We start from the raw sequence: 144,179 nt of genomic DNA, 5'->3' as shown, positions 1-144,179 counted from the left end.
TCTAAAATAAAACACAAAAGTGAATTAAAAGAGTAATAATGTGAAGAAAGCAGTGAAAAACTCTTGAAAGTCACTGGTGCAGCAGCTAAATCAGACAGTAGGCGTGGCTAGGCCTAAGCCAGGCCCTTTCCTGAGAAGCACAACTCCCCCTGAGCATACAAAGCAGGCACTACCTTGAAGAGAGGCTGGGAGCAGGAACCAGGAGGCAGGAAACCAGACTTCCGACGTAAGAAACTATTGGAAAATCGCAATACAGGTAGGAAATCACTTCAGCAAGCCATCGCCCTCATTTTTATTAAATTTAGGACAAAAAACGTAGTTTTTCGGCTGGAACGGGCCGATAATGAAACGAACTTCACTCGGCGGCGGCCATTTTTGTTCACGCGCTCGCGCGTCTCCCCCTATATCTCTGGGGTTTGACCTGTGTGATTTCCGACAGGTCCATTGAGAGTGTTTTAAGTAGCATCAAAGGTAATTATCCACAACATGATGTTCGGAAAAGCAGTAAACTGAATGTTTTCATATGTGCTTGAAGTGAAATTCCCAAAACGCGCGCACAGAAAATAACAAGAGACAAAAAAGGGGTTACAAATCCCCAAATAGCAAAGAAAGCTTTGGGGATTCGTGGCTAGGTTAACAATAAAACACTTTAAAATATAAGCTCTTCGTAAGGAAGAAATAAAGGAAAGAGGATAAAGGCATTCAAGCAGCATGCACGGCGCTGCTCGATCCAGAGGCAATACTCGATGGGAGTTAACTTGACCCTACCAGGTAGGTCGCTCCCCCTCCGCACAGCACCGCCTGTGTGTCCCTGCCCCAGCCGCCGCTGCTGAGGAAGTTTGAGGCCCTCCTCCACCCGCAAGCTACCACCTGTGCCTCATTCCTGGTGGCCAGTGGTAGGCCATAGGTTGTTCATCTCCTCTATTTTTCCGCTATTTATTGTATTGTATTTACTGTATTGCCTTTATTGTCATTTTTTTGTGTCTGTGACTGCTGTTCTCTGTCTTCCCCTGCTGCCGGTACTTGATCTGTGCCATTTTTCCCCTCTGTTCCCCTCGCTGTCCCTGTGTCTCTCTGCCCGGTTTTTCCTTCTGTACCCCTCGCTGTCTCTGTGTCTCTCTGCCCGTCTTTGCCTTTTGGTCCTTAAGCTGCCCCTGTAACCCTCTGCCCGTTTTTGCCTTCTGTTCCATTTGTTGCCCATGCATTTCCGTGCCCTTTTACCTTCTGTTCCACTTGTTGCCCCTCTATTTTGTGCCCTTTGCCTTCTGTTCCCTTAGTCGCCCCTCACCGCTCCTGCCGCTGCGCCCCCTGTGGCCCGGCCCCCCTGACTGCCCATTCGCTGCATCCACCTCCCGCCTCCCAGCTTCTCCTCCATACCACCTCCCCATATATGCTGGCCGCTGCGCGGTGAGGAGAACGACCCTTGACCCTACCAGATAGGTCACTCCCCCTCCTCACCGCACCGCCTGTGTGTCCCTGCCCCAGCTGTCCCTGTGTCTCTCTGCCCGGTTTTACCTTCTGTACCCCTTGCTGTCTGTGTCTCTCTGCCCGTCTTTGCCTTTTGGTCCTTAAGCTGCCCCTGTTACCCTCTGCCCTTTTTAGGTCTCGCGTTGGACAGCGCATGTGCCGCATGCGCTGTCTCAGCGGGACTAAAGTAATGTACATGTTGAGTGAAACTCCGCCTATTGGCAGCTGATATGTGCTGCTGCTTGCCATTTGTTGAACATTGCATTGCTCTTTCTTATCTTGCTTATGGTTGGTTTGGGATGCAAAACGTCACTTCCTTTGTGCTGCCGTTTTGCAGGAAGCAGCACCGACTAACTACTGTTTAGTTACGCTGCTGGGCTGTAATCAGTCTATTTAGGGACTACTTTTTCTTAGCTCAGATCCCGTTTTACGGCCGCCATCTGCTTCTACTTACTTACGGAGGTTTTGCCCTCCCCTAGCCCCCATCAAGCTCTTCTGTTCCACTGGCACGCTCGTGGCTCCCATTTCACGGCCGCTGTTTATTTATTTTTTTGGGCCCCTCCCCCGATCCCATGTGTGAAGGTGGCAGGGCTCGCTAACCCCGGGATGTACTCCGCTGGCGCTGCTCTGACTAATCTCAGTCAGCGTCCAAGGGTGGAGGGAGCTTTCTGCTTCGTCATTTTACTCGCGGCTCCCATTTCACGGCCCCTCTGCCCGAATAAGAATTGAAAGTATGCCGACCGGACACGTCATGGGGATTGTGGGTAAAAGCAGGCCGGTTAGATCTCTTTTTGTCTGGAAAAGCAGGTTTTGTGTGATCTTCGGCAGCGTGGTGATGTTCCTTTGCCTGTGAAGCTGCAGCAGGTCAGGGGGCAGCTGCATCCGAGGTAGGAGCGAGGCATCGCCGCAGAGGAGGAATCAGGCCGGCTGCTGGGCACTGAGTAGTGAAAAACCCAGGAGCAGCAACCCCACCCCCCCCCGCCTCCAGAGTCCGGTTCGTTTCATTCTTGTCTCATTTCTGTGCCTGTCCCCTTGCTCAGCGCTCGGTCTTTTTCTGCTCATCCTCCCTCTCTCAGTTTATTCAGTAGAGCTTCGCTGGCGTGACTTTACTTGTTGCCGACCTATTGATTTTTGCTTAAAATACAATTCCTGTACATTCCATCTTTAACAGGGAAACAGAAAGAAATGCATGAACTGTCCAGCTGATACCAGGGGGCCATTCACTAAAAATAGACCAAGTACATATTGTGAAAGTGTACTACTCAGTTCTCGTCTGTCAGCGCTCTCGTTGCAGACTGTTCTGGTGCAGACCTCACCGCACACTCCTATCAGTCCTGTCTTATCACTTATGTCAAAGAGCAAAACATGCTCGAGGCAACAACAGATGTCGCTACAAGTAGTCATCGCTGCTCTACAAGGCGGGGCCACGTCCTCCGCGGTTCGGGGTCTCTATATCTGTACACATATACAGGAGGTTGGTGAGTGCCCCACATCCTGTGTAAAATATTGTGCGCTTTGTACACACACATTGTAATGACACTCTTGGAGGCGTCCGTATGGTAGTGTTAATATGGCCATATAGCCCGCCTTAGAGGGCTATACCGGCTATTAAAGGCCCTCTCCAGCATTAAAGGTGGATGAGATGGTGGTGGTTGCGAATGGCGTCCTTGTTTGCTGCGTGGCTGTCCGTGTCTGATCACTGTGCCATTTCTTCTCTAGTTTCCGGAAAGCTCACTTGGAGGCTAGGAGTTCAGGGGTGAACCAGCTGGCCCTCTTGTTGGTGTCGCTCATGGGGGGTTTCTTCAGCGGGGTGAGGGTGTTGGTGCAGTCCTCAATCCAGCGTCTGAGGCTGTGGGCAGCTTCGTCGGTGTTGGAGGGTACAGTGGGTGGGCTGAGAGCGAGGTTTGCATGTAGTTGGTCTTCGGTGATATTGCTCCAGCAGCGGTGGGGGATCTGTTGGATGCGATGGTGAGTGGTGGGTTTCTGGAAGGTGAAGTGCATGCAGCGGTGATCGGTCCAGAGGAGTTCGGTGGTGTGGTTGAAGGAGACGTGCAGGCTAGAGGAGAAGACGGGGTCAAGCGTGTGGCCGGCGGAGTGGGTGGGCGTTGTGACGAGTTGTCTCAGTCCGAGGTTGGTGAGGTTATCGATCAGGGTTGTAGAGTTGCTGTCGTTGTTGTTCTCAAGGTGAAAGTTCAGTTCTCCGAGGAGGATGTAGTCAGACGAGGTCAGGGTGTGCGTGCTGATGAAGTTGGCGATGGAGTCGCTGTACTGGGGGCGGAGTCCTGGGGGTCGGTAGACGAGCGGGCCTCTGAGGGTGGAGTTGGGGTCTCTGTGGTTCTGGAAATGCATATGTTTGGCGGTGCTGAGAGTGTCATCGGTACTGGACGAGACGCTGATGGTGTTCTTGTGGATGATGGCAATTCCTCCTCCGACTCCGTTTATGCGGTCTCTGCGGGTGATCTTGTAGTCGTCTGGGATGGCTATGGTGATGTCGAGTGCGGAGGAGTCATTCATCCACGTCTCTGTCAGGAAGGCGACGTCCGGGGATGTTGTGTCGAGCAGGTCCCAGAACTCGACGGCGTGTTTGCGTGCAGAGCGGGTGTTTAGTAGAATGCATTGGAGGTGGTTGAGGTATTTCTTGGCAGGTGGTTCGTTGGGTCTGAGGCTGGTGTAGCTGCAGTTCTGGCAGGTGAAGGGGCCGTGTGTGCGTTTCGGGGCAGCCTTGAGGCAGGTGTGGGTCCATCCGGGGTTGAGGGCGTGCAAAGTGCTGGCATCATAGTGGCAGCATTCCTTGTGGTGGGTGCGGGGACCAGATGCTCTGGTGCTGGGCGTGGTCCAGGCACGGACGGGCACAGACTGGCTTGCCTTAGGCGAGCCTTTGGTGCTCCAGCGGCACGCCAGCTAGGGTATGAAGGGCTATAAGGCTACTAGAACATTCTGCCACTAGAGGACAGAATGTTCTAACAAAAAAGAACAAAGCCTTATGGGAGCGAGAGGGGATTGGAATCCCCTCAGGCTCCCTGAAGCCTTTGTTCACAGCCAGAGCTGTGAACAAAGAAGCATTGGTATGATGGAGCTCCGGGCTTATACCAGCCATTATAAGCCCGGAGCACGTCATTGTTTTCAATGGAGCTCCCAACATTCCAATGTTCTAATGAGTGTTAACCATTCACCACTCGCTTTCTCTGTATGTAGATGCAAGTGCCACGCGGCGTATTTAGAAGTCCTTGAGTGGCAGAAAGAATAAATCACAACTCCACTTGGGTCGGAGCCACCTACTCGTGCTTCAGCGTTCGCCCAAACATGCCGCCAGCAGTGATCCCTCCGGCAGGCATCTCACTGAGCCTCGTTACAGAATGAATGATGTTGTTTATGTTGACCGGCGACTCCCAAAGGGTTAATATCTGCAGCATACTCAAGGGGCACTTTGACAGCGTCTTTCCAGTGAGCGTTTGCTTCAGGGCACTTTGGAGAGACAAGTGACACGACGAAAAGTTTGGAAAAGACCGGTTTTAATCAGTACCAATAAACACTAAGAACAGAAAATGAATTCCACAGGAAAGATCCTCACCTGCTGCTCTTAAGAGACTTTTCAATTCCAGTGCTTAATTTGTAAAACAAAATAGTGCCAGGGCTCTCAGGAGGCCACTGCAGCTTGCACCACACATTGCCCCGGCTGGCGCTGCCTATGATAGCAACAACACAACTGCTAACTATCACAATCTTACAAGCGTGACAATTCGGACTATTCCAGGCCCCCAAAGCTATAAGAATGGTTTGGGCGGCAAGTAATAGTCATTTTTATTGTATACTGAATTAATAATTGACTGTTGTTGTGGTCATCTCAGACAGCACCCCTTTGTGGCACACTGCTACAAGCGCTGCTGGTGTTGACAATTAAGTTCTGGTGCTGAGCACTGGAAACCTCAGGCTCAAATTAAGCACTGTTCAATTCTAATCAGGGTCAGACTGGCCTCCTGGGAAATCAGGCAGTGCCTGATGGGCTGATCTGAAAGGTCAGTATATGGGCCAGTGTTTTGACTGTTTTGTGGGTTTTTTTGCAGACATTCACCGCAGCCTCTGGCCTGTGCGGGCTGATCCACTCTTCCTGGCTCCCTCGACTCCCGTCCACTTCCTTCCACGCAAGTCACGAGTTTGTTGCAGAGAGAAATACACTTCCCGTCGGAGGAATGTGTTTTTTCAGAGCAGAATTGTTAACGTCATCGCATAACACCTAAATCGTATTTAATATCGGTATAAAGCCGAAAATGTTATTTGCCAATTAAGGACTGGAGTGTCAGAAAATCATATTTTCTTGAAAATAAGGCGCACTTCGAAGTAAGAGAGTATGTGTCTGTGTGCTTGCTTCTTTGCGCATATGGACATTTCTTTCTTGCAGGCAACATGCAGTTCTTTTACAGGATAAGTAAACATACATATATTGTTCGGCTTTAAAATAATTTCTTCCTCTAAGAGTGAGAAGTATCGTACGCTTCGCTGAAAAATAATCCCTTTCAACAAAGTTTAATGAAATAGGTGAAATTATTTACATTTATAAAAAAATCATTGAAATAATTGAGTAAAAGAGATTATGCGATTTTCTAATTCATGCAACTGTTTACTAAAAGAAAACAAAACACTATTCTAATGTACATATTTTGGCAACCATCTAAAAAAAACACTACAGCCATATATGCATGATTACACTTAAGCTCCAGAAAAGGAAAAACAGCACACTCTCCGCAAAATGCTTACATTCTGGTAGGGATGGTGACAGTTCTGTGCTTTGTGACATTGTACATATGTCATTCACATAGTAGCATATGTACAGCAGTTTCTACTTCTTCGTCGCACAAGCAACACAATCTTTTCAACCATAGTAATATGAGCCATCTGCCCTTAACTTCTAAAGCTCACAAATGAAAACTCATCAGTAATAAAAGTTACAAATTTACATATGTAGCAGACCCTAAGCGTCATAAACAAGGGAGCAAAATGGCCTATACATTTTTCAGAGGATAAATAATGCAGATTAATTATGTGAAGCCAGCCTTTATTCTTAATGGATGCCTTTAACAACAAGCATTGAAAATGCAATAGGTCTCGCCTTTGATTAAGTTAAAGCCATTTGCTTTGCTAATGGCATTGTATAGCAAAGCAAATGGCTTTAACAATGCAATAGGTCTCGCATTACTGAATGTTTGAGCTATTGGTGTTGCATTATTATTAGCAATGCCAAAAGCTCAAACTTTATTAATGCGAGACCTATTGCATTGCAAATGCTTGTTTTCCTTCTGGTCCATTCATTGCCCCTGCATTTTCATGCCCTTTTGCCTTCTGTTCCACTCGCTGCCCCACTATTTTATGCCCTTTGCTTTCTGTTCCCTTAGTCGCCCGCTCCCGCTGCTGCATCCCCTGTGGCCCCGCCCCATTCACTGCCCCCACCTCCCAGCTGCCTCCTCCCTCCCACCTCCCCATATATGCCAGCCGTTGCATGGCCACGTGCAGCGGGCGTGCCACTGGAACGCCAAAGGCTCGCCTAAGGCAAGCCCGTCTGTGCCCGTCGGCGCCTGGACCACGCCCAGCGCCAGAACCCCTGGTAGCCGCACCCACCACAAGGAATGCTGCCACTACGATGCCAGTACTTTGCACGCCCTCAACCCCGGATGGACCCACACCTGCCTCAAGGCCACCCCGAAACGCACACACGGCCCCTTCACCTGCCAGAACTGCAGCTACACCAGCCTCAGACCCAACGAACCACCTGCCAAGAAATACCTCAACCACCTCCAATGCATTCTACCAAACACCCGCTCTGCACACAAACACGCCATCGAGCTCTGGGACCTGCTTGACACAACATACCCAGACGTCGCCTAACTGACAGAGACGTGGATGAACGACTCCTCCGCACCCGACATCGCCATAGCCATCCCAGACGACTACAAGATCACCCGCGACCACACAAACGGAGTCGGAGGAGGAATTGCCATCATCCACAAGAGCACCATCAGCGTCTCGTCCAGCACCGATGACACTCTCAGCACCGCCAAACACATGCATTTCCAGAACCACACAGACCCCAACTCCACCCTCAGAGGCCCCCATGTCTACCGACCCCCAGGACTCCGTCCCCAGTACAGCGACTCCATCGCCGACTTCATCAGCACGCATACCATGACCTCCTCTGACTTCATCCTCCTCGGAAACCTGAATTTTCACCTTGAGAACAACAACGACAGCAACTCCACAACGCTAATCGATAACCTCACCAACCTCAGACTGAGACAACTCGTCACAGCGCCCACCCACTTCGCCGGCCACACGGTTGACCCCGTTTTCTACTCTAGCCTGCACGTCTCCTTCAACCACACCACCGAACTCCTCTAGACCGATCACCGCTGCATCCACTTCACCTTCCAGAAACCCACCACTCACCATCACATCCAACAGATCCCCCACCGCTGCTGGAGCAATATCACCGAAGACCAACTACATGCAAACCTCGCTCTCAGCCCACCCACTGTACCCTCCAACACCGACGACGCTGCCCAAAGCCTCAGACGCTGGATCGAAGACTGCGCCAACACCCTCATCCCGCTGAAGAAACCCCCCCACAGAGACACCAACAAGAGAGCCAGCTGGTTCATCCCAGAACTCCTAGCCTCCAAGCGAGCTTGCTGGAAACTAGAGCAGAAATGGCAAAGTGAACAGACCCCGGACAGCCACGCAGCACACAAGGATGCCATCTGCAACGACCACCATCTCATCAGGGCTGCCAAGAGGACATCCTTCAAAGACCGACTCGACAACACTGCACACATTAGCAAAGAGCTCTTCAACATCGTGAAGGAACTCTTTAACCCCAGCTCCAACACCGACATACCACCGTTGCAAGCCCTGTGCGAATCCCTCGCCACTTTCTTCTACCGCTGTGATGTATTCCTATAGGTTCTGTATCGATCCCCCTATTCCTGACCCTGTTCTGGTTAACAAGTTAACTAGCAGCCATCCCATGATGCAGAAACCGTTATCTGATTAAGCCACACCACGGCACTGGAACGTGTTATCTGATTAGGTCATAACGCTTGCCATCTAATTAGACAAGCAATATTCCTCCAGCCCCTGATAAGGCATACGGAGTTCTCAAAACAAATCAAACCTATGACAACCTGGGAAAAACCCTGCGGCCATTGTTTTGATTTCACCGAGAACTTCAGCAAAAGAATGTGCTAACGACCAGTTCGTATGACATCCTTATTGACGTATCTATGTCCATCCTTACGTCAATCTCGGCACCTTACAGGTATAAATATTACCGGTGTTGCCTTAAGCAAACACACGCGGTGGTGACGAGATCGGAGCAGCCAGACTTGCCGAAGCCCAGAGCAGAGCAGACCCCGCTGGCGCAGCCCCGCCTTCCTGACGCGCTGAGAACGAGACGCTGCTTTCTCCTGCCGAGATATCCAGCTCCGGCGCTTCCGGGCAGCCCTTGCAGGCAGCCTGGAATATCGAGACCAAAGACGAGAGATACCATCCCTCAACCATCCTAGATTCCAGGTACAGAACTGAATAACCCCTTGCAGAGAATTCTTGAGTCAGTCACTTGGCAAAACAAACTTAACTTAAACTGCTACTTTCTATTCCCGCCCACGTATTAGGCTTAGGTCAGGTACACTGGGGTAGGCGTAGTTAGAAACACCAGTTGAGTACGATTAGTCAAATGTATATGTGTATGTATCTATTTTATCCATTTTAAACCACCTTATGGCTTAGAAACCATATAAATGTTTTTACAGTATTATTTTATACTTCTGCTTTTATTGTATGCACTTTACTTAACCATAAGTATTGCGATAATATCGATCCATTTCTCTTGTATGAGAAAAGAGACTGATCAATAAATACCATCTTTTATTGAACACGCCCGTCTCTTCCTTTTCTCTACAATCTGGTGAGACTAAGAATGCACGTACTGACTGAGTAAAATAAGTTGTCTTTTGTTTTCACACGACTCTAGAGATACACTCTTGATTAGGGGAGAGCAAAGTTGTCATGTTCTATGGTTGTCAGAAACTAAATCCCTTCTTGTCTATCCAGGGAGGTTCAACTCCTCCTTGCCTATTCGAGAAAGTTTCTAGTGAACTCTGAGCTAGCTGGCAAACCCAAAACTTTAAGTCTAATATCGACAATAGAAGACCTAGTTAACGTCTGGTCTAGGCCTATACTATTGAAGGTATTATTCCAATGCGCAGAGCCTATTGGGATAATAGGAACTACACTACATGGCGCCCAAACGTTTGGATAGGCGATAAAACTAACGCAAGACATTAGAGTAACTCAGTCGTGCTTTTTCACTCAGACCCCTTTTTTCCCATAATACTCCAAAGACGTCTGGAGTGGGTGAAAGGTCATATCCGCCAAACCTCGCAGGAGGAAACTCCTATGTATGGTTCTTGGTTTAGTCAACGTTGAAGGATACAATGTTCCAAAATATTGTGCATCTAATCTTTGCTTCCATAAGAAACCTGATCTGCAAACAAACAGAATAACCTTCCTAACAGTAAAATGTCAGAAAGTGATGATGAAAGAGAGGCAGTTAGAATAGCAGCTGAACTCGTAGCAGCTGATACTACTATGCAAGCAGCAGACCCGGAGATAATACTCATCCCGGTCAACATAAGAAAATCTATAACTTTAAAACTTATAGAAAATGGACTGACACCGAGAGGTGGCACAGTCATATTCGTAATTGAGGCACACGAATATCGGCAGACAGAGGTATTCTATTCATGGATAAACTTTCCAGCAGCAAATGCTGTAACAAAGCACTTCCACTATTACAAAACAGAGGAACCTCCTAATGAGTACACTCCTTTCGAGGAGGTGGAAGTACCACTTAAATTTCAAGAGCACCTGCTCTTGTTTAATGGCGCCCTAAAACATAATAATCACATCACCAGGCTCGGTCCTTTAGGTAGACCAGGAGCAACGTGGCCGGTCCTAGCCGGATACACACCACATCCAGACATCGAAAGAATGTCTGCAGCAGATCTTTTAATACAACTAAAACAATTAATAAAAGTACATAGACAATTAGTCCAATATGTAATGTGGACTTCAACAATCCAACCAGCAATTAAAATTCCACAGCTGACCCCTCATCAGGGGAACACAAATAAAATTACACCACAGAACATACAGTCCTGCCTAGGTAAAGTACCAGCTAAACAGGAACAAATACCATTCTGGTTAGCACAAAAAATCACCCAAATAGAGGCGGTGTTTCCAGACACCACCCCGTTAGAAAAACACAGGATTCTGACTATCTGTCTTCCAATGGGAATCGCACCACACGTGGAGGACTGTGACACTTGGGGTACAGTCTTTGCTTCCATTTACACAAAAACGCATGGTGTTCCATCCATCTTGGTAATACCAGATGTGCTAAAACAAATTCAAGATGAATACGGTCCAGAACCCGCTTTAACTCTTGGTATGAAATTACTAAAAGACTTCAAGCAGGTCTCGGCAATACTACTAGCCAACATAAAGGGAGAAGCAGCAAACGTGGCGATCCGCCAAAGGTTAAAAGAGACAGATTTAGCAGACCAACCAGCTGAAATTGCCAGAATTACAGAAAAATCCTATGAGGAACTAGGTAGAGATAGTTTAGGTGGAATACCAGTAAAACCCCGACTGATTGAAAGTCCTGAAAAAGTATTTTTTAATAATAATTTAACATCACAAAAAAGAGCTGGGATGGAAACAAACAATCCAATCCTAAAGAAAGGAAATTCTAGTCCAGAGGAAGGTCTCCTCGGCGGAGAGAAAGATCTCCGAACCAAGGACGCAGGTCTCCCCAAAGTGAGCCCTCTGGGAAAAAATACAACCTTAGAAATAGGGATAATATAAAGAAGCCTGATAGATATCAAGAAATTGATACACGCCCCTCTCAATCTTTTCAGACTTCCTCGCAGAAATCGGAGAGAAGAGGACGATCAGAACAAAGAGAAGAGCACGTCAAGTCCAAAGACAAGGAACCTGCTCATCTAAAAAAGAAATTACAATTTCCAAAAAAGAAGGTAGCCAGTATTAAAGTAATTAACAATGCCGAGAATACTGAGGACACAACTGAAAAACGGAGAATGGGCTCAGACAATGCTAGACAGCGCAGCAGAAGTGAGCATAGCTCGCAAAGTCCTTATGAATCATCTGGAGACAGTGGACACGAATGAATACCTTCAAGTGGAAACTGCAGACACCAGAGTTAGCAAACCTCACAAAATATATGAAATAACTTTACGTATAGAAGGGGATAAGACTAGAAAAATAAGGGGCCTATTTTGGGATAATCTCTCCAAGGGCTATGACATCCTTCTAGCTGAAAAAGACTGGCCACCAGAGTTTGTCAGGGACTGCCCTCATGGCGAAGAAATAATTATGCCTGCCTTCTCAAATCATATTCCAATTCATAAAAAATACACACTTGCTAGAAAATGGGCAGTAGCTCAAGCTCCTGCTTTATATAAAAATCATGTAGGATGGGATGAGGACTCTCCTCCTCACAAAATCCAGTTAAAATCACAACCTACTGCACAAAGACAGTACCCAATTAAGCAAGAAGCTAAAAAACAGGTAAAAGAAATACTAGATCAACTAGAATACCAGGGGGTGATTGAAACTTGCACCTCACAAATGAACAACCCTTTGTTTCCGGTCTCCAAACCAGACAATTCATATCGTCTAGTTTTGGACTACAGGCACCTTAACTCATGTTGCAAAACTTTTGCAGTGCAAAACTCGCATAGTGCTGCACTAATGAATAACATAGTGCGCAAAAAATACAAAACAACATTAGACATCTCTAATGGATTCTTTTGTCAAAATATAGCACCAGTGAGCAGATATTTGTCCGCGTTCTCAATAAATGGCGCTCCAGAACAATTCTGTCGGTTACCCCGGGGGTACAAGAACAGCCCAGGATTATTCTCAGCGAGAGTAACAGTTACTACAAACATATGATGACGAAGCATTATCTTATGTCGACGACATATACCTAACAGATGATGACTTGGATACTCACTTGAAGAGAGTGAACACCATAATACTTGGGTTCGCAGCAGAGGGTTACAAATTCAACTTTAAAAAATCTAGAATTGCCCATCTAACAGTCCTGTTCTTAGGATATGAATTATCAAGTGAAGGCAAAAGCCTGGCTGACAATTTCCTAGAGAAATGTGCCGTACTCCAAGCACCTAGAACACTAAAAAACCTACAGTCAATTCTAGGCTTCCTAAATTTCGGAAGAACATACATTGCAAATTACGCAGAAAGGGTCAAACCCCTTTATGATCTAATAAAACCAGATTTTAAAAGAACCAATTGGACTCAAATACACACAGAAATTCTGAGATCCTTACAAACAGACATGTTAATTAAAACAAAATTAGAAGCACGTGATAACACACGCAATCTTGTGATTCGAGTCATCCCAGGAAGATGCGGATTCACATACCTGACCTCTAATGAGGGAGAAAAGGTACCAATTGCATTCAAATCACACTTGTACACAGAAGCTGAAAAGAAGTTCAGCATTAAAGAAAACATTGTTCATGCAGTTCAAACCGCAATAGCGAGAGAAAAAGATAAAGCTGACGGTAGACGTATCACAGTCAGAACAGCAGAATCAGCCTTTGAGGCATTAACAACACCATGTAATTTACCAACAACAGCATTGAATCCGGAATGGATACAATGGGTGAATTCAATTACAACGGACAGAGTAAAATACTACTTTGATCCCGAATTAAAAGAATTGAAAAATCTAGAATATGAAAGAACATTCCCTCTGCCAATCGACATTCTGCCATTACGACAGTACACTTGTGTAATCTATACAGACGGACATGCTCAACCCTCCGTTTGGGGAGAACAAGCATACAACCCCACATGTGAGATTACAAAAGAAGTGTGGCGCGGAGGAAAACTGAGACCTCTGCTAATAAAAACACATTCAGTAGAAACTAATTCAGAAGAATAGACTGAAATAATAGCATTGAAAATGGCGCTAGATAATGCAGATCGCGAATTCCCGACACTTATAGTGTCCGATTCATATTACTGCGTCACATCATATAACAACGATTTGCAGAAATGGATTCAAAACGGTTACAAAGATGACACAGGTGCAACAATGAAGCAAAAACTGCTTTGGGAACAAATAGTTCTGTTACAAACAGAACTACCAAAGACTCATGTGATACATACACTGAGTCATCAGCGTGATGGCGTTCACGTTGCAGGGAATTCATTGGCTGAGACAGCCACAGCGGTAGCAACTAAATCGGCTTCCGTAGCTAGAAAAAAGCGTACAGTGAAATACATTGACGGTGAAACAGTGCTGGCGGTGAGAACGTCATCAAAAGGCGACTGCTCAGCGCTACCGATCAACTATCCACTCAATTATACATACATAATCGATGCAAACTCCGTTCCTTTTGCTCGAATCCCTGGAGTGGGGGATAGAGTAATTCCAAACATGGACAGGAGAACTTTGTTAATTGTAGACACACATATAGGTGAGGATCTTAGTCATCTCAAACTAAAAGATTCTCTGGAAGAACTACAATCAGTGTACTGGTGGCCAGGCATGAGCCTGCAGCATCACATTTTTGTAAAAAAATGCCCGGACTGCAACAGAGATCGCAGCGGCGAGAGAAACGGTGTAATACCATGGCGTTTCACTCAAGAAGGGCTAAGCAATAATCAATAAGACCAGTGTGAATAAGGTGTCCTATTAACAAACAAAGACTAGTTTCCACTTATAATGTAGACCCCAGCACTCGGCTGACGTCGGGACTGTTATACAAAGATTTGCGAGTCTAAATGGCATATACGCTAGGAGCATGCTACGTTTGACCAATGTTTTCACTTTAGCCCTCAAGCCTGTGGGGAAACATGGCCAAATGAGCATAGCACAGCGGGATTCTTCTCACTTCCTTCCTGATGGATACGGGATGGTGTAAAGAAAAAACCAAGGCATAAAGCTATCTATAACAGAAAGGATATTAGGTTCGGGAGCTGGGTGGGTCAAACATCTAATAAGTGTCCAACGTAGTCTAAACAACCTGCCAAGAAATTCTCTGAGGGGATTCAGTCCGTACGAATTATTGTTTGGAACGAGGATGTTGGTCTTAGATCTTGACAGTCAGACTTCAGTGGTGAAGGAAAAAAAAGCTTTGATATCAAAGATCGTTTGGCTATTTTGCAGGACTTAAACGAAACAAGAAAAGACCTGAGCAACATAAAGTTGAAACAGCAGCCAACAACCACTGAAAAACCACCACCTGTCCCAGCAAGACCTGTCTGGATTCCAAAAGTCGGGGATCTAGTCAGAGAAAAGATCGCGGTAAAGAAGGAATTTGGGCCTTCTTACAGAAAAGCAGTTCCTGCCTTGTCTATCAACGGGACAAGATCAGTTGTACTACCGCCGCTTGCTGGTAAAAAGGAGAACCGAGTTGTATCCATCGACCTGGTAAAACCACAATCATGTGGCCGATAACAAACAGTAGGCCAAGTGGACTCCCGATAAATAGTAGAACACCAAGGTTTGCTACAAATACAGAGGTCCTAACTAAGAGGCTAATCACATTCGAAACGCCTACAGAACAACAACAAGGACTATGCAACAATGCATTGGAACTCACACCTCTAAAAACCCAAATAAAAACATTTAGTAGAGACACACCAACCTACAATGAAGTAACAAACGAATATGCAAGAAACAGTAATCCTGAAGCAATTGGAACAATTGACAGAACGGCATCCGGCTACTTCATAAACTTCGATGATTCCTCTGAAGACCTCAGTGAATCAAAAACACAGCCATCAACAAAAACCTTTAAAGATAAAGCTAAAGAACTTTTGAAACAACTGAAAGAAACCTATCTGATTTCTCCATGGATTGAATTTTGGGTGGCCTTTGGTGCATTTATCCTCATACTTTGGCTCATCATGGTACTATGCTTGGGACGCTTCATTGAGGGAAAATATGCTATAATGGACACAGCAAGCCAGAAAATCAACTTGATCCTCAAACCACACACATCTTCACACGTCGAGAAAAAAGAACTTTCTTCAGTCAACTTCACAGCCAATCCTATACCGGGTGGGGTAGCATGGGACAACACTGACTATGAAATTTATGGTCCGGTTGAAATCCTGAAATATCCACACCAAATCAAGATCTCGTTGAGTGACTTTGTAAAACCAAGCTCATTTGCTGATGATTGGGACTTTGAAAGCGTTAATGATATGATGTCTGACCTAGTGATGTCTGCTAAATTTACCAAACATGATTATTTGCAGGGTTCGACTAATTATTATAGTATGTACTGTAACAACCAGTATGGTAACCATTTTCTACATAAATCGGCACAACCTAGAAATGTTTTAAATTATAATCAATGGGAACATTGTGCAACCCCTCCAAAAGGAAGCTCAAGAACCTTTTATGACAAATATTCATACTTTTCAGGGTTCAACACAAGTAATGCTTAAACATTTTATTTCAAATTGTCAAATAAGACAGGGACAAAGACCATGCTTACAAACACGAAATTGATATATTCAGACTCATTTTTTGAACAAATGAATACTTTTGGTTTTGATTATTGGGACAAAAATGTTGAAGTAAAAAGTGTTTGGGGTACGAAAGAATGGCAAGTACAAGGTATAGAATCATTGTTTAGAGCCTGCATGATCCCAGAACAAATTATATTTTTAAATGACACTGTTCAACAAACTACCTGTCTTGGCCTAGCCAAAATCAAAGACTTAAATAAACCGTCTATTCCAAAGCCAACAATGAACAGCAATAGCTCTACAGATGAAGAGATAGACGTAAACTATGTATTAAACCATAACAGAACACATCCTGATTGGAAACAATGGTTAATCTGGCCCACAGATACTAATAACTGTCAAGACAGATTCCTGAACAAAACACAGGGGTTCACATTGACCAGGCCAGACCCTAGATATTCCCAAAGACAACACCCAGGGATAATCACCACCTACAGTGTGGGCAAACTCTGCCTTCAATGGCTACAAACTTCCACACTGACAGAAATTAGGCAACACCTAACTTTACTTACTGATGGTGCTAACTTGCGTGATTTCATTATGAGACCGCGCAAACAGCGTCAAAAACGCTTCATAGCAGCCTCTGTATATGCAGCTTACAACGAGGCCTGGAAGGTAACTCAAATTGAGACAGCAGAAAGTATACGGGAAATTGACCGTATTAATTTGGAAAAATCACTTTCTGTAGTGGACAATGGGTTAATGACTCTGTCCTCCAGAATTTTTTCTTTGGACAGCATTGTGTCTTCCGCAATCGACATAATATCGCAAGACTTACTGTTGTTACAACACGGTCAGTCTAAATTGCGTTCTATTGTACAGCTTGGCTGGACGTTACAAAATCTACATTCAGGCTATGTGCCTTGGCGTTTAATCAACACAACGTCACTATTCAATATCTTTAACCTTACTGATAAACAAATCAGTATGGCACAGAAGGGTGCTGATTATACAATCCTGAGCATTGAGAAACTCGAGAGATTACCAGTGACAATGTCAGAACGACCTGTCAGTGAATGGATAATACATGGGATAATTAATATTCCAATATCAACCTTCAGGTTTCAATACTGCCAAAAATATATACAGGCTGGCATGTACGAAAAATTGGGAAAAGGGTACATTAAGTCAACATGGAACTTGCCCTATTCACATGCATGTGTCAGTAATAAAGGACAGAAAGTGTTTCTTAGTGGCAATAATTGTGCGATGTCACTAAGCGGTACACTTCTGTGTAATGGAATTAGTTTGCATGGAGCCTGTGAAGGGAACTCAAATAACCTTTCATGTCACCAGCTAGGCGCACCTGCAACAGAGATAGAACCATTCTTTAAAAGACTCTATAACGGGAGTTACATTCTAATTGTGGATCGCAGATGTTGTAGTTTACTGCCCGGGATTCCTTATCTCATAACTACGACTGCGAAGGTCATGTGCTGTGGACGCTTATTGTTCCCCAGCTCCTTTCCAGACAGGGAGGCAAGGGCATGGCCTAACTTGAAAATTACTTCTATTCGAATAGATACTTTAAGCAGAATGAAAACAGTGCTTCTTCAGACGCCGACCAGACTCACGTCATCAAAAGAAACGTATGATCTCCTAGTCGCAAGGACGACTGCAGAGATTCACTCATTGTTATCAACTAATTCCCCCATACATTTCGCAGAAATCCTGAATGAAATCTTAAATATTTCTGATACCATTGGAGTCTCAAAAGTATTTAAGACAGTATTTTCGATGGCATTAACACCATTCAAAGCCATACTGGGTATTTTTCCAGATTTCGTCCATTCGATTTTTGGCGGACTTCCCCTCATTTTGGGACTAATTGCAGGAATCCTATTCTTGGTCCTTATATTTCGTTATGGCAAACCATCCGAGCCATTGGATACCGGGACCGGATGTCAAAAATCCTGGGACTATCCCGGCTTAGAGACCTGAACATGACTTGGTTTCTTTCATTTCGACCAATGTGGCATCGATGTGTTTTACCTGTATTAAGGTGCTTGCTGTGCGGAGAAGAATGCGTGTTGGACACCTGTCTGACGCTACAATCGGATGCGCCTATGGATGCAGAAACATTGTTGGGTCCGGTAACGGCTCATGCATTGTGCTGCCCTCAACGGCTGCCAATCCTGATGACGGCATTCGTGGAAACTTCACCACTACAATTAAGGGGTAGTGAAGTTCAAGATGAAAGCAGCATCGATCAGGTACGACCTTCTGTCAGCAATACTAATCAAAACGTCAATGGAGACAATCATGCACATGAATGCATGGTTACACCTTTTTCCGAGTTAGTGGAACTTTCACAGGAAGCTGTTGACAGCTTTTTCGACAGTCTCAATGATATGATGTTCTCACCAGAGCAGAAATAACGACTTTTGAGCAAGCTAGCACACGGCGTTCCCAACACCCTGAATTTGGCCTTCAACTTTAATAATAAAGTAGCATGAACAATTTTCCCTCCAGTTCACGGACAGCAGTTTTTTCAGCAGCCCCAAAATATTTTTACGATTTTTCGGGACACTTATCTTCTGCTTAAAGTAAGAACTATTCTTAGAGAACTAAAATTCTATTTTTAGAAACTTTATAGACATTAGCTGCCCGCTGGTATGTTCATAATTATTTTTATTCTGTGATGAAATGGTCTCGAACTTTTTCTTCTGTATTAAGAGCCATTTTCATGTGTAATTCTCATATTCGACTAATAATAATGTATATATATGCGTGATTAATTTAGCATTATTCTACAACTTGAGTGCATATAGTACATGTGACTATTTTTTTCCGTATATTACATAATTCGAAATGCATTATATGTCTTTTGGGGTGGTAAGGTATACACGATACTCTACAGTATGTTTTACTATGCCTAGATTAGTAAATATGGCCATAGTTAGCGTGGAGTGGGTGTGATGTATTCCTATAGGTTCTGTATCGATCCCCCTATTCCTGACCCTGTTCTGGTTAACAAGTTAACTAGCAGCCATCCCATGATGCAGAAACCGTTATCTGATTAAGCCACACCACGGCACTCGAACGTGTTATCTGATTAGGTCATAACGCTTGCCATCTAATTAGACAAGCAATATTCCTCCAGCCCCTGATAAGGCATACGGAGTTCTCAAAACAAATCAAACCTATGACAACCTGGGAAAAACCCTGCGGCCATTGTTTTGATTTCACCGAGAACTTCAGCAAAAGAATGTGCTAACGACCAGTTCGTATGACATCCTTATTGACGTATCTATATCCATCCTTACGTCAATCTCGGCACCTTACAGGTATAAATATTACCGGTGTTGCCTTAAGCAAACACACGCGGTGGTGACGAGATCGGAGCAGCCAGACTTGCCGAAGCCCAGAGCAGAGCAGACCCCGCTGGCGCAGCCCCGCCTTCCTGACGCGCTGAGGACGAGACGCTGCTTTCTCCTGCCGAGAAATCCAGCTCCGGCGCTTCCGGGCAGCCCTTGCAGGCAGCCTGGAATATCGAGACCAAAGACGAGAGATACCATCCCTCAACCATCCTAGATTCCAGGTACAGAACTGAATAACCCCTTGCAGAGAATTCTTGAGTCAGTCACTTGGCAAAACAAACTTAACTTAAACTGCTACTTTCTATTCCCGCCCACGTATTAGGCTTAGGTCAGGTACACTGGGGTAGGCGTAGTTAGAAACACCAGTTGAGTACGATTAGTCAAATGTATATGTGTATGTATCTATTTTATCCATTTTAAACCACCTTATGGCTTAGAAACCATATAAATGTTTTTACAGTATTATTTTATACTTCTGCTTTTATTGTATGCACTTTACTTAACCATAAGTATTGCGATAATATCGATCCATTTCTCTTGTATGAGAAAAGAGACTGATCAATAAATACCATCTTTTATTGAACACGCCCGTCTCTTCCTTTTCTCTACAATCTGGTGAGACTAAGAATGCACGTACTGACTGAGTAAAATAAGTTGTCTTTTGTTTTCACACGACTCTAGAGATACACTCTTGATTAGGGGAGAGCAAAGTTGTCATGTTCTATGGTTGTCAGAAACTAAATCCCTTCTTGTCTATCCAGGGAGGTTCAACTCCTCCTTGCCTATTCGAGAAAGTTTCTAGTGAACTCTGAGCTAGCTGGCAAACCCAAAACTTTAAGTCTAATATCGACAATAGAAGACCTAGTTAACGTCTGGTCTAGGCCTATACTATTGAAGGTATTATTCCAATACGCAGAGCCTATTGGGATAATAGGAACTACACTACACCGCAAGATAGCAGACATCCACGACAGCTTCAACACCCAGACAGCCCCAACTGACAGCAACACAACAGACTCTCAGCACATCTTCAACCACGACCCCATGCTAGCCTCAGCTAGCGTGAGCACCAATGACACCATCAAGACCATGAGCACAATCCACTCAGCTCTCCGTTAGACCCACTCCAGCACCACGTCTTCAATAAAGCAAGCAGCTCAATCACACCCCACCTGCGCAACATCATCAACCTCTCCCTCAAGGCCGTGAACTTCCCAGAGAGCTGGAAACATGCCGAGATCAACGCCCTACTAAAAAAAAAACAAAGCAGACCCAAGAGACCTCAAGAACTTCCGGCCCATCTCTCTGCTCCCATTCCCGGCCAAGGTCATCGAGAAGATGATCAACAGACAGCTAACTCGATACCTCGAAGACAACAGAATCCTGGACCCCGCCCAGTCAGGGTTCCGCAGCAACCACAGCACCGTGACCGCCCTCATCGCCGCCACGACGACATCAGGACCATGCTGGACAACGGTGAGACTGCAGCACTCATCCTCTTCGTTTCTTGCTGGTCTGCACCGAAGCCATTCTCGACATTCTGCGTGGATTGCGCCTGCCAAGGCTTGTTGGGTCCAATTCGGAATCCGACACTGCAGTCAACCAGATAGATCCTTTGTGGAACAGCTCGAAACCAGCTCCTAGTTGTGATCTCGCCTCCTGGACCACGTGGCTGAAGAGACAAACTTCACCTCTTTCACCTGAATTTACCCGACATTGGTTGGCAGCTTCCCATCACCATCCTGGTCACTCGCTAGTGACCCAGACTATGTCCCTTCTGCTTTCAGGTTCTTCAGATCTTCGATCCACCCTTGGAACCACCTGGACACTTTTCCTCTGGTTGCCTGCATCACTTCTTCGCAGCTCTCCATTGGAATCGACAACGAAACCTGACACCAAAAGGCACCTATGCACCCGGCTTCCGTGGGTGAGGTAACACAAGTACTCCGATGCTACCGTGGGTCTTGACTCTCAAAGTGTTCTAGTCTAAAAGTGTTCCTTCATAGTTAACCTAGAAGTGTCCTTAAACTGTAAATTTGTAACTTGTTCGTTCTCCATAAATAGTCAATGGTAACCCACAGCTGTGTTTAGACACTGCACGCATCTCCCGTGGGTCTCCTACTTCCTAACCTTTGATTGTCCTGAATAGCCCCAGCGATTCCACAGGCCCTAGGCCTGCTTTCTATTCCAGACGTGGTTCTTATACCACTATTTTATTTTATGGTTTGTGAGGCCCCTAGGGCATAACATATACTGTGCAACCTATCGTATGCTAATTAAGTTCCTTTTATTGTACTTTTACCTCTGACCTCATGAAGAGTGCAGAGGGGTTGTGTTTAGAATAAATACATATATATTTGATATATACCTTGTGTGGTGTGCTTTCATTTGATCATTCAAGAGATTATAATTGGTAAAAACAACTTGCTTAACTTGTCTCCAAGTCTTAGCCTGAATGAAATGAAATGAAATGAAATGAAAAATTCCACTTATATAGCGCATAACCACCCGGAGGCCTCGCAGCGCTGTCGGCTGATTACTGTGTCTGGCTACCGGGTAAGATTAGTACGCCTTTGAAAACAGGTAGGTTTTTAAATCTCTCCTAAATGACATCAGGTTGTCGTTTTGTCTGAGGGGTAAAGGCAAGGAGTTCCATGCCTTCGCCGCTGAGTGAGTAAAAGAGCGTCCACCCCAACGGGCTTTCTTGATTTTTTCCTTGGTAGCCAAGTGCAATGAGGCCGAACGAAGGGTTCTAGACGGCACATACGGCGCCACTAAAGGGAACAGTACTGCCGGGCCAGTTCGATGAAAGGATTTGTGCAAAATGCACATGGCTTTAAATAGTGTTCTGGACGCCACTGGGAGCCAATGAAGCTCTTTTAGGGCAGTCCTTACTGACTGCCAGCGAGGAATATTAAACAGTAGGCGTGCGGCACAATTTTGAGTGACTTGGAGTTTTTTTGTCACCGTTGCCGGGGCCCCTAGATATAACACATTTCCATAATCCAGGCGAGAGAGTATCAGGGCCTGTACCATGACCCTTCTCGCCTGGAAAGGAAGTAGGGGGAGCACTTTCCGGAGCATTTTCATGAGGCCCACACATACCGAGGCAGTTTTAGTAGCCTGGACCGAAAAATCCAATGCTCTGTCCAGCCAAATACCCAAGCTCTTTATCTGATCTTTAGGGGAGCGGGGGGGCGCCGAGACACAAAGGCCAGTTTGACATCAGGGAAGTAGGAGAGGAATTACCTAGTACCATAATCTCGGTCTTCTCCCCGTTAACTTTGAGGTGGGAGAGTTGCATCCACCCTTCAACAGCCTCTAAACACGGACCCAATGTGTTAGACGAGCCCAGCTCGTGGTCCAAAGAGACCACAAGCTGGGTATCGTCTGCGTAGGTGACAATCCGCACACCAAAAGGGAGAACTATCTTTTCTAGAGGCTGCATATAGACATTGAATAGAGTGGGGCTCAGGGAGGAGCCCTGCGGAACCCCACATCTGAGCGGATGCTTTGATGATGACACCTCGCCTTCAACTACCTGAAAAAAGCGTTCCTGAATGCTGTTCTCCACAGCTACCACTAGGATAGCTTTCTATAAGGTTGACTTTATAACCTACCATCAATAAGGGTCGTTTGGACTGGTGCAAGGTGCCCACTAGAATAGTGGACATCATATACCAGGCCACCTTCTCACATGCACTACATACCCATGAGGGTCTCAAGGCGCTGAATAATGTGTAACCATAGAGACACTGTTGACAGTCGAGAGGTACCAGAGCGTCTCTTCTGCTCACTTTGGAGCCATAACTGACCTTTGAACCCCTGCCATCTGTGTGACCTTCTGTCACTCCCATTTTAGGTCTTGCCAAGGCAGCACGCATGCGCTGCCCTAGGAAAAATTACCTCTTGGAATTGCTCTGGACTCCCGGCCTATTGCCTGCTGTTACGTGCATCGGCTCGCAAGTGCTTGTGCACCACTCGCGGGACTTCCGGCCTACGGCTTGCTGTTGTGAGCAGCGTCTCGCAAGTGTACGCGCACCACTCGCGGGACGCTGTAGCTGTATTCATGGCCGGGCTTGTTTTAAATCAAATACGCGAATTGCTCACACTTTGCTGTGCCCTTCTTGTCTACATGAGTAAGTGCATGCATTCCTCAAGCTAGGGAGGGCGGGCGTGTCCCTTCTCACTCTTGCTTACTTACACCAGCTGTCACAATGGGGATCACTGGGTCAGTATTCAGTGCTGGCTAATCTTCACACTTCGGCAACACTGACCGATATATACCAGTCGGTACCTGTTGAACCACTGTGTCCACAGACGCTGGAAGGCTGCCGTGCTTTGCCGTCCATTGACTCTCTCAAAGATGACCTGTCCTGACCAGGGAGTTACTTTTGTCCAGTGTGAGTGGTGTGTGTGCTGAAGCTCTTGTTATGGGTGTTGGGATACGCGTGTCCTATCCGTGGGAGACAGCAGCGAAGAATACAATCCTATCCCAGGAGCTGGGCGCTCTGTGAGCAGAAAACAAAGTCCCCTGAAAACACGAAACCCCTTTTATCCAGACTCTGTTCTGTTTAAGCACAGTTTGTTTTATTTTCTGACGTGTAAATGGCACATTTGGGATGCTCTAACTTTGCACTCGTGTTCTTCAGTGTAGCACAACTTGGCAGGCGTAAAGTTCAAAAGAAAGAGCCAACTTTTGCCATTGCAAATGGTACACGTAGAGGGTGGCTTGGCAGGTGGTAAATATTGTCTAGGTGCTCCAGTGTGTTTTTTTGTTTTTTTGCATCTGGGAGAAGTGGGGGCTGGGAGATAAGCTCTTTGCTCCGAAGCCCACATTTTGGTCTTGTGGAGATGAGTGGATTGGAGTCTAGATGCCCTTCGGCAGTCTTCAGTGTGGCCGCTCCACTCACTGCCTTTCTGTGTAGACCACTGTTGTATTCTCTTATTTTATTTCTGCTTGCATTTCACTTTAATTGAGAACATTCTATCTTTGCTGATGTCATGATGCTACCTGCTGTCCTTGCATTCTCTGTTTGCCAGTTGCTCCTGAGCCTTTACTGGGTACACCAGCTTCTACTCTGTACTTGCATTAAATCTCTTAATCCTTTATATTGCTTCCATGACTTTGTATCTTCGATTATATCACCCACACATGGGTGCATGGCAATGAACCCTATCTCCATAGGCAGACCATGCAGTACGTGCCCCAGTTTTTGTGTTTCTTTTCATTTCTGAAACTGGGTTCTTTAGATATATATTGGCGACCCAGTTAGCTTGTGTCATAGGTGACTGCCTAGCACTCTCATACGGTTGCACCACTCCCATTTAAACCTTCATATGGGTGATTGCACCATAAAGGCAGAAACAAGCATGGTCCTTTATAACATCGAACATAGAATTCTGTTTTTGATTGCATTTTTTTCTGTCTCTTGTTCCAACTAGCTTCTGTGAAGTGCCATTTCAGCTGGCTGCAGTTTAAGTGCTGGGTTAAGTGTGGTCTCCTTAACACACAGCTTTCAAAACTTTCTATGTTGGTGACACACCTTTTTGTGGAAGAAATTTCAGGGACACGGTAACGCGAGCGAGCACAAACCACAACCCCCGATACACACAACCCCCAACACACACACACAACCCATACCCTTACAACCCCACACACCCCCATCCCACCCCCCTCACCCTCCCCCACACACAACCCCCCCACACACACCCACACACACACCCACACCCCCCCAAACACACATACCCCCCCCACCCCCCCCTCACACCCCTCCCACCTCCCCCACACACACACCCCACACACACACACACACACCCCCACACCCCCCAACACACACACGCCCCCACACTCACACACACACCTCCCACACACACACACACACAGCAGCCAGGCCATTGACACCATTTGAGTAATACCTTCTTATGGCCCCCAAGGACTCACGTGCAATATCCAAAAATATAGGGCCTGTGAGAAAGAACTCCACATTATGTCAGATTCAGACCTCTGGCAAGAGATACTCCAGCGAGTGACTAACTTTATCTCTCATACTGCCAGGAGAGTGGGAACAGTCAACATCTTATGTAGGTGGCAATACACTCCAGTGTGCTTTGCCCGTATGAATGGGGAGGGAAGCCCTTCACACTTGGAGGAGTTCAGTGGGGACACATCTCTGACACACATCCTCTGGACCTGTCCAAAGATTCAGACTTTCTCTGCATGTATTTTGATAGCGATACACCTGATTGAAACAGACCTGCTGCCCGGAATTTATTTTATTGTGCAACCCAGACGACAAGAACGATCTCCTGGGATGTAGAAAAGGACACCTCACCTCCCTCCTACTGCTGGTGGCCAAACAGACTGTGCTGGCCCTACTATGGGGACAGATTGCATCCCCTAAGGAGGCACAATGGATCGAGAGGCTGTGGTGGCTTCTGACGATGGAAAAGCTTTTTAAGTGAGCTAGGGGAAAACGAAAGATTTTAGTACACAATGGGAGCTCCTATTGCACTACTTTCAGGAAGACTATAAGGAGCTTACCTGCTCTCTAGGCCTGCACACCGCCGCTGAGACTCCAACAATGCCCCCACTGTAGGATCCGGAACTCAATGCAACACTACACCCACTGAGTCCAGGATCGAGCGCCTGACCTCAAGGCTCCGCTCTGCAGCTGCTCCACCTTACGCCTTGCACGTCGCAATCCTTAAGTGAGGGGGCTCGAGTCGCATTCCCCGGCCTAAAATTAGCCGGCCGGCAGACGTCATTGCGTCGTATCGCGCGACACACCTACGTGTGGGGCGCGACACAGTAACGTGTCGCGCCACACAGTTTGGAAAGCTGTGCCTTAACAAATGATAAAATGCCTGTGAGCATTGACTAATAAACAGAACAGAAGTGGCTAGTCAGGTTTGTTTTGTAACGAATTACTGCCCCCGCAACCAATTTATCTTGCGTGAACTAGACTTTTTTTGTTACAAAATGATTTATTTTCATTTATAGTTAAGTTTCATTAATCAGACCATATGTTTTCAAAGGAGACTCACGTCAAAACAGTCAAATCAATAACATACAATAATGTGCACAATATATACAAGTGTACAGGGTTCACAATGGATACTCAAAATTCAAAGACACCAAAATGACTTCCTACATAACAGGTACATTCAAAATAAATTGCGACGTAAACAACATTTCAACAAGAAAAACTGATACACAAAGGATCGTGCGTGTCTCTACCTTTGGTCCCCATACCAACCAGCTCCAGACTATTCCATTTGATGTGCAGATAACCCTCATTCCCACAGCCCCTGTGTGCGCTGGGCAGGTAAATCGCAATTATCCTTTGTGTTTATAGTCAGAGAGTGTATATACATACGTAGTTGCAGTATAAGTTTGACACCTCCCTCTAATTTTTTGTAGTGAGGATTTTATCCAGTCCATGTCCTGAGGAGAACCACGATTTAATATGGTTCGAAATGCGTTGACCCCCAGCCTGTGACAAGGAAGAAGGGTGCAGCTAGGATTGACTAATACCACTCTGGTGGAACCCGCTGTTAATCCTTTAAATTAATAAACACGTCACAGGTTTTGTGAGACAGGCAGGCAGTCCAATTTCATCCCTACTTCCACCTGTTCACTGGTTTTTGAATGAAAGGACTGGTTTCTTTTGTGTATCTGTTTTTCTTGTTGAAATGTTGTTTACGTCGCAATTTATTTTGAATGTACCACCGATTATGAAAGGCTTCTGCTGTGTATTAAGAGGTTGGCGAGATGCTGCTTGCTTGCGCTGCCGCAGTCCACAGGTGTATGAGTAATAAAGGGGTTGGCCCTTGAGTACTCGGGGACCTGGGTCCACGAAGCAGTACAAAGAAAAACGGATCCGAGTAGTGATTTACTTAATGTCTCATGATATGTGAAACTTAATTTTAAACACACAATCACCATTGGATTTGATCAATTAACAATGATTTTTGCAAAAACTCTTCAGAAAACTCTCATGGTATTTATTCATGCAGAGTTATTAATTGATCATTTAACGATAAATTTATCTACACGTATAACCAAGTTACTTCAATGTAATTGTTAAAGTCATTACATTTTAGAGTGCTCTCGTGAGGAAAGGAAAGGATGTGTATAGGGAGTGAGGGACAGGGTAAAGGTGCTGTGACATATTGAAACAATCACATTAAAATCCAAAAACGCCTTTACAAACACAATTATGAAAATACAGACTAGATGTCACTCGGAGAACTTGATTGATTCACGGAGTACCGACAAACTTGAAGAGTCGGATTGATTCCTCCACTCGACGGGTCGCGTGTAAACCGACTCCGCCTGCCGGCTTGAATTTGGTTCAGTGACCAGGCGCTCTACTCTTCGTCTTTTGCACTCAGGGAATTCTTTTCTTGTTGTCATCTACACAGCCCTCTACAACTGCGCCATAAATATGTGAGTTGTCTCCAATCTCGAGTGTTCACCGCGAGGCAGACATCACGTTTCCAGTCTATCTCTGCGCAATTTGCAGGTTTGACTGTGAACAACGATATACCCACACTACGGCAACTTCTGTGCCCCGTGCAGAATCCTTGCCCCCAGTCCCTGTCCTGAAGAGAACCTACAAACAGCCAGGTTCGAAACGCGTCAACACTACCACCCTGTGGCAATATTAAAGGGTGTCGCTAGGATGTAAATTAGCTCTCTACTCTGGACCCTAGCATTGCAACCCTACTGAAATATTACACCACAGGCCTTTGTAGACAGGCAGGCCCACTTCTTGATCTCACTCCCGCCTGTCTCATGGTTTTTTTAGTTCCAAGGACTGGATTTTTTCCTTTGTTCATGCACTAATTTTGCACTGTATATAATTGCAATTCAATTGGATCATTATATATTCTATTGTTTTTTGGTGTGTTAATATTTGCTCTGCTTGATTCGTTGTTGCAAATGTGATACAGTTGTAAATTTGTAAATGTGTATGTTTGTAGATACTGTATATATGAACCTTTTGATCTGACAGTATTTCTGTTTGCGCCTGTTCCTTAAAAAAAGTTTTGGAAATTTTGTGAAAAAGAAAATAAATTTGTTTGGGATACAAACCCAGTGGTCACACGGTACATATTGACTGTGTGATTTGAGAATTGTTTTGTGAATTATCCTGTCCAGCCACCCTGTTCTGTTTTTCCCTATTGTTGAGATCCGGGCTGGTCAGATGTAGGATCCAATACCTTCACTGTTTCACAGTGTAGTTAGTGTATGACATGGGTTAGTGGAGTTGTTTTTTTTCTTTACTCTTGGATGGAGTAAACCGGAGCAATGAAATTCTGACATTTCCATTTCACTTATAATTGGTGATCATAACTAACTCACTCTCAATAACTCACTCACTAACTCTCTCACTCTCACTAACTAAACCTCACTCACTCTCACTCTCACTAACTCAATAACTCTCTCTCACTAACTAACTCACTCGCTAACTCGCTCACTCTCACTAACTAACTCTCTCACTAATGTTATCACTCTTACTAACTCTCTTACTCTCACTAACTATCTCTCACTAATTAACTCACTAAATCTATCACTCTCACTAACTAACTGAGTAACCTTCACTCTCCTGTTATTTATACCCACCCCTTTAACAATAAACACCATAAAAAGCAACGTTTAGAACAGGCAGATACAAGTTGCCAGCATTCAAACATAAAAAAACTCAAATCATTACTTCTAATTAATAGTTTTTTATCATCAGCATTTTGTTGTACATTATACATCATAACTAAACTAACAAAAATGCTTCTCACACTTCTTTATTATAACATTTCAGCATACTGCAGACTTCTGCACAACACAGCTTAAAAACAAACACAAACTCAATATCTCTGCCTTAACACTTATAAGGTTCCAAAGGCAAGACCTATTGGCTATGCCAATGCTTGTTTTGTGTATTTCAGCAGGATTACTTCTGGTGGGACTTCTAGTGTCACTTTTTGTCACTATTAAATTAGCTTCACACATTCCCTTTATTGCTGGATTTTGAGACTCTTCACCAGGGGCGTAGGAGACACTAAAATTCTGGGGGGGAAGGGACAACCTTGTGGACATTCCAGTGACCCCATACAAATCGCCGCCCGCTAAACAAATACAATCGCATACTTTTGAAGTGATATATTGAGAAAAGCAGTTATGTAATCAGTTTGCATTATGCTTTATTGTTATTTACACTCATATAGTAATCAGACCAAATGTTAAAAAAACATGTATATGAATCTTGCATCTTCATTCACCAAGCAAACAAAAGTCGCTGACTTAGGGTGGGGGCATCGTGTTTGCAAGTGCATTGTGGTTTGAAAAATACCTGCCGCTGTATTCCTTGTCTCTAGCAATTTTCAGTTAACAATAAAAATGTGAAGATAACTTTGGTGATTAATGTTCTTTATTGAGAGAGATCGGAGGTTTGTCTGGTGGAAGTTTTGACTCATGGTAAGGTAGGCACAGTGGGTTAATATGCCTGCTGCAAAGAACGTGTACCACGCAGATCACAAATTGCATATCATGTAAATAGGTCAGTGAGTTACTGCTTTTGTCTGAGAGAATCTTTTGGTATGTGCAGTTTATAAGTTAAAATCCTAACATTGAACAGAGAGCTATTAACCGTCATCAAAGAGCTGCATGAAAACTTCAAGGTATAGATTAGAATCTTATGATTTTTTCCCAGGCTTTCCTTATCCTAATGTTGGAAAATGGGTTCATTAGGATAAAAATCAATTCTGATTATTAAAGAGAACCCCCTAACCATGGTGTTATGTTTTAATTTCTGAGTTTGTGCTTCTCTAGTGTTGCAAAGCCGCCCTGTGCCCTGGCACTCCCCAACTTTTTGCTGACTGGTACTGGTGGTACCTGACTCTGACTGACCCTGGCCTCTGCCTGAACAGGCCCAGGGCCAGTGCTAGGTTGAAAGAGACACTTAAAGATACAGTGAAAACACCTACATACACTAGGGTGCACTATGGCTTAGGGTACCCCTATCATTGGCATGACCTATCCTATTAGGCCCTAGTACATAATAGGGCAGGGGTATTAGAACTACCGTGTATGTCCCTAGAATATAATAGGGCATGGCATTGTAGAGGCCAGCAGCCCTTTCTTCGCTTGCATGTGTGCACTGGTGAAGCCTGAGGTCAGTTTAGAAGTAGCCCTGTGTTGTAGGACTGCTTTTAAAATGCAAATTGTGCCCAAACTCGAATTTTGGGTTTGGGGAACTTACAAATTGATCAACTACAATGTTGGGGCAAAATTAGGTTACGTGTAAAAATGTTTTCCCCTTAACTATGGATGTATCGTATTTGCTAAATCCTTGAGTCCGTCGGTGCACTCTAATTTTTCTTATTTAAACTCTTTTTTCCGGGTAATTGTTTGTGCAACTTCTACCTAGTGTTTTGTCTAAAAACACTTTACTTCAAACGTATTAGGGAGGATAGGAAAATTCCGTCCTTGTTGGTGAGTGCACACTTCACTTGACATTCAAGTCTTTTCAACTTTTTCTATTTACAAATCAGTCTGAGTCGCTTTTCCTGAGAAATATTATTTATTTCATATTTCCTTTGATCATTCAGTAGTTTTGCTGATTATATTTCATAAGTTTCATTTTGCCATCATATTTCCACATATACCCAATGCATTTCGGGTCGTAAGGGAGACCCTTCCTCAGGGGTCTGTGAATACATGGCCGATACACACTAGTTCTTCGTCATTATTTATTTTACCAAAATTTACTTTCCCACCCAATCCCACAAAAAATATCGACATTATAATCAACATTGCAAATTACACTCGTGTCTAGCACTAATCGCGGAATTACGTCACTATTCATATTGACTCTTTCGGAACATCCTCTAATAATTTTAATTAAATACAGTGTACACCTTAATTTCTTTAACCTTTGATATTACTATACAATACGATATTTGATGCTAGAACATCCCAATCACATGACCGACTGACTACCAATGAAATCAGCCCGTTCATCCAACGCGGCTGATCTAAATCTAACTACCTAGGTGATTGGTTACTCATTCTTGCAATTTACACTCGTGTTTAGCACTAATCGCGGGATTACGTTAATATTCTAATTGACTTATTCGGAACACCCATTAGGAATTTTAATTCTATATAGTGCACAACTCAATCCCTTTAATATTACTATAAAATACGATTTTTGATGATCGAACATCCCGATCACATGACCGATTGACTACCAATGAAATCAGCCAGTTCATTCAACATGGCTGATTTGAATCTACCTGCCTTGGTGATTGGTTATTCAACCGGCAACCTACGGACGACGGGAAAACACCAACATCGCAACCACAGAAGTAAGTTATGTTAGAAAATTAAACATAGTTTACATACGGGCAGAGATAGTAATCTGTAATAACCGGCGCCCTACATAATAACACGATGCTCTAACAAGTTAACGATTAATTTCCGCCACTGTATTTAAACGTTGATACAACTGTAATATATATCTTTAACATGCCAGGGCCGATATTGAATGAAGTGAACAACACACCATGGAAACCCCGTGATTGAAACCTTCGAATTTATTTAAAATATACACCTATGTATCCGCATCCTAGAGTCAGGATTCTATGTATCACACACTGTCTAACGATGATACTGCAGTTACCAGAAATTTAAAGTGAATCATTTTTTGTAAACAGATGAAACTATGTTATGAATGATGTATAAGGCTAGCTAAAGTTCCCTGTTCTTTCCTATTCACAGACCCCTGAGGAAGGGTCTCCCTTACAACCCGAAATGCATTGGGTATATGTGGAAACATGATGACAAAATTAAACTGATTAAATATAATCAGCAAAACTACTGAATGACCTAAGGAAATATGAAATAAATACTATTTCTCAGGAAAAGCGACTCAGACTGATTTGTAAATGAAAAAGTTGAAAAGACTTGAATGTCAAGTGAAGTGTGCACTCACCAACAAGGTCGGAATGTTCCTATCCTCCCTAATACGTATATCATATTTGCCACATAATACATCATCTGCTGCATAATCTAACAATTTCACCCAAAACAATTTTGTAGCTCAAACGTATCAAAAATTATTAAAAGAAATGTGACTTATGTTACTGTGAAGTGTAGGGCCCTTTGGAAAGGCTGACCTTTTAGCTTTCCCACTGCGGCATTTGTATGTTACACAGGTACTAAGGAGGCAAAAGCTTTGCAGAGGCTGTTAGTATGTGTAAATATGTCACAATAATAAAGTATCATAAAATGTACCGCATTACACTGCAGCCTTTTTTATTGATGCATCATTTAGTCGACACTGCAACATAATTTTGGTCTCTATTGCTGCATAACTCCAGTGGCCCGAAAGCATGCTGCACATGTTAAACGTGTCTGTGCATGAAGCAGACACCAAGAAGTTTGCAAACTTAGGGACTGATTACGATGGCAGACGGACTTCAGTCTGTTCGCCATCGAATTGGGGAATGGGACCACTGGCCTTCAAGGTGGCGGCCCCATGATAGGCCTTACAGTGCGACCGCCACTACGGCGTTCACAGTGCATATCTTTTACATTGCAGCAGGTGCTGCTAGCTGCATCATCCGCGGCAATGTAAAAAAAGGGATATGTTACATATTTCACTGCACTACGTGGCAGGCAAAATGCGGTGCCTGCTCCATGGTGCAGTGATACGTAAGGGGGCATCATAGATGCCCCCCACGTCCCATGTCTGGGGGAAAGGGGCCTGCTACGGCCCCCAATGTCCCTTTCCGCCAGCTTTTCCATGGCGGGTGAACCGCCATGGCTAGGCTGGCTGGTAAGGGACATCATAATCCCTAGTGCGGTGCCTTGATAGGCACCACCAGCATTGTAGGAACCACAAGCCACTCCGCTGCACTGGCGGGCTCAAGGAGCCAGTCGGGTGTGTGGTGGTTGGTCTTTCCGACTGCCAGGGAACCACCCGCCAATGTAATATGGCGGGCGGTGATGCAGTCACTGGGACAGCTACTGACGTGGCGACGTGGCATTCTCACCATCATTATAATCACCCCCTAAGTTTGGTGTGCATGCAAATCCTACATTGCCAACACCTGGTAAGTTGCACTACTACTGCTGAAAAAGGCCAATGGAGGTACCAATGGGTGAGGTGGACTGGCCTCAAGGGTCTTGTGACCTCAGTGACAGAGTCACGGTCGATCTAGGGTGTGCTTCTTCGTATGCCTGCTCGCAAGACTGGAGGTGAACTGCACTTTGGATTGTGGTAGAGAGGCCTTCAAGGTTAACTCACACTTGCCACCGTTAGGGTCCACCTGCGGGTGCTAACACACCAGGGCTTCTAAGGTCTATCGGGCCTTCTAAGGTGTAGCATCGAAATGAGCTCTGTCAGAAGTGTGGTCTGGTGGACTGGTCATGAAGGCTGAACTTGGTTCTCCGGTTCCAAATTCAGCAGCTCTGGCCAGAGTTCCACATCTTTTCCCACACTGAACACCATACTGCCCCACTGGGAGAAACTCGCACTGCCTTCAGCTACAAATCAAGTGTGCTGCGACTGAATTCAAATTATGCACTAGACAACAGCAACATGCTGCCTGAAAAAAATGAATAACACCCTGGAAAAAGCAAACATTGTTACCGTAACTGTTTAAAACTCATTATTCAGAAATCAGTGAGTGATTTTGCCTGAAAAGTTCAGGACATGGCTACAGGACCAGGAAGGAACCCGTTTCAATCTCCATTGCTTATATCCTTTCAAAATGTAAGCAGTTTGGTTTAAAAAATACCACATCCCGAACACAGAGCCACATTTTATAAGCTAAAATAATTAAAACAGTTGAAAACAATCACATTAAACGTTTCCACTCCACCCATCAACCAGGTATTGCACTGCCTTTAGGAATGGTGCACTTCCCCACCCTGGGAAAAGAATATTGTTTAAAGAAAGAAGATAAAAAGAAAGTAGCGCTTTCACTGGCAAACTCTGTAAAGTGGCGCTAATGTGTGTGGCTGTAATAACAATCTGGCCTGTCTGCTGCCCACTCTGTATTGCTTTATTTAGGTATTTAATTATTTTTCTCTCCGTCCTGGGGTTTTTCTTTTGAATAGAAAACGGTCAGAAAATGAGGACATTTCCAGCCAAAGTGTTCCACCTTTTTTGGATCCATTTCACAGGGGAACAAATAAAGAAAAGGAGAGGCAAGAGAGAGTACATAAAAGCTGTGTCTTGAAATCAGCACGTATGGAGGAGAGAGACAGAAAGAGATGGAGGAATAACGAGAGAGGGGAGGAGGGCAGCTGCCAGAGGCAGATCAGGAGAAGTTGACACTGTCCTTGCCTTCTCTGGGAACGAAAGGAAAGGGACAAAGTTTTTTAGTTCTCGCGAAAGCACTGTCGCCAGCGAGATCTATTGTTGTCCACTTGCCTCTCGCGGGAGACAAGAGATGGGCATGTGCAGGTGGGACTGGAAATGTGAACGCGGCGCACATCTCCTGTCCCCCTTGGGAGGCAAGTCAGCATGCAGTTTCACTTTCACTTTTGTGAAAACTCGCACCATCGTAGGAGCAGCCCTTGCGGGCTCACTCAGTAAATAAACATTGCCACAGTGCCTTCATCGGCACAAATGAAGATTCCTCCAAACTCACCCGGTGTGGCGGCTGGCTGTGGCGCGGTACTGGAGCACTCTAGCTTCTCCAAATTTCTGTCAGCACGATGCGGGGCTGCCTCCTTAGGCATGGGAGCCCCGCACTGCTATCTGCCGCTCTCCCGGCACTTCAGCTCTCGCACTTCACTTCCTCTTTGGCGCCGGGGCTCCCTCTTCATCACGGGAACCCCGGAAGGGGACAGGCGCTGCCTACACCGGCCGCACGCGCGAGCTGCAGGGCACGCGAAAGTAACATGTACCACGCATGCGCGGGCAGCCCTCGCCCTCCCAGGTCTCCTCCCCGCCTGGATGTGTTTGCCGTTCCCTGCCTCCCGAGCCTGAGGCAGGGCTGCAGAGTGTCCTGCTTCGCATCGCTGGGACTGCGGCTGGATTCTTTGGTTAATGCTCGTTTTACCTTTCAGTCAGAACTGTAACAGCGTGTGAATAGCCTTATGAGGCCGCATCTGTCCTAACTGACTGACCCAGTCCTACTCCGTGTAATGATTCTTGTTTTAACAGTGGGCATCTCAGGAAGCCACGAGAAAGGTGTTTTATCAAAGGCTGTGTTGGTTCAGGCTTGAGAAGATGGTGGGAATTGCAGCATGTAGCCTGATGCTTAGCGCTACAGTACCTCTCCAGTCTGATGACATGTCAGCCATTTTGAGGTAATATGGGTGAGCTTTTTTCCTACCCGAGATAGGCTGGGAGAGGAGATGGGTATTCAGTGACAGATGCTTTGCACCCCTCCTCTCTGCTGGGAATTCACAGGTCTGACTAGTGTGGTGAACACAACCTTTGTTTTTACCTGTAGTATCAGAAAGCTCTGAGTAAAGCAAAGTATCTTCCTTAGGGCGTTGCATGAGCTCTGAATTTAGGAAGGGCAATGCACATTGTGCCTTTTCTCGGCCAACAGCAGATGAATGACCAAGTTTGGAAGTGTGTAACACAAACCTAAGCACCATTCTGAAATCCCTTCACTAGTCTGTATGTAGCTATTCACCAAGTCCTGCTCTTTCTGCCGAAGAGCCCTGCCATTCTTCATTTTATTCAGCAGGCTTGATCTGTCCAGTCTGTTCATGGTTTGATGCCTGGTGCTGTGGCTCCAGTCTCCGCTCAGCTGGAATCTTTCATAGGTGGCACAGGAAGTGTGCCGTCCTTGTTTTCTGTTCACTGCTGTTGAGAGGGCGATCTTTTGCCCTGTGCGATCATGCTGTCTCCGGATAATAAGAATTCTAAGGTTTGTGCAGAAGCAAGAGATGGAGTGTCATAGCGCCCTGAGTTTCACAGCCTGGACCCCGAGCACAAGAAACCATGGGGCTGCTGCAGGAGCCTTGCTGTCACTGGAGGGGGCGTGGCCAGGCACATTCATTTGCATACCCAGAAGCCTCTGCGCCAAACACCCGATTCATCACTACAGGTGACACAGGCGTTTGTTTAATAGGAGAAGGAGTATTTGTAGCTGTGCACTCACAGGCATTCATGAGAGTGACTGACACGTCACCGCTGTGAAGTCACCCTACTAGTAGTACGTGATATTTTTTATTGTAATTGCGCGAACAGATCATCAAGTAGAATATTTATACAGTTTCTTCCACGGATCACGCGCACTTCGAGGGGCCGTGAGAAGCAGAGGTCATTTCAAATTTTTGAAGGGTTTCTGTACAAGAAACTCCGTGATTGGTTGAAATGAGAGATACTGAGGCGGTCGGGCCTTCTCGGCTGCTGAGGAGAGGAGAGGAGGCTCCCGCGGGCGCCACCGGAAGACGTCACAGGGTCACGTGACGCAGTACGAGCGCCTGCGCGAAGTACTGACGCGCGCCTGCAGGAAGGAGTGGGCGGTGCAACGCTCCCTCCTGTCTCTAGAGGTCGGGAGGCTCCAGAGGGAGAGTCAGCGCGTCAGCAGCACTCTGCATACCCACAATCCTGTGGGCTCTTTGTGGCATTAAAAACGATGAAGAGCGGACATTTAAGAAGGAAGGGGCAGAGTATCAGCCCGCTAGTAGGAAGACACGAACCGTAGTTAGGCACACTACTTTTCTAAGGGAGGGTTCTGGGTAATTTGCTTCTGAGCTATTGGGATCCTATGAATACCTTTGTAGTCTGATTGTAAATTATTTCAACGTTTTCACCATTTTTCTGTAGACAGTGTAAACATGTTAGACCATTTGAACGATCTGTGCGGGGGTAGAATAAACACTGGTCATACATACTGGGTGGTGTCCACCTGTTGTAATGGCATGCAGGTGTGGCACTTTAGTGTCCACCTGTTGTAATGGCAGGCAGGTGTGGCACTTTAGTGTCCACCTTTGGTAATGGCAGGCAGGTGTGGCACTTTAGTGTCCACCTTTGGTAATGGCAGGCAGGTGTGGCACTTTAGTGTCCACCTTTGGTAATGGCAGGCAGGTGTGGCACTTTAGTGTCCACCTGTTGTAATGGCAGGCAGGTGTGGCACTTTAGTGTCCACCTTTGGTAATGGCAGGCAGGTGTGGCACTTTAGTGTCCACCTTTGGTAATGGCAGGCAGGTGTGGCACTTTAGTGTCCACCTTTGGTAATGGCAGGCAGGTGTGGCACTTTAGTGTCCACCTTTGGTAATGGCAGGCAGGTGTGGCACTTTAGTGTCCACCTTTGGTAGTGGCAGGCAGGGGTGGCACCATAGTGTCCACCTTTGGTAATGGCAGGCAGGGGTGGCACTTTAGTGTCCACCTTTGGTAATGGCAGGCAGGTGTGGCACTTTAGTGTCCACCTTTGGTAATGGCAGGCAGGGGTGGCACTTTAGTGTCCACCTTTGGTAGTGGCAGGCAGGTGTGGCACTTTAGTGTCCACCTTTGGTAATGGCAGGCAGGGGTGGCACTTTAGTGTCCACCTTTGGTAATGGCAGGCAGGTGTGGCACTTTAGTGTCCACCTTTGGTAGTGGCAGGCAGGTGTGGCACTTTAGTGTCCACCTGTGGTAATGCCAGGCAGGTGTGGCACTTTAGTGTCCACCTTTGGTAATGGCAGGCAGGTGTGGCACTTTAGTGTCCACCTTTGGTAGTGGCAGGCAGGTGTGGCACTTTAGTGTTCTCCTTTGGTAGTGGCAGGCAGGTGTGGCACTTTAGTGTCCACCTTTGGTAGTGGCAGGCAGGTGTGGCACTTTAGTGTCCACCTTTGGTAATGGCAGGCAGGTGTGGCACTTTAGTGTTCTCCTTTGGTAATGGCAGGCAGGTGTGGCACTTTAGTGTCCACCTTTGGTAATGGCAGGCAGGTGTGGCACTTTAGTGTCCACCTTTGGTAATGGCAGGCAGGTGTGGCACTTTAGTGTCCACCTTTGGTAATGGCAGGCAGGGGTGGCAAAGAAAGTGCTCCTGTGATGCTGAGGCCTAGAACCTTGAAAGGGCCGGGGTTGGAGCTCCATTTGTTTGCAGGAGTATCCTTTAGGACAAGTTTGTGGGGGAGGCCAGGGGAATGGTCTTTTCTCCTGCTCCTACCCTGGCTGGGGTTCCAGGGAGCTCTGGGTTGTAAAGGAGCCCCGAGGGGGTGTCAGGTGGGAGGAGGGGGCGCAGACCCCCCTTGATCTTTGGAGTCCCTTGCAAAAGAAGAGAAATCCTTCCTTTTCTTTGCAGGCTGCAGTACCTGTGTTGGTCGCTGGGTGGCGCTGGTGTGGGAATGCTTCTCGAGCTGAGATGCCCCTCTCCCTGCTCTGCCCAGGAGGGCCTCGGCTCGAGGGGCTTTGCGCTGTTTAGACAAACGAGCTGGGGTTCTGGTCTTTGAAATGCTCTGCTGGTCTCTTTGTCTTCAGGGCGGATGAAGGTGGAAAAGGCCCCTCGTCGGGGGCACCCTGTGTGTGCCAGGCCAGGAACAGCGGGCGGCGGGCGCGCGCCACTGCTGCAGGGGGTCAGCAGTGGCACACCTTGTGGCAGAGGCTTCGTAGGGACCCTCGAAGCTCCTCGATGCGCTCTCTGGCCTCGCCGCACCAGGTGCACCTTTCATGTAGGAGGTCAATGGAGTGATTATTATTGATTTTACCATTATTGATTTTAATTATTATTGATTTTACCAATTCTAAATAAAATGTCACATAAGAAGCACGTTACCCAGAACCCTCCCTTAGAAAAGTAGTGTGCCTAACTACGGTTCGAGTCTTCCCACTTGAGGACTGAAACTCTGCCCCCTCGTTCTTAAATGTCTGCTCTTTGTCATATTCACTACCACAAAGAGCCCGGCGTTTATATGACAGTAAAGCAGCATTATGAGGCGCGCACAGGATTGTGGGTATGCAGAGTGATGGTGACGCACTGCCTCTTCCTCTCGAGCCTCCCGACCTCTAGCGACAGGAGGGAGCGTTGCACCTCCCGCTCCTTCGCGCACGCGCCTCGTACTGAGTCACGTGACCCTGTGACGCCTTCCGGTGGCGCCTGCGTGAGGTGAGCCTCCTCTCAGCAGCCGAGGAGGCCGACCCCCCCCCCCCTGAACTCTCATTTCAACCAATCACGGAGTTTCCTCTACAGAAACTCTCCAAAAATTGAGAATGTTTACCGCTTCTCACGGCCCCTCGGAGTGCGCGTGATCAGCGAAACCTAAGTTTCATGGTAACATGCACAAGTTATAAGTTGTTCATCTGTTCGCGCAATCACGATAAAAAATATCACTTACTTCTGGTAGGGTGACTTTACAACGGTGACGTGCCGGTCACTTTCATGAATGCCTTTGCATGCAGAGCTACAAATACTTCTTCTGCTATTAAACAAACGCCTGTGTCGCCTGTACTGATGAATCGGGTGTTTGCCGCAGAGGCTTCTGGGTATGCAAATGAATGTGGCCGGCCACACCCCCTCCAGTGCCAGCCAGGCTCCTGCAGCAGCCCCCTGGTGACTTGTGCTCTGGGTCCAGGCTGAGAAGAGCCTCAAAATCCAGCAATAAAGGGAATGCGTGAAGCTAATTTAATAGGGGCAAAAAGTGACACTAGAAGTCCCACCAGAAGTAATCCTGCTGAAATAAACAAAACAAGCATTGGCATAGCCAATAGGTCTTGCCTTTGGGAACTAATAAGTGTTAAGGCAGAGATATTGAGTTTTTGGTTGTTTTTAAGCTGTGTTGTGCAGAAGTCTGCAGTATGCTGAAATGTCATAATAAAGAAGTGTGAGAAGCATTTTTGTTAGTTTAGTTATGATACAAAATAAAGATGATAACAAACTATTAATTAGCAGTAATGATTTGTGGTTTTTTTATGCTTGAATGCTGGCAACTTGTATCTGCCTGTTCTATTTGTTGCTTTTTATGGTGTTTATTGTGAAAGGAGTGGGTATAAATAACAGGAGAGTGAAGGTTAGTTAGTTAGTTAGTGAGAGTGATAGATTTAGTGAGTTAATTAGTGAGAGATAGTTAGTGAGAAATTGAGAAAGTTAGTAAGAGTGATACAATCAGTGAGAGAGTTAGTTAGTGAGAGTGAGAGAATTAGCGAGTGACTTAGTGAGAGAGAGTTATTGAGTTAGTGAGAGAGAGTGAGATTTAGTTAGTGAGAGTAAGAGAGTTAGCGAGTGACTTAGTGAGAGAGAGTTATTGAGTTAGTGAGAGAGAGTGAGATTTAGTTAGTGAGAGTGAGAGAGTTAGCGAGTGAGTTATTGAGAGTGAGCTAGTTATGATCACCAATTATAAGTGAAATTGAAATGTCAGAATGTCATTGCTCCGGTTTACTCCACCCAGGAGTAAAGAAACAAACAACAAATCTGGATTGGACCCAACAAGCCTTGGCAACAGCAACCCACGCAAGATGACAAGATGACAAGATTGGTTTCGGTGCAGACCAGCAAGGTCTGAGGAACTCACCTATTGGAGGGGAGTCAGGGCACATCTGGGGCAACCAGGGAAGCCGTGGAAACAAAGTAGATTCCTTCAGGGGGACCCACTAGCCAACGGACTAGGGATCACGAAGGCACCTTGAGCGTAAATGCTGAAAGCGGGCCCACGGAACACTCGTGGAGTGTAGGCCCACAATCTTCCAGGCAAAAGGTGCTCAGGGCTTGGACTATAAGTAGTCCAATGCACAACTTCAGGAAAGCTGGGGAAGTAGATGTATTAGCAAATGTGCAGGATGTCCAGGAGTTCCGGTCCCATGTCTCTTGTGATAGCTACAGGTCTCAGCTTTGCTGGGGACTCGTGTCAGCCTGGGCAATATCTGGAAGTCTGTGTCCTGTGTCGCAGATTCTTCGGGATCCGTGAGGAGCCTTGAAAATGCAGACTGGCAAGATGCTTCTTTGGTGACTGTTTGAACAGGGGTGTCACTCCTTGACCCCAAGGGAGATTTCTTCCATCTTCCAGTCGATATGGAATGTCGAAGGTCAAAGATTTATGTTTCGAAGTTTCGTCCAGGGTAATCTAAAGTCTCAGTGACTGGGTTCCTATACTTATACTAAATTTAGGGGTTGGACTAACTCTGGGTTCCCAACTATGGGAGGACCTGGGGAGGGGGTGGTAATACCCCTTCCCCTTTGTCCAGTTTCACACCAGAGCTGGGGCAGAGTGCCCCAGCAACCGGTTTGAACTGGGAAATGCATGGGCCGCCTTGTGTGCCCCAGGCAGTGTCTGAAAAGCATTCACTGAATGCAACCCACCCTACCCCAATACACTAAAGCCTGTCTGGGGAGGTCCTGGCACCTCACAGGACAGGAAACCTATTGTTCAAGCCTCTCCTGCCGGAGTTTCATCCAGCAGCAGGAGGTAAGACTCGTGTCTGTGGCAGCAGGATCCATTTTGTGATGCTGAGGCTCTTTTAAACATTTACCGGGTATACCAGTGTGTACATGTCTTTTCCCTCTAGAAGTGTTGAATTCTACCCCTGCCGCCAGAACTGGTGGGGGTTGGGGTAGGATTCCAAAGTGTTTGACACCAAACACAACATGTTTTGATGCAGCCAAACCAAAGTTAGCATTTACTGCGAGGTTATAATGCACTTAAGAGTAAATAGTATGGCTGTATCATAGAACAGCTATAAGGAAGGGTTTCCGAAAGCTGCAGAGGGGCTCAGCTCATGCTAGGGCACACTCTCACATAAAACCAAGCACTCTGCCTTCAGGATTTTCGAGGCCTACCATAGGAGTGACTTATAGGTTAATATGTGTCTATATATAGATATATATTGATATAGGTATACTATATCTAAGTAAGGGGTGCTTACCCAGGCTGCAAGTGCAGACCTGTGGTGCCATTATTGAAGGCTTCCCAGGGGTGGCATAACACATGCTTCAGCCCCTGGTAGGCCTCTGGGGTACCTATACCCTTGGTACCTAAGGTACCTATACTAGGGACTCATAAGGGTAACCAAGTAACCAATCTGGAGTGTACCTAAAACGTGTAACCAATTTAGAGAGAGAGCAGCTAGGCAAACTATCAACCACCACGTACTACAAACCCACGGCAAGAAATTCACTACTGGTCTTTGAAAGTTTCCATCCACGACCACTAAGGGAGAACCTGCCCTATGGCCAATTTCTACGCATAAGGCGCAATTGCAGCAATAAGGAGGACTACAACACACAGGCCACAGACCCTTCCCACAGACTACAACAACGAGGCTATCCAAGAAGGATCATCGACAGGACCAAGAAACAGGCAAAAACCAAAATAGAGATGCCCTCCTGGAAACACCGACCCGTCAAGAAACAATAACACCATTGACCTGTGTCACTATGTACAACCCTATCTCCAATTCAGTGGCTAAAATCATCAAGAAAAATTGGAGAATCATCAACACGGGCAAACGAGACTGGGACCTGCCCCTCTTTGCCTACAAAAAATCCAACAGCCTACGGGATCAACTCATCTCTACACGGCCTAGAACCACTGAAACCACCACCAACCCTACAATACATTTACTATGGAACCTCCCCAAAGTCACAGGTCACTACCCCTGTGGCGATTGCAGCATTTGCCATCTCACGACTCAGTTCTCCGATCCTGCTGACACGGGGACACATCGTTAAGGCTATTTCCTGCATTTTGGCTTCAGGTTCAGTGGGTGGAGGGAAGATCAATTTTATTTCCTCATTGTTTTAAAAATAGCGTGAATAACCCTGAACACCTACCTGACTTATTATACACTCTTGCGCCCCGGTGCCTCGGTGCACCACAGCCCTGTGGCTGATTGATGTGGAGGGCATAGACAAGAGCAAAGACGGGAACCACTCACTTCTGGGAGCACGCCATTTTGGTCGGCGCTCTAGTTGCTACACGCCCCCTGCCTACTATTTATATCCAATATGGCGCGGGAGCGCCGGCGGCGCGCCGAAGGCTCGCTAATGGCAAGCCCATCTGCACCCGTCCGCGCCAGTAGGTCGCCTCTCGCCAGAAACGCTGGCCAAAATCTGCCAGGTAGCTGTCTTTACTCCAGAGAGGTTTTATTAAATCTGCGACCTCCATCTCACCATTGTAGCATTCCCCCACTTCATCCCCTGAGTGGCCCGTTATGCTGTCTGTGTGGCACTTTTGTACTTTCTAAACCTATGCCTTTATCTGTTTCTCCTGTCTTACTCCCTCAACATCGGCTAAAAATACTACAGTTAAATGTAAGGTCATTAGCTAAACACCAGGGGCCTCATTTATGAAAAGTGACGCATCGCTGCAGGAAAACAGCGATGCGTCACTTTTCACTGCGCTCTCCCTGCGACATGATTGATGCGTCATATTTATAATATGACGCATCATGTCGCAAGGAGTTACAGATACGTCAGTATTTCTGACGTATCTGTAGGCGCAAAAGTGACGCATTGCTGGAGTGTGTCACAAAAGTGGCGCAACTCCAGCAATGCTTCTTTTCACATGGGGAAAGCCCCATATGAAAGGGCTTGCGTCAGTCTTACGCCTGCTGTGAGGCAGGCGCAAGATTTTGATGCAACAGCGTCCTAAAAGTGACGCAGTGAAATCTCATAGATTTCACTGCGTCACTATTACGAGGCTTTTTGCGGGTGAACGCCCCCTCTACATACTTTATGCCTGACGCAGGTATAATGTATCGCAGGGGTTTACAAAGTGACGCATCTGCTTAGATGCGTCACTTTGTAAATAGTGCGCATCAGGAGGCATGTTTTACGCTGCCGATGCGTCACAAAAAGTGACGCGTCGGAAGCCCAAAACTCACGCAAGGCCTCATAAATGAGGCCCCATGCGGAAATATATGACCGTATCATTGATGAAACTCCTGATATTTTCTTTCTGACTGAGACTTGGCTGAGTGATGATATGACGGCAACACCGAATCTGGCGCTACCCCCTGAATACTCGATTTCTTTGGTGAATAGAGCGACTAGGGGAGGTGGTATTGCTGTGATCACCAGGTCTAGCTACTCCTGTCTTTTTGATAAAGTTAATATGGAGGGAGGTGAATGTGCTCACTTTAGTATCTCTGTGAGCACTCATTTTACCCTTTCCGGTCTATTAATATTTAGGCCTCCCGGACCTGCCTCCGGTTTTAACAATGCTCTCTTAGAGGCAGTTGGAGGGTTTGCCGTGGAATCGTCTAATTTTAGCATTTTTGGCGATCTTAACCTCCACTTTGATCTGGATCAGGATCAGACTATTTGCACTATGCTTGCCGATTTAGCCGCATTTCAGCTCCATCAAATAGTTAAAAGCCCTACACATAAAGGAGGTCATCTGTTAGACCCCATATTTACAAACACTGAGATGGCCACTGTGATTACCCCTACTCCTATAGCCTGGTCCGACCATCTCCTAGTTGAAATGACCATTCCCACACCTACATCTTCACACAACAATACTCAACGTTTGGTATTTAAAAGACCGTGGCGCAAGTTTCGACTAACTTTTTATGCGACTTTTTCGAAATTTCCACGCACTCTTAGGAGCGGACCGTTAGGCCCTTCTAGTAATTGTCGAGACAGGATATAATTCATTCTGTGCCTGGATAATCCGGAAAGAGTCAAACATCGCCGGCCGGGCTTTCTTTTTGAAGAGTTTAACTTCAAGGTTGTCTAAGATTTCAGAATCAAAGCTACCATATTGGGGCCATTTTAAAACACCATCTTTCCTAGTGTATTTAATCCATACCTCGTTGTAAACGATGGGGCCTACCCCATGTTTAACGTACAGCTCGTAAGTCGGAGTTCCAACTGGAGGAACCGGACATGAGTCCTCCAATCGGGTTATTATTACTACCAAGACAAAACCAATTCCCGAGTCTAAGACTAGGCATCCTTTCTCTCTAGTCTAGTTCCAAAACTTCAAAGGAGTTATCGATTACGATATTGCTCGTGAAAACACGAGTCCTTCGGTTATATTGCAAGAACCAATAAAAACCTTTATGTATCTCCAAGATACCACAAAGTAAGTCCAACTAAGGACTTGGAGACGCTCCACTTATACTTAACTGAAAAATATCGATGGCTTCACCAGAAGACTCGTCTCAGCGTTTCGCTCTACCGAAAATTTCAAGGGTCCAACATCAGGGCGATAGCCAGGGCAGCAGTCCTTGTAGCCGTCGAGAAGCGGGGAACCTCGCAGTAAAGACCTTCGGACCACGTCGACATGCAGGGGTCGATGAGGTGGTGGGCCCTCCTCCGGAATTTTCACACGAAGCTCCTCACGATCTTCAGGCTGATTGGTACCACTGGAATCGCCCCACGTTGGGCGCCAAATGAGGTACTGGGTTTTTAAGAACCGGTACAGAACCGGTAACCCAGCGGTGCCAGGGGATCAACACACCAGAGACCTCGGGTTCTCCTGAGTCAGACCTACAGAAACTTCAGAGTCTTCCAGGTGAAGTCAAAGATTCGTTTATTGGCTGCAACCAAGGTGACAGGGTCCTAGAAGTACGATACAAGTATATTCAGGAGACTGCACACTTTCACGAAGTTAGGCTTCTCTTCTTATACACAATATTCAGCCTTGGGCAAAACATTCCTTGGATTCGTGGTATTTCATTTATGGTTACTGATTACAAAAAGAAAAGCAGAGTCATGATGACATGTACATATTTCACGTCGTGCGGCCCATAACAAATCATCCGGCAAGGCCCAACATTTCATCAGATATCGCTGGACCCCTAATAAAAACGGTCACCTCCCCATCATAAAGCAAGTGAAGAAAAGGAGTGGAGAAAGATGTGAGCGAGATATGGCAGGTGTGCGTGCTGAAATGGTTTTATGGCTGGTTGGGCTTAGATGCTATCTTGCTCGGCCACTGGGAGGGAACTGACCTAACGAGCTCGGCCTGGGGCAATGGTTCTAACTTGTACTGGGGTCAGAGAGAAGTCGATTAAGGAGTATGTGTCCTCGTGGAATCAAATTCAACTGGATTAAGGCCTATGTAAGGGGCAACATGCAGCTAAGGGTTTAGAAGGTAAATGACGATTTCGAGGTGAAATCGTCACTCGAATATGCCGAAAATACATGTACTTGATGTACTCGTCATTCTCGGTCTTTTGATACCAAATTCGTCCTATTTCGACAAAGTTTTTATTCTCGGGTCCAGAACTATTAAGAATCTAGATTTTTCAGAACCACAGACCCTCCTTTTGCCCTTACATAGGCAATTAATCTATCCTTATGTTAATCTGAGTCCAGATCTATATTCCTAAAGTCATTGAGATGTTGCTGCAACATCATTCTAGTGCTGAGCTCATGTCTTGACACAGGCTTCCTTACACATGATGTAACACAGAGGCCACATATTGCAGGAGCACACTGTATACATAGACAGAACAGGAAAAGAATGGCTAAGACCATCCCAATGACCATCAGAATTTTCCATCCCCAGGCAGATATTAGTTCCCAGAACCATCCCATTAACGACCAATCTCCTTTATCCACATGAATATATTCGGAAATCTTATGTAGTTTGGAGATGGCCCCGTACACTGTTGGAGCATTATCTGGAATAAAAATGCAACAACTGGACTGGATCAATTTGCATACTCCACCCCGGTCCGCAAGTATTACATCCAAAGCGACCCGGTTCTGAAGGGTCATCAGTCGATCCGACTGGAGCTCAGCAGTCAGGTTACTAAGGGCACCAGCAGTTTCAATCACGGTGGATTCAACTACCCTTGTCAATTGCCTTATGTTTCTGCTGTTAACCATGGCTCCCCAGAACGGCAGAACACCCATTGCAAAGTCACCAAATTCTTGACCCGCAGTGTCTTCTTTACTCAAAACACCTCGAACTACCCTTGTCCGATGGTAATCCGCCGCTGCTGTGTAGGTGGGAGGTAACAGGAATGAAACAAAACATGAGCCCGAGAAGTCAGGGGGCAACCATGTATAGGCTCTATCATGACAGATGAAATAAGTACCCTTTGCGGCTAAAAAGGCAGGGGAAGTCTGAGATCCAAAAACATACGTTTCTGTACAGACACTCTTCCCTAGCTGAGCTCTGGGATTCTTACCAATACCTTGCAGACACAGGTGACCTTGATGGGGCACGATCCAGATAGGGGACGATCTCTTGGCTTGCTGTTTTTCACTTAATGTAGTGCCATATCCGGTCACATTCCAACCTACATATGCAAGTATCTCATCATCCGGGGTATCTTCGTAAGAAGTTACCTCCTTGATCATGTCAACTATACCCTTGACTAGGGCGCTAGTCTTGAGGTTGTCTTTTACAGAACGTAGGGGTTGGATTTCTCGTGCATATATGAACATTGTCCTATATGCCCATACTGACCCATTGCGACTAAATGGCAGGACCAAATAGGGGATACCTCTATCCGTGGTGTGGGGCATGAGACCACACACCCAACAGTTGGTTGTGTTCATTACAAGTTGGTGTTGGTGTAATAACTGAACGAAGGAGTTATTAATGAACTCTAATCTCCTATTTGATTCGTGGTCAGGCAAAGAGTGGAAAGAATGAGAGGAAACAGTAGGGGGAGGTATGGGTGATGTAGTGGGCGTGAATGTCACATGAAAAGAGAATAAAACATAGCTTATAAAAAAGACCATTACGCTAAATAGCATAAAAATACACATCATTATAAAAATTCTCTTCCTCATTGTTTCCAAAAGTCTCTGCTTAAAGTTCATTTGTTTGGCAGTTCTCTCCACATCAGGAAACTCCATCCTCTCTAAGGTGCTGCCCGCGGCGGTAGGTTGTTTCTGCTAAAGGATGCTTCCGTCAGTCTAGGGTGGCTCCCTTGGACCAACTGGAACCAGCGAACTATCGTCGTCAGCTGCACCCAAAAGTCTTTAATCAACCGCGACCCTAGCAGCGGAACCCGGATGGCGGTTCGAAAAAAAACAAAAATAAGCAAGTTACCTAGATGGGAGAATCTGCACTTTCAAAAATAGGATTTTTGGAAAAAAACTTATTTTTTATTAGTCCACAGGTTTTTCTCTCGGATCATAAAATAAATCACTTTTACTTTAGTCTGTTTTTCTCGGTCGTAAATTGTAGCGTCTTTTCCCGGGTACTGTCTGGTCCAGAAATAGTAGCTCAGGTTCCACAGAGTTCAATTGTTCTGATGGCGGCGTAGTTTCTTGAAAAATGTTCCCACTTTCATAATCACGTTTAGCTTCTTTTACGCGTTCATCAGTTGTGCGCTTTGAGTCAGTGCCTCCTGTTCGGACCCATTGGTCATGTGGCAGAGGGAAAGGTATTTTCTTACAATGGATCCCGTGGACCCAATTGGCCTTCCCCTCCACTCTAACAGTCGACCTTGTAGACAGGAGGACGCGGTGTGGCCCGGTCCATCTGGGCTGGTCGTTTCTTGTCCTCTGGAAATTCCTGACCAATACCCAGGAGCCGGGGTCAATGGAGTGACCCGGTGTCTCAGAGACCGGAGGCAAGGTGTTGTGGACCTGTTGATATAAAACACGCAATTTAGCCGTCAATTCATACAAATAGTCAAGCAAAATGGGGTGTTGCAGCTCGCTAAACTTTGTGGGCCTAGGCACTCCCCATATGTTGGCTGGCCGACCAAAGATTATTTCATAGGGGCTGAGTTTCATTCGCGAATGCACAGTCATTCTGGTGGATAGGAGTGCTAAGGGTAGAGCGTCAAGCCATTTAAGGCCTGTGCTCGCTTGGATTTTGGCCAATTTAAGTTTGAGCGTGCCATTGTAACATTCCACTAATCCAGCTGATTGGGGGTGATTTGCAGCGTGGAACTTCTGCCTAATGCCTAGCCCTTCACACACTCTTTTCATCACACAACCCACAAATTCACTTCCGTTGTCCGACCAGACCATTCTAGGCATTCCGAACCTGGGGAAGAACTCTTTCACAAGGGCTTTCGCTGTGGACAAGGCAGTATTGTCCCTTAGGGGATAGGCTTCTACCCACCTTGAGAAGGCACAAACAACCACGAGCACATATTTTAAGTTGTTGCACCTCTCCATGTGTATGAAATCTAGCTGCAAAACCTCGAACGGATACGTAGGAGGTGCAAAATGACCAGCTGGAGTTGGGGTTCCCCTACCAGGATTGTGCTTCAGACATACCATGCAATTCTTGACAACATTCTCTGCACACTTGGGAATCCCTGAATTCTTCCACACTGGGGCCAACAACTCGCAAATCCCTTTCGCGCTGATATGGGCCATCCCATGAGCCATTGTAACCACTGCAGGCACATATGCATCGGGTAACAACCATCTCTGTTGCTCTGTCGATTCAATCCAACAACCATTTGCATCCATTCTCCCTGTACTTTCTCTCCATATGCTTAACTCTTTCTCCGTGGCCTCAGCTTGGATGGACTTCACACTTTCTATCGTGTCTTCACATATTCCAACATCACCAGTCCATCTTTCTGGGCTCGCAACATACATTCGGCTCATCATATTCTTTGCCGTATCCTTAGCAGTTTCATCAGCAAATGCATTTCCACGACCAACATCATCAATCACTTTCTTGTGTGCACTACATTTTACGATCGCTACTTTCAGGGGCAACGTCAGTGATTCAAGAAGCTCATTCACCAACTGACCATGCTGAATCTTAGCTCCATGCGAAGTCAAGAACCCACGTTCTCTCCACAATCGTCCAAAACTGTGAGCCACTCCAAAAGCATACTGACTGTCGGTATAGACAGTCACTCTCATTCCTTTGGATAACACACATGCTCTCGTTAATGCCACGAGTTCAGCGGCTTGAGCTGAACCATGTGGTATTCGCGCGGTTTCAACGATGGTGTGCAAAGTTGTGACAGCATATGCTGTAGTCACGTTACCATTTGGGAGTTTAAAGCATGAACCATCCACCCATAATGTACCATCACATTCAGCAAGAGGAGTGTCGAATAAATCAACTCTTCCTTTTGTCTCTTCCTCCGTTCTGAGGAAACAATCGTGCTGTTCTGAAGCATCCGATTCCTCAGCAATTGGTAACAATGTGGCTATGTTCAGGGTACTGCACCTTTTGATGTGCACATGGCTCGCTAGTAGCGTCAATTCATAACTGGACAGTCGAGCACTAGTTAAGTGCTGTGTCTTGGTCCTATTTAACAATGTGTCTACTGCATGCGGGACCATCACGATTAGTGTATTATTCATTACTAGACCTGCAGACTGTCGAATAGAAACAGCTGCTGCTGCTGTGGCCTTTAAACAACTTGGCAATGCTCGTGCTACCGGATCCAAAGTTGACGAAAAATAGGCGCATGGCCGCTGTCTATCTCCGTATAACTGAGTCAGCACGGACAATGCACAACCCTCCTTCTCGTGGACATATAATGTGAAAGGTTTACTGTAGTTGGGGTTACCTAACACAGGGGCCGAACATAATGCTGTGCGTAATTCGAGAAAACTTTTCTGATCAATCACGAATCTATACACAGGTGGCTGAGAAGGGTCAGTTCGTTTTAAAACAGGCAGAACAGGACTATTGCAAACATTTCCTCGTGTTTCTTCAATCACGTCTTTCTCAATCAACTCGGAAACAATCGCTAGCAAAGCTTTTTCGCCCTCATTGGATATTCTGTATTGGGGAATTCGTGGCATTTTGACATTCGACTTCAATGTTACAACATACGGTGGGATTTCTAAAAGACCTACATCATTTGGACCAGTAGCCCAAAGAATATCTGGTAGAAGTGCCAATTCTGCTGGAAGTGTATTTCTCGACAAATACATGGGAGAAACCACTTTCTTACCTAAAGTAAGTTGTACTCCTGAGGGGGAACAGTACAAAGTCGCATACAATCTTTTTAGCAAATCTAATCCTAGCAAATTTTCACCACAACCTGTTGTCAAAATAAGGGGTGCTTCGAATTCACAAGGACCAACAGAAAGAGATAAAGGGTCAGAAATTGGATTTCTAACCGGGGCGCCAGAAAAACCTACGGAAACGTTCATTTCGCCAGACAAAGGTGCGCCAGGGAGTTTGGAGTGCATAATAGAACTCTTTGTAGCACCAGTATCCAACAGAAAAGGTTCTGACACACCCGATGTAATCACCTCAACGTAAGGTCCACTCTGATCTACTGGAACTGAAACAACTCCCTCTCCTTGTCTAAGGCTGTCCTAGCAATCATTAGTCTCCCACTGCTCATTTTCTGTGTAATACTCATCAACGTAGTATTGAGCTGTCCTGTCAGATACGTTATTTTACTGGTCAAACCTGTTCATAGAGTTTTGTGGTGGAAGGGGACGTGCGTCCTGAGGGGTGTTTCCACGCCCTCTACCTCTAGGCGCTTGCTGACTACCACGACCTCTTACGCCAGAAAACTCATTTGTACGTTGCGGCAGGGCAGGACAGTCATATTTGTAATGACCCTCTTGTTTGCAGTATAAACACTGGTTGGGACCTACGCGGTTTTGATTGTAATCGAATCTCTGCAAGTTCCTCTGAGGCTGCTGAAAAGTGTTCTGGTAGTGATTCGGACCATTATTATTTTTATTACCACCACCACGTGGAGGATAGGCTTGCTGTAGCAAAACCTTCGTTTTCAGTTCTCTAGTTTTCTTCTCTACTTTATCTTTCTCATCCTTGTCTCTATTCTCGTAGTACTGTGCGGTAGCTAATATCTGGGCTGAAGATGAGACTGCCCAAGAACTTTCCGAATCTTTTAATTTCCTACACAAATCTGGAAGCAGATTGTGGACAAATTTATCGACAAACAATCTCTGGCCACCTTCTGTGGTCATATCTTGACCGCTGTGGTCAATGAATGTTTCTTCAAATCTGGTGAAGAAATCTGAAACAGTTTCTTCTTTCTTTTGCTTGCATGCAGATAACTTATCCCAATTTACGCGTATTGCAGGCATTATCGTTTTCATGTAATCTACTATTCTACCAGGTAGTTCCGCTTTCAGAGGCTCAGGCTTGGCACCACCAACTTGTCGTGCATCTGCAGCAGTAATATTAGCCCACGTGTCACCTAATTCCTGGTCATGATCTATATGACGAATTTTTCCCCATAAAGGCTGTGGAACAACGTTCCCGAATAACATATCGATATCGGCCAAATTCATTATACATGATCCAGCAGTTTGCGACAATTCTTTATAGTACCCTGCAGGATTTTTACGCGGATCTGGTAGTGTTTGTTTGAGTGCTAAAACTTCAGCTCGCTTCCATGGAACATGTACCCATACGCGGTGAAAGTGGGGCAGGACAGGTGGGACAGCTGTCGCGTCACCCTCTCTCCATTGTGGGGGAACTTCTCTCATAGGGTATTGTCGTGCTTTTTTCCTACTAGATGCACTAGATTCCGATGGTGACCCAGAACTACTTCCCTTACTTCGATATGATAATAGCATTTCAACTGCTTCTTCCACATCGGGACCTACAATCATACCCAGACTAAACTTAAACCTTATACGACACATCTCTTGTGGGAGGCAATCCTGATCATTGTCTTCTAAATCCTCGCAAAGAAAAACACACATCTGTTCGAACACATATCTCTGTGTCGCTGTTTCCCATTGATGGAAAACTTCCATGACAGACTGTAAATCATATTTTGCAGTGTCCATGACCCATTTCCGAGCTAAACTATTCAGGGAATCTCTCTCTTGATAATCAGGCAGTTGACTTCGCAACTGTCTTCTTCCTATGTTAGGGGTCGTAGCAGGCGACCCGAAAAGGGGTAAAAGAAGATTAGTAACAGTGCTGGCCATTTTCTGCCGAAGGGAAGGTGAAACGGAAGAACAAACAGATGAAAAAACGGGGTGAGATAAGGCGGGTGCAGAGATGGCAGAAGAGGTATGAGGAATAATAGGTGTGGTACTAGGCAAAATCATAGAAGGGGCATTAGGAGATTTAGAAAGTACAGTAGGCAAAATCGTGGAAGACATAGATGAAGCAGAAGTGGTCGGTGGGCCTGGAGGAGGCTGCACCGAAGAAGTAGGAGCCAGCTGAAGAACAGCTGGTGAGTGCTGTGGAAGAGCCAGAGGCGCAGCTTGTGCAACTAAAGGTTGCGGGGGTGCTGTAGCATTCTGCGCATAGGGGGGTGGCGAAGTTAATAATTGCGACATTAATTGGTCTTTTTCACGCTCTTTTGCTGTCCCTTGCTGAAGAGACGGCAAAACTGGATAGCACTTATCTATTGCCATTTTACGTTGCCTGTGCAATTGCTCATTTATCTGCTCTTCCTCATTATCTTTAAACTGCACGGCAGCTTGCATTACTGAAAGTCCCCCTTCTTTCTTATTTTTCTTAGCTAATTTAATTTCTTTTTGTTTGGCTTCTTTGCGCCATATGCGGAAAGAGTCAAACATCGCCGGCCGGGCTTTCTTTTTGAAGAGTTTAACTTCAAGGTTGTCTAAGATTTCAGAATCAAAGCTACCATATTGGGGCCATTTTAAAACACCATCTTTCCTAGTGTATTTAATCCATACCTCGTTGTAAACGATGGGGCCTACCCCATGTTTAACGTACAGCTCGTAAGTCGGAGTTCCAACTGGAGGAACCGGACATGAGTCCTCCAATCGGGAGTCCCTATTATTACTACCAAGACAAAACCAATTCCCGAGTCTAAGACTAGGCATCCTTTCTCTCTAGTCTAGTTCCAAAACTTCAAAGGAGTTATCGATTACGATATTGCTCGTGAAAACACGAGTCCTTCGGTTATGGTGCTTGCAAGAACCAATAAAAACCTTTATGTATCTCCAAGATACCACAAAGTAAGTCCAACTAAGGACTGGGAGACGCTCCACTTATACTTAACTGAAAAATATCGATGGCTTCACCAGAAGACTCGTCTCAGCGTTTCGCTCTACCGAAAATTTCAAGGGTCCAACATCAGGGCGATAGCCAGGGCAGCAGTCCTTGTAGCCGTCGAGAAGCGGGGAACCTCGCAGTAAAGACCTTCGGACCACGTCGACATGCAGGGGTCGATGAGGTGGTGGGCCCTCCTCCGGAATTTTCACACGAAGCTCCTCACGATCTTCAGGCTGATTGGTACCACTGGAATCGCCCCACGTTGGGCGCCAAATGAGGTACTGGGTTTTTAAGAACCGGTACAGAACCGGTAACCCAGCGGTGCCAGGGGATCAACACACCAGAGACCTCGGGTTCTCCTGAGTCAGACCTACAGAAACTTCAGAGTCTTCCAGGTGAAGTCAAAGATTCGTTTATTGGCTGCAACCAAGGTGACAGGGTCCTAGAAGTACGATACAAGTATATTCAGGAGACTGCACACTTTCACGAAAATAGGCTTCTCTTCTTATACACAATATTCAGCCTTGGGCAAAACATTCCTTGGATTCGTGGTATTTCATTTATGGTTACTGATTACAAAAAGAAAAGCAGAGTCATGATGACATGTACATATTTCACGTCGTGCGGCCCATAACAAATCATCCGGCAAGGCCCAACATTTCATCAGATATCGCTGGACCCCTAATAAAAACGGTCACCTCCCCATCATAAAGCAAGTGAAGAAAAGGAGTGGAGAAAGATGTGAGCGAGATATGGCAGGTGTGCGTGCTGAAATGGTTTTATGGCTGGTTGGGCTTAGATGCTATCTTGCTCGGCCACTGGGAGGGAACTGACCTAACGAGCTCGGCCTGGGGCAATGGTTCTAACTTGTACTGGGGTCAGAGAGAAGTCGATTAAGGAGTATGTGTCCTCGTGGAATCAAATTCAACTGGATTAAGGCCTATGTAAGGGGCAACATGCAGCTAAGGGTTTAGAAGGTAAATGACGATTTCGAGGTGAAATCGTCACTCGAATATGCCGAAAATACATGTACTTGATGTACTCGTCATTCTCGGTCTTTTGATACCAAATTCGTCCTATTTCGACAAAGTTTTTATTCTCGGGTCCAGAACTATTAAGAATCTAGATTTTTCAGAACCACACTCCCGAAAAAAAGCTTACTATCTAGCCGAACTTAAAACATATCATAGAACTGTATGCAGGGCTCGAGCGGAGTACTAGGCTTCTGAGATTAAATTGAGCTCCAACCCCCGCAAAAGTCATCTTCAAAATTCTCAAAGATCTCAGTGCCAAAAAATCTCCAGCGCCTATTCCCACGTCAGAATCCCAATGTGAAGAATTGGCCTCCTTCTTCGTGGAGAAAATACGGGCTATTTATCAATCTTTTTCTTCCATGACTATGCCCGGTCCATCTCCTTTCATTAGACCAGCCTTAGCCTCTAATCTGATGGCTATTCCTGAGATTTCCTGGGAAGAATTTAGCACATTGACTGTGAAAATGAAGTCGGGCTCTCCGGCTGATCCACTCAAACCTGCCCAGTTCAGAGAATCCTCTCTGCCCTGTATGGCCCCGCTACACCTCCTGATTAATGTCTCTTTCTCATCCGCCATTGTTCCGGTGTAATGGAAACAGGCGTGGGTCTCTCCCATCCTTAAAAAACTTAATTTAGACCCTATGAAGCCTGAAAATTTCAGGGCTATCTCTCTTCTTCCCTGGATAGCGAAGGTGGCAGAATCACATGTTAATACTATACTTACCAACGTTCTGAGCTCCAATAACATTCTGGATGAAACACAACATGATTTCCGCGCTGGTCATAGTACGGAGACCGCTCTCTTGGCCATGACGGAACACCTGTGATCTACCCTTGATCATGGTCAAAAGGCGGCACTGATCCTGTTAGATCTCAGTGCCGCCTTTGACACTGTTTCCAAGATTCTGCTCCACCGGCTTGAGGAGGCAGGGATCACTGATATGGCCCTTGCCTGGTTCAGATCTTTTCTGACCGAGAGGTCATTTCATGTTTCCACCCCTCCTTTCCTATCTCAGGCACATCCTATTGAGCAGGGTGTCCCCCAAGGCTCGGCATTGAGCCTCATATTATTTAATCTTTATGTTCAGCCGCTAGAGCCTCATATTATTTAATCTTTATGTTCAGCCGCTAGCTGCTGTCGCCAACCAATGGGACCTCGCCATCATCTTATATGCTGATGACACGCAGCTAGTGGTTGCCCTAACGGAAGGATCGGCCCCCAAATGTCTCCAGGTTTAAAAGCGGCCTGACTGCCGTGGCAGAGTGGATGACATCTAACTGCCTGCAACTAAATGCAAATAAGACAGAGGATTCTACTGGTTGGAATATAACATAGACTATGGGGTGATCACTGGTGGCCCAATGCTCTGGGTAAAGCCCCAGAACCCAAAACAGAAGTCAAAAACTTGGGGGTCTGGCTGGATTTCTCCCTTAATTTTTGCTTGCAGACCAAAAAAGAGTCGCTGCTAAATGCTTTGGAATTCTACGAGGTCTAAGACCTATTTTAAAGTTATTTGACTCATCTACAAGGCAACTGATAGTCCAGTCCACGGTTCTTTCCCGATTGGACTACGCCTGTTCCCTGCTGCTGGGAGCCAATTGAGCAGAGATCTCTCGGATGCAGTGCACCCAAAATGCGGCTGCTAGAGCCTTAGTAGGCCTTCCCCGATTCTGCTCCATCTCTGATACTATCCGGAGGCTTCATTGGCTCCCTATGGCTCCGCGAATTCAGTTTAAGACTCTATGCCTGTCTTTCAAAATCTTAAAACTTGCTACTCCTAAAATGCTCTGCAACCTTTTGACCCCGTATGTTCCAACTTGCGTATTACGCTCTGCAGGTCAACATCTGGTCAGGGTACCCCGTATTAAGCGCTGCCGAGCGTGAGGATGCTCCTTCCGCTACTTAGCCGCAAAATTGTGGAACTCATTACCAGCCCACATACGAGAACTGGAAGGCCTGTTGGACTTCAGAAAGGCAATCAAAACCCATCTCTTCCCCCTAAACTAAGATTTTCTGGAATTATGCCCTGCTGAATCTCATCGGAGTCAGTTATCTATCTGCTACAAAGCGCCGGGACGCCCCTTTGCTGGGGCAGCTGAGCACTACATAAGCTATTTTAACATAACATAACATACCAAACCCTCAGTCTGGAAACGGGTAAAACATGGCACCAACGCAAGCACACAAACTGCAATTCTACCAACCTAGTGTAGTTGATTGAGTGCCCATGCCAGCTCCGATACGTGGGGATGACCACGAGAAAAGTATGCACCAGAATCACTGAAAACAGAAGTACGGTTCGGTGCAAGAAGACTATCAGCAAACTCACAGAGCACTTCTTAAGGCATGGACATACCACCAATGACCTCAGATGGACAGTCATCGAGCAGATCCCTGTCCACCCTACAGACAACGAGAAGCACCTACTGTCCAAAGAACAACGCTGGATCTACAGATTGTCAACCCACACGGAGGGTTTGAATGATAATATTCCGTGGAACAGCCTCAGTAAATAAGGCCTCCCCCCTGTCAATACCTGACAGATCACACTCTCCCAGTGCCATCTCACCAACAGCACCCTTGCTGAGCCTGGAATGCCCCTGCCCTGCCACATGTTCCAATGCCAAACGTCCACAGTGAGACGTACTGGATCTAACACCTAGGTTGTGACCAACTCACTCACAGTTCCTTCTTAGAATGCGCTAACCCAACACTCTGTGGGACGACACTAGATCTCACCCACTGATGCCCCCGAACCTTACTCCACCGACAGGGCACTGAGCCTCCACCGCCCGACTTACTACACCGTGCCAGGGTATACACCCACACGGGACCATCACGACCCCGCGATGTCTCTTCCAATGAGAGCGCGTGAATCACCACAGGTGTAATCCCCCTGCACATCCCCATGAGCCCCCACACAGTGGGTTCATCACCTCCCTTCATGGCAGAACCAATATGCATCAACATCACTGCATACTAGCGCCCGTTACCATCTTTGTCCCGCCTAGCTGCTGCAATATGCTTAAATAGAGAGGGCGTCCCTCCATTACAGTGCACAGATGGAGCGCGACTGCCCCAATATGGATTACCACTCTCCTACATGACCGCACACTTGCACGCGCATATAAACGATCTAAGCTTTTGTAATCCTGCCTAGCAGCGCCAATGAGAAAAATTAGAAAAAGTGCTTCATACACCAGCATGCACGCCTTTCTTCTACTTTTCTTCTATTTCCTCTATTGCGGGTCTTTCTTCTATTTCCTCTACAACAGGCACCTCCTCAAGACAACAGGAAGCTGAACACGCCCCGCTACAAGTGCCCAGACCAGAACACCTGACACTGCTAACAAGCAACACCTGGCGCTTTCTCCTGCTATTTAAGTGCTCTCCACACTGAGGCTCATTTCTCACGGAGCCTCTGCCTGGACAACAGGTTCATTGCGGGCCCAGCGACATCGCGCAGTAAGTACCTGAGCTCGACTTTGTTAACGGTACAGCCACCATTCATGCTGCCCCCGGCCGTGTATGTGTGGCCTCACTGAATGCTTTTAGCCCGCTACAAGGAGCCTTTACTTAAATGTTATGTCTGTTTTCTTTACCCCCAAAGGTACAACTTGAGAGGAAACACCTCTTGCACTTATAAGCACCGTAGCGTGTGCTTTACAGACAGGGCACTGACAAACTCATACAAACCCCTGTAACACCCTACACATATAAGGTCCTGCAGAAAGCCAGTAGAAGAAAAGGCCTGGCTGAAACTAGTTGACCACACAGGATGTCGGAGCCCACGTCGGGTGAGGCACCATGATGAAGCATGCCACCAACTAGGTTGGTGGGTGAGGGCCTTCATAAAACCTAATGGTTTTCCTCCACCCACAGACATATAAACACTTTAACTGAGAGCTATTTCTCATTGATTGCTACAGTCAGATTTCCAATTATTAAAACAGAAACCTCATATGTTCAAGATTAAATAACAAGTATTGTTTTTTTCTTTACATGCTAAAATGTATATAGTCTGTAGGAAGGTGGCTACCTGACTATGGTTACCCCAGATTTTTTGCCTGTGTTTAGCTGGTTTTTTTGACTTAGTTGACCTGGTTCCCTGCTAATCAGGGCCCCAGGCCATCTGCTCTCTCTGTAAAATGGATTCCATGTACCCTAGGTACATACCAATTGGAAATGGACTCCTTGTCAGCCCCTGTAGAATGCACTATAGGTGCACAGGGCACAGGAGCCACTAAGGCCTACCAGGGGCTGCAGCATATCTTTTGCCACCCCTGGCTGGTTCTTAAATTGACACAACTGGCTGATCACTCAGCTGGGGTAAGGTGGTGTACACACCCCTTGCTTAGATATGGTATACCTATGTCTAAACCTATATCTGGACACATGTAAGCCTGTGAGCCACTCCTATAGAAAGGCCTCATCAATCCTGGAGGCTGAGTGCGTGGTTTTATGTGAGATGGAGCTCTAGCATGAGCTGAGCCTGTCTGCAGCCGTCGGGAACAAATCCCTAAGCTGTTTCAGGATAATGCCATACCATATACTATTAAGTGCCTTATAATCCTCGCGGTTATTTAGCAACTTTGGTTTGGCTTTATCAAAACATGTCGTGTAAGGTGTCATACGCTTTGGAATACCATCCCCTCGCCAGTTCTGGCGACGGGGATGGCATTCCACCCCTCTAGAGGGGTAAGACATGTTACTTTACTTTAATGCGGTTGATTTCTCCAAAGACCTTAAGATCCACAAAATGGATGCCTCTGCCACAGACAAATGTCTGGACCCCTGGAGCTGACCGAAACTCAGTCAAGGGGGTCCTGGACAAAGGGTTTCCTGTCACAGGAGGGTGTCACCGCCCTCCAGACAGGAGATAGTGTATTGTAGCAGGGAGGTTTGAAAGAAACCAGACACTGCTTGGGGCGCACAAGGCTGCCCCTTGCATAATCCGGCCAAACCGGTTCTGGGGCACTCCAGCCCTCGTGCCAGGGCGGCCTGGATCAAAGGAAGGGGGTGTATCCACCCACTTCCTGGGTCCCACCCATAGGAGGGGACCTAGCAGGTAATCACGCCCACCAGATTCGAATAAGAGTGGGAGCAGTGCCAATGCACATCAGATTTCCTGGAAGAAACATTAGAAATGAAACTCTGGACCCTTCGCCCTCCATTTCAACGTGGAAGCCCGAAGAATCTCCCTTGTGGTCAAGGAGTGACCACCCTGCAGCAGCAGGCACCATCCAGCCCTCGACGTCTACTTAGTTGCAGTTCCCGCCGGAACTCGAGCGACTGAGATCAACGAGATCAAGCCTGCCCAGCTTCTAACAGCCCGATCCACAGTCCCTGCAAAGCTGAGACCCGTGGAGGCGACCGGAAGCGTGGGGCACGCCATCTTGAATTGACCACGAGACGCTGACCGTGCAGCCCACGAGTGATCCTCAAAGCTGTGCACCGGGGTTTGAGAAGCCCCCACCCTGAGCTACTCCTGAGCCGAAATTCAGCCCTCCACACTCGACGAGTGCTGCGTGGGGCCCTTTGGCACGATTTGACTCAACACGTTGGCCCGGTCACTTGCCAGCTGGCTTGTGGTCCCTGTGCCGACGAACTACCTAAGAAGACTTGTGATTCTGGTTGCTCCAGACCCACACCAGCTCCCCTGAAAAGGAGCCCCGACTCTGACCTTCCTGGTCCGAGTGAGAAGCAATCTTCCGATTCCGCATGGATTGCTCTTACCAAGGCTTGTTTGCTCCAAACCGGAAGCCGACTGCACCGACGGTGAGAGCCTGCGTGGGACAGATCGTGACCTGCTCCTGGATGTCGCAGATGCCCCAGAGCCCACGTGACAGCGGAGAGAAGCTCCTCGACGACCACCTGATTGCGCCCGACATTGCCTGGTTCCGTCCTGGTTCCACCCTGGTCACTGCTGAGTGACCCAGACTCTGTCCCCTCTGCTTTCAGGTACTCTACAACTTGAGTCCACCCTTGGACTCCACCGGACACTTCATCTTTAACCCGCCTGCAGCCCTTTCAGCTTCAAGCACCAAGAGCCTGCGAGTCAAAACCCGACGCCACTTCGACCCTGTGCACCCACTTCCTGTGGGTGAGGTAACTTTGCTCCGCCGGTGTTCCCACACTGGTGCACACCTCTAGGGTCTGTGTGTTAAGTTTTGTTCCTCTAGGTTCAGCGGAAGTGTCCTTTAACTTTAACTTTACAACTTTTACGCACCATTGGTTAACATTGGTGCGTGCGTGCGCTTTCCGCACATCTCCCGAATCCCGAGGGCCATTCCCGACTTCAGCATTGCTTGTCCTGACTGCTCCCAGCGATTCCCTAGGCCCTAGGCCTAACCACTGCTCGAGTGGCATCCCTTATACCACTTGTTTAGTATATGGTTTGAGTGGCCCCCTGCCCTCATCCATAATTGTGCAACTTTGTATGTTTAAACAGTGCTTTTGATTTAACGCTTGCGCCCCTTTATTCATAAAGAATACTGGGGATTGTTTTTAGTAATAAACACATATATTTTTATAATATATACTTGTGTGGTGTCCTTTCATTTGGTATTACAGGATTGTATGTGGTAAAACAGCTCGCTTAACACGACCTCTTAAGTTAAGCCTTTAGGCTGCTTAGTCCATGCTACCCCTAGGATAGCTTGTCTAATAAGGTTGACTTACAACCAGACACCATAAGGGATTGTTTGGTCAGGTAGTAGGTGGTTCCAGAATTGGAAACATCCCCTACCAGGCCAACTTCTCACATTGGTGAGCAGCGGTGCGGATTTGAGCTTGCTGTTGTTTTACCATTGCAATCTTTATATCAAATTGAAAGATCACATCAAGTACCTCTAGGTACATATAAAATCAAAAGCTTAGCATATTAAGTTCTACTGAACTTAGTAGTTGTAGGTTGAAGGGAGTAGCACACCCCTGACTACAACTCACTAGCAAGGCTCAGTAGGAAAACACTTAGTGTAGGTAAGTGCACCACTTACACCTCACTAGTAACCATGTCTGACACAGGAAAGGCCTCAGGGTCTAGTCCTGTGACAGTTGACCCTACCCAGGCAACTTTTGGATATGACAAGTTAACCCGCAGAGACTTGATTGCCTTGTGCAAAGCAAGAGGGTTAAAAAGGGGCAGAAGCCCCACCTGCCTAATCCTGGTAGAAATCCTAGAACAGGATGACTTAGAGAAGGCAAAAGCAGCTTCCCTAGACACAGGAACTGGAGGGAACCCCCCTGCAGTTGATCCCCCTGAAGAGGAGGATGATGATGAAGATGAGGACTCAGAGGTTGAGGACTTGGAAGTACAGGATCAGGGTAGCCAGGTTCCAGTTGGTAGGCTTAGCCAGGCCAACTTGGACCTACTGGGGAATGGAGAGGGCCAGCCCCTCCCCAGAACCCAACATGTGATTCTCCCAGGCAACAGAAGAGTGAGATCTCCCTCAGGGGACTCTCATATTTCTAGTGCCTCCAGAGACTCAGAGAGAGGCATGAGTGCTTCTCAGAAAGCTGAGCATAGGGCCAGAATGAGGGCTGTCCAACTCCAAATAGAGAGGGAGGAGGTAGCCTTGGCTCAAGCTAAACTTAGCATGGCCCAAGCTAAACTTGCCTTGGCAAGAGAGCAGAAATTGTGTGGCTTAGATGCCACTGGTGGCAGCAATATTCCAAAAGAGAAACCCAGGTCCTATGATAGTAGAAACCTGACAAAGATTGTGCCCCCCTTCAAAGAAGGGGATGACATCCACAAATGGATGACTGCTCTTGAGAGAGCCTGCATGGTACAGCAGGTTCCTGAGGAACAGTGGGCAGCAATCTTATGGTACTCCTTTTCAGAGAAAGGGAGAGATAAGCTCCTCACTGTTAGACATGAGGATGCAAACAAATACAAAGTCCTGAAGAGTGTTCTGATAGATGGGTTTGGCTTAACCACTGAACAGTACAGGTTGAAGTTCAGAGACACCCAGAAGACACAGACTCAGGACTGGACTGATTTTGTAGATTGTGCTACTAAGGCTCTGGAGGGTTGAATACATGGCAGCAAAGTACATGACTTTACAGGATTGTATAATTTGATTATGAGGGAGCAGATCCTAAGTAATTGTCAGAACCAGCTCTTACACCAGCACCTGGTAGACTCTGATCTGACCTCTCCCCAAGAATTGGGAAAGAAGGCAGACAAATGGGTCAGAACCAGGATTAGGCCTAAGAATCAGGACAGTAACCAGAAGAAGGAGTCTACCAAGCCTCAAGATAAGGGTGGGGATAAAAGTAAAGAAAAGACTTCCCCAGGGCCCCAAAACTCCAAGGATGGGGGTGGGTCCCAAGACACTTCTTCAACTGAGAAAAAGCCTTATTGTTATGCCTGTAAACAGGTGGGGCATTACAAAACAGACAACTGTTGTCCCAAGAATAACAATAAAGAAAATATACCTCCAAAGCCAGCTTCCACACCTCCTGTTACTGTCAGCAGTAATCCCCCAGGAAGTGGAAGCACACCCAGGAATCTGGGTGGGTTTACTGTTGGAGCTCAGGTGGACCCTGGCCTATCCAGGTCCCCATCACCCAATGATCTAGTCTATGAGACTGGCATGGGGTTTGCCAACTTCTCTGCTTGCCCAAATACTTTGAGCAAGTATAGACAAGAACCCATCATCAATGGTTTGAAAGTTGAGGCTTTTAGAGACACAGGGGCTAGCATCACCATGGTGGCTGATGGCATAGTCCCCTCTAAGCAACTTTTACCTGGTGCCACATACCAGGTTACAAACATTGATGGAATCCAAACAAATCATCCCATGGCAGTAGTAAGTCTCAGCTGGGGAGGTGTCATTGGCCCAAAGAGAGTGGCAGTGTCACCAAACTTGCCTGTAGACTGCCTACTTGGTAATGATTTGGAGATCTCAGCCTGGGCTGAGGTTGAACAGGAAACCCATTCTAGAATGGTGAATTCCAATGGAAAGGTTAGTGGGGCTGTAATGGCTACAGCCCCAATTCAAGATGTCCTTCCTGAAAAGGTTGGTAGGGCTGAGAAACTCTCTGCCCCATCTTTAGCAAAAGCTCTTCCTGAACAGAATAGCAAAGCTGTTATGATAACAGCAGAAACCCAAACTGAGTCTCCTCCTGAAAAGGTTGGTGGGGCTGTGATAGCCACAGCCCAAACTCAAACTGACATGTGTGTTGTGAAACCTGAAATGATGGATAACTCCACACAAACTGAGAGCATGGAGGAGGAAGAGAAATCTCCCCCTCACCAGACTTTAGGACAGGATCAGCCTCCTCAGGGAACTGATCTTACCCCTGATGAAGGAACTGCCCCAGAGGTGGTTGGGCCTAGCCTGACAGAACCTCTGATGTCAGTGGACCCTTCTCAGGTGGGACCCAGTCTGGAGCAGGTAACCTGCCCCTCTCTCCCTTGCCTTAGCCAGCCCAGGGCTGCAGAGGACAAGAAGGACAGTGAGACCCAGAGGGCCCCCTGTCAAATAAAGCACCCCCATCAAAAGATTAGGTGCACCAAAACTAGTAGCCCTAGTAAGGTGAAAACTTTAAAAACTCCTGAGGGAGCCCCCTTAAAAACAGTTAGGGACCTCCCACAGATGGATTCTGTTGGGCACAGCCAAACCTGGGACCCAAGGGGCCCAAACCTGAACTGTCCCTCCAGCAAGCCAAACAGAGGGACCCAGCCTCCAGCTTTAGGTAGCCAGAGGTTGACCCTGAGAGCACAGTGCAACTCAGTTAAAGAGAGAAAGGCACACATGGTGGAAGATAATTGGAGGAAGCTAAGCCCTAAATTAGTAGAGCCTCGCTTCAATACTCCATATCCAAACCAGCCTTTAACTTTGCATAAACACACCCAAGGTAGTGATTCCCTATGGTGGAGACCCTCTAATACCCAAAGGGTGAGGGACTGCTTAGTGGACCATGAGACAGGGGGTACCCATGCTAGTGCAGGTACTTCCTTATATGGCCACTCAGGCAATATAGGCTTACCTGGCCAAGGATAGCCTTATCTCCTTTCGTTTGGGGGGGGGGGTTATGTAGGAAGGTGGCTACCTGACTATGGTTACCCCAGATTTTTTGCCTGTGTTTAGCTGGTTTTTTTGACTTAGTTGACCTGGTTCCCTGCTAATCAGGGCCCCAGGCCATCTGCTCTCTCTGTAAAATGGATTCCATGTACCCTAGGTACATACCAATTGGAAATGGACTCCTTGTCAGCCCCTGTAGAATGCACTATAGGTGCACAGGGCACAGGAGCCACTAAGGCCTACCAGGGGCTGCAGCATATCTTTTGCCACCCCTGGCTGGTTCTTAAATTGACACAACTGGCTGATCACTCAGCTGGGGTAAGGTGGTGTACACACCCCTTGCTTAGATATGGTATACCTATGTCTAAACCTATATCTGGACACATGTAAGCCTGTGAGCCACTCCTATAGAAAGGCCTCATCAATCCTGGAGGCTGAGTGCGTGGTTTTATGTGAGATGGAGCTCTAGCATGAGCTGAGCCTGTCTGCAGCCGTCGGGAACAAATCCCTAAGCTGTTTCAGGATAATGCCATACCATATACTATTAAGTGCCTTATAATCCTCGCGGTTATTTAGCAACTTTGGTTTGGCTTTATCAAAACATGTCGTGTAAGGTGTCATACGCTTTGGAATACCATCCCCTCGCCAGTTCTGGCGACGGGGATGGCATTCCACCCCTCTAGAGGGGTAAGACATGTTACTTTACTTTAATGCGGTTGATTTCTCCAAAGACCTTAAGATCCACAAAATGGATGCCTCTGCCACAGACAAATGTCTGGACCCCTGGAGCTGACCGAAACTCAGTCAAGGGGGTCCTGGACAAAGGGTTTCCTGTCACAGGAGGGTGTCACCGCCCTCCAGACAGGAGATAGTGTATTGTAGCAGGGAGGTTTGAAAGAAACCAGACACTGCTTGGGGCGCACAAGGCTGCCCCTTGCATAATCCGGCCAAACCGGTTCTGGGGCACTCCAGCCCTCGTGCCAGGGCGGCCTGGATCAAAGGAAGGGGGTGTATCCACCCACTTCCTGGGTCCCACCCATAGGAGGGGACCTAGCAGGTAATCACGCCCACCAGATTCGAATAAGAGTGGGAGCAGTGCCAATGCACATCAGATTTCCTGGAAGAAACATTAGAAACGAAACTCTGGACCCTTCGCCCTCCATTTCAACGTGGAAGCCCGAAGAATCTCCCTTGTGGTCAAGGAGTGACCACCCTGCAGCAGCAGGCACCATCCAGCCCTCGACGTCTACTTAGTTGCAGTTCCCGCCGGAACTCGAGCGACTGAGATCGACGAGATCAAGCCTGCCCAGCTTCTAACAGCCCGATCCACAGTCCCTGCAAAGCTGAGACCCGTGGAGGCGACCGGAAGCGTGGGGCACGCCATCTTGAATTGACCACGAGACGCTGACTGTGCAGCCCACGAGTGATCCTCGAAGCTGTGCACCGGGGTTTGAGAAGCCCTCACCGTAAGCTACTCCTGAGCCGAAGTTCAGCCCTCCACACTCGACGAGTGCTGCGTGGGGCCCTTTGGCACGATTTGGCTCAACGCGTTGGCCCGGTCACTTGCCAGCTGGCTTGTGGTCCCTGTGCCGACGAACTACCTAAGAAGACTTGTGATTCTGGTTGCTCCAGATCCACACCAGCTCCCCTGAAAAGGAGCCCCGACTCTGACCTTCCTGGTCCGAGTGAGAAGCAATCTTCCGATCCCGCGTGGATTGCTCTTACCAAGGCTTGTTTGCTCCAAACCGGAAGCCGACTGCACCGACGGTGAGAGCCTGCGTGTGACAGATCGTGACCTGCTCCTGGACGTCGCAGATGCCCCAGAGCCCACGTGACAGCGGAGAGAAGCTCCTCGACGACCACCTGATTGCGCCCGACATTGCCTGGTTCCGTCCTGGTTCCACCCTGGTCACTGCTGAGTGACCCAGACTCTGTCCCCTCTGCTTTCAGGTACTCTACAACTTGAGTCCACCCTTGGACTCCACCGGACACTTCATCTTTAACCCGCCTGCAGCCCTTTCAGCTTCAAGCACCAAGAGCCTGCGAGTCAAAACCCGACGCCACTTCGACCCTGTGCACCCACTTCCTGTGGGTGAGGTAACTTTGCTCCGCCGGTGTTCCCACACTGGTGCACACCTCTAGGGTCTGTGTGTTAAGTTTTGTTCCTCTAGGTTCAGCGGAAGTGTCCTTTAACTTTAACTTTACAAATTTTACGCACCATTGGTTAACATTGGTGCGTGCGTGCGCTTTCCGCACATCTCCCGAATCCCGAGGGCCATTCCCGACTTCAGCATTGCTTGTCCTGACTGCTCCCAGCGATTCCCTAGGCCCTAGGCCTAACCACTGCTCGAGTGGCATCCCTTATACACTTGTTTAGTATATGGTTTGAGTGGCCCCCTGTCCTCATCCATAATTGTGCAACTTTGTATGTTTAAACAGTGCTTTTGATTTAACGCTTGCGCCCCTTTATTCATAAAGAATACTGGGGATTGTTTTTAGTAATAAACACATATATTTTTATAATATATACTTGTGTGGTGTCCTTTCATTTGGTATTACAGGATTGTATGTGGTAAAACAGCTCGCTTAACACGACCTCTTAAGTTAAGCCTTTAGGCTGCTTAGTCCATGCTACCCCTAGGATAGCTTGTCTAATAAGGTTGACTTACAACCAGACACCATAAGGGATTGTTTGGTCAGGTAATAGGTGATTCCAGAATTGGAAACATCCCCTACCAGGCCAACTTCTCACATAGTCATTTCACAAAAGTGAAATTAATCTTCTAGCAAGTAGTGAGAGAGGTGATGGTCCCATCCTCTTAGGACTACGACAAGCACAGTATGGGCACAAATACAGTCCCAATTAAAAGCCCCTGCAAATCATTATGGGACGAGATTAGCAGTGGGAAGTGAATATTATAGTATCCAAATAATTCTACAAAGAGTTGTAGTTCACCTCGTCATCCCCAGATGTCCCTGATGAGGCAAATGCAATAGCATTTAAAATATTATACATCAAGCTGCAGTTCACCTCGTCGTCCCCAGATGTCCCTGATGAGGCAAATGCAATAGCATTTAAAATATTATACATCAAGCTGCAGATCACCTCGTCGTCCCTAGATGTCCCTGATGAAGCAAATGCAATAGCATTTAAAATATTATACATCGAGCTGCAGTTCACCTCGTCGTCCCAAGATGTCCCTGATGAGTAAAATTCAAAAACATTGAAACCCTTTCATGAATGCTAATAATGATGCTAGTCTTATCCCATAATGCGTTGCAGGGGCTTTTCATTGTATTTTTGCCCACAACTGTGCTTGGGGTGGCCACCACTGAATTGTTCAGAATGATATGCTCTTTGTACTCAAGGCATCTGCTTGGACCTCCCCCTAGGTTAGAGTCCCCCAAAATCATCTCCTCTCTCATTGTCTGATGTTTATTAGTTCATATTTGTGAATTGGTTATATTATTTTAAGCATGTAAAGTTGGTTTATCAAAGCAGTTGTGGATGCAGTTTAATAATTGGTTCTGCTTCACGAATGGAATTACTGCTCATGCTTACAGAAGACTTAACAGATGAATTGATGCAACATTTACCTGCAACCTGTGAAGTCATATATACTAATGGATGTATTAAACAAACTGTACAAGAAATGCCAATTGTACAAAAATATATAATAAAGAAATACTTGTAACATCTAAGAAAAGTAACATGTTTATTTACTTTAATACAAAACTGCCTTAGAAAAAAGGTTACCATTCATTTACCTGTATAATAAAACTTACACATATATATATATATATATATATATATATATATATATATATATATATATATATATATATATATATATATATATATATATATATTCACTGAAAAAACCATAGGTTATAGACCATATATAGTTAGGAATTAGCATTTACAAAACCTTGAAAATTCACTGCAAAAACCATAGGTTAGAGACCATATACAGTTAACTGGACATTTTATTGACATAAAACCAATGAAATTCCATATATAGTTAGTTGCACTAACTATATATCGCGCACCCGCAATCCACTGCTGATGATGTCACATATTACATCATTCATGACATGGTCAGTGACATCACTGATGACATCACTGATGACATCTCAAATGACATCACTGATGACATCACTGATAACAACATCCAGTGATTTTTTGTTTCTATAAAGTTTAAATATGTCTTACATATTGAAGAATGAGTGGATGTGTAAGTGTCTGGACGAAGGATTTAGTAGGTGCATGACTGACTGTATGAGTGAGTGATTAAATGTGTCTCACTGAGTGCATGGGTTAGTGACTAAACTGTCTTAATTTGTGCATCATTATGTCTGTTGTTCTGTAAACTGCTGCATGTGTTGATCAGTAGCTATATGAGTAACTATATGGGTTATTGATTGATTGCCCAAGTATTTGTATGGGAGACTGAGTGTGTGTGTGGCTAGCTGGGAGGTGTGTGACTCTGTGCAGATCAATCTGTACTTGTATCAATGATTGTATAAGAAGGTAAGTATGTGTTAGTATATGTTTGAAAATGTAAGGTGCTCTATGTTTAACTGTATAGACAAGAAAATGGAAGTCTCATTGATTCTTTACAGGACTGACTAGGTGTGTGAGTAACTCCATGGATGAGTGGCAGACTGTGAGTGTCTGTATAGGTGTATGAGTGCATATGATAGTGTTGTAAAGATGAGTGATTGTATGTATGAATGATTGTATGGGTGAATGAGTGAAGGTGTGTGTAGACGTATGTAGGAAGGTGGCTACCTGACTATGGTTACCCCGGATTTTTGCCTGTGTTTAGCTGGTTTTTTGACTTAGTTGACCTGGTTCCCTGCTAATCAGGGCCCCAGGCCATCTGCTCTCTCTGTAAAATGGATTCCATGTACCCTAGGTACATACCACAATTGGAAATGGACTCCTTGTCAGGCCCTGTATAATGCACTATAGGTGCCCAGGGCATAGGGGCCACCAAGGCCTACCAGGGGCTGCAGCATATCTTTTGCCACCCCTGGCTGGTTCTTAAATTGACACAACTGGCTGATCACTCAGCTGGGGTAAGGTGGTGTAATCACCCCTTGCTTAGATATAGTATACCTATATCTAAACCTATATCTGGACACATATTAACCTGTGAGCCACTCCTATGGAAGGCCTCATCAATCCTGGAGGCAGAGTGCGTGGTTTCATGTGAGATGGAGCTCTAGCATGAGCTGAGCCTGTCTGCAGCTGTCGGGAACAACTCCCTAAGCTGTTTCAGGATAATGCCATACCATATACTCTTAAGTGCCTTATAATCCTCGCGGTTAAATAGCAACTTTGGTTTGGCTTTATCAAAACATGTCGTGTAAGGTGTCATACGATTTGGAATACTATCCCCTCGCCAGTTCTGGCGACGGGGATAGCATTCCACCCCTCTAGAGGGGTAAGACATGTTACTTTGCTTAAATGCGGTTAATTTCTCCAAAGACCTTAGATCCACAAAATGGATGCCTCTGCCACAGACAAATGTCTGGACCCCTGCAGCTGACCGAAACTCAGCCAAAGGGGTCCTGGACAAAGGGTTTCCTGTCACAGGAGGGTGTCACCACCCTCCAGACAGGAGATAGTGGATTGTAGCAGGGAGGTTTGAAAGAAACCAGACACTGCTTGGGGCGCACAAGGCTGCCCCTTGCATAATCCGGCCAAACCGGTTCTGGGGCACTCCAGCCCTCGTGCCATCGTGGATCAAAGGAAGGGGGTGTATCCACCCACTTCCTGGGTCCCACCCATAGGGGGGGACCTAGCAGGTAATCACGCCCCCCAGATTCGAATAAGAGTGGGAGCAGTGCCAATGCACATCAGATTTCCTGGAAGAAACATTTGAAACGAAACTCTGGACCCTTCGCCCTCCATCTCAACGTGGAAGCCCGAAGAATCTCCCTTGTGGTCAAGGAGTGACCACCCTGCAGCAGCAGGCACCATCCAGCCCTCGACGTCTACTTAGTTGCAGTTCCCGCCGGAACTCGAGCGACTGAGATCAACGAAATCAAGCCTGCCTGCCTTCCAACAGCCCGATCCACAGTCCCTGCAAAGCTGAGATCCGTGGAGGCGACCGGAAGCGTGGGGCATGCCATCTTGAATTGACCACGAGACGCTGACCGTGCAGCCCACGAGTGACCCTCGAAGCTGTGCACCAGGGTTTGAGAAGCCCCCACCCTGAGCTACTCCTGAGCCGAAGTTCAGCCCTCCACACTCGACGAGTGCTGCGTGGGGCCCTTCTACTCTATTTGGCTCAACGCGTTGGCCCGGTCACTTGCCAGCTGGCTAGTGGTCCCTGTGCCGACGAAACTACTAAGAAGACTCGTGAATCTGGTTGCTCCAGATCCACACCAGCTCCCCTGAAAAGGAGCCCCGACTCTGACCTTCCTGGTCCGAGTGAGAAGCAATCTTCCGATCCCGCGTGGATTGCTCTTGCCAAGTGTTGTTTGCTCCAAACTTGAAGCCGACAGCGCCGACAGTGAGAGCCTGCGTGGGACAGATCGTGACCTGCTCTTGGACGTCGCAGATGCCCCAGAGCCCACGTGACAGCACAGAGAAGCTCCTCGACGACCACCTGATTGCGCCCGACATTGCCTGGTTCCGTCCTGGTTCCACCCTGGTCACTGCTGAGTGACCCAGACTCTGTCCCCTCTGCTTTCAGGTACCCTTCGACTTGAGTCCACCCTTGGACTCCACCGGACACTTCATCTTTAACCCGCCTGCAGCCCTTTCAGCTTCAAGCACCAAGAGCCTGCGTGTCAAAACCCGACGCATCTTCGACCCTGTGCACCCACTTCCTGTGGGTGAGGTAACTTTGCTCCGCCGGTGTTCCCACACTGGTGCACACCTCTAGGGTCTGTGTGTTAAGTTTTGTTCCTCTAGGTTCAGCGGAAGTGTCCTTTAACTTTAACTTTACAACTTTTACGCACCATTGGTTAACATTGGTGCATGCGTGCGCTTTCCGCACATCTCCCGAATCCCGAGGGCCATTCCCGACTTCAGCATTGCTTGTCCTGACTGCTCCCAGCGATTCCCTAGGCCCTAGGCCTAACCACTGCTCAAGTGGCATCTCTTATACCACTTGTTTAGTATATGGTTTGAGTGGCCCCCTGCCCTCATCCATAATTGTGCAACTTTGTATGTTTAAACAGTGCTTTTGATTTAACGCTTGTGCCCCTTTATTCATAAAGAATACTGGGGATTGTTTTTAGTAATAAATACATATATTTTTATAATATATACTTGTGTGGTGTCCTTTCATTTGGTACTACAGGACTGTATGTGGTAAAACAGCTCGCTTAACACGACCTCTTAAGTTAAGCCTTTAGGCTGCTTAGTCCATGCTACCCCTAGGATAGCTTGTCTAATAAGGTTGACTTACAACCAGACACCATAAGGGATTGCTTGGTCTGATAATCGGTGGTTCCAGAATTGGAAACATCACCTATCAGGCCAACTTCTCACAACGTAGCAATCAGTGAGTGCGTATGTAGTAACTAGTATTGGTGTGTCAATGGTTTCAAAAATTATACTCTTTTTAACACTGGGTGAAACAGAGGTTATATTAAAATGTGAGGAGATGCATTGTATTGTCACATGAATGATATCATCAGTGATGTGGTCATTGATGTCAAATGAGATGTCATCAGTGATGTCATCAGTGATGTCATTTGAGATGTCATCAGTGATGTCATCAGTGATGTCACTGACCATGTCATGAATGATGTAATATGTGACATCATCAGCAGTGGATTGCGGGTGCGCGATATATAGTTAGTGCAACTAACTATATATGGAATTTCATTGGTTTTATGTCAATAAAATGTCCAGTTAACTGTATATGGTCTCTAACCTATGGTTTTTGCAGTGAATTTTCAAGGTTTTGTAAATGCTAATTCCTAACTATATATGGTCTATAACCTATGGTTTTTTCAGTGAATTTTCAAGGTTTTGTAAATGCTAATTCCTAACTATATATGGTCTATAACCTATGGTTTTTTCAGTGAATTTCAATGTTTTTTTAATAGCAAATATCATAAGCTGTCGAATGTCAAGTACGTGGTAAGTAAAAACATTTTCGTGTTTATGCACACTGATCTGCTTTGAATGCTGCCCCCCACCCCTCATTTCTATTAGGAGTACTCTCTCTTTGCAGATAGTGAAGGGTAGTTAACGCAGCCCTTTGCCCCCTTTGTAATCCGTCGTGCCTGCTTCTCTCTCCATTTGATTGATTGTTCTCTTTGGTTCATTCTCTATTTACAAACAAGCACAGAGTCGCAATACTCTGTTTAGTCTTTGCAGATAGCGAAAAATCGTGTTAAAAAACAAAAGGAATCGAGCAAAATCAGTAGGCCACTAATGGGATCTCTTTTTGACCTCGCTAAAATAGAAACATTAGGAACAACCTGTTGAAAATAGCAATGCGTATGTACATAAGCGGCGTTCATTTGTGTTCACAGTACCCCTTGTTGATTGTTTGAATCGAGCATTGAATTGTTCGAAGTTGGTTCTCTTAAGGATCTTCTCTGCCTGCAAACGAGGAAGAATAGGAATATTCTCTCTCCCTTTGCAGATAGTGAAGGGTAGGTAACGCAAGCCTTTAACACGTCGTACCTATTTCATTCCTCATTGATTGATTGATTGTCCGAACATTGACTGTTTGGGAATTAGTTCTTTTTGGAGGTATTCCCTGTTTGCAAATAAACGTAAGAAAATCTTTGCAAGTAGTGAAAGGGTACGTAATGCGGACCTTTCTCCCCCGTTGTAATCTGTCATGCCTATCTACTCCCCACTGATTGATGCACCTGTTTCACCCGGACCATTTACTAGACATACGTCATCTGGCCCGACCAGAGAGCACCTCTAGTGAAAAGGACATATGCAATAATAACGAAGTGATCACTGTATCCTGTTAACAGAAACTTTAGCATGAAACAACCTGGAAAGAAAAGAATAGGAAAACGAAAATCAGTAGGCCACTGATGAACATGAACTTTTATTAAACAACGAACAAAGAAACGATAACATAACGTAATGATAAAACCTATTAATGTCCTAGAAACAAGAAAACGTTAAAATATGCCAGTGGTGAGAGACCAGAAAAACAGTAAGAGAAACCAAATCACCCCTCGCTGTCCCACCGCCTGCCACGCCAAAAAAATCGATAGACTAGGGAAAATGCAAGTCAGTAGAACATCCGCCCCCACTCTGGAAACTTCCAAGGTGGGGCAGGGTTCCGGCTACGCCCAGCCGGGAGCAGCCCATATAAGGCAGGTCCTGCTGCCACGCCTCGGCCAGGAGATCCTAACGTAGGGTGTAGCCGGAGGAGAGGCCGAAGCCAGCGGGACCCGGCCAGGGGATTGCCTTTACAACGCTGAACAGTTGCAGGGGGGGGGAATGTCTCCCCTCTCTCTCCCAGTCCGGCCGCGGTGGCCCTTGAGAGTTGCAGGTAGTCCCGCCACATGCTCTTCCGGTCCGGCCACCAACGGTCGGGGGGCCGAGGCCGACGGGATCCGGCTGCAGCCGATAAACCAAGAAACCCGTTCATGGGGCCAGAGCCAGGGGCGTCCGGCCGCCATCCACCGGAGGTCCGGCCCAAAGACGGACGGGACATTTCTTCTTTCTTGTATAATTGCTGCAACAACCCTGGGGGGGGGATGTCTTGCACATGCCTCCGACCCCCCCCCCCTCGTCCTCATCGCCTGGTCCGGCCATAACAAATCTCAAGCGAGACGCCGTGGGGTGCACTGCGAGGGAGAGACGGTGCGAACAGGCCTCTCCCGCCTCCCCAGGTGGAGGCTTCCCAGCTGCACCCTCAGCGCTCCAGGCGCCCGGAAAAGGGTTCTTCCACTGTGGCCATGCTGCAACGTCTCGCCCGGCAGGGTGGAGCCCGTCCGCTCATTTGACCCCGCGATCGCCAGTAGCTACCGAACTCTCAAAATGGCGGTCGACTTGGCAAGAGCAGGCCCAGCATAAAGAAATGGCCCGGTCACTGGTTGACTCCACCACCGTAGTCCTCCACGACCTTGAAGATTCTAGAGGAGCCGCGGGATTCTCCGACCCCCGATGGGGAATGACTGCCATGATAACCCGTGGAGTGACGAAACTGTATCCGCGGGACGTCGGCGCTCCCATGCTGGCGCCAGCCTCACTTTGAATTACTTGAATCCTGCAGACCTCACTTCCGGTGAAAGCACAGTGTGACCCGGTAGGAAAAATTGTTGCACCCCCTCCCCTTTTTGACTGATAGTTCAAACCACCGATCCTTTCCTTTGCCCTTTTAACGGAACTTTGGACTGCCTCCCCCTCTTTTACATTTTCTAGAGAAAACAAAACATTAACCACTACATTAGCATAGCAGTTGACACCAGAACTGTTTTCAAATTGAAAACCAACAACATCTTCAACAGAATCCTTTTTGTTTCTGCTGTGACCCTGCTACAGCACAGGCATTGTCCCCAGCAGTAATTCTGCAATGCCGGTAAGAATAGCTGTGGTGCCTACTGGACTCACTCACCCCCGCGGCGCCCCACGCCGTTATTTGCTGGGCGGCAACTTGCTAGACATCACTTTCGTGCCATCTAGATTTCAGCGCGTTCTGCTGCCTTGGAACTATTCGCACAACAGACCGCTACTGACAAGAATATTTCATTATTGGTGCTGTCAATTTCAATAAATCTATTGGATAATTCAAAAGAAATTGCCACGGTCTCTTCGTTGTTTAAATGTTTTTACTGTTTTTGTTTTGTTGTATATATTTATATGTTATTAAAGTTTTATATTCCTACTACTTTGTTGGAGTGCTATATATTTTTAATGTGACACATAATTGTAAAAACTTTGATGTACAAAGAGTCATTCCTGGAATCTTCCGCTTCAGGCTCGGTCCCCTCCCCAATCACAATACAGGATGGTTTTCAGATAGTAGGAACACGTGTAGTGTGACGGATCTCATCGGGTGTGGGCCTTGATCTACTATAACTCCTTTGAAGAGGGGTGATTCTTTACAGCTGGGGCCATAAACTACATCTGCAGGGCTAGCTGATAGCCTGGACAATCGGACACAGAGGAAGAGGAGTGTCAGAGGGTGCGGTAGTGAATAGGGCGAAAGGGAGGTGTCGGGCGGGCACAGAGTGTGATTCTCAGGGAAGAGCAGCGCAGATGGGGGGAGGTTTATTGCCCATGCATAAGACAGAGAGCGGTGGTGACCAGTGCCTGGGGAAGATGCTTGCGAGGGTGAGGAGCCATGCTACGAATCAACAGCGTGCAGAGAGTGGGTCTGGTCAAGACATCTAAAATGGCTGCCGTGCACGACAAAAGTGTGGCATTTCAAAAAAGGCAAGATGGCGCAGACAATGTTTTTCAACACTTCCTCATTTCCTTCGAATCGAACGTTAACAGACGTTGGGGCATATTACCAAAGTTAAGCGATATTTATCGCTAACGATGCTTACCAACGAATTTTTTTACCGCTAAGCATCGTCAGAAATTATCGAAGATAAACCTTGCTATTATCAAGGTTTATCGCAAATGCGATAATAAACGGCCGCAATGCATGAATATCGCTAAAAACTCAGCGATATTCATACATTACCGAGCTAATGCTCTTAGCCATGGTATCCACCTACCATTGGATAACATGGCTAAGAACTGCTCAGGGCAGGTGTTACTTTTTGGAGATATTCGCGCTTAGCGCGAATATCTCCAAAAGTTGGTAATAGGAGATAGATATCTTGCATGTTGTAATGCAAGTTATTGTGGTATATGGAACTCATACCATAATCTCTCAGGAAAGCAGAAACTGATCCTTTTGGGACCGCCTAAAAAGGCCTAGGGGGTGAGGAGTACTCTACTTTGCCCCCTTTTCACGTTCCGAACTATTTTATTTTACTCTCTTCTGTAATTACACAAAATAGCAGCGATAAGATGCATCGGAGACACACAGTGAGAGAAAGGAGGCCGGAGATGAAGAAGAGATGTCAAATACACATTGGAGATAATATAGTGGCAGAAGGGAAGTAAATATGAGTAAACTTACCATGTAACATAAAAATGTTGCACTCTATACTATAAGTTTCATTTTATACTACAATCACTTCGCTACAACCTCATAAATTAAAAATAAAAATGAATAATGTCTCAAACAATTTTTGATTTCTAAATATAAATTTATTCTTCAGAATTTTCGAAATTTGAAAGAACTAGTAACATGTCCTCATCAGCAATGTCCTCATGAAAAGTCTGCAATAATGATTCTTGTAACTCTATGGTCTCCAAACACTCGATAAATTCGCCATCAAGAGATTGATCAAAAAAATCATTCAAGTCATCTCCTCCTTGTGACAATATTTCATTATTGGTGCTGTCAATTTCAATCAATGTAGTGGAATCATTCAAGTCATCTCCTCGTGACAATATTTCATTATTGGTGCTCTCAATTTCAATCAATGTAGTGGAATCATTCAAGTCATCTCCTCCTTGTGACAATATTTCATTATTGGTGCTGTCCATTTCAATCAATCTAATGGAATCATACAAGTCATCTCCTCCTTGTGACAATATTTCATTATTGGTGCTCTCAATTTCAATCAACGTAGTGGAATCATTCAAGTCATCTCCTTGTGACAATATTTCATTCTTGGTGCTGTCCATTTCAATCAATCTAATGGAATCATACAAGTCATGTCCTCCTTGTGACAATATTTCATTATTGGTGCTCTCAATTTCAATCAATGTAGTGGACAATTCAAAAGAAATTGCCACGGTCTCTTCATTGTGAGCCATTTTATTTTGAAATTGCTTGCTGTAAATTGCAGAAAAAAATAATCACTTTCATTTATCGTTTTTAGTAATACATAATATAAAACTAACTTTATCAAGTATTTAGTATAACAGAAGGACTGCAAATAAATAACAGAAAACATTTTTCAAATTATCTTCAAGTGTACAACATAGTTCCCCTTACAAATTAACAACTCACCTTTTTAAAAGTAGGAGAAGTGTTAGTACTGTGTAAATCAAACACCAGAAATTCACCACCAAAAATTCCTCACAAATGTACCTCAGACAGTAGTATCACAAAATGGCTGTGGTTTCCTCTCATTTGACATATATACATAACCAATTAACTTTCATCACACACAAATACAAAACCAAAGTAACATTTTAATTGGTTCTAAATTTCAACACTTTCAAATGTGTTTTCCCCATGCAATTTTCCATAGGACATTTACATACGTCTACAGCCTGAATGGCTGAACGGAATTACACCAAACTTGGCAAAATGGTACATCAAACCTAAGAGGTCAGGAAGGATCTACTATGCCCCCTTATGCTCATTTGCCCCTTCTCAATCCTACCGAGACACAAGATGGCGGCCTCTACGGACTGTTTGGAATGTTGACAGACGCCGGAGAACCAATCAGCTTCGCAAAGCTCCGTAACGCGAAAAGTACGCGAAGCGGAGCGCTGTTACAGATATATATCTTTTTTTGAACGTTAATTTCTCAAAATCCACTGGAGCACATATATTGAGACCTAGCAAAGGCACATCGGGCTACCAGTCCCTAATATTTTACCAAGTTTCGTGCAAATCCATTCAGCCGTTCGATTATTATTATTATTTTTTTTTTTGCCCCGCGGGGCCCTTTTAAAACCTCCACATCAAACCTAGGGGGTCAGCGAGGATCTACTATTCCCCCTTATGGTCATTTGCCCCTTCGCTTTCGCCTCCTCTTGTCTCTCGATCCTACCGAGAGACAAGATGGCGGCCGCTACGGACTGTTTGGAATGTTGACAGACGCCGGAGAACCAATCAGCTTCGCTTCACAAAGCTCCGTTGCGCGAAAAGTACGCGTCCTGGAGCGCTGCCCGGTCCGCTGTTACAGATATATATCTTTTTTTAAACGTTAATTTCTCAAAATCCACTGTAGCACATATATTGAGACCTACAAAAGGCACATCGGGCTACCAGTCCCTACAATTTTGCCAAGTTTCGTGCAAATCCATTCAGCCGTTCGGGCTAAAAGTGAGGCCAACCGCCCTATGGAAAACTCAATGTTAAAAACACGTTTTGGGACCCCCCTTTTTTCTCGGCCCCCCCTTGACGAACCCCCCCCCAAATTTTCAAGGGCTGCTCAGAAACAATATGTGCCATTTTCCTGAAAATTTCAGCCAATTCCGTCCACAAACGCCAAAGTTATTAGACATAGAATTTTCAAAAATCCCATAGAGAAAAAATCCTAACTATATATACCTACTGGCGACCGCCAGTAGGTAATATATATATATATATATATTACCTACTGGCGGTCGCCAGTAGGTATATATAGTTAGGATTTTTTCTCTATGGGTTTTTTGAAAATTCTATGTCTAATAACTTTGGCGTTTGTGGACGGAATTGGCTGAAATTTTCAGGAAAATGGCACATTTTGTTTCTGAGCAGCCCTTGAAATATATATATATATATATATATATATATTACCTACTGGCGGTCGCCAGTAGGTATATATAGTTAGGATTTTTTCTCTATGGGTTTTTTGAAAATTCTATGTCTAATAACTTTGGCGTTTGTGGACGGAATTGGCTGAAATTTTCAGGAAAATGGCACATTTTGTTTCTGAGCAGCCCCTGAAAATTTTGGGGGGGTTCGTCAAGGGGGGGGCCGAGAAAAAAGGGGGGTCCCAAAACGCGTTTTTCCCATGTTAATTTCCATAGGGCGGTTGGCCTCACTTTTAGCCCGAACGGCTGAATGGATTTGCACGAAACTTGGCAAAATTGTAGGGACTGGTAGCCCGATGTGCCTTTTGTAGGTCTCAATATATGTGCTCCAGTGGATTTTGAGAAATTAACGTTTAAAAAAAGATATATATCTGTAACAGCGGACTGGGCAGCGGCCCAGGACGCGGACTTTTCGCGCAACGGAGCTTTGTGAAGCGAAGCTGATTGGTTCTCCGGCGTCTGTCAACATTCCAAACAGTCTGTAGCGGCCGCCATCTTGTCTCTCGGTAGGATCGAGAGACAAGAGGAGGCCAAAGCGAAGGGGCAAATGACCATAAGGGGGCATAGTACATTGTCGCTGACCCCCTAGGTTTGATGTGGAGGTTTTAAAAGTGCCCCGCGGGGCAAAAAAAAATAAAAATAATAATAATCGAACAGCTGAATGGATTTGCACGAAACTTGGCAAAATTGTAGGGACTGGTAGCCCGATGTGCCTTTGCTAGATCTCAATATATGTGCTTCAGTGGATTTTGAGAAATTAACGTTCAAAAAAAGATATATATCTGTAACAGCGCACCGCTTCGCGTACTTTTCACGTTACGGAGCTTTGCGAAGCGAAGCTGATTGGCTCTCCGGTGTCTGTAAACATTCCAAACAGTCCGTAGCGGCCGCCATCTTGTCTCTCGGTAGGATCGAACAGCTGAATGGATTTGCACGAAACTTGGCAAAATTGTAGGGACTGGTAGCCCGATGTGCCTTTGCTAGGTCTCAATATATGTGCTTCAGTGCATTTTGAGAAATTAACGTTCAAAAACAAGATATATATCTGTAACAGCGCTCCGCGGAGATAAAATTATATGTGTATTACCTAGCTGTTGCTAACACCAGTTAGCGACGGCTAGTAGAAGATAGCGACCATCTTGGGCCCCACTTTGCATGTGAGTGATATTTATCACTAATGACATGCAAAGTGGGCATGCCAAGATGTTAGCGACTGGAAACAGTCGCTAACATCGCTATCTCCTATTATCAACTTTTGGAAATATTCGAGATAAGCGCGAATATCTCCAAAAGCTACCACCTGCCCTGAGCAGTTCTTAGCCATGTTATCCAATGGGAGGTGGATAACATGGCTAAGAGCATTAGCTCGGTAATGCATGAATATCGCTGAGTTTTCAGCGATATTAATGCATTGCGGTCGTTTTTTATCGTATTTCCGATAAACCTTGATAATAGCAAGGTTTATCTGCGATAATTTCTGACGGTAAAAAAATCGTTGCTAAGCATCGTTAGGGATAAATATCGCTTAACTTTGGTAATATGCCCCAACGTCTGTTAACGTTCGATTCGAAGGAAATCAGGAAGTGTTGAAAAACATTGTCTGCGCCTTCTTGTCTTTTTTCAAATGCCACACTTTTGTCGTGCACGGCAGCCATTTTAGATGCCTTGACCAGACCCACTCTGTGCACGCTGTCGATCCTTAGCATGGCTCCCCACCCTCGCAAGCATCTCCCCCAGGCAGTGGTCACCCCCGCTCTCTGTCTTATGCATGGGTAATAAACCTCCCCCCATCTGCGCTGCTCTTCCCTGAGAATCACACCCTGTGCCCGCCCGACACCTCCCTTTCGCCCTATTCACTACCGCACCCTCTGACACTCCTTTTCCTATGTGTCCGATTGTCCAGGCTGGTCCTAGGGTATCAGCTAGCCCTGCAGATGTAGTTTATGGCCACAGCTGTAAAGAATCACCCCTCTTCAAAGGAGTTGTAGTAGATCAAGGCCCACACTGGATGAGATCCGTCACAGCAGAAGCGTTGCTATTATCTGAAAACCATCCTGTATTGTGATTGGGGAGGGGACCGAGCCTGAAGCGGAAGATTCCAGGGATGACTCTTTGTACATCAAAGTTTTTACAATTATGTGTCACATTAAATATATATAGCACTCCGACAAAGTAGTAAGATTATAAAACTTTAATAATTTATAAATATATACAAGAAAACAAAAATAGTAATAACATATAAACATTTTTAGGGAAAAACAACGAAGTAGCGGTCGGCTGTGCGAATAGTCCCAACGCAGCACAACGTCCAGATTTCCGGCGTGGGGCGTCGCGGGGGGTGGGTCATCAGTAGCAAACTGTTGTGCGAATAGTTCCAAGGCAGCAGAACGCGCCGAAATCTAGATGACACGAAAGTGATGTCTAGTAAGTTGCCACCCAGCAAATAACGGCATGGGGCGTCGCGGGGGGTGGGTCATCAGTAGCAAACTGTTGCGCGAATAGTTCCAAGGCAGCAGAACGATGGCACCAAGGTGATGTCCAGTAAGTTGCCGCACTGGTTTTGGTATCCTACAATGCTGCTCCGAATAACGGCGTGGGGCGCCCCGGGGAACGCTGCGTGAACGGGCCTCCCCAGGTGGAGGCTCGTCTCCTGTAGTGGGGCGCCCCTTTACCGTTTCAGTTGCCATTCCGTCCGTTTTTGGTCCACTGTGTCAAAAGCCGCAATTCAGCTGAGTTGCGCCCACTCTTGCGGTGCAGCGATAGGCGGCTGTCACAGGACTCTCAAAATGGCGGCAGGCTGTTTCCTTTTTGGGCCTGGTCCACTGAAATGGCCCTGGGACACCTTGGAAATCGGACGCTTGTCTGCTAGGTCTTGGACCCCATTCTCGAAAGCGTCCCCTCCGCCTTGAGAATTCATCAAAAGTTTTGGGGGCTCCGACTCCTGCAGGCTTCTGGTGGGGAGCGGCTGCCATGATTGCTCGCGGAATGACCACGACTGAGCTACGAGATGGTGGTGCTCTCATGCTGACGCCAGCTTCAGTCTGAAACATCCAGAAACAAGGTGCGGCTTTCATCGTTTGGGGAAAAAAAAAAGTTTTCATCCAATGAAAAGTGTTGTTTTTAGGTCACATGATCAAGCCTTCCATCATTAGGAAACCAAAAGTAAAATGAACCAATGAAAAGTTTTATAAACAAGTCACATGACCTGTTATGCGGCATAGGGTGTAAAATGCGGAGAAAATACGTTGGCACGTGAGGCGGCGTCAGTAGCGGAGCGATGTGCGAATAGGCCGAAGGCAATACAACGCGCCAAGATCCGGATGGCACCGAGGTGGTGTCCAGCAAGTTGCAGCACTGGTGTGGCCATCCTACAATGCTGAAAGTCGGCGTGGGGCGCCCCGTTGGCCTGTGAGTTTGCGTCAGTAGCGGACCGATGTGCGAATAGGCCGAAGGCAGCACAACGCGCCAAGATCCGGATGGCACCGAGGTGGTGTCTAGTAAGTTGCCGCACTGGTGTGGCCATCCAACAATGCTGAAAGTCGGCGTGGGGCGCCCCGTTGGCCTGTGAGTTTGCGTCAGTAGCGGACCGATGTGCGAATAGGCCGAAGGCAGCACAATGCGCCAAGATCCGGATGGCACCGAGGTGGTGTCTAGTAAGTTGCCGCACTGGTGTGGCCATCCTACAATGCTGAAAGTCGGCGTGGGGCGCCCCGTTGGCCTGTGAGTTTGCGTCAGTAGCGGACCGATGTGCGAATAGGCCGAAGGCAGCACAACGCGCCAAGATCCGGATGGCACAGAGGTGGTGTCTAGTAAGTTGTCGCACTTCTGTGGCCATCCTACAATGTTGAAAGTCGGCGTGGGGCGCCCCGTTGGCCTGTGAGATGGTGTCAGTAGCGGACTGATGTGTGAATGGGGCCAAAGGCAGCGCAACAATATTTTCTGATTTGAAGACACCACAAGGCGCTGAGATGCCAAGATCCGGATGGCACCGAGGTGGTGTCTAGCAAGTTGTGGCACTGGTGTGGCCATCGTACAATGGTAAAAGTCGGCGTGGGGCGCCCTGTTGGCCTGTGAGATGGTGTCAGTAGCGGACTGATGTGTGAATGGGGCCAAAGGCAGCGCAACAATATTTTCTACTATATTTTCGGAGTAGAAGACACCACAAGGCGCTGAGATGCCAAGATCCGGATGGCACCGAGGTGATGTCTAAGTTGCGGACCGATGTGCGAATGGGGCCAAAGGTAGCGTAACAAGATTTTCTGTATGGAAGATACCACTAGGCGTTGAGATGCCAAGATTCGGATGGCACCGAGGTGATGTCTAGCAAGTTGTGCCACTGGTGTGGCCATCGTACAATGGTAAAAGTCGGCGTGGGGCGCCCTATTGGCCTGTGAGATGGTGTCAGTAGCGGACTGATGTGCGAATGGGGCCAAAGGCAGCGCAACAATATTTTCTGACTGACACCACAAGGCGCTGAGATGCCAAGATCCGGATGGCACCGAGGTGATGTCTAAGTTGCGGACTGATGTGCGAATGGGGCCAAAGGCAGCGTAACAATATTTTCTGTATGGAAGATACCAGTAGGCGTTGAGATGCCAAGATTCGGATGGCACCGAGGTGATGTCTAGCAAGTTGGTGTGGTCATCCTACAATGCTGAAACTCTGCGTGGGTCACCCCATTAGCCTGTGAGATGGCGTCAGTAGCGGACCGATGTGCGAATAGGCTGAAGGCAGCACAACGCGCCAAGATCCGGATGTCACCGTGGTGGTTTCATAGTTGAGAGGCACTTCATCTGCAATGGGGCGCCGAGATCCGGATGGCACTGAGGTGATGTCTAGCAAGTTGCTGTACTGGTGTGGTCATCCTACAATGCTGAAATGTAGTGGGGCGCCCATTTACCGTTTCAGTTGCCATTCAGCTGAGTTTCGGCTGCTCTTGATGCTATAGCGACAGGCGGCTGCAAGAGGACTCTCAAAATGGCGGCCTGTTCTTTGGATTTGGGCCTGGTCCACTAAAATGGCCCTGGGACACCTTAGAACTCGGACGCTCGATTTTTTTTTCCTTTCCTGTACATGCAAAAAAAGGTAAATGCCCGGTACGTTACACGCTTCATCTGCCACGATGAACTCTCCAGAGGAACCGAAAAAAAATATAGTTGTGGTAACTATACCATGCATCGTCATATGGAGAGGTGGCACCAATTAATTATAGTGCTGCATAAAAGAGAGATTTGGAGGAGAACCCCTGACCTGCTAGTACATTCATCAAAGAAGTGGCACTGAGAGCTTCAGAGGCAAGGGAAATGGTCCCAAATATTTAGAAGAACTTTGGAAAGATTAAAATGACATGTTTAGATTGTGGTAAATTAATTTCATGTGGACAGATGAGTGTTACTCTAATAAATACAGCATATGAACATCATCATAGTCGATGGTTGGTAGAGACATTTTGACTATATCCTGGACCTGCCCGTCCTCGCCCAAAATGGCGCCGGAATAAATGGGACTCGTAACTCCTTGTTGTGTACTGGTTGCAGAACCTTGAAATCACGAGATACGTATGCAGTTTTGAAGCACATGGCGGGCGGGGACGAGAATTGATTGAATATTTCGACATCCCTATTGATATTAAGTTCTGATGTGTTATTGATTAATGTACTGTTGAAAATTCGAATTAACGTCACCCATGGTACTTGCCCGCAAATGTATATCTAGATAATTTTATTGTAACTGGCCCTGTCGTATTTTAATTATAAAATGTACGTCCACCGATTCCGTAACTGTTAGACACCTTAGTTCTTGCAACCTAATGGCCCGCCCGTTACGTTCCTCTACAGTGTAAATGTCTATTCATCATATACGATTACAGTTTGCTCCGTGGCAGGCCCACGTGGTTATAGGCTCGTATTTGTATAATGAAATTTTCACAATAAAGGTTTTTAAAAGAAAACATGGTAGTAGTATATACATTGGTAAAGTTTTTAATAATAGTCACTGTTTTAGAATCATTAAAAGGCAAGTGAAATAAAGCAGACCAATTACATGAAGGGTAAAAGGTATAATACGAAGGAACGCAGTAAAGATAAATGGTCAAGGGCTGTTGTGTTTTCTATTCCTGCAACATAAAGTGATCGATAAGAATCTCATATTCAGGCGTATCGGCGACTAAGACAGCAGGTCGACCCTCTTTTGCTCAACGGCTCCGTCATGGGACGAAGAAACGCTCTTTTTCTCGAAAAAAGAATATATTTTACTTGCAGGACAGTTGTAAAATTTCCGGGAAAGTACATTAGCCTGGAACATTATAACATATATTTAAGAAAAAATAATGTTCAGAAGTAATTAAAAGCGTAATTTTTAGGTGATATGACCAAGGCTTTCATCATTAGAATAAGAAAAGTAAAATGAACCAATGAAAAGTTTTATTAACAAGTCACATGACTTGTTATGTTTACGTTACGCGCTGCGCGCCCCGGATGACTTCCGGATGCGCTAACGCGGCGCGTCATATGACGCATTACGCGACAACGCAGGTCCAGAATATAGTCAAAATGTCTCCACCAACCAGCGGTCGAAACACAACCCCTTTCAGCAGGCTAAATAGTTCTGTTAAATGACAACAGAAGGGACAGGGAACAAGAACCATCAGTCAAAGAGGGGAGGGCTAGTTCTTGTCTACCGGGTTACATTGGGGCGCTACCGGAACTGATCGAATTGGTAGTCTACAGTGTTTCTGGATGTTTCAGACTGAAGCTGGGGTTAGCATGAGAGCACCACCATTTCGTAGCTCCGTTGTGGCCATTCCGCAACCAATCATGGCAGCCGCTCTTTATCGTTATTTTGGGCGGGGTGGGTGGCGGAGCCGAGCTGTTTTGCAGGCATCATTGTGTGGAGTTCAGTTCATCTCACTAGTTTTGTATTTGTCCGATGGTGACCCAGAACTACTTCCCTTACTTCGATATGATAATAGCATTTCAACTGCTTTTTCTACATCGGGACCTACAATCATACCCTCTCCAAACTTAAATCGTACACGACACATTTCTAACGGGATGCATTCTTGATCATTGTCTTCTAAATCCTCGCCAAGAAAGACACACATTTGTTCGAACACATATCTCTGTGTCGCTGTTTCCCATTGATGGAAAACTTCCATGACAGACTGTAAATCATATTTTGCAGTGTCCATGACCCATTTCCGAGCTAAATTATTCAGGGAATCTCTCTCTTGATAATCAGGCAGTTGACTTCGCAGCTGTCTTCTACTTATGTTCGGGGTCGTAGCAGGCGACCCGAAAAGAGGTAAAAGAAGATTAGTAACAGTGCTGGCCATTTTCTGCCGAAGGGAAGGTGAAACTGAAGGACAAACAGATGAAAAAACGGGGTGAGATAAGGCTGGGGTAGAGATGGCTGAAGAGGTATCAGGAATAATAGATGTGGTACTAGGCAAAATCGTAGAAAACACAGGAGAAACAAAAGTTGTCGGTGGGCCTGAAGGAGGCTGCACCGAAGAAGTAGGAGCCAGCTGAAGAGCAGCTGGTGAGTGCTGTGGAAGAGCCAGAGGCGCAGCTTGTGCAACTAAAGGTTGCGGGGGTGCTGTAGCATTCTGCGCATAGGGGGGTGGCGAAGTTAATAATTGCGACATTAATTGGTCTTTTTCACGCACTTTTGCTGTCCCTTGCTGAAGAGACGGCAAAACTGGATAACACTTATCTATTGCCATTTTACGTTGCCTGTGCAACTGCTCATTTATCTGCTCTTCCTCATTATCTTTAAACTGCACGGCAGCTTGCATTACTGAAAGTCCCCCTTCTCTCTTATTTTTCTTAGCTAATTTAATTTCTTTTTGTTTGGCTTCTTTGCGCCATAGGCGGAAAGAGTCAAACATCGCCGGCCGGGCTTTCTTTTTGAAGAGTTTAACTTCAAGGTTGTCTAAGATTTCAGAATCAAAGCTACCATATTGGGGCCATTTTAAAACACCATCTTTCCTAGTGTATTTAATCCATACCTCGTTGTAAACGATGGGGCCTACCCCATGTTTAACGTATAGCTCGTAAGTCGGAGTTCCAACTGGAGGAACCGGACACGAGTCCTCCAATCGGGAGTCCCTATTATTACTACCAAGACAAAACCAATTCCCGAGTCTAAGACTAGGCATCCTCGCTCTCTAGTCTAGTTCCAAAACTTCAAAGGATTTATCGATTACGATATTTCTCGTGAATACACGAGTCCTTCGGTTATGGTGCTTGCAAGTACCAATAAAAACCTTTATGTATCTCCAAGATACCTCAAAGTAAGTCCAACTAAGGACTGGGAGACGCTCCACTTATACTTAACTGAAAAATATCGATGGCTTCACCAGAAGACTCGTCTCAGCGTTTCGCTCTACCGAAAATTTCAAGGGTCCAACATCAGGGCGATAGCCAGGGCAGCAGTCCTTGTAGCCGTCGGGAAGCGGGGAACCTCGCAGTAAAGACCTTCGGACCACGTCGACATGCAGGGGTCGATGAGGTGGTGGGCCCTCCTCCGGAATTTTCACACGAAGCTCCTCACGATCTTCAGGCTGATTGGTACCACTGGAATCGCTCCAACGCTGGGCGCCAAATGAGGTACTGGGTTTTTAAGAACCGGCACAGAACCGGTAACCCAGCGGTGCCAGGGGATCAACACACCAGAGACCTCGGGTTCTCCTGAGTCAGACCTACAGAAACTTCAGAGTCTTCCAGGTGAAGTCAAAGATTAGTTTATTGGCTGCAACCAAGGTGACAGGGTCCTAGAAGTACGATACAAGTATATTCAGGAGACTGCACACTTTCACGAAGTTAGGCTTCTCTTCTTATACATAATATTCACCCTTGGGCAAAACATTCCTTGTATTCATGGTATTTCATTTATGGTTACTGATTTACAAAAGAAAAGCAGAGTCATGATGACATGTACATATTTCACGTCGTGCTGCCCATAACAAATCATCCGGCAAGGCCCAACATTTCATCAGATATCGCTGGACCCCTAATAAAAATGGTCACCTCCCCACCATAAAACAAGTGAGGAAAAGGAGTGGAGAAAGATGTGAGCGAGATATGGCAGGTGTGCGTGCTGAAATGGTTTTATGGCCGGTTGGGCCTAGATACTATCTTGCTCGGCCACTGGGAGGGAACTGACCTAACGAGTTCGGCCTGGGGCAATGGTTCTAACTTGTACTGGGGTCAGGAAGAAGTCGATTAAGGAGTATGTGTCCTTGTGGAATCAAATTCGACTGGATTAAGGCCTATGTAGAGGGCAACATGCAGCTAAGGGTTTAGAAGGCAAATGACGATTTCGAGGTGAAATCGTCACTCGAATATGCCGAAAATACATGTACTTGATGTACTCGTCATTCTCGGTCTTTTGATACCAAATTCATCCTATTTCGACGAAGTTTTTATTCTCGAGTCCAGTACTATTACGGATCCAGATTTTTCAGAACCACAATGTTTCAATCACCCCTTGGTATTCAAGTTGATCTAAAATCTCCCTGACCTGTTTTTTAGCTTCTTGCTTAATTGAGTACTGCCTTTGTGGAGTGGTGTGGCTCACTGGTTAGAGGCGGCAGACCCGGGAGCAGAAGTCGGCCCGGGACCAGGGTTCAATTCCTGACGCGGCAGGGTCGTGGAGCAGGGTCAGCGAACTCGACAATTCTCGCTTCGGTGCCTACTCTAACCTGGGGTCCCACTCGGCAACTCTGGGCATTAGCTTGCCTAATCTCCACAACGGCCCCATCAACGCTGGGGATGCCTGGCTCCACCTTGGGGATTCCCAGTAGGGACCATTCCACAGGGAAAGCCAGGACGGGTTCCCCAGTGGTATACAGCGCCGGGACGCCCCTTTGCTGGGGCAGCTGTGCGATTTACAAGTATACAACATTTAACATTTAACATTTAACATTTAACTTTGTGCAGTTGGTTGACATTTTAACTGGATTTTGTGAGGAGGAGAGTCCTCATCCCATCCTACATGATTCTTATATAATGCAGGTGCTTGAGCTACTGCCCATTTTCTAGCATATATATATTTTCTATGAATTGGAATATGATTTGAGAAGGCAGGCATAATCATTTCTTCGCCATGAGGGCACTCCCTGACAAACTCTGGTGGCCAGTCTTTTTCAGCTAATAGGATGTCATAGCCTTTTGAGAGGTTATCCCAAAATAGACCCCTTACCATCCTAGTCTTACCTCCCTCTATACGCAATGTTATTTCGTATATTTTATGAGGTTCGCTACCTCTGGTATCTGCAGTTTCCACTTGAATGTATTCATTCGTGCCCACTGTCTCCAGATGATTCATCAGGATCCTGCGAGCTATTGTGGTATATAAATAAATAATACCGGATCTAGGTTTGACTAGGCATAGCAATAACAGATAGCTCAATAAATAAGAGTCAAGATTCGAGGTAGTAGGAGTTTGCAGGTTTATTACAGCATAAAGGACAGGACAGGAACAGGACAACCTGCACAGGAATAGGATGGCAGGGCCCGGCAGCTGCCGGGGCTGGATCTGGGATGAGCGCGCTCTGGGGAAAGGACTGGCGTAACATTTAATAACAATACACAAGCATATATAGTAAAACAGTTGCATTACAGTACATATGACAGGCGGAGCAGTGGGTGGAGCAAAGGGTGTGACGCGTAGCAGTCGCGAAAGATAAGGGTGAAAGTGGGTGTAACAGGGCGTATACATAGACATGTGATGCAAACGTAACAGAATATGTCATGAATGGGGCGGAAACATGGAGGGGGCTACCTAAGGAGCCGGGACCTCTAACCTAATGGTGCGCGCAAGCTGACAATGACGTGTTACTAGGAGAAGCTGGGGGCTATGAACTCTGTGCTAGGAGCAGAGACTGAAGTCTGGAAAGTCGGGGCGACATGTACCTAAACGGTATCTAGTATCTGATGTTTAGAGAACATGCTGATATAAACTAAGAATCAGAAGGGGAAAGGCTAACAGACTCTAAGACTGGAGCATGCATTATTCTACATGTAGTGCGTGATGAAGAATATTAAATGATCATTAATACAGTATTTCTTTTACATGGAGACGTAAAGGCTAGACGATGACGGAAACTATTGATGCGATTCAGTAACTTTAGGAATGCAGAGAAGGAGGGCTGGACTGATAACTGGAATCATAACATACTCTTGGCAGACTCAGGGGCAGAGCCAGGCTGAGCCGGGCACTGTGAGGCAGGAAGTAAGTGAAGGGTCGAGGATACAGGTGGGGGCCGTGTCGCTCCTCAGCGAGGGCTTCAGGAGACAGGAGCTGAATCTGGTGTCCGGGCCCTTTTGAGGCCTAGAAACGGGAACTTTACAATGAAATAACGTGCACACTGAGAAACGTGGCAACGTAACTTTACATAGGTCTGATATTCGTAGTATTCACGAGAACTGGAAACTGGCATACTAGAGGTGGACACAACTATAATTGCGTCTTTAATCGAACATGGGGAATACATATGCATATTAATCATGCACACATAACATATGATGGAGGACGCGTAGGGACACAGAACATGGCAGAATTTACTTTTCCACATTCCCTCCTTGTCACTACGTTTCCATCAGGAAACATCAATATTCATGATACCATCTATCATTTCATACAGCATCATTTGCTCGTCTCGAATTTTCCTGGAACGGGATTTAGAATGAGGCTTGGGACTAGGAATACAAGAGGTAGCACAAATGCCGCAAATCGCAGGGCCACATTGTATACAGAGGCAGCAACTGAATATGATCGCTACTGCAATACCTAGAAAGGACAATACTTTCCATCCCCAAGCGGAAATTATATTCCAGAACCAACCGGACCATGTCCAGGTGCCTGGATCTTGGTGTAACAGATGGGCAATTTTATGAAGTCTGGTTATAGCTGAATAAACAGACGGCGCGTTATTTGGAATGAAAATGCAGCAACTAGATCCGATGACTCTACAGGCCCCGCCCCTATCGGCCAATATGACGTCAAGGACGAGACGATTCTGCAAAACGACAAATCTCATAGCAGATTGCTCTTCGGTTAAGTTACCTAGAGCAGAGGCAGTCTCATTTACTACAGCTTCAAGGGTTCTTGTTAATCTACGGATTAGCTTATTATTCTGGATAGGTCCTATAAAGAAGAAGAAACCTCTATTGAAATCTGTATACTGTTCTAAAGCAGTTTCAGTATAATCGACAATTGGGGACTCGATCTCCCTTCTATGTCTAATGTGTACTAGATGTGTGTTTCTATGATAATCAGATGGGGCTAGAAAAACTGGTGGCAGTAGGAAGGCAATATAACAGGTACCATCCCAATCAAGGGGCAGACGAACATATGCGGTTTGACCACAAATAAAATAAGAATGACGTGAAGCTTTGAAAATAGATTTCCTACTGTCACTATACTTGACAATAGTAGTACAATCACTATGTCCTACATGTACGGAACCATAATTTCGGACACATAATTCGCCTTTGACTGGTAGTACTGAAATAGCAGGTAAGTCTGGAGTAGTATCAGACTGAACATTCAGGACCATGAAATTCGAAGAATAATTACCTAAATTGTAAACTTCATTTTCTAGATCTAACCCGGTTCTGTGGGGAAGACCTTGCTTGTCTGGAAAACATGTACTGTTAAGAAAAGACATATCTGTTGAGGATGACGTTAACGTGGACCATGCTCCACACGAACCATTATGTGAAAATGGATAAGGAAAGAGTGGCAGAACTCCCTTCGGTGTCTGGAAAGGGGGGAGTCGACCACACACCCAACAATTAGTGGCATTGCTGGTCTGGTGTGAATAATGTAACATGCGGATAAAAGAATTGTTACGCATAGCGAGGCGGTAAGAGAGTTCATGAGGAGGCAGATCACTAAACGTGTGCTCTACTGTAACATTAGAAGACTTATTCACATGAGAAACTGGAAAATACAGGTAAAATGCATAACTGGTGCAGGAAATCATAATGCTGAGAAAGAATATGAAACTTAGAAAAACGATACATCGGATTGAGTTTTGACTAACTCTCTCACTATGGGGGTCTATTTTATACATGTCAGAAACCGGTCTAACCGTTTCACCTAGGGGAGGACTTAGACAATCAAACTGGCTGACTTATTTTACTAGACCTTAGCTTTTTCTTATACTCCTGTTGCGGAGTTGTCTCTAACAGGGAGGGTTCAGTAACAGTGTCTTTTGCGGGACAGTCCTTAAGAATAGTACTTTGGCAGTCTTTCAAATCCTCGGAAATGTTCTTTGAAACTGGTTTCAATCCATAAAACTTTTTGATATGCGATAGATGCACCCAGCCTTTGCGTCCCTCCAACTTCACGGCTGTACGGGTGGCCAGGAGGACCTGTCGGGGCTCCTTCCAGCGAGGCTCCAGCGGACTTGAACGATCAAAATTTCGCACTAGGACCATGGATCCGGGAACGATTTCATGCGGTGCCACCTCAGTATTGTCTGGAAATGCGGCGGCAACCTGTGAACGACAAGAGTTGAGGGCAGACATCAAGGAAGCTAGGTAATCTGTCAGCATATTACTTGAAACATCGGTAATACTTCGAGGTCTAGGAGTACCCCACATGTTAGGGGGGCGGCCGAATACGACCTCGTACGGGGACAGACCTGATCTGGAATGTGCGACCATGCGCATATAGAACAGGGCGACCGGCAGAGCTACTAGCCAGTCCACACCTTTCTCTTTACATACTTTGGCGATGCGAATTTTCAGAGTCTGATTATGTCTCTCTACGAGACCGGCTGCTTCAGGATGGCGTACACAATGGAACTTCCACTGGTACCCTAACAAAAGGGACACGTGTTTCATCAACTCAGATGAGAATGGCTGGCCGTTATCAGAATATATGACTCTAGGGAGTCCATAACGGGGGAAGAACTCACGAACCAACTGCTTGGCAGTAGTCGCGGCTGTGTAATCTGGGACTGGATATGCTTCTGTCCACCTGGACAAAGCGCATACAACTACAAGGACATACTTGAAACCTCGACATCGCTCCATCTGAATGTAATCCATCTGGAGGACTTCAAAAGGGTGGTCAGGGGGCTGGAATCCACCTTGTTCCACCGGGACACTTTTACCTGGATTGAACTGACAACATATCATACAGGTACGGACTTTCTGCTTGGCTGCAGCTCGTAAATGCTTGTTGAACCAAATATTCTGAATACTGTCTAACATAGCTTTCTCTCCTAGATGTGCTGGACTATGTGCGGTATTAATAATGACTTGAACCATAGAGTCGGGGAGATACCATATGGCTTTACCCTTCGTTACCCATCCCTGATCTGTCTGGACCCCTCCTTGTTCGGACCATTTCTTGATTTCTTCGGGAGTAGCATGTAACTGGATATCTATGACATCTTGAGTGGGGTCTTTAACTGTCATACATGTAGTCGGATCTGGAATATGTGTCTGTGTCAGATTAACTGAAATGTCTAGAGTCTGTGCTGTAAGTTTGGCTGTGCGATCTGCTAGATCGTTACCCTGGGAAATAATGTCAGTAACTTTCGTATGTGCTTTGCATTTCATGATAGCAATGGATGTCGGTAAGTGTATTGCATCTAACAGAGCCTGAATAAGGAGACCATGATGAATCTTGGTTCCATGAGAAGTCATGAAACCTCTCTCCTGCCAGAGCACTCCAAAGTCGTGCACGACTCCAAATGCGTAGCGGGAATCTGTATATATGTTAACTTTCAGGTTCTTGGCACGTATGCAGGCTTGAGTCAGAGCAACTAGCTCCGCTGCTTGAGCAGACAGGGTGTCAATACGGTGTGTCTCTATAACTTCAGTGTCAGTAGTCACTGCATACGCGGCTACTAGTTCTCCTGTACTTGTTCTCATGCATGAACCATCCACATAAAGTGTCAGGTCGGGATCTGGTAATGGAATATCTGTCAGATCTTGTCTTGGTTTAGTCGTAATGTTAACTACTTCCACACAGTCGTGTGTGGCAGGATTGGAATTAACTGACGGTAGCAGTGTAGCAGGATTTAGAACGTTGCAGCGTCTGATTTCTATGTGTGGCTGGAACAGTGTCAATTCATAACCTGTTAAACGTGCAATTGTCAAGTGCTGGGTTTGTGTTCGGTTTAAAAGAACTTCCACGGAGTGTGGAACTTGTACTGTCAAGGAGTGTCCTAATACTATGGAATCACTTTGTCTGATAGCTAGTGCTGTGGCTGCAACTGACTTGAGGCATGCAGGCAGAGCCTGGGCTACAGGATCTAATGTGCTTGAAAAATAAGCACATGGCTTGTATTGTCCTGCTTGATCTTGTGTGAGAACAGATAATGCTGTACCTTCACGTTCTGTGACGAAAAGTATAAAAGGCTTACTGTAGTTCGGTGTAGCTAGAACTGGAGCTTGGCATAGAGCTTTCTTTAATTCATTGAAACTAAGTGTATGTTCAGATGTCCATGGGAGGACAGTCGATACGGCTGCCTCCTGTGTCGTTAACTGTATCAGTGGTTTAGCTAGAAATGCATACTGAGGAATCCATTGTCTGCAATAAGAAGTAAGGCCGATAAAAGCACGTACCTCCTTCTGGGTCTTTGGCTGAGGAAGACTCGCTATTAACTGGATACGGTCTGGTGTCAACTGCCTACCCCACTTGGACAGCAAGTGGCCTAAGTAGATCACTTGCTGGACACAGAATTGAAGCTTCGAAGGGGACACCTTGTGCCCCATCTCGGCAAGGAAATACAAGACTGTAAGTGATGCTTGCTCGCAAGCACGTTCAGAACGGGCTGTGATCAGGAGATCATCGACATATTGGAGCAGGGCAGTGTCAGTTGGCATGTGAATGTTGTCTAGTTGTCTCTTGAGTGCTTGACTGTAAATACTAGGACTTTCTGTGAAACCTTGAGGAGCTCGTGTGAACATATAGCTCCTTCCATTTAAACAAAATCCGAAAAGAAACTGGCTGTCTGGATGAATGGGGACACTGAAAAACGCGTTCTTGAGGTCTATGACTGTAAAAAATGTGGCTTCAGAATCAATGGCTGTCAATAGTGACGAAATGTCTGGGACAACTGGGTACTGAGGAATGATACATTTATTAAGTTCTCGTAGGTCAATCACTAATCGATATACTGGAGGTGCATTTGGATCTGTACGTTTCATGACTGGAATGATCGGAGAATTACATACATTGGAGTCAGTTTCTACAACCACTCCCTGAGCCATGAGCTCGTCAATAATTTTGGATAAGGCTGCCACAGCCTCAGGTGGCAATCTGTACTGTCTGATTCGTGGTAACACTACACCTGGCTTGAGAGTCACACGATGGGGTGTGATTTGCATATAGCCAACATCAGTTGGACCTTGCGCCCATAGATGCTGCGGAACATTAGACAATCTTGGATCAAAATCTCGTAATACATAGTGACCCTTGAAGTCACGTAGGAACAATCGTATTCCCTCTGGGGAACAGCATATAACTGCACCTAACTCTTTCAGTGTTTTAATGCCTAATAGATTTTCTGGACATGACTTAGTAAGTAACAGATCAGTAGTGCGGGACAATGGACCTACTTCTAGAGTAACTGGCTTTGAAATTTCATTAACTATTGGCTTTCCTGAAAATCCAAGGGAAACATTTCTAGAGCCTGAGAGCGGAGCCCCTGGAACTTCGGCGTGGCTGATGGTGGTCCTACTTGCCCCTGTATCAATCAGAAACTTTCTGTCTTTCCCTAATACTTGACTATGAACATAGGGACCTTCTTGATCTACAGGTATCTCGATGAGAGGCAAGCCTACCTCCCTCTCTAGGCTGTTTCATGAATACGGTTGATACTCTGGATACTCTGACTGAGCATACTGGTACATCTGCTGTGTAACATGCTGTGTTGCAGCGATAGGCTGCGGTGCGGTAACTGTCTGTTATGCATTCTGTGGCTGAGGAGTCTGTGAAACTTGCTCTTGTCTAGGCGGACGTGGTCTTTCTTTAGTCTTACCGGTAGCTATGTTGTGTTTCAGAACTGCACACTCGTTTATAAAATGACCTGGCTGTTTACAATAATTGCAGTTTCCTTTAACGGGAGCTGCAGGATGACTGGCTTGATTCGGACCCCTCTTCTGGCTGTCTTGAGGAACAGATTGTGCAACTAGTACTTTCATTTTCGTGTCTTTCATACGTTTTCTCTCATGTTCTTGCTCTTCTCTGATTCTATTCTGGTGGTATTGGAGCATCTGTAACATCTGGGACGGGGTACTAGCTTGCCAGGTACTTTCGACTTTCAAAACTCGATTCTTAACTTGTGGGCTTGAATTCTCGACTAATTTAGTAACAAAAAGATGAGGGTATGACTCGCTACTTGTCTTGAGACCACTGTTTATAGTGAAACATTTCTCGAATCTAGAATAAAAATCACTAGTATCTTCATCTTGTTTCTGTTTACAGGCTGAGATTGCATCCCAGTCTTCCTTTCTAGTGGCCAATAATCTGGGCAATACTTGTATTAATAATTCTGGTAATTCTTTACATTTATCTCCAAGACCGGTACCTGGTACTCGTGCCTTATCTTCAGCTTCTAGAACTGCCCAATCGATCTTTTTCTCTCCCACCTCCCAATCTTTTTCCTTGAGTTTCTCATATACCCCTGCGGGCAACAGGACTTTTAGCATTTTAATAACGTCTGGATACGTGTATTCTCCCATACAGAGCATGTCTTTTAATTCTCGGTGGAACCCTGCTGGATCTTTATCATGACAGGGGATTAATTTTTTCATCTCTAAGAGTTCCATCTTTGTGATCGGGGTGTAAACAAACACTCGTTGCATTTCACCCGCTGTTGTCCTGACTGGATGTACTTCTCGTAACGGATTCTGTCTGTCTATGTAAAAGGGTTTACTTTCTGGGGGTGAGACATGAACAAAATAAGGGTTCAAAAACGTTCTGTATTTGTGGCGCTGTTCTAGAATGACACTAATTAAATCGGTACCTAAACCTTTCCATTTATACTGGAGTAACTCGTTCAGCACATCGTGTAACGGACCTGGATCAGAATGTTGACCCTCATACAATGTAATGAGGTGCTGGATCATATACATACCCACCAGTCGTTGCTCGGCTGGGGGCAGTTTCAGAAACATTTGTGCCACTATTTCGTCTGGAAAAGTGGTAGGATCAGTAGTCCATCGGACTGCTGATCGGGCTAGTTCTTGTTCATGCATGGTACTTAATTCACTATAACCGATTCGTGATTTCAGAATATGATCGGTAGCTTGAAATACTTGTTCTAGAGAACCTTGTTCTAGTGCTGGATGATGAAGAACTGACTTGTGTTCTAGGCGTAAATGGCGATCTGGAAATCTAGATTTTCCTACATACGCTATTCTGGCGGGATTCTCGTCCTCTACCTCTTCCGTAGAGTCATTTTCTTTCTCGCTTACTTGTGCTGCTTTACGTTGGTCATGTAACCTTATTATTTCCTTACGAATTTTCTTGTACATACTCTCCATACTACTGATGGTCTTGTGCTTACCCTCGGCTATGTTCTCACTCCACCTTGTCAAGATTCTCATTTCGGCCGAATCTTTAGACGGGTAATCTTGTTCTCTTATTAGACAGTTAATCAGGAACTTTAATATCATGAGCTGGATCTCAGCTTTCCTTTGAGACATGGCCTCGCCAATACTTTCTGGATCATCCCCTGTACGGATGAAACGATATATTCTGTCTAGATCTTCTTTCATATTCGGTAAGGTAACCAAGTACTCGGATACCTGCCTAACACGCACGGAAAATATAACCATACTATCCTCGCCTGGAACTGGATCATAACAGCATTCAGTAAGAGCTCGCCTGATTTCTGCAATGGACTGATATTTAGGCGTACGCTGTGACGCACGTTCATGTAACTCGACTGCTCCTGCACGTCTATTTGGCGGCGGGGTCTGAGGAGGACCTCCTCCTGCGGCCCCTAAACTGGAATCGTCGACCGATGTTCTTCGTGCTGGCAGAGTGGGCAATTGAAATGCGGGCTGAACCTGGGGTACCGTAGCAGGTACTGCAAGGGGTGCCCCGGTGTCTGGAGGTGCAGGAATTGCCTGATTTACAGGGACTGGCGGAGCGGGATTTGCATATTCTGGGACTGTGTCGTCCAAATAGGACGAAATGAAAATATCAGCTGCGGTCGGTTTGTGACGTAGCTTGGTCGGAACTAAGGGAGGCGGATAATTACTGGATGCCTCTGGGGTCGCTTTTGGCAAGCCCTCGGCAAGAAGAGGATACATACCCTTAATGAGGGCGTTCCTCTGTCTGTCTGACTGTTCGGTTTTAACTCGTTCACCTATCTCGATTAATTCCTTTTCCTGGGCTCGTTCTAAGGATTCTCTACTTAATTCTGACTTTCTGATTTCTTTTTCGGTTCTTTTATGAGATTCTTTGCGCCATAACTCAATGGCATCTTTCTGTGACTGTCTGGCTTTCTTTTTCCATAATGCCTCTTCTACTCGCATGATGCACTCGGCATCCCACGTACCTGATACGGGCCATCTATACTTTTCTTCTAACTCCTTGGTATACTCTACCCATAAATCTAGATATAATATGGCACTTATGCCATGCTTCTGATACATAAAATGACCTGGACTGTCCCTAGGCGGGACAGGAACTGCTTCTTCTAACAGACCCTTTCTAGTTTTTAACTGACGTAATCTCGAAAAGAGAGACATTGTAAACTTGAATCGGAACACAATACAATATACGAGGAACAATAACAATTGGGAGAACAATTCAGGCATACCACGACATTGGAAATACATTGAACAACATTATAACATAACAGTTCGGACAGAATATTACCTGGAATACTGAGAACAGAAACACATGAATTTCTCGAGAACGGAACAGACTAGAGTTACTGGATGCACTGCTGAAACAGTACGGAACATACCGGTCCCATAAAGGGACGCATCAAGACCCGTATCCACCTAGGTGAACACTTTGTTTCGGATCTGCGTACCCAGACCCATCGGACCAGAGACAATTTAGATTGACCCTGTCTAGATACTACCCCAGCAACGGTACTCACCGGGCAGCAAGAACGGGCGCCATTATGTGGTATATAAATAAATAATACCGGATCTAGGTTTGACTAGGCATAGCAATAACAGATAGCTCAATAAATAAGAGTCAAGATTCGAGGTAGTAGGAGTTTGCAGGTTTATTACAGCATAAAGGACAGGACAGGAACAGGACAACCTGCACAGGAATAGGATGGCAGGGCCCGGCAGCTGCCGGGGCTGGATCTGGGATGAGCGCGCTCTGGGGAAAGGACTGGCGTAACATTTAATAACAATACACAAGCATATATAGTAAAACAGTTGCATTACAGTACATATGACAGGCGGAGCAGTGGGTGGAGCAAAGGGTGTGACGCGTAGCAGTCGCGAAAGATAAGGGTGAAAGTGGGTGTAACAGGGCGTATACATAGACATGTGATGCAAACGTAACAGAATATGTCATGAATGGGGCGGAAACATGGAGGGGGCTACCTAAGGAGCCGGGACCTCTAACCTAATGGTGCGCGCAAGCTGACAATGACGTGTTACTAGGAGAAGCTGGGGGCTATGAACTCTGTGCTAGGAGCAGAGACTGAAGTCTGGAAAGTCGGGGCGACATGTACCTAAACGGTATCTAGTATCTGATGTTTAGAGAACATGCTGATATAAACTAAGAATCAGAAGGGGAAAGGCTAACAGACTCTAAGACTGGAGCATGCATTATTCTACATGTAGTGCGTGATGAAGAATATTAAATGATCATTAATACAGTATTTCTTTTACATGGAGACGTAAAGGCTAGACGATGACGGAAACTATTGATGCGATTCAGTAGCTTTAGGAATGCAGAGAAGGAGGGCTGGACTGATAACTGGAATCATAACATACTCTTGGCAGACTCAGGGGCAGAGCCAGGCTGAGCCGGGCACTGTGAGGCAGGAAGTAAGTGAAGGGTCGAGGATACAGGTGGGGGCCGTGTCGCTCCTCAGCGAGGGCTTCAGGAGACAGGAGCTGAATCTGGTGTCCGGGGCCTTTTGAGGCCTAGAAACGGGAACTTTACAATGAAATAACGTGCACACTGAGAAACGTGGCAACGTAACTTTACATAGGTCTGATATTCGTAGTATTCACGAGAACTGGAAACTGGCATACTAGAGGTGGACACAACTATAATTGCGTCTTTAATCGAACATGGGGAATACATATGCATATTAATCATGCACACATAACATATGATGGAGGACGCGTAGGGACACAGAACATGGCAGAATTTACTTTTCCACACTATGGTGACTTCTGCTGCGCTGTCTAGCATTGTCTGGGCCCACTCTCCGTTTTTCAGCTGTGTCCTCAGTATTCTCGGCATGTTCGATTACTTTAATACTGGCTACCTTCTTTCTTGGAAATTGTAATTTTTTACTTTGAGCAGGTTCCTTATCTTTGGACTTGACGTGCTCTTCCCTGTGTTCTGACCGTCCTCTTCTTTCCGATTTCTGCGAAAAAGATCGAGAGGGACGTGTATCATTACTTTGATATCTATCAGGTTTTTTCAAATTATCCCTATTCCTAAGGTTGTATCTTTTCTCAGAGGGCTCCCTTTGGGGAGACCGGTGTTCTCTGTTCGGAGATCTTTTCCTCCGCTGAGGAGACCTTCCTTTGGACTGGAATCTTTTTTCTTTGGGACTGGATTGTTTATTTCCATCCCAGCTCTTCTTTGGAGTGTTTAGATTATTTTTAATAAATATTTTTTCAGGATTTTCAAGTAGTTGGGGTTTTACCGGTTTCCCACCCAAACTATCTCTTCCAAGTTCTTCATAGGATTTTTCTATGATTCTGGCAAGTTCAATTGGTTGGTCTGTTATATCTGTTTCTTTCAATTTCTAGCGGATCGCCACAGATGCTGCTTCTCCCTTTATGTTGGCTAATAATATAGCCGAGACACTACCCCAGCAACGGTACTCACCGGGCAGCAAGAACGGGCGCCATTATGTGGTATATAAATAAATAATACCGGATCTAGGTTTGACTAGGCATAGCAATAACAGATAGCTCAATAAATAAGAGTCAAGATTCGAGGTAGTAGGAGTTTGCAGGTTTATTACAGCATAAAGGACAGGACAGGAACAGGACAACCTGCACAGGAATAGGATGGCAGGGCCCGGCAGCTGCCGGGGCTGGATCTGGGATGAGCGCGCTCTGGGGAAAGGACTGGCGTAACATTTAATAACAATACACAAGCATATATAGTAAAACAGTTGCATTACAGTACATATGACAGGCGGAGCAGTGGGTGGAGCAAAGGGTGTGACGCGTAGCAGTCGCGAAAGATAAGGGTGAAAGTGGGTGTAACAGGGCGTATACATAGACATGTGATGCAAACGTAACAGAATATGTCATGAATGGGGCGGAAACATGGAGGGGGCTACCTAAGGAGCCGGGACCTCTAACCTAATGGTGCGCGCAAGCTGACAATGACGTGTTACTAGGAGAAGCTGGGGGCTATGAACTCTGTGCTAGGAGCAGAGACTGAAGTCTGGAAAGTCGGGGCGACATGTACCTAAACGGTATCTAGTATCTGATGTTTAGAGAACATGCTGATATAAACTAAGAATCAGAAGGGGAAAGGCTAACAGACTCTAAGACTGGAGCATGCATTATTCTACATGTAGTGCGTGATGAAGAATATTAAATGATCATTAATACAGTATTTCTTTTACATGGAGACGTAAAGGCTAGACGATGACGGAAACTATTGATGCGATTCAGTAGCTTTAGGAATGCAGAGAAGGAGGGCTGGACTGATAACTGGAATCATAACATACTCTTGGCAGACTCAGGGGCAGAGCCAGGCTGAGCCGGGCACTGTGAGGCAGGAAGTAAGTGAAGGGTCGAGGATACAGGTGGGGGCCGTGTCGCTCCTCAGCGAGGGCTTCAGGAGACAGGAGCTGAATCTGGTGTCCGGGGCCTTTTGAGGCCTAGAAACGGGAACTTTACAATGAAATAACGTGCACACTGAGAAACGTGGCAACGTAACTTTACATAGGTCTGATATTCGTAGTATTCACGAGAACTGGAAACTGGCATACTAGAGGTGGACACAACTATAATTGCGTCTTTAATCGAACATGGGGAATACATATGCATATTAATCATGCACACATAACATATGATGGAGGACGCGTAGGGACACAGAACATGGCAGAATTTACTTTTCCACACTATGGTGACTTCTGCTGCGCTGTCTAGCATTGTCTGGGCCCACTCTCCGTTTTTCAGCTGTGTCCTCAGTATTCTCGGCATGTTCGATTACTTTAATACTGGCTACCTTCTTTCTTGGAAATTGTAATTTTTTACTTTGAGCAGGTTCCTTATCTTTGGACTTGACGTGCTCTTCCCTGTGTTCTGACCGTCCTCTTCTTTCCGATTTCTGCGAAAAAGATCGAGAGGGACGTGTATCATTACTTTGATATCTATCAGGTTTTTTCAAATTATCCCTATTCCTAAGGTTGTATCTTTTCTCAGAGGGCTCCCTTTGGGGAGACCGGTGTTCTCTGTTCGGAGATCTTTTCCTCCGCTGAGGAGACCTTCCTTTGGACTGGAATCTTTTTTCTTTGGGACTGGATTGTTTATTTCCATCCCAGCTCTTCTTTGGAGTGTTTAGATTATTTTTAATAAATATTTTTTCAGGATTTTCAAGTAGTTGGGGTTTTACCGGTTTCCCACCCAAACTATCTCTTCCAAGTTCTTCATAGGATTTTTCTATGATTCTGGCAAGTTCAATTGGTTGGTCTGTTATATCTGTTTCTTTCAATTTCTAGCGGATCGCCACAGATGCTGCTTCTCCCTTTATGTTGGCTAATAATATAGCCGAGACCTGCTTGAAGTCTTTTAGTAATTTCATACCAAGAGTTAAAGCAGGTTCTGGACCGTATTCATTTTGAATCTGTCTTAGTACATCTGGTATTACCGCCATAGACGGAACACCATGTGTTTTTGTGTATATGGAAGCAAAGACTGTACCCCAAGTGTCACAGTCCTCCACATGTGGTGCGACCCCCATTGGAAGGCAGATGGTCGGAATTCTGTGTTTCTCGCTAGGGGTAGTATTTGGGAATACTGCCTCTATTTGAGTTATTTTTTGTGCTAGCCAGAATGGAATTTGTTCCCGTTTTGCGGGTGTTTTACCAAGACATGATTGTATGTTCTGTGGTGTAATTTTATTTGTGTTGCCCTGATGAGGGGTCAGCTGTGGAATGTTAACTGCTGGTTGGACTGTTGCAGTCCTCATTACATATTGGACTAACTGTCTGTGAATTTTAATTAGTAGTTTTAGCTGAGCTAAAAGTTCCTTGTCTGACATCTTTTCGATGTCTGAATGTGGTGTGTAGCTGGCTAGAACCGGCCACGTTGCTCCTGGTCTACCTAGTGGACCGAGCCTGGTGATGTGATCATTATGTTTTAGGGCACCTTTAAACCAGAGCAGGTACTCTTGGTATTTTAATGGGATTTCAATCTCCTCGAAAGGAGCGTATTCATCCGGAGGTTCCTCTATTTTGTAATAGTGGAATTCGCGTGTTGTAGCGTTTGCCGCTGGAAAGTTTCTCCATGAATAGAATACCTCTGTCTGCCTATATTCGTGTGCCTCTATCACGAAAATGACTGTACCACCTCGTGCTGTCAGTCCGTTTTCTATAAGTTTTCTTTTTTTTAGAACACATTTTATTTCGTCGATATAGCATACAATTAGGACACCGTCCCCTATGTATCAGGGGTTCAGTGAGCAAAGAAGACAATCAACAAATAATAGCATTGCAATCAACATTTTGGGATGAAAGGATCCCCACCAACTCCCCTCCCCCCACACCCTCCCTGGCCCTTCCCTCCCGGAGCCCCCCCCCCCCGGCACAGTGTTCATACGATTCAAAGTATTAGTTCTTGGAGTCACAAGCAGTGCATAGCCCTCTTCACCCAGAGTCAATCTGCAAATGTTCTACATCGGAGTCCCGTTGCACTGGCGGTTCCAGCCAGAGCCCTCTATATTCTGCCCAACGCTTCCATATTTTAAAGTGTTTTTGGGGGCAACCTCTGGCTTCAAAGACCGGACGTTCCAGTCCCATGGTAAAGTCCAACCCTCTCTTCCACACCTCTAGTACGGGAGCCCTGGGGTCTTTCCAGGCACGAGCTACATCTCTCTTGGCCACCGTAAGGCCCAGGAGCAGTAGATGGCGTTTATAAATATTCCCTCCCACCTGTTCCATTACGTGAAGGAGGCCCAGTTTTGGGGAGCGGGGGAGGTCCCAGCCCAGCACCTCGGACAGGCAGTCCCACACACCTGTCCAGAACCGTGTCAGCCGCACACACGACCATACTGTGTGTAAGAACGTGCCTACTGTGCTACCACATCGCAGGCACTCAGGGGAGGCAATCAGACCAGCTCGCCACAACCGTTCTCTGGTGTAGTTTGCACGATGCAAATATTTAAACTGAATGAATCTCAAGCGCACCGCAACAGCCGCCCCTCGTGGAGCCTCTAAGGCCTCCCTCCAGTCATCCTCCTCCAAGGCACCAATATCTTCCTCCCACACCTTACGTAACTTATCCAGTGAAGCAGAGCAGTGTGTGACCAGAGTTTGATATATATTGGAGATTTTCTTGTCCCCCAATTCCCCCATAAACACCTTGGCTTCAATGGGGCTAAATTCGGGTAGCGTGTCTAAACCTATTAACGAGGGGGACAGAGCATGGCGGAACTGTAAATATTTATAAAATTGGGTCTGTGGCATATCGTATTCATCTCGCAGAACCTGGAACGATTTAAGGGTCGTGCCTTTCATAACGTGGCCCAGCGTCGAGATGCCAATGTCGTCCCAGCCTCGGAACCCCTGGAGAGCCGCGAGCTCCGGTAAACGTCCATTGTGCCACAAGGGCGTTTCTTTTGTTAATACGTTCCACCAACCCATACGGCGTAGGGTTCCACGCCACACTCGGAAAACCACTTGAGTAACCATTGGGAGTTTTTTCCGTTTGCCTGCCGAGTAAAGGATGGTATGGAGCGTGTCCGGGTCCATCAGGTACCTTTCAAGGGCATAAGCCGGGTCACCCCGGTCCCCATACCACCAGTCGTTTAGTATAAGAAGATGGGATGCCTGGTAATACGATAGGATGTCCGAAGTCGCCAGGCCCCCACAATACGTGGAAAGGAAACAGGTGCGGAGCGCCACTCTGGCCGCCCCGCCAGCCCAGAGAAACTGGCTCAGTGCAGAGTTCACTTGCCTAAACCAGTGTGGCGCAATCAGGTATGGATGGTTTTGCAACTCGTATAAAAGGCGTGGGAGAGCCACCATCTTAAAAATGGCAGAGCGGCCATATATGTTTAGGGGCATCCTGGACCAGATCTTCATATCGGATCGTACTCGGTCCCAAACCGGCACCACATTGTGGGTCCAGGCTATCCCCGGAATGTCCGTAAGGAATACACCAAGATATTTGATGCCTCCCGCCGCTTCCTGCAGCGTTGACGCCCAGGGCCCATGTCTTCCGCGCTCTCCCAGCACCCACAGCGTGGATTTCCGTGTATTCAAGTGCAGGCCAGATACCTCCCCAAATACTCGCATTATTTCTAGAACTCTGGGTCCAGATTTATTTATGTCTGTGAGGAAGAAAAGGACATCGTCCGCGTACAGTGCAATACGATCAGACGGTCCCCGCACCCACTCAAGTCCCCGCATCTGCGCGTCTATTCTCACCCATGCCGCCAGCGGCTCCATGGCTAGGGCGAATAAATATGGCGATAGGGGGCAGCCCTGTCGGGTGCCCCGGCCTATGGGGAAGGGGTCCGAGATCGCTCCCGCTATCCTCACCGAAGCCGTCAGGTCCGTGTATAGTAAGTGCAGATACGAAAGGAATCGAGGTCCAAAATTTAGGTGGGCTAGAAGCGCACGAAGGTAGACCCAGCTGACTGAATCAAAGGCTCTATCAATGTCAGCCAGGAGAAGCGCTGTCGGGATCTCGGCAGCTCGGGCCGCCTCTATTACCATCTGCGCACGCCGGATATTGTGCCTTGTTGCCCTATGGGGCATAAAGCCGGCCTGGTCCGGGTGAACCGGATCTGTAATATACGGGAGAAGACGATTAGCCAGGGCCTTCGCCAGTATTTTCGCTTCAACATTCAGGAGCGAAATCGGTCTGTACGACGCGTGCTGCTCCGGGGGCCTTCCCGGTTTACAGAAGACTACAATCTCGGCGTGTCGCCAGTCAGCCGGCAGGCGACCACGGTCTCTGGCCGCCTCCAGCGCCTGTCTATATCGCGCCCCCAGTTGAACATGGAATGTCTTCAGAAATTCACACGGGAACCCATTAGGCCCAGGGGCCTTACCAGTGTTCAGTTCCCCGAGTGCCGCAATCAATTCTTCCAATGACAGTGGGTGGTCCAGTAGGTCACGGTCCTCATCCGAGAGAGCCCGTGGCGGGAGATCATCTAGGAATTTATCCACGTCTGCCTCAGGAATGATCTCTCGCGGGGCGTACTGGGCTTCATAGTATCGGGCAAAGCTGGCTGCCAGTTCCACTGGGGCCGTCATAGGCTCCCCTGCCTCATCGCGAAGTCCCGGTAGGGTCTGCGCATGGAAAGTTCCCTGACAGAGCCTGTACAGCATAGCACTGGATTTGTCCCCCCACTGATAAATTCTACTCTGTGTAGCCAGCCACAGTTGGCGTGCCTCATCCATTAGGAGAGAGTTATATGTCTGCTGCATCAGTAACAACCGCCCAACGGTATCCACAGGCCCCTCGGCAGTGCTCTCTCCCTCAAGGTCCCGAACCCGCCGTGCAGTCTCCTCTATCTCTCCCCTGCGGGTCTTATGCGCCGCCGCGCACCAGGCGATGTCTACCCCCCGGAGCACGGGTTTCAGAGCTTCCCAAAGGGTTATAGCGTCCATTTCGGGCTGATCATTGCAGTCCCAGTACCGAGAGATGGCTTCGCGCATGTGCGACCTGTAGTCGTCTTGTTGTAGCTGCCATGTAGACAAACGCCACCGAAATGGCTGTCGTATCTTACCAAGATGCACATCCACTGCAACTGGAGAGTGATCCGACAGGCCACGCGGGAGTATAGACGAAGAGGCTACTCTCCCCATCCAGTTATTAGGAACAAACAAGCAATCAAGTCTGGAGAAGGATTTGTGCACCGCTGATACGTATGTATATTCTCGGCTATGTGGGTGATGGTATCGCCATGCATCGATCCAACCCATCCCCCATACCATACCATTCAATTTAGTGGGAACGTGTGTTATAGGCCCCCCATCTGATCTATACCTATCCATGCGTCCATCCATTACATCATTCCAATCTCCACCCACTATAGACATCACACTAGGGATGGCAGCCCAGACATCAAACAACTTCTCAATGAGTGCTTCTTGCAGTGGGGGTGGGGCATACACACTGCCAAAGACCATCGGCTCATCTCCCACCATTCCTTTAATAAATACAAATCTACCTTGAGCATCCACCCATTGCGCCTCATGTGTGTAGGCCAGTCGACGATGTATCAGAATCGCCACTCCCCGTGACCCCCTCACAAAGCCTGCGTGGAATACTTGTTGGTAGCCATAGCGTTGTAAGCTAAGTGTTTTATTGCCCAGAAGGTGAGTTTCTTGCAAGAAGAGCACATCTGCTCTTTCTCTCTTCCCCAACCGCAATACCGCACCCCTCTTTATTTTGTCAAGCATTCCACGGACGTTCCAGCTCACCACTCGAAACAACGCCCGTGGGGGACTAGTCTCATGTGTATCACCCGCCATCTATAGGTGAATAGATCAAAGTCCTGAGCTCTCGAGGCCACACAAACTCCAGTGATAGCAACCAGACTTGAACGTGCAATGTGACGAAAACAACCATCCCACCTCCCACAAACCCCCTCCCCCAACCCGCCCCCCGGTCCCATGTACCCCCACCAACTCTCCAACCCCCTCCATGTCCCCAACTTTGACTTTCCCCCCTCCCCCCCTCCCTATACCTCAGTAACATTGAAGTATCTGTCGCGGTATAGACAGTCTTCAGCCCCCAACGGGAGACCCCCAACCCTCTATGCCAATGGATCCCCACCAACTGCCCACCCAACCCCAACTAACCCGTAACCCGACTAACTACTTTAGTTCTCGGGGTGATGTCCGCCCACTTATGGGCATCCCCCGACCAACAGCTCGTCCCACACCGCTGTCGTGCAGCAAATCACATGGTGGTGTCCATTAGAGAGCTTCAAGGCGTTAAGTATCATCATGGCTCCGGAGCCGGGGCCTCCGCTGCGTCGTCGCCTCCCGACACGCCATCTTTGGGAGGTCGGTTCTTCTGAGAGCGTGCCCTCCAGTTACTTCTGCTACGCGATCTCCTGGGAGTCCTCGAGGTTCTCGTCGCAGAGGAGGAATCGGAGTTGCGTCTCGGGGGGGTATGCACCTTAACTCTGACCGTCTCATCTGTCTATTCAAAGACCTCTTCCGGAGTGTTGAAGAACTGTGTCTTGGACTGAAACACTACACGCAGGCGGGCCGGATAGAGCAGGGCGTATTGGATTTTAAGTTCTCGTAGCCGAGCCTTCGCTGCAGTGAAGGATTGTCGCTGTTGCTGTACCAGTTTTGTGTAGTCCGGAAAGATCAGGACTCTGTGGTTCTCACACATCAGGGGCTCCTTGGCTCGCGCCTGACGGAGGATAGTGTCACGGTCATGGTAGTTAAGCAGTTTGGCGATGACCGGACGGGGGCGAGCTCCCAGCGGTGGTTTCGGGAGAAGCACGCGGTGCGCCCGTTCAATAATGAAGCATCGTGAAAGGGAGTCCGGGGGGAGCCACCCCTCCAGCCATTGTGTCAGGAATGCCTCCATGTTGCCTTTCTCGCAGTCTTCCGGCAGACCCACGAATCGCAGGTTATTTCGTCTGGCCCGTCCTTCCGCGTCCTCAGCCCTGAGCGCTAGGCCCTTCTGTAGCCCCTCCAGAGTGGCCACCTTCTTCTTAAGAATGACCACGTCGTCCTCCACCTCCGTGATTCTGGTTTCAGTTTCCGTGATTCTGGCCACAGCATTTCGTAGGTCCTGGCGGAGCAGCGTAACATCGGCCCCAACAGCCCCAATTTTTGTGTCCAGCATGTCCCTCGATTGCGTGATCGCCGCCATCAGGGCCGCATTATCCGGGCCAGGTCCTGGGCCAGGCAGGCCCCCGGACGCTCCTGCTCCACCGCTCGGTCCCGTAAATTTATCGATGGGGCCCTGCTTCGTAGTACCTCCATTGTTGCCGCCGCGCGTCATGATGAGGAGCGGGTTCGGCGTCCAAGAACCCTCCGGCCACTGGTAGCCTCCCCTCCGGCCAGGGACCCCCGTGAGTTGATCCCCGCCGCGTCCTGACCTCAGAGGGAAATTAGGCACGTGTCCAAGGATGTCTGTGTGGCTGTTTGTGGAATCGTCCTCCTGCAGTGCACCACAGCCCCCTTGTAGCAGCCACAGGAGTATGCCCTCAACTCAGATCGCAAGTCCAGGAATAGGAGACCCCCAAGGAGGCCCTGCACCACAGGATCGTCGAGAGCCTTGGCCAATAGGGGGGGAAGTCCGGCCGTTAGAGGGCGACCGGGATCCGGTTGCAGCTCGCCTTCTCAGTGGCGCTCGTCTCCCCTCGACAGCCTACCCCACAATCGTCTGTGGTCCAGCTCCAGGCTGCCTCCGCGGTGTCCTCGGAGCCCTCGAGTCCTCCGGTCCCAAGTAGGGGTCAGTAGGTCCGGGGAGCCGGCTCAGGCCTCGCGGCAGATCCCGTCGCCGTCGCACTCCCGGCCGGACCTCTCGAAACTCGAGGTCCCGGCTTCAGCACGTCGCGCAGGCCCCACTTTGTCAGGCTCTCAGCGTCGGATCGCGTGCTCAGTATGTGCCCAAATCGCAACCGGAGCCGCCCATCCGCCACCGGCAGCTAAGCGTCTGGTCTGGGAGTCCGCAGGTCGGGGAGATGCAGGATAAATGGCGCGGATAATGCACAGGCGGGACGGAGCTCACTCAAGCTGCGTCCGCCATGCTTGCCGCCTTGGCCACGCCCCCTTCTATAAGTTTTAAAGTTATAGTTTTTCTTATATTTGCCGGGACGATAATTGCACCTGGTTAATTTTCATTAAACCCTGTAACATCGAAACCCCGTTGATTCGCATCTACTGCAGCTTCACCGGTTTCGTTGCTGTCGCCGTTAATTGACATTGTTTTAATGAAAGTTTGCAGAGCAGTTTTCCAAGGAAACCAAAGATTAGGTGCACAATATTTTGGAACACTGTATCCTTCAACGTTGACTAAACCAGAAACTCTACATAGCAATCTCTTCCTACTAAGTCCCGGCGGATTTTAACCTTTCACCCACTCCAGACGTCTATTGGAGTATTTACTGGAAAAAGGGTCTCTGTGAAAAAGCACGACTGAGTTACTCTAACGTCTTGCGTTAGTTGGGCGCCATGTAGTGTAGTTCCTATTTTCCCTATAGGCCCTGCGCATTGGAATAACATAAACAGCAGTGTAGACGTAGGACTGAGGTCATCTAGGTCTCTACTGACTATGTTAGACTTAATTTAGGTTTGCGCCAGCTAGCTTAGAGGTCACTGGAAACTTTCTTGACTGAATAGGAAGGGATCAGCTTCCCTGGCTCAGACAAGAAGGGATTCAGCTTCCAACAACCGCATAAACATGACAACTTTGCTCTCTCGGAAATAAGAGTAAATCTGTAGAGTTGTGTGAAAACAATAGACAATTATTTCATTCAGTCAGACGTGCGTTCTTAGTTTCACCAGAGTGCAGAGAAGAGAGAGACAGGCGTTTTCAATAAAAGGTATTATTTATTGAACAGTCTTCCTTCTCATGCAAGAGAAATGGATTGCCACAATTGCAATACTTAATATAAAGTAAAGTACGTACAGTAAAAGGAGTATTATGAAATAATACTGTAAAAGCATTGATATGGTTTCTCAGCCATAAGATACTTTAAAATGGATAAAATATATACATACATATATACATAGGTTAACGTGCTCAACTGGTGCTTCTAAATACGCCTACCCCGGTGTACCTGACCTAAGCCTAATACTGGGAAGGAGTAAGTAAGTAGCAGTTTGAGTTAAGTAAGTTTTTGCCAAGATTTGATTCAAGAATTCTCTCTAAGGGTTTATTCGCACTGTACCTTGGGAATAGAATGTAGGAGGTCTGGTATCTCTCTCTCAGGACTCGATATCCCAGTCACCCGCAAGGGTAGGCTGGAAACGCCGGAGCTGGATTTTCTCGGCAGGAGAAAAGACAGCGTCTTTCTCAGCGCGTTAAAGAGGAGGGGCAGCGTCCATGGGCTTCTCGCATCTGCTGGGCTCTCTGCAAGTAGACAGCTGCTCTGCTCCAGAATTCACCACCGTGTGTTCGCTTAAGGCAACGTTGGTATATTTCTACCTGAAAGGTGCCAAGTTTGACGTAAGGTTTGGACATAAGACGTCAATAAAGATGTCACTAAGAACTGGCCGTTCTTACAGTGCTTGCAGGAGTTCTATTACAAATCAAAACAAAGCAAGTGGGGATTTCCCAGGTTGCTGGAGGTTTGGTGTGTCGAAAGAACTCGGTGTGCTTTCTAGGAATCCAAGGAAGTAGCTTTTGTCGTGTGTTGGACTGCAAGGGCGATTTACTAAAATATGGATCTGATTCTTATGCCATTATAGGGATATGTATTGATTATAGCCGTGTAAGGGCATAAAGTCGCAATATTGATTCGGGTTCCTAGATAAAACACATCAAACTCACCAGCGGAATTACGGGGTGCTCCTAAGGTGCTAGCCTGATATCCCAGTCGTGGAAACAATCTGGTGAATACTGATACACTCATTAGGTAAGAATTGTGGATCCTAAAAGAACGGGAACCCGTACTTTAGAAACACATCACTGATACCAACTGCCAATATCTTACAGTGAACTGACATTAGCACACTCATCTAAGAAGTAACTCACCGGTAACCTCCGTGTTAACCCGCTAAATAGAGGAATCCAAGCTTATGGACAAACCGCCGACGAATGCGGTTTCGTGAAAGCATGGGGGAGTGCTCAGTGTATAAGCAGAGTGGAGAACATGAAAAGAGTACTGAGCAAAAAAATGACGATGATAAAAAACTATTAATTAGAAGTAATGATTTGTGTTTTTTTATGTTTGAATGCTGGCAACTTGTACCTGCCTGTTCTAATCGTTGCTTTTTATGGTGCTTATTGTGAAAGGGGTGGGTATAAATAACAGGAGAGTGAAGGTTAGTTAGTTAGTTAGTGAGAGTGATAGATTTAGTGAGTTATATAGTGAGAGATAGTTATTGAGAGATTGAGAGTTAGTTAGTAAGAGTGATACAATTAGTGAGAGAGTTAGTTAGTGAGAGTGAGAGAGTTAGCGAGTGAGTTAGTTAGTGAGAGAGAGTTATTGAGTTAGTGAGAGAGTGTGAGATTTAGTTAGTGGGAGTGAGAGAGTTAGTGAGTGAGTTATTGAGAGTGAGTTAGTTATGATCACCAATTATAAGTGAAATGGAAATGTCAGAATTTCATTGCTCCGGTTTACTCCACCCAGGAGTAAAGAAAAAAAACAACTCCACAAACCCATTTCATACACTAACTACAGGCAGCCAGTAAAGCTGTACCAGGGCCACAACGGCGTGACGGTGAAGCACCCTCTACAGGGACAGGCTACAGACGGTAAAGTCTCTACTCTGTCCACCCAACGGCAAGGACAGGATACAGCATCCATGGTTTCGTCATCGATTCCAATGGAGAGCTGCGAAGAAGTGCTGCGGGCAACCAGAGGAAAAGTGTCCAGGTGGATCCAAGGGTGGATCGAAGATCTGAAGAACCTGAAAGCAGAAGGGACATAGTCTGGGTCACTAGCCAGTGACCAGGATGGCGATGGGAAGCTGCCAACCAATGTCGGGTAAATTCAGGTGAAAGAGGTGAAGTTTGTCTCTTCAGCCACGAGGTCCAGGAGGCGAGATGACAACTAGGAGCTGGATTCGAGCTGTTCCACAAAGGATCTATCTGGTTGACTGCAGTGTCGGATTCCGAATTGGACCCAACAAGCCTTGGCAGGCGCAATCCACGCAGAATGTCGAGAATGGCTTCGGTGCAGACCAGAAAGAAGCTAAGAGGATGAGTGCTGTAGTCTCACAGTTGTCCAGCATCGTCCTGATGTCGTCGGTGGCGGGGATGAGGGCGGTCTCAGCGCTGTGGTTGCTGCGGAACCCTGACTGGGAAGGGTCCAGGATTCTGTTGTCTTCGAGGTATCGAGTTAGCTGTCTGTTGATGATCTTCTCGATGACCTTGGCCGGGAATGGGAGCAGAGAGATGGGCCAGAAGTTCTTGAGGTCTTTTGGGTATGCCTTGGGTTTTTTGAGTAGGGCGTTGATCTCGGCATGTTTCCAGCTCTCTGGGAAGGTCACGGTCTTGAGGGAGAGGTTGATGACGTTGCTCAGGTGGGGTGTGATGGATCTGCTTGCTTTGTTGAAGACGTGGTGCAGGAGTGGGTCTAACGGAGAGCTGAGTGGATTGTGCTCATGGTCTTGATGGTGTCATCGGTGCTCATGCTGGCCGAGGCTAGCAAGGGGTCATGGTCGCAGATGTGCTGAGAGTCTGTTGTGTTGCTGTCTGTTGGGGTTGTCTGGGTGTTGAAGCTGTCGTGGATGTCTGCTATCTTGTGGTAGAAGAAAGTGGCGAGGGAGTCGCACAGGGCTTGCAACGGTGGTATGTCGGTGTTGGAGCTGGGGTTAAAGAGTTCCTTCACGATGTTGAAGAGCTCTTTGCTATCGTGTCCAGTGTTGTCGAGTCGGTCTTTGAAGGATGTCCTCTTGGCAGCTCTGATGAGTTGGTGGTGGTTGCGGATGGCATCCTTGTGTGCTGCGTGGCTGTCCAGGGTCTGTTCACTTTGCCATTTCTTCTTTAGTTTCTGGCAAGCTCGCTTGGAGGCCAGGAGTTCTGGGGTGAACCAGCTGGCCCTCTTGTTGGTGTCTCTGTGGGGGGTTTCTTCAGCGGGATGAGGGTGTTGGCACAAAAGTATACCGCTTAGTGATTGTTTACACTCATTACCACTAAGAAATACATTTTTGTCATTGTCACTATAACATGTGTGTGTACAAGGTAATTTCCATGATGACTTAATGTACCCTTTACCCAACCTTTCATACTGGCCTGCTGGTATATACTCTTGGCAATTCTTAAATTGGAAAGTTGTTATCGGAATTGTGATTATTCTGTGTATTATCCATTCAATGACAGGTCTTTCTGACATTGTAAATGGCAATCTCTCAAGTTTTTCAATGCTCAGAATTGTATAGTCTGCTCCTTTTTGTGCCAAACTGATTTGTTTATCAGTAAGGTTAAAGACAGAAAACAATGACGTTGTGTTGATTAAACGCCATGGCACATAGCCAGAACGCAGGTTTTGCAACGTCCAGCCTAGCTGTACAATAGAACGTAATTGGGACTGACCATGTTGTAACATTAGCAAGTCCTGATCTATTATGTCGATAGCAGAGGATACAATACTGTCCAGTGAATATATTCTGGAGGACAGAGTCATTAACCCATTGTCCACAACAGAAAGTGATTTTTCTAAATTAATACGATCAATTTCTCGTATTTTTTCTGCTATCTCAATTTGAGTCACTTTCCAAGCTTCGCTGTATGCAGCGTATATACTGGCCGCTATGAAACGTTTTTGACGCTGTTTGCGTGGTCCCATTATGAAATCGCGCAAGTCAGCACCATCCTTAAGTAAAGTCAAGTGTTGCTTAATTTCTGCCAGTGTGGATGTCTGTAGCCATTCAAGGCATACTTTTCCTACACTGTATGTTGTTACTATCCCTGGATGTTGTCTCTGGGAGTATCTAGGGTCAGGTCTGGTCATTTTTAACCCCTGTATTTTATTCAGGAATCTATCTTGACAGTTATTTGTGTCTGTTGGCCAGATTAACCACTTTTTCCAATCAGGGTGTGTTCTGTTTTGATGTAAAATTTTGGATACGTCTATCTCAATATCTGTGGTTGTATTATCAGGTATTGGCTTTGGAATAGACGGTTTGTTAAGGTCTTCAATCTTGGCTAGGCCAAGACAGGTTTGTCTGTTGAATGGTGTCATTCAAGAACATTATTTGTTCTGGGATCATGCAGGCTCGAAATAAAGCTTCTAATCCTTGGGCCTGCCATTCTTTTGTACCCCAGATGGTTTTTGTTTCAATGTTCTTTTTCCAGAAATCAAAACCAAATGTAATAATTTTTTCATAAAATATTTCTGAATAAATCAGTTTGGTATTAGTCAGCATGTTTTTTGTGCCTGTTTTATCTAACAGTTTGTAATAGAATGTTTCAGCATCACTCGTGTTAAACCCTGAGAAGTATGGACATTTCTCATAAAATGTTTTTGAATTGCTTTTAGGTGGTGTTGCACAATGTTCCCATTGATTACATTTAAAAACATTTCTAGGATGTGCAGATTTATGCAAATAGTGGTGTGCATAGTGGTTGTAGCAATAAATCTGTTCATAGTTCGATGAACCCTGTAAATAATCAGGTTCTGTAAATGTTGCTGACAATACTAAATCTGACATCATATTATTTATGCTTTCAAAGTCCCAATCATCAGAGAATGTACTTGGTTTTACAAAGTCACTTAATGAAGGATGTATGACGTTACAACGCATACTTTTACTCCGCATACCATTACAACGCGGTATTTACAACGAATACCGTTACAACGCATAGCGCTTAGAGGTGCTGGATAGTGGTAAGTATAATTTTCTATTCCAACTCAAGTCCCCGTGGACACTAGGGAAGGTGTTGGATAGAAAATTAAATGTATTCCCTATCCTAGAGCGCCCCCCAGCGCAATGCGTTGTAATAGTATGCGGAGTAATGGTCGCGTTGTAGTGGTAGTGCGGAGTAAAAAATGCGTTGTAACAGGTGTATACCCTTAATGAAACCTTGAATTGATGTGGATATTTCAAGAGCTCGACCGGGCCATATATTTCGTAATCCATTTTGTCCCAAACTACCCCGCCGGGTATTGGAATGGCTGTCACATTCACTGATGATAGTTCTCTTTTCTCGATGTGAGATGACTTGTGTGGCTTTAGGACCAAGTTGATGTTCTGAATTGCTGTGTCCATTGTACTGTATTTTCCTTCAATGAATTTTCCCAAACAAAGTACCATGATGAGCCAAAGCAGGAGGAAAAGTACACCTAACACAATCCAAAATTCAATCCATGGAGAAATCAGATAGGTTTCTTTGAGTTGAAGCAAGAGTTTTGTTGCTTTGTCTTTAAAAGTCTTTGTTGCTGGCTTTTCTTCTGGTTCGCTTGGATCTACAGAAAAGTTATCGAAATTGATGAAGTAGCCAGATGCTGTTCTGTCTATTGTTGGAATTGCTTTTTCATTTGCACATTCTGATGCTACATCGTTGTAGACTGGTGTTTCTTGACGAACTGTTTCAATTAGAGTTTCAAGAGGCACAAGTTCCATGGCATTGTTGCATAGTCCTTTTTTATTCACTGCAGGTTTATCAAATGTGATTAGTCTTTCAGTTTGAACCTCTTGGATTGTAGCAAATTTGGGTATTCTGCTATTTCTTGGGAGTCCACTGGGCCTACTACTTATTATTGGCCACATGATTGTGGTTTTACCAGGTCGATGGATACAACTCGGTTCTCCTTTTTACCAGCAAGTGGCGGTAGTACAACTGATCTTGTTCCGTTGATGGCTAAGACAGGTACTGCTTTTCTGTAAGAAGGCCCAAATTCCTTCTTCACTGCGATCTTCTCTCTGACCAGATCCCCAATCTTTGGAATCCAGACAGGTCTTGCTGGGACAGGTGGTGTATCTTCAGTGGTTGTTTGCTGCTATTTTAATTTTACGTTGCTCAGGGCTTTTCTTGTTTCATTTAAGTCCTTTAAAACAGCCAAACGATCTTTGATGTCAAAGCATTTTTTCTTATCTTCCACCACTGAAGCTTGACTATCTAAATCCTGAATATACATTCTAGTTCCGAACAATAGTTCGTACGGGCTGAAACCTTTTAGAGAATTTCTTGGCAGATTGTTAAGACTACGTTGGACACCTATTAAATGTTGGACCCACCCATCACCCGAACCTAATACCTTTGCTGTTATAGATTGCTTTATGTCTCGGTTTTTTCTTTCCACAATCCCGTTTCCCTCAGGATGGAAGGGACAAGAGTACCGCAATTCAATGCCCATGCTGGTCATGGCCTCCCTATAAGCTCGAGAGCTAAAAGCAGGACCCTGGTCAGAATGTAGCATGGCAATTGCGTATGTGCCGATAAAGACTCGCAAATCTTTTATAACAGTTCTGGCGTCAGCCGAGCGCTGGTGTTCTACATTTTTAGTGTGTTTTGTCTTAGAAGAAATAAATTGGACGCCGGATTTTACATATAGATAGCATTATGCTATCTACTCGAATGGCCATGGCACTACACCGGTCGGCTCACTGCTACGATCTCTGTTGCAGTTTGGACAGCTCTTTGCAAATTTGTAATGTTGCAAACTCATCCCCGGCCACCAGTATTCTGATTGTAATTCTATCAGAGATTCTTTGATCTGTTTGTGCCTCGGACCTTCACTCATGTGTGCGTCTGCTACTAATAAGACTCTCCTGTTCATGTTTGGAATCACTCTATCCCCCACTCCAGGGATTCGAGCAAAAGGAACAAAGTTTGCATCAATTACGTATGTATAATTGAGTGGATAGTTCACGGGTAGTGCTGCACAGTTGCCTTTTGAAGACGTTTTTACCGCCAGTGGCCTTTCCCCGTCTATGTATTTTTCGGAACGCTTTTTTGTGGCTACGGAAGCCGGTTGAGTTGCTTCCGCTGTGGCTGTATTAGCCAATGAATTCCCTGCAACGTGAACGCCATCACGTTGATGACTCATTGTATGTATCACGTGAGTCATTTGTAGTTCTTTCTGTAAAACAACTACCTGTTCCCAAAGCATTTTATGCTTGATTGTGGCACCTGTGTCATCTTTGTAATCGTTTTGAACCCATTTCTGTAAGATTTGACGCAGGAATGCGAATCGTACACTATTAGTGTCGGGAATTCACAATCGGCATTCTCAAGCGCCATCTTTAAAGATCTGATTTCAGCTCGCTGAGCCGAACAGTTTCTCAGTGATTCAGTTTTAGTTATTTTTGGTCTGAATTCACCACAGAGCCAGCGACCTTTAACAATCGCGCAGGCTGCTTTGTACGATTTATCATCTACATTGTAATGTTGTACAAATCTGTCCGTATAGATTATACAAGAGTACTGTTGGAGAGGCAGAATTTTGATTGGCAGAGGATATTCTTCTTCATATTTCAAACCATTCAGTTTTTTCATGTCCGGGACAAAATAGTATGTCACGTCTTCTGCCGCAAGAGAATTTTCCCACTGTATCCATTTAGGATCTAGTGCCACCGTTTTTAGATTAACTGGGCTGAATAGCGCCTCGAAGGCTGATTCTGCTGTAAAAACAGTTATCCTTTTGCCTTGGGCTAGGGCTCTTTCTTTTGCTATCGCAGTTTGTACCGCCTTCACAGTATTTTCTTTAAGACTGAATGTCTTTTCTGTTTGTGTGTACAAATGTGATTTGTATGCTATTGGTACCGTTTCTCCCTCATTAGAGGTCAGGTACGTGAATCTGCATCTTCCTGGGATGACTCGGATTACTAGATTGCGTGTATTCTCACGTGTTTCTAATTTTGTTTTAGCTAACATGTCTGTTTGCAATGATCTCAAAATTTCTGTGTGTGTCTGAGTCCAATTTATTGGTTTGAAATCAGGTTTTATTAATTTGTAGAGAGGTTTAACCCTCTCTGCATAACTTAGAATGTAAGTTCTTCCGAAATTCAGGAAGCCTAGTACCGATTGTAAGTTCTTCAGCGTTTTTGGTGCTTGGAGTACAGCGCATTTCTCTAAGAAGTTGTCTACTAGGCTTTTGCCTTCACTTGATAATTCGTATCCTAAAAACAGGACCGTCAGATGGGCAATTCGTGACTTTTTAAAGTTGAATTTGTAACCCTCGGCTGCGAACCCAAGTATTATAGTGTTCACTCTTTTCAAGTGAGTATCCAAGTCGTCGTCTGTGAGATAGATGTCATCGACATAAGATAATGCCTCATCATCATACATTTGTAGTAACTCTGTTACTCTGGCTGAGAATAATCCTGGGCAATTCTTGAATCCCTGTGGGAGTCTACAGAAATTTTACTGCGACCCCATTATTGAGAAAGCGGTTAAATACCTGCTTTCCGGTGCTATATTTTGACAAAAGAATCAATTAGAGATGTCTAATGTTGTTTTGTATTTTTTGCGAACTATGTTATTCATCAGTGCCGCACTGTGCGAATTTTGTACCGCAAATGTTTTGCAACACGAGTTAAGGTGTCTGTAGTCCAAGACTAGACGATATGAATTGTCTGGTTTGGAGACAGGAAACAAAGGATTGTTCATTTGAGAGGTGCATGTTTCAATCACCCCTTGGTATTCAAGTTGATCTAAAATCTCCCTGACCTGTTTTTTAGCTTCTTGCTTAATTGGGTACTGCCTTTGTGCAGTTGGTTGACATTTTAACTGGATTTTGTGAGGAGGAGAGTCCTCATCCCATCCTACATGATTCTTATATAATGCAGGTGCTTGAGCTACTGCCCATTTTCTAGCATATATATATTTTCTATGAATTGGAATATGATTTGAGAAGGCAGGCATAATCATTTCTTCGCCATGAGGGCACTCCCTGACAAACTCTGGTGGCCAGTCTTTTTCAGCTAATAGGATGTCATAGCCTTTTGAGAGGTTATCCCAAAATAGACCCCTTACCATCCTAGTCTTACCTCCCTCTATACGCAATGTTATTTCGTATATTTTATGAGGTTCGCTACCTCTGGTATCTGCAGTTTCCACTTGAATGTATTCATTCGTGCCCACTGTCTCCAGATGATTCATCAGGATCCTGCGAGCTATGGTGACTTCTGCTGCGCTGTCTAGCATTGTCTGGGCCCACTCTCTGTTTTTCAGCTGTGTCCTCAGTATTCTCGGCATGTTCGATTACTTTAATACTGGCTACCTTCTTTCTTGGAAATTGTAATTTTACTTTGAGCAGGTTCCTTATCTTTGGACTTGACGTGCTCTTCCCTGTGTTCTGACCGTCCTCTTCTTTCCGATTTCTGCGAAAAAGATCGAGAGGGACGTGTATCATTACTTTGATATCTATCAGGTTTTTTCAAATTATCCCTATTCCTAAGGTTGTATCTTTTCTCAGAGGGCTCCCTTTGGGGAGACCGGTGTTCTCTGTTCGGAGATCTTTTCCTCCGCTAAGGAGACCTTCCTTTGGACTGGAATCTTTTTTCTTTGGGACTGGATTGTTTATTTCCATCCCAGCTCTTCTTTGGAGTGTTTAGATTATTTTTAATAAATATTTTTTCAGGATTTTCAAGTAGTTGGGGTTTTACCGGTTTCCCACCCAAACTATCTCTTCCAAGTTCTTCATAGGATTTTTCTATGATTCTGGCAAGTTCAATTGGTTGGTCTGTTATATCTGTTTCTTTCAATTTCTAGCGGATCGCCACAGATGCTGCTTCTCCCTTTATGTTGGCTAATAATATAGCCGAGACCTGCTTGAAGTCTTTTAGTAATTTCATACCAAGAGTTAAAGCAGGTTCTGGACCGTATTCATTTTGAATCTGTCTTAGTACATCTGGTATTACCGCCATAGACGGAACACCATGTGTTTTTGTGTAAATGGAAGCAAAGACTGTACCCCAAGTGTCACAGTCCTCCACATGTGGTGCGACCCCCATTGGAAGGCAGATGGTCGGAATTCTGTGTTTCTCGCTAGGGGTAGTATTTGGGAATACTGCCTCTATCTGAGTTATTTTTTGTGCTAGCCAGAATGGAATTTGTTCCCGTTTTGCGGGAGTTTTACCAAGACATGATTGTATGTTCTGTGGTGTAATTTTATTTGTGTTGCCCTGATGAGGGGTCAGCTGTGGAATGTTAACTGCTGGTTGGACTGTTGCAGTCCTCATTACATATTGGACTAACTGTCTGTGAATTTTAATTAGTAGTTTTAGCTGAGCTAAAAGCTCCTTGTCTGACATCTTTTCGATGTCTGAATGTGGTGTGTAGCTGGCTAGAACCGGCCACGTTGCTCCTGGTCTACCTAGTGGACCGAGCCTGGTGATGTGATCATTATGTTTTAGGGCGCCTTTAAACCAGAGCAGGTGCTCTTGGTATTTTAATGGGATTTCAATCTCCTCGAAAGGAGCGTATTCATCCGGAGGTTCCTCTATTTTGTAATAGTGGAATTCGCGTGTTGTAGCGTTTGCCGCTGGAAAGTTTCTCCATGAATAGAATACCTCTGTCTGCCTATATTCGTGTGCCTCTATCACGAAAATGACTGTACCACCTCGTGCTGTCAGTCCGTTTTCTATAATTTTTTTTTTTTTTCAGAACAAATTTTATTTCGTCGATATAGCATACAATTAGGACACCGTCCCCTATGTATCAGGGGTTCAGTGAGCAAAGAAGACAATCAACAAATAATAGCATTGCAATCAACATTTTGGGATGAAAGGATCCCCACCAACTCCCCTCCCCCCACACCCTCCCTGGCCCTTCCCTCCCGGAGGCCCCCCCCCCGGCACAGTGTTCATACGATTCAAAGTATTAGTTCTTGGAGTCACAAGCAGTGCATAGCCCTCTTCACCCAGAGTCAATCTGCAAATGTTCTACATCGGAGTCCCGTTGCACTGGCGGTTCCAGCCAGAGCCCTCTATATTCTGCCCAACGCTTCCATATTTTAAAGTGTTTTCGGGGGCAACCTCTGGCTTCAAAGACCGGACGTTCCAGTCCCATGGTAAAAGTCCAACCCTCTCTTCCACACCTCTAGTACGGGAGCCCTGGGGTCTTTCCAGGCACGAGCTACATCTCTCTTGGCCACCGTAAGGCCCAGGAGCAGTAGATGGCGTTTATAAATATTCCCTCCCACCTGTTCCATTACGTGAAGGAGGCCCAGTTTCGGGGAGCGGGGGAGGTCCCAGCCCAGCACCTCGGACAGGCAGTCCCAAACACCTGTCCAGAACCGTGTCAGCCGCACACACGACCATACTGTATGTAAGAACGTGCCTACTGTGCTACCACATCGCAGGCACTCAGGGGAGGCAATCAGACCAGCTCGCCACAACCGTTCTCTGGTGTAGTATGCACGATGCAAATATTTAAACTGAATGAATCTCAAGCGCACCGCAACAGCCGCCCCTCGTGGAGCCTCTAAGGCCTCCCTCCAGTCATCCTCCTCCAAGGCACCAATATCTTCCTCCCACACCTTACGTAACTTATCCAGTGAAGCAGAGCAGTGCGTGACCAGAGTTTGATATATATTGGAGATTTTCTTGTCCCCCAATTCCCCCATAAACACCTTGGCTTCAATGGGGCTAAATTCGGGTAGCGTGTCTAAACCTATTAACGAGGGGGACAGAGCATGGCGGAACTGTAAATATTTATAAAATTGGGTCTGTGGCATATCGTATTCATCTCGCAGAACCTGGAACGATATAAGGGTCGTGCCTTTCATAACGTGGCCCAGCGTCGAGATGCCAATGTCGTCCCAGCCTCGGAACCCCTGGAGAGCCGCGAGCTCCGGTAAACGTCCATTGTGCCACAAGGGCGTTTCTTTTGTTAATACGTTCCACCAACCCATACGGCGTAGGGTTCCACGCCACACTCGGAAAACCACTTGAGTAACCATTGGGAGTTTTTTCCGTTTGCCTGCCGAGTAAAGGATGGTATGGAGCGTGTCCGGGTCCATCAGGTACCTTTCAAGGGCATAAGCCGGGTCACCCCGGTCCCCATACCACCAGTCATTTAGTATAAGAAGATGGGATGCCTGGTAATACGATAGGATGTCCGAAGTCGCCAGGCCCCCACAATACGTGGAAAGGAAACAGGTGCGGAGCGCCACTCTGGATGGTTTTGCAACTCGTATAAAAGGCGTGGGAGAGCCACCATCTTAAAAATGGCAGAGCGGCCATATATGTTTAGGGGCATCCTGGACCAGATCTTCATATCGGATCGTACTCGGTCCCAAACCGGCACCACATTGTGGGTCCAGGCTATCCCCGGAATGTCCGTAAGGAATACACCAAGATATTTGATGCCTCCCGCCGCTTCCTGCAGCGTTGACGCCCAGGGCCCATGTCTTCCGCGCTCTCCCAGCACCCACAGCGTGGATTTCCGTGTATTCAAGTGCAGGCCAGATACCTCCCCAAATAGTCGAATTATTTCTAGAACTCTGGGTCCAGATTTATTTATGTCTGTGAGGAAGAAAAGGACATCGTCCGCGTACAGTGCAATACGATCAGACGGTCCCCGCACCCACTCAAGTCCCCGCATCTGCGCGTCTATTCTCACCCATGCCGCCAGCGGCTCCATGGCTAGGGCGAATAAATATGGCGATAGGGGGCAGCCCTGTCGGGTGCCCAGGCCTATGGGGAAGGGGTCCGAGATCGCTCCCGCTATCCTCACCGAAGCCGTCAGGTCCGTGTATAGTAAGTGCAGATACGAAAGGAATTGAGGTCCAAAATTTAGGCGGGCTAGAAGCGCACGAAGGTAGACCCAGCTGACTGAATCAAAGGCTCTATCAATGTCAGCCAGGAGAAGCGCTGTCGGGATCTCGGCAGCTCGGGCCGCCTCTATCACCATCTGCGCACGCTGGATATTGTGCCTTGTTGCCCTATGGGGCATAAAGCCGGCCTGGTCCGGGTGAACCAGATCTGTAATATACGGGAGAAGACGATTAGCCAGGGCCTTCGCCAGTATTTTCGCTTCAACATTCAGGAGCGAAATCGGTCTGTACGACGCGTGCTGCTCCGGGGGCCTTCCCGGTTTACAGAAGACTACAATCTCAGCGTGTCGCCAGTCAGCCGGCAGGCGACCACGGTCTCTGGCCGCCTCCAGCGCCTGTCTATATCGCGCCCCCAGTTGAACATGGAATGTCTTCAGAAATTCACACGGGAACCCATTAGGCCCAGGGGCCTTACCAGTGTTCAGTTCCCCGAGTGCCGCAATCAATTCTTCCAAGGACAGTGGGTGGTCCAGTAGGTCACGGTCCTCATCCGAGAGAGCCCGTGGCGGGAGATCATCTAGGAATTTATCCACGTCTGCCTCAGGAATGATCTCTCGCGGGGCGTACTGGGCTTCATAGTATCGGGCAAAGCTGGCTGCCAGTTCCACTGGGGCCGTCATAGGCTCCCCTGCCTCATCGCGAAGTCCCGGTAGGGTCTGCGCATGGAAAGTTCCCTGACAGAGCCTGTACAGCATAGCACTGGATTTGTCCCCCCACTGATAAATTCTACTCTGTGTAGCCAGCCACAGTTGGCGTGCCTCATCCATTAGGAGAGAGTTATATGTCTGCTGCATCAGTAACAACCGCCCAACGGTATCCACAGGCCCCTCGGCAGTGCTCTCTCCCTCAAGGTCCCGAACCCACCGTGCAGTCTCCTCTATCTCTCCCCTGCGGGTCTTATGCGCCGCCGCGCACCAGGCGATGTCTACCCCCCGGAGCACGGGTTTCAGAGCTTCCCAAAGGGTTATAGCGTCCATTTCGCGCTGATCATTGCAGTCCCATTACCGAGAGATGGCTTCGCGCATGTGCGACCTGTAGTCGTCTTGTTGTAGCTGCCATGTAGACAAACGCCACCGAAATGGCTGTCGTATCTTACCAAGATGCACATCCACTGCAACTGGAGAGTGATCCGACAGGCCACGCGGGAGTATAGACGAAGAGGCTACTCTCCCCATCCAGTTATTAGGAACAAACAAGCAATCAAGTCGGGAGAAGGATTTGTGCACCGCTGATACGTATGTATATTCTCGGCTATGTGGGTGATGGTATCGCCATGCATCGATCCAACCCATCCCCCGTACCATACCATTCAATTTAGTGGGAACGTGTGTTATAGGCCCCCCATCTGATCTATACCTATCCATGCGTCCATCCATGACATCATTCCAATCTCCACCCACTATAGACATCACACTAGGGATGGCAGCCCAGACATCAAACAACTTCTCAATGAGTGCTTCTTGCAGTAGGGGTGGGGCATACACACTGCCAAAGACCATCGGCTCATCTCCCACCATTCCTTTAATAAATACAAATCTACCTTGAGCATCCACCCATTGCGCCTCATGTGTGTAGGCCAGTCGACGATGTATCAGAATCGCCACTCCCCGTGACCCCCTCACAAAGCCTGCGTGGAATACTTGTTGGTAGCCATAGCGTTGTAAGCTAAGTGTTTTATTGCCCAGAAGGTGAGTTTCTTGCAAGAAGAGCACATCCGCTCTTTCTCTCTTCCCCAACCGCAATACCGCACCCCTCTTTATTTTGTCAAGCATTCCACGGACGTTCCAGCTCACCACTCGAAACAACGCCCGTGGGGGACTAGTCTCATGTGTATCACCCGCCATCTATAGGTGAATAGATCAAAGTCCTGAGCTCTCGAGGCCACACAAACTCCAGTGATAGCAACCAGACTTGAACGTGCACTGTGATGAAAACAACCATCCCACCTCCCACAAACCCCCTCCCCCAACCCGCCCCCCGGTCCCATGTACCCCCACCAACTCTCCAACCCCCTCCATGTCCCCAACTTTGACTTTCCCCCTCCCCCCTCCCTATACCTCAGTAACATTGAAGTATCTGTCGCCGTATAGACAGTCTTCAGCCCCCAACGGGAGACCCCCAACCCTCTATGCCAATGGATCCCCACCAACTGCCCACCCAACCCCAACTAACCCGTAACCCGACTAACTACTTTAGTTCTCGGGGTGATGTCCGCCCACTTATGGGCATCCCCCGACCAACAGCTCGTCCCACACCGCTGTCGTGCAGCAAATCACATGGTGGTGTCCATTAGAGAGCTTCAATTCGTTAAGTATCATCATGGCTCCGGAGCCGGGGCCTCTGCTGCGTCGTCGCCTCCCGACACGCCATCTTTGGGAGGTCGGTTCTTCTGAGAGCGTGCCCTCCAGTTACTTCTGCTACGCGATCTCCTGGGAGTCCTCGAGGTTCTCGTCGCAGAGGAGGAGTCGGAGTTGCGTCTCGGGGGGTATGCACATTAACTCTGACCGTCTCATCTGTCCATTCAAAGACCTCTTCCGGAGTGTTGAAGAACTGTGTCTTGGACTGAAACACTACACGCAGGCGGGCCGGATAGAGCAGGGCGTATTGGATTTGAAGTTCTCGTAGCCGAGCCTTCGCTGCAGTGAAGGATTGTCGCTGTTGCTGTACCAGTTTTGTGTAGTCCGGAAAGATCAGGACTCTGTGGTTTTCATACATCAGGGGCTCCTTGGCTCGTGCCTGACGGAGGATAGTGTCACGGTCATGGTAGTTAAGCAGTTTGGCGATGACCGAACGGGGGCAAGCTCCCAGCGGTGGTTTCGGGAGAAGCACGCGGTGCGCCCGTTCAATAATGAAGCATCGTGAAAGGGAGTCCGGGGGGAGCCACCCCTCCAGCCATTGTGTCAGGAATGCCTCCATGTTGCCTTTCTCGCAGTCTTCCGGCAGACCCACGAATCGCAGGTTATTTTGTCTGGCCCGTCCTTCCGCGTCCTCAGCCCTGAGCGCTAGGCCCTTCTGTAGCCCCTCCAGAGTGGCCACCTTCTTCTTAAGAATGACCACGTCGTCCTCCACCTCCGTGATTCTGGTTTCAGTTTCCGTGATTCTGGCCACAGCATTTCGTAGGTCCTGGCGGAGCAGCGTAACATCGGCCCCAACAGCCCCAATTTTTGTGTCCAGCATGTCCCTCGATTGCGTGATCGCCGCCATCAGGGCCGCATTATCCGGGCCAGGTCCTGGGCCAGGCTGGCCCCTGGACGCTCCTGCTCCACCGCTCGGTCCCGTAAATTTATCGATGGGGCCCTGCTTCGTAGTACCTCCACTGTTGCCGCCCCGCGTCATGATGAGGAGCGGGTTCGGCGTCCAAGAACCCTCCGGCCACTGGTAGCCTCCCCTCCGGCCAGGGACCCCCGTGAGTTGATCCCCGCCGCGTCCTGACCTCAGAGGGAAATTAGGCACCTGTCCAAGGATGTCTGTGTGGCTGTTTGTGGAATCGTCCTCCTGCAGTGCACCACAGCCCCCTTGTAGCAGCCACAGGAGTATGCCCTCAACTCAGATCGCAAGTCCAGGAATAGGAGACCCCCAAGGAGGCCCTGCACCACAGGATCGTCGAGAGCCTTGGCCAATAGGGGGGGAAGTCCGGCCGTTAGAGGGCGACCGGGATCCGGTTGCAGCTCGCCTTCAGCCCCTGGCAGTAGCCCACTCTAGTCCGGGCAGACCCACGGTCCGGCCACCACAGTTGCTGTCGCGTAGTTCACCGCCAGGGGTGGAGGGGAGAGAGGGTGGGGGAGTCTGCAAGAAAGGGGGTGCCCCCGGGAGAAGGGGCGAAGGCAAGAGCCCTCTAGTACTCCGGGGACCCCTGGCCCCCGCGGTCCGACTCGGCCGCCGAGTGGGTTCGGCCTGTGGCGATGAGTGTCTCCCCCCTCCTCAGTGGCGCTCGTCTCCCCTCGACAGCCTACCCCACAATCGTCTGTGGTCCAGCTCCAGGCTGCCTCCGCGGTGTCCTCGGAGCCCTCGAGTCCTCCGGTCCCAAGTAGGGGTCAGTAGGTCCGGGGAGCCGGCTCAGGCCTCGCGGCCGATCCCGTCGCCGTCGCACTCCCGGCCGGACCTCTCGAAGCTCGAGGTCCCGGCTTCAGCACGTCGGGCAGGCCCCACTTTGTCAGGCTCTCAGCGTCGGATCGCGTGCTCAGTATGTGCTCAAATCGCAACCGGAGCCGCCCATCCGCCACCGGCAGCTAAGCGTCTGGTCTGGGAGTCCGCAGGTCGGGGAGATGCAGGATAAATGGCGCGGATAATGCACAGGCGGGACGGAGCTCACTCAAGCTGCGTCCGCCATGCTTGCCGCCTTGGCCACGCCCCCTTCTATAAGTTTTAAAGTTATAGTTTTTCTTATATTTGCCGGGACGATAATTGCACCTGGTTAATTTTCATTAAACCCTGTAACATCGAAACCCCGTTGATTCGCATCTACTGCAGCTTCACCGGTTTCGTTGCTGTCACCGTTAATTGACATTGTTTTAATGAAAGTTTGCAGAGCAGTTTTCCAAGGAAACCAAAGATTAGGTGCACAATATTTTGGAACACTGTATCCTTCAACGTTGACTAAACCAGAAACTCTACATAGGAATCTCTTCCTACTAAGTCCCGGCGGATTTTAACCTTTCACCCACTCCAGACGTCTATTGGAGTATTTACTGGAAAAAGGGTCTCTGTGAAAAAGCACGACTGAGTTACTCTAACGTCTTGCGTTAGTTTTATCGCCTTACCAAACGTTGGGCGCCATGTAGTGTAGTTCCTATTTTCCCTATAGGCCCTGCGCATTGAGATAACATAAACAGCAGTGTAGACGTAGGACTGAGGTCATCTAGGTCTCTACTGACTATGTTAGACTTAATTTAGGTTTGCGCCAGCTAGCTTAGAGGTCACTGGAAACTTTCTTGACTGAATAGGAAGGGATCAGCTTCCCTGGCTCAGACAAGAAGGGATTCAGCTTCCAACAACCGCAAAAACATGACAACTTTGCTCTCTCGGAAATAAGAGTAAATCTGTAGAGTTGTGTGAAAACAATAGACAATTATTTCATTCAGTCAGACGTGCGTTCTTAGTTTCACCAGAGTGCAGAGAAGAGAGAGACAGGCGTTTTCAATAAAAGGTATTATTTATTGAACAGTCTTCCTTCTCATGCAAGAGAAATGGATTGCCACAATTGCAATACTTAATATAAAGTAAAGTACGTACAGTAAAAGGAGTATTATGAAATAATACTGTAAAAGCATTGATATGGTTTCTCAGCCATAAGATACTTTAAAATGGATAAAATATATACATACATATATACATAGGTTAACGTGCTCAACTGGTGCTTCTAAATATGCCTACCCCGGTGTACCTGACCTAAGCCTAATACTGGGAAGGAGTAAGTAAGTAGCAGTTTGAGTTAAGCAAGTTTTTGCCAAGATTTGATTCAAGAATTCTCTCTAAGGGTTTAGTCAGCACTGTACCTTGGGAATAGAATGTAGGAGGTCTGGTATCTCTCTCTCAGGACTCGATATCCCAGTCACCCGCAAGGGTAGGCTGGAAACGCCGGAGCTGGATTTTCTCGGCAGGAGAAAAGACAGCGTCTTTCTCAGCGCGTCAAAGAGGAGGGGCAGCGTCCATGGGCTTCTCGCATCTGCTGGGCTCTCTGCAAGTAGACAGCTGCTCTGCTCCAGAATTCACCACCGTGTGTTCGCTTAAGGCAACGTTGGTATATTTCTACCTGAAAGGTGCCAAGTTTGACGTAAGGTTTGGACATAAGACGTCAATAAAGATGTCACTAAGAACTGGCCGTTCTTACAGTGCTTGCAGGAGTTCTATTACAAATCAAAACAAAGCAAGTGGGGATTTCCCAGGTTGCTGGAGGTTTGGTGTGTCGAAAGAACTCGGTGTGCTTTCTAGGAATCCAAGGAAGTAGCTTGTGTCGTGCGTTAGACTGCAAGGGCGATTTACTAAAATATGGATCTGATTCTTATGCCATTATAGGGATATGTATTGATTATAGCCGTGTAAGGGCATAAAGTCGCAATATTGATTCGGGTTCCTAGATAAAACACATCAAACTCACCAGCGGAATTACGCGGTGCTCCTAAGGTGCTAGCCTGATATCCCAGTCGTGGAAACAATCTGGTGAATACTGATACACTCATTAGGTAAGAATTGTGGATCCTAAAAGAACGGGAACACGTACTTTAGAAACACATCACTGATACCAACTGCCAATATCTTACAGTGAACTGACATTAGCACACTCATCTAAGAAGTAACTCACCGGTATCCTCCGTGTTAACCCGCTAAATAGAGGAATCCAAGCTTATGGACAAACCGCCGACGAATGCGGTTTCGTGAAAGCATGGGGGAGTGCTCAGTGTATAAGCAGAGTGGAGAACATGAAAAGAGTACTGAGCAAAAAAATGACGATGATAAAAAACTATTAATTAGAAGTAATGATTTGTGGTTTTTTATGTTTGAATGCTGGCAACTTGTACCTGCCTGTTCTAATCGTTGCTTTTTATGGTGCTTATTGTGAAAGGGGTGGGTATAAATAACAGGAGAGTGAAGGTTAGTTAGTTAGTTAGTGAGAGTGATAGATTTAGTGAGTTATATAGTGAGAGATAGTTATTGAGAGATTGAGAGTTAGTTAGTAAGAGTGATACAATTAGTGAGAGAGTTAGTTAGTGAGAGTGAGAGAGTTAGCGAGTGAGTTAGTTAGTGAGAGAGAGTTATTGAGTTAGTGAGAGAGTGTGAGATTTAGTTAGTGGGAGTGAGAGAGTTAGTGAGTGAGTTATTGAGAGTGAGTTAGTTATGATCACCAATTATAAGTGAAATGGAAATGTCAGAATTTCATTGCTCCGGTTTACTCCACCCAGGAGTAAAGAAAAAAAACAACTCCACTAACCCATTTCATACACTAACTACAGGCAGCCAGTAAAGCTGTACCAGGGCCACAACGGCGTGACGGTGAAGCACCCTCTACAGGGACAGGCTACAGACGGTAAAGTCTCTACTCTGTCCACCCAACGGCAAGGACAGGATACAGCATCCATGGTTTCGTCATCGATTCCAATGGAGAGCTGCGAAGAAGTGCTGCAGGCAACCAGAGGAAAAGTGTCCAGGTGGATCCAAGGGTGGATCGAAGATCTGAAGAACCTGAAAGCAGAAGGGACATAGTCTGGGTCACTAGTCAGTGACCAGGATGGCGATGGGAAGCTGCCAACCAATGTCGGGTAAATTCAGGTGAAAGAGGTGAAGTTTGTCTCTTCAGCCACGTGGTCCAGGAGGCGAGATGACAACTAGGAGCTGGATTCGAGCTGTTCCACAAAGGATCTATCTGGTTGACTGCAGCGTCGGATTCCGAATTGGACCCAACAAGCCTTGGCAGGCGCAATCCACGCAGAATGTCGAGAATGGCTTCTGTGCAGACCAGAAAGAAACTAAGAGGATGAGTGCTGCAGTCTCACAGTTGTCCAGCATGGTCCTGATGTCGTCGGTGGCGGGGATGAGGGCGGTCTCAGCGCTGTGTCTTCGAGGTATCGAGTTAGCTGTCTGTTGACGATCTTCTCGATGACCTTGGCCGGGAATGGGAGCAGAGGGATGGGCCAGAAGTTCTTGAGGTCCCTTGGGTCTGCCTTGGGTTTTTTGAGTAGGGCGTTGATCTCTCCGTGTTTCCAGCTCTCTGGGAAGGTCACGGTCTTGAGGGAGAGGTTGATGACGTTGCGCAGGTGGGGTGTGATGGAGCTGCTTGCTTTGTTGAAGACGTGGTGCCGGAGTGGGTCTAACGGAGAGCTGAGTGGATTGTGCTCATGGTCTTGATGGTGTCATCGGTGCTCACGCTGGCCGAGGCTAGCAAGGGGTCGTGGTCGATGATGTGCTGAGAGTCTGTTGTGTTGCTGTCTGTTGGGGCTGTCTGGGTGTTGAAGCTGTCGTGGATGTCTGCTATCTTGCGGTAGAAGAAAGTGGCGAGGGAGTCGCACAGGGCTTGCAACGGTGGTATGTCGGTGTTGGAGCTGGGGTTAAAGAGTTCCTTCACGATGTTGAAGAGCTCTTTGCTATTGTGTGCAGTGTCGAGTCGGTCTTTGAAGGATGTCCTCTTGGCAGCCCTGATGAGATGGTGGTGGTTGCGGATGGCGTCCTTGTGTGCTGCGTGGCTGTCCGGGGTCTGTTCACTTTGCCATTTCTTCTAAAGTTTCCGGCAAGCTCGCTTGGAGGCTAGGAGTTCTGGGGTGAATCAGCTGGCCCTCTTGTTGGTGTCTCTGTGGGGGGGTTTCTTCAGCGGAATGAGGGTGTTGGCGCAGTCCTCGATCCAGCATCTGAGGCTGTGGGCAGCGTCGTCGGTGTTGGAGGGTACAGTGGGTGGGCTGAGAGCGAGGTTTGCATGTAGTTGGTCTTCGGTGATATTGCTCCAGCAGCGGTGGGGGATCTGTTGGATGTGATGGTGAGTGGTGGGTTTCTGGAAGGTGAAGTGGATGCAGCGGTGATCGGTCCAGAGGAGTTCGGTGGTGTGGTTGAAGGAGACGTGCAGGCTAGAGTAGAAGACGGGGTCAAGCGTGTGGCCAGCGGAGTGGGTGGGCGTTGTGACGAGTTGTCTCAGTCCGAGGTTGGTGAGGTTATCCATTAGGGTTGTGGAGTTGCTGTCGTTGTTGTTCTCAAGGTGAAAGTTCTGGTCTCCGAGGAGGATGTAGTCAGAGGAGGTCAGGGTGTGCTTGCTGATGAAGTCGGCGATGGAGTCGCTGTACTGGGGGCGGAGTCCTGGGGGTCGGGAGACGAGAGGACCTCTGAGGGTGGAGTTGGGGTCTGTGTGGTTCTGGAAATGCATTTGTTTGGCGGTGCTGAGAGTGTCATCGGTGTTGGACGAGACGCTGATGGTGTTCTTGTGGATGATGGCAATTCCTACTCCGACTCTGTTTGTGCGGTCTCTGCGGGTGATCTTGTAGTCGTCTGGGATGGCTATGGTGATGTCGGATGCAGAGGAGTCGTTCATCCACGTCTCTGTCAGTTAGGCGACGTCTGGGGATGTTGTGTCAAGCAGGTCCCAGAGCTCGACGGCGTGTTTGCGTGCAGAGCGGGTGTTTAAGTGCTGGCATCATAGTGGCAGCATTCCTTGTGGTGGGTGCGGGGACCAGGTGTTCTGGTGCTGGGCGTGATCCAGGCGCGGACGGGCACAGACGGGCTTGCCTTAGGCGAGCCTTTGGCGCTCCAGTGGCATGCGCGCTGTGCGCGGCCATGCAATGGCCGGCATATATGGGGAGGTGGGAGGGAGGAGGCAGCTGGGAGGTGGGGGCAGCGAATGGGGCGGGGCCACAGGGGATGCAGCAGCGGGAGCGGGGCGACTAAGGGAACAGAAAGCAAAGGGCACAAAATAGTGGGGCAGCGAGTGGAACAGAAGGCAAAAGGGCACGAAAATGAATGGACCAGAAGGCAAACAAGCATTTGCAATGCAATAGGTCTCGCATTTATAAAGTTTGAGCTTTTGGCATTGCTAATAATAATGCAACACCAATAGCTCAAACATTCAGTAATGCAAGACCTATTGCATTGTTAAAGCCATTTGCTTTGCTATACAATGCCATTAGCAAAGCAAATGGCTTTAACTTAATCAAAGGCGAGACCTATTGCTGGTTGTTAAAGGCATCCATTAAGAATAAAGGCCTGGCTTCACATAATTAATCTGCATTATTTATCCTCTGAAAAATGTATAGGCCATTTTGCTCCCTTGTTTATGACGCTTAGGGTCTGCTACATATGTAAATTTGCAACTTTTATTACTGATGAGTTTTCATTTGTGAGCTTTAGAAGTTAAGGGCAGATGGCTCATATTATTATGGTTGAAAAGATTGTGTTGCTTGTGCGACGAAGAAGTAGAAACTGCTGTACATATGCTATTTTTCTGCAATGTACTATGTGTATGACATATGTACAATGTCACAAAGCACAGAACTGTCACCATCCCTACCAGAATTTAAGCATTTTGCGGAGAGTGTGCTGTTTTTCCTTTTCTGGAGCCTTAAGTGTAATCATGCATATACGGCTGTAGTGGTTTTTTAGATGGTTTCCAAAATATGTACATTAGAATAATATTTTGTTTTCTTTTAGTAAACAGTTGCATGAATTAGAACATCGCATAATCTCTTTTACTCAATTATTTCAACGATTTTTTACAAATGTAAATAATTTCACCTATTTCATTAAACTTTGTTGAAAGGGATTATTTTTCAGCGAAGCGTACGATACTTCTCACTCTTAGAGGAAGAAAATATTTTAAAGCCGAACAATATATGTATGTTTACTTATCCTGTAAAAGAACTGCATGTTGCCTGCAAGAAAGAAATGTACATATGCGCGAAGAAGCAAGCACACAGACACATACTCTCTTACTTCGAAGTGCGCCTTATTTTCAAGAAAATATGATTTGCTGACACTCCAGTCCTTAATTGGCAAATAACATTTTCGGCTTTATACCGATATTAAATACGATTTAGGTGTTATGCGATAACGTTAACAATTAAAAATAATTTTCGCAACTGCCTTATCAAATTAGTGCAGGTTCCAACGACGGAGGATACTTGGCTGGTCATTGAGAGCTCCTGGTCGATCTTAATACCAAGGCTCTTTACGCTAGGGCATGGCTTTGGGGTCGGTCCAAGCTCTTGGGGCCAAAACAGATCACATAGTAAAATATACTAAGAATATAAATAATAAATGTAAAATATAAATGAATAATGTAAATAATAATAATAATAATGTTAACACTCATTAGAACATTGGAATGTTGGGAGCTCGAATTGAAAACATAAATGAATGTAATATAAATGTAAAATAATCATTTTGAATGATTACAGGTAGGGTAGCTCTGAAAAGAGCTTTTGGGTTCTGTGGCTGTTTTAGGTACCTACAAGTGTGTCCCACACACACCCACACGCACACAACCCCACACCCACACACCCACACACTCCCCACACACACTTCACACACGCACACCTCCACCCACACTCAAACACCCCACACCCCCACATCGACACCTTACACATCCACACCCACACCCACATCCCACATCCCACACACCCACACTCAAACACACACTACCAGGACCACCGTTTTATCTGGGTTAATTTTTAGCAAATTCGTCGTCATCCAGCTCACCGTGAACCTTAGTATATTCTGGGCCATGGTCTGAGCCGATGTTGTATTATCGATACTCAGCAACAGCTGAGTATCATCGGCATAGTAAAAGTCTCTTAAGAGCAGCAGATGAGGATCTTTCCTGTGGAATTCATTTTCTGTTCTTAGTGTTTATTAGGACTGATTAAAACCGGTCTTTTCCAAACTTTTCGTCGTGTCACTTGTCTCTCCAAAGTGCCCTGAAGCAAACGCTCACTGGAAAGACGCTGTCAAAGTGCCACTTGAGTATGCTGCAGATATTAACCCTTTGGGAGTCGCCGGTCAACATCAACACCATCATTCATTCTGTAATGAGGCTCAGTGAAATACCTGCAGGAGGGATCACTGCTGGCGGCATGTTTGGGCGAACGCTGAAGCACGAGGAGGTGGCTCCTACCCAAGTGGAGTTGTGATTTATTCTTTCTACCACTCAAGGACTTCTAAATACACCGCGTGGCACTTGCATCTACATACAGAGAAAGCGAGTGGTGAATGGTTAACACTCATTAGAACATTACAATGTTGGGAGCTCCATTGAAAACAATGGAGTGCTCCGGGCTTATAATGGCTGGTATAAGCCCGGAGCTCCATCATTCCAATGCTTCTTTGTTCACAGCTCTGGCTGTGAACAAAGGCTTCAGGGAGCCTGAGGGGATTCCAATCCCCTCACGCTCCCATAAGGCTTTGTTCTTTTTTGTTAGAACATTCTGCCCTCTAGAGGCAGAATGTCCAACACGAGACCTAAAAAGGGCAGAGGGTAACAGGGGCAGCTTAAGGACCAAAAGGCACAGACGGGCAGAGAGACACAGAGACAGCGAGGGGCACAGAAGGTAAAACCGGGCAGAGAGACACAGGGACAGCGAGGGGAACAGAGGGAAAAAATGGCACAGATCAAGTACCGGCAGCGGGGGAGGACAGAAAACAGCAGTCACAGGCACAACAATGACAATAACGGCAATACAGTGAATACAATACACTACAATACAATAAATAGCGGAAAAATAGCAGAGATGAACAAACCTATGGCCTACCACTGGCCAGCAGGGATGAGGTGCAGGAGGGAGCCAGCGGGTGGAGGAGGGCCTCCAACTTCCTCAGCAGCGGCGGCTGAAGCAGGGACACACAGGCGGTGCGGTGCGGAGGGGGAGCGACCTTTCTGGTAGGGTCAAGGGTCGTTCTCCTCACCGCGCAGCGGCCAGCATATATGGGGAGGTGGGATGGAGGAGAAGCTGGGAGGTGGGAGGTGGGGGCATCGAGTGGGCAGTCAGGGGGGCCGGGCCACAGGGGGCGCAGCGGCGGGAGCGGTGAGGGGCGACTAAGGGAACGGAAGGCAAAGGGCACAAAATAGAGGGGCAACGAGTGGAACAGAATGCAAAAGGACACGGAAATGCAAGGGCAACAAATGGAACAGAAGGCAAAAAAGGGCAGAGGGTTACAGGGACAGCTTAAGGAAGAAAAGGCAAAGACGGGCAGGGAGACACAGAGACAGCGAGGGGTACAGAAGGTAAAACCGGGCAGAGAGACACGGGGACAGCGAGGGGAACAGAGGGAAAAAATGACACAGATCAAGTACCGGCAGCGGAGGAAGACAGAGAACAGCAGTCACAGGCACAACAATGACAATAACGGCAATACAGTGAATACAATACAATAAATAGCGGAAAAATAGCAGAGATGAACAAACCTATGGCCTACCACTGGCCACCGGGAATGAGGCACAGGTGGTAGCCTGCGGGTTGAGGGGGGCCTCAACCTTCCTCAGCAGTGGCGGCTGGGGCAGGGACACACAGGCGGTGCTGTGCGGAGGGGGAGCGACCTACCTGGTAGGGTCAAGTTAACTCCCATGGAGTATTGCCTCTGGATCGAGCAGCGCCGTGCATGCTGCTTGAATGCCTTTATCCTCTTTCCTTTTTTTCTTCCTTACGAAGAGCTTATATTTTAAAGTGTTTTACTGTTAACCTAGACACAAATCCCCGAGTCTTTCTTCGCTATTTGGGGATTTGGAACCCCTTTTTGTCTCTTGTTATTTTCTGTCTGCACGTTTTGGGAATTTCACTTCAAGCACATATGAAAACATTCAGTTTACTGCTTTTCTGAACATCATGTTGTGGATAATTACCTTTGATGCCACTTAAAACACTCCCAATGGACCTGTCGGAAATCACACAGGTCAAGCCCCAGAGTTATAGCTTTAGAAGACCAAGCGCCACATGCATTAAGCATCTTTGCCCTCGCGAGAGCAAAAAGGACTTTTCTGAAGCATGAAAGGCCTTGTATTTGCAAATTAGGTAATTGCAATTTTTTTTAATTACCTATATGGCGAATGCATTCAGGAAATTGCAATTTGTCATTCCCTAATGCCGATGCACGTAGCCTAAATGCGAACTGTGCATTTAGAAAAAGCTGATTACCTTCAGCTTCAAGTTGATGGTAATTTGCACATGCATTACAAAAAATGCACAAAAATGCATTTTTCAAAGTGATATGTGGCACAGTTGGGGCCGGAGGCACCATCCAGTTCTGTGCCATTGGCGTCCCAGTTCAGTCCATCCCTAATTGACATACTAAGCCCTGGACAGAATTTAATTAATGGCGTCGGAAACGCTTCTGTTATCTAAGGGTGTAATATCTGACATTAGTTTTTGTTCATTTTAATCCAGAAAATCCTAGCCACTGGCGGTCGGTGGATCACTCCTGAATCTCCAGAGCTCAGTGTGTATGAATCTACTAATGAAAAAGTTACACGGATGGATTACAGCTCCCTGAGTCAGCAGCAAGGTTTGCTAAGCCATAGTGGTGGCCACAACTCCCCTACTGTCAAGATCATTTGCCCGACCAATCCACCCGCCTACCACAATAAGATACATTTTGTGCAAACTGTTCCTTCAAATGTACAGTGGGCCTCATTTATGAAAAGTGACACATCACTGCGTGTAAACAGCGATGTGTCACTTTTCATTGCGCCCTCCTTGCGACATGCTGGAGGCGTCATATTTATAATATGACGCATCATGTCGCAAGGAGTTACAGATATGTCAGTATTTCTGACGTATGTGTAGGCGCAAAAGTGACGCATTGATGGAGTGTGTCACAAAAGTGACGCAACTCCAGCAATGTGTCCTTTGAAAGGGCCTGCGTCAGTCTTACGCCTGCTGTGAGGCAGGCTTAAGAAATTGACGCATTTGGGTCCTAGAAGTGGCGCAGTGAAATCTCATAGATTTCACTGCATCAGTTCTACGACCCTTTCTTGCGTCAATACGCCCCAATTGCATACATTATACCTGGTGCAGGTATAATGTGGCGCAGGGGTTTACAAAGTGACGCATCTACTTAGATGCGTCACTTTGTAAATATGGCCCAAAAAGGTTCATTTTTTACGCCACTGGTGCGCCACAAAAATTGACGCACCGGCGGCGTAAAAGTGACGCACAGCCTCATAAATGAGGCCCAGTCTTTTTAGCTATTTGTGCGTGCACTCAGGGATGTCAGTGGGGCAGCAACACACATTTCAGGTCTTTCTGTGCCTGCACATTGTTCCTTTCCATACCCTTACCAGCTGGTGTTAGTCTGCTAAGGACATCCACTGATTGTTCTGCCAACATGTTTTGCACACTTTAACCTCTTACACTTTAAAGGCCGGGCGTAGATCAAATGTTAAAGTAAAATGTTCTTTCCTTAAGTGACTGGCAATAAATCTTGTAACTCTGAGAGTTGTAAGAGTGTGAAGAGTGCATACTTTATGTTGTCTAACCGAGGTGCAGCAGGGGAGCCCAGTTCGAGCCATGCATTTGTTTACTGTATTAATTTGTTATCTTTATTAGAGCCAGAGGTAGGTCCCTCCTGCTTCTGTCCTCTGCATCCACGTTGGCTGCGTTCATGATAGTCACTCGCTTTGGTACTCTATCAGTAGGGTTAGCAAGCTCTTCCATTTGTCCAGCCCAATTCATGTCCTCGTCCATTTTCTTGGTATAGGGCTTATCTCTTCGCATCTCAGGGGATCTTCTCAAGAACGTGTGATAATCATCGACGAAATCAGTTATCGCAATGTTTCATATCGCCGTCCTTCATGGGAAAATAACTCTGTGTTAACGTTCTTTTTACAACACTGCGATAATATGCGATATGTTCCCGATAACGCGTCAAATGTCCGCGATAAAGTCACCAGGACGGCGATAAAAATGTAAACCCCAATGCAAATGAAGTTGCGATGGGTTCAACCGCGATAAATAAATCAGCAATAATCTTCACCGGGCCTGCAAGTCACACACGGCAGGTGGGAAAAATCACTATGAAAGTAGAAAAAAACATACAAACAAAAGCAAAACATCAGCGAAGCACAATGGAGGTAGCCGGAGCAAGTATAGAGGAAAACCAGAACCCCACAAGCCCCCCGGAGGACCAGCCTGGGACCTTGGGGTCAGGGAAGGCCAAGGACAAGAAGAAGAGGAAGACGCAGTTCAGTCCGCAGGAAATCAGGATCCTTATAACGGAGGTGGTAGAACACCATCAACAACTGTTTGTCACCTCCACGGTGTCATTGGCATCAAAAAATGGAATATGGCAGTCCATCGTGGACAAGGTAAATGCAGTCGGAGTGCTGAAGAGGACAATGGAAGAGGTTAAGAGGCGCTGGAAGAATGTGAAGCGCAAAACACAGCAGAAACTCGCTAACAACCAGAAGGTAGCAATGCAGACTGGAGTTGGGAGTCCAGCGCCACAGGAGGAGCTGGACGAGATGGAGGAAATGGTGTCCACCGTCATCAGTGGGGAGACGGTGGCAGGAGTTGGGGGACCGGACACCGCTCAACATGACCTGACACAACAGCACCAGGGTGAGTAACGACCAGAGACTGGGGGGACGGTAGAGATGGGCACAATGGCACAAATGCACAACTAAGTATAGCACATCTGCAGATAAACCATGCCCCAGACCCCCAACTCCCACCAAGAGACCAATGTACCCAAGTCTGCAACATCTCAGCACTGTATAAGCAGAGAAGTGAAAGGCACACCGCATGAAAAGGATAAGGGGCAGCAAAATCAGAGCTGCAGGGGTGACTATACTAAAATGCAGCACAAACACATAACATGCAGAGCACATCACCATGCATCAACATACATGTGAACACAATGTTAAACTACATCTCCCCTTCACATTGCAGAGGGAAAACCAACACCTCTGCAGAGCAGGCAGAACCTCTGTTCTCTGATGATGAAGAGGACCACCAACCCTTCGACACCGACGCCATCCAAGAGTTCATTGACAGCCCCCGCACCCTACCTCCAGGAGCAGGGCATCCCAGATGCATCTAGGAGACCCCACCCCCTGCACAGACCACTCAGCAGGCACCACCACGGCTGCCTCCCAGGACCCCCACGAAGAACACCTGGCCTTCCAACGCCGTGTATTGGGGTGCCAGGAGAAACTGGCTGAACAGGTGCGGGCGGGGTTCGACCGCATGACAGCCATACTAGTTGCCATACGTGGGTATCTAAGTCCCATCAGGCACCCCTCACAGTCCCTAACGGACACCCCCAGTCCGCTCCATGTCCTTCAATGATCCATGGCTGACATCGCTGGAGTCCTGACTCAGAGACAAGAACAACTGTCTAGTCAGAGTGGATCTAGCGATGCCACCCGGGAGTTGGGACACATGCAGAGGATAATGGGGACCATGGAGCGGATGCAGGTGGAAAGAGCCGCTGCCACGGCTGCACACCAGCGAGAGGTATCTGGGTTCCTCATTGCCCTGAACACCCTCCTCATGACATTGCTGCCACAAGGCCTTGCGATGATATATGCTGCTGCTACGACTACATCCACATCTCCACACCCTGAAGTGTCCGTGACACACAGTGTGGCAGACATTCCACCTCCAGCCCCTGGGGTATCACTGCCACACAGTGCGGCAGACATTCCACCTCCAGTCTCTGAGGTATCACTGCCACCCAGTGCTTGAGACAGAACACCACCCACATGTGAGGCACATGAAACAGCAGAGGATGAAGATGCAAATGAATCTGCCTTAGTGGTAAGCAGGACGCAGTAGCATTTATCTCCGCCATATGGCTGGTTTCTGCTTGGTTCTGCCCTCTGCATCATCACCTTCCACTGTCCCCCGATACACTGTGCAACACTCACCTTGGACCTCGACATGGACTGCCATATTCTGTTTGGTCGCCAATGACACAGCATTCAGACTGCGGACTGTACTCTTTCTCTTCTGATGAACTTGTCATTCCCTAAATGACTCTGGCTGGCCCTCCACGGGCCAAAAATGTACAGTGGGGTTTGCATCGCCCTGCACTGCTCCAGCTGCAACACTCCACTGAATGTGCATTAAACATTCATATTCACACAGATGTGTCATGTCTATGATCTTTCACGTGTGGAAGTACGGATGATGTAGGGTCAGTGGTTCCCCCTTACGTCCATGTTGCTCATGTTGCGGGACTAGGGTCACAGGGAGATACTTTGCCAATTGCGGTCCGGGTGGCGCGACACTAAAACAGAGATACACGCATTTATTACTTCCTTGTCCAGCCCAGGATGGAACCACGCCCAGAGCCCCGGGGTCATTGTTCACACCCTTGCATTGGACTGGCATACGCCAGGCCAGCCCACTCCTCTTACGCTCACAGGCGTGGCAACAACGCTTCATGTCCCAGGTCTTCCCTGTAGTGATCTGCTGATCACAGGTCTAGTTGTCAGCATGTCACAGCTACTCCCTCATGGCTGGTTTACACCCACAAGTTTTTAACAAAGGAGGGACGGAGAGGGATTCGATCTCCCCTGGCAATTTACATAAACAAAGTAGAATCCACTCTAGTGGTGGTGGTGATCCCTACAGTGGTGGGGAGCACACAGTATTGTGTAGAATACCCCTCACACACCAACAGGCCCCTTGGTGTCATGCTTCATCATCGGGGTCTTCGCACCCGCCTACGGGATGCGCCGTGCTGCGACTTACGACTACGTAGGAGCACTTGAAGTGAACTATGTGTTGGTGAGTGTGGGGGGGGTTTATTGTGTGAGTAGTGAAGTGGTGAGAGGTGAAAGTTAAAGCCAGGTATTTTTTAACTTTCACCTCTCACCACTTCACTACGTAGTTGTAAGTCGCAGCACGCCGCATTCCGTACAGGGGTGCGAAGACCCCGATGATGAAGCATGACACCAAGGGGCCTGTAGGTGTGTGAGGGGTATTCTACACAACACAACACTGTGTGCTCCCCACCACTGTAGGGATCACCACCACCACTAGAGTGGATTCTACTTTGTTTATGGTTTACACCCACACCACACCCATCCGGGACATGCTTCACAGGACATGGGACCCTGCCAATTAAAAGGGCAGGACGCACGTGCTGGACAACATTTCCACTCTCTATCTGGGGGTATCCGTGTGGTTATTATTTACGCGTGAGGGCCTAGGGCCCTACCACATCACATTCCCCAGTGCCAGAGGTGATATGATGGTGTCCGCACCACAAGACTCAATCCTAAAGGGTCCATGACCTGTGGGGCACAGACTTGGTGGCACTGGATACACTGCGGCTGGCACAGGCACACCGCTTCGGGATGGTGACTTTCAGTGCACTGAGGTAGGGGCACCTAAAGAGCTAAGCGGGTGTGCAGCCTGCGATGATACCCCGTCCTGGCGGTCCGGACTAGTAAGGATTTGGTGAGCCTGCTGGACTGCAGTGTAGGCCTGAGGCAGCGGGCAGTGCGGGCCTACTGTCACGTGGCATTGCCTCTCGGGCAAACAGAGGTAGTGGCACCTAAAGGGCTGAGCAGGTGTGCAGCCCGCGATGATGCCGTGTGCACTGATATGATCTCTGCCATTGTGAAATCAAGACCCAGACTCAAGTGTGTGACCTGGTGGCCTGTGGTGCGGGTGCATGATGCTGAGGCTGCCATGGGCAGGGGCCCCAGGCTTGAAGCTTGCACCGGCGCGTGGTGGGCCCTCTTGGAGACATGCCGGAATCAGAAGGTGAGCAGTGAAGCCTGGATGCACAAGGGCGTGCAATTATCGCTGGGCGGTGGGAGGGGCTGGGGTGCAGCAGCCTGTGTGCCCAGGGGCGGGCAAGCGATGATGGCGTGTGCAACTGTATGGACTCTGCCATTCATGACTGTGGACTCTGTTTCAGATAAGGGACCTGGTGGACTGCAGTGTATACCGGCACGTGGTTGGACACACACCGGTGGTAGCAGGTGAGCAGGGAGGCCTGGGTCCTCAGTGTCGGCTCTCTCTCCCTCTCTTTCCCTCTCCCTCTCTTTCTCTCTCTTCCTCTCTTTCTCTCTCCCTCTTTCTTTCTCTCTCTCTCTCTCTCTCTCCCTCTCGCTCTCTTTCTCTCTCTCCCTCTCTCCCTCTCTTTCTCTCTCCCTCTTTCTCTTACTCTCGCTCCCTGTCTTGTTCAGGTTGTTGTCTGACTTT

Source organism: Lissotriton helveticus, assembly GCF_964261635.1.
Source record: "Lissotriton helveticus chromosome 1_1 unlocalized genomic scaffold, aLisHel1.1 SUPER_1_unloc_47, whole genome shotgun sequence".
NCBI classification, from domain to species: domain Eukaryota; kingdom Metazoa; phylum Chordata; class Amphibia; order Caudata; family Salamandridae; genus Lissotriton; species Lissotriton helveticus.
The sequence above is the reverse complement of the archived record's forward strand: the minus strand, read 5'-3'. Positions refer to the sequence as shown.